Raw genomic sequence first — 108,213 nt, forward strand, 5'->3', positions numbered from 1 at the left:
TTAAGGAATGAGATAATAAGACATATATTCGTAATTATGTGAATAAATGACTAATAGTTTGATATTTATATAATGTGTAAAGGCGAATAGATCTATAGTAAGAAGATCACTAAGGAATGGACTTAGAAGGTAGCGAAGCGTCGAAAGGTGATAAAGGCCTATGTTCATAAGCCTACGAGGTAGCGTATCCTCTCTATGGTTTTTAATTCCTTTGGTTGAGATGGTGTGTGCTATAATGTGATTATATGTGAGATGTTAATTAAATAATGTGCTTAAATATGCTTATGATTTAATATGTGGATTATTATGATACTTATTCATTTAGATATGAATGATCTGCGGAAAAATGGTACAAATATGAATAAAAGACATTGGATATGATATGCAATGAAATGTAATAAATTATGAAGATCTGAATAATGTGAAATATGTCTGAATAGATTATGAAAAGATATCTGAATGTATATGAAAAAGAAGTTATCTGAAAAGTAGAGCCTAAATAAAATGAAACAAGAGAATATTATATAAAGGTTATAAAAGGATATACTAAAAGTTTAGAATGTCTGTGAATTCGATAAGAACGATTATCTGAAGTGATATTTGGAAATGGAATAAATGTGAAAAAAAGAGATTTGAAAGAAAAATATGAATTAAAACGTCCCGTTTGCTTTGTCATATGTGTTGGGTACAACTGGCATGCCATAGGATAGCAGCGCTGCATTATCTGTGATCACTCGTCTTCTGGATAACCGAAGCGAGGATCGTCTGTTATCTGATGGGCCCCTATCTGATCTGTCTGATCTGCACCCTCATGGGTGGTCTGATTATCTGTCTGCACCCTCATGGGTGGTCTGATTATCTGTCTGCACCCTCATGGGTGGTCTGAATTATCTGTCTGCACCCTCATGGGTGGTCTGATTATCTGATATGCACCCTATGGGTGGTCTGTGCGGAGTCCTCTCGAGGACAAAATCCGCGTCTGCATCTGATTCTGTTTCTGATCTGGTCCGTGTACCCTACCTGAAACCAAGCAGATATTGGGGCTATACGATAAGATAATATAAAATAATATCTGATGACTTCTAAATTATAATTTGTAATCTGTTACGTATAAAATAATATCTGATGACTGGTGAATAAAAATTCTGTCATATGTGATATATAATAAGATAAGATGAAATAATATCTGATGACTTCTGAATAAAGAATCTGTAATCTGTGATCTGTGATATATAATAAGATAAGATAAAATAATATCTGACGACTTCTGAATAAAGGATCTGTAATTTGTGATATGTGATATATAATAAGATAAGATAAAATAATATCTGACGACTTCTGAATAAAGGATTTGTAATTTGTGATCTGTGATATATAATAAGATAAGATAAAATAATATTGATGACTTTGTGAATAATAATCTGTGATGGATAAAATAATGTCAGATGACTTGGGAATAAGGATCTGTGATATGTGATATGTGATTTGTGAGATATGATATATGATATGATTGTTGATCGGACCTCACGTGGAATAAATGATATATTATGTTGATCGGTCCCCGCTCGGGGTAATTAACACGGAAAAATAGTATATGAAAATAAATGGTAAAAGGAGAAAAATGTGATACGAAATAATATATGATGATATGTGAAATATCTGAAGAGACATAAGTAAGAATATATGAAAAAGTTGTATGACGAAAATACAGATAAGTTTGATATAGCGAGATTGTAAGTAATTTTTTTGAAATTTGTGAAATTAAAATGAAAACCTGCAAAAGATTAAAAGGAAATAATGTAGTTACTATTGTCTTAGCTGAGAGGGTTGGATTCTGTAGTTTGGATATTGCTACTGGGCTTTCGAGCTCACTCCCCTTCTTTTTCCCCCTGCAGGTTAGAGTTGATATTATGTCAGTGGTGTTGAGCAGCTTTGCATCTTTGGCGAGTCACTAGTGGTCAACTTGGTTTAGTAGTCGTGACATGTTGTGTAATAGTTTAATCTTTAATCTTCCGCTGGATAAATGTTAAGTTTTTAAATGTAATAGATTTTAATTGTGCTTTTAAGCTAAAAAGAAAAAGGAAAATTTCAGCACGGGTTTTCGATACTGAAACGTGTCATCACTTATTCGGTGGGTTTACCTACCAGGTAAGGGGTGTTACAGATCTCATGCCAAAAGATGGTTTCTCCATCACTCGTTGCGGTCCCAAACGATACATTGGTTTTGTTACCGAAGTCGCGGAAGAGATCTCATGTCCAAAGACGGTTTTTCCATCACTCGTTGCGGTCCCAAACGATACAATTTTGTTTGCAGACGAAGATCCATACAAAGATAGCGACAACGAGATGGAAGTTTATTTTTCTGACTTCCACCTTGAGGGCAAGGTGGTTTTTAACGGTGAGGGAGTTGATAGAGACCTGGTATTTTATTTTATTCTGAAAGGGAGTTGATAATCTCTCCGTATATTTAGTTAGCTTATTTTATGTTTTATTATTTAGTTATTATGTTTTGATTTACTTTCCCGAGTGGTTAGGATTTTATTTGGTTTTTATTTGCTTTCTTAGTTTATAGAGATCTTTTTGTATTTCACATGTTATAAATATGTGTGGAGTCTTTTATTATTATTAAGAGAATGAATTCAATTAATATTTGTCATTCTCTCAATCACCGACTCTCCCTTCTGGAGAAAACCGATTCTCTCTCAATCTCTCTCAATTCACGCCAATTCATCTCTATTTGTGCTCTACTAAACTGACCTCGCCGGGGATAAAAGAGTCAATATAGCTGCCCTCTGTCTTCGCCATGCGAGATCGCATGTAAGGATCACAAGATAAGTAGAGATTTTTCACCAAAACGGCACCGTTGGGAATATTCCGTTCGACTGCGGAGGTTTTCAGAATCAAATCAGATTCTTTTAGAAAACCCTTCACGTAGTCTGTCAATATAATCTGCTTGTTTCCCACCATTTTCACTATGTGTTCTGTGCGTTTTTATTTCTCACTGACTTGCTTCTTTATATAGAGCAAAATACTAAGTACCTTAACTAAAAAAAGATATAATCTTCCAAATCAAAAATTGGAGGAGCAATAATTCAGCTATCATTAAATTCATTTATGTTTAGACTTTAGATATGAGGTGAGAACTATAAAATTGACCATTCTTGTGAAGATAAATATAGGATTTATTGTAGCTGACCATAATTTAAAAAAAATGACTGTTAAGGAGTAATAGAGTAAGGTACATAGTAGTTTACAGTGTACAATGTCTTCTTAACACGTGTTCATCGACAAGAATGATGTACTATTGCAACGTGAGAAGTGTGCGTCCGTCTAATTTTATTTAAAGTCGTATAAATATAATTGGTGGTTGAATTTAATCCATGAGATACTAGCTTAATTTTAATGTTCGGGCATAAATTACTGTTAACAGTTGTTTATGTTTTCGTTGTAGTTGTCGCCATAAGCTGTAAAAGTTGCAAGAGAGAAATGGATGATTAGAAAAGTAATTGGAGAGTCATCAATAGAACTAGATATACATATGATGAATGATGGGGTACGTACTAAACAAGCCCAATAGCAGTGACGGCCCATCAGCCCAAAGCCCAAGGAAGAGTATCAGTTCGGCATTACCAAAGAGTTCGGCCCCAGCCTACAGCTCGGTAAAAGCCGACCAATCAAGCTCTACTCTCAGATTGGCAAAAGCTGCTCGGCAATAGTTCAGCAGTTCGGTCTCATTATTCGACCGAACTGGGAGATAGTGGTGTCAACTCATGCAGGATCTCATGCAGGATAGCGGACCAAACAAAGAGATAGTGGACCCATGCAGGATCTCATGACCTCCACGACATCCACGACCTAATTACTGATGATGTAAGCCACGACCTAATTAGTGGTGATGTAAGCCACGACCTAGTTAGTGGTGATGTAAGCCACGACCTAGTTAGTGGTGATGTAAGCCACGACCTAGTTAGTGATGATGCAAGCCACGATCTTAGTTCAATGTATAAATAGAACTTAGATCAGATAGACTAGAGGGGAGAGCGCTCTAGACATCAAATATCATATAGCAAGTCTGTATTTGTAAGCTGAAAACCAGATCAAGCAATACAATCTTGCCCTCCTTTCTTCTCGTGGACGTAGATTTACCTCAGTAAATCGAACCACGTAATTCCCTGTGTCGTGATCTATATTTTTTACCCGCATTCACTACCATCAAAAATTCGTCCACCCATCACTGGCGCCGTCTGTGGGAAGCAGAGAACCAAATTTGTGATAAAGCGAATTTTTGACCCTTTTTCCACCCAAAAAAAAAAAAAAATGCATACCAGATCACATAACACCCATAATACCGTTCGTGATAACCCTGAGGAAGCTAGTCCAGCCCGCAGGTCTGGAAAACAGCCTCGGGAGAAATCTACTTCCAGTTCTCACGGAGAAGGAACAAGCCGCTCAAAGACTCATCGCACCGAGTCTTCCCAGCAGCCCGATTTGAACGAGGCTGTCAAGTTGTTTTTGGCCGAGAAGCAGGAAGAGTTCTTAATTTTCCTGCAAAAGGGCCAAAAGCCGGAGACGAAAACGGTGGATTCTCCCTCCTCATCCAAACATGAAAGTCACTACCGCAGTAGTGCCGTGTCTTCCAGGAAGAAGAATCCTCAACCCCGACATGTTCCTGTTCCTCCTCGGTACCGGAATCACAGGAGAACTCCATCTCCTCCATACCGAAGAGATGTCGGGTTCGCCATGTACGGAGCATTGAAGACTCCGTTCTCGGACGATATCACCCGAACTCCCTTGCCACAGAACTACCGAACTCCGTCGATGACTTATGACGGGTTAGTGAATCCTCATGACTTCCTGGGACGCTATCAGTATAACATGGCGAACCAGGGTCTCAATGAGGTCCATATGTGCAAGCTGTTTCCCGAGCTGCTTATCGGGAACGCAAGAAGGTGGTTCGATAGCCTCCCCCAAGGCAGCATTAGATCTTACCGAGATCTAATGGATGCTTTCCACAGGAGGTTCTTTCAGAAAGCGGAAGCCCGAATCACTTCGGCTCAGCTGCTTTCTATACATCAAGGTCGCGACGAAAAGATCAGCGACTTTATGACGAGATTCCACAAGGAATGCCTACAAGTAGATGATCTCAATGACCTACTTGTCATTTCGGCATTCCAAAATGGAATCCTGCCCGGAGCTCTCTACAGAAAGCTCGTGGAATGCAGTCCGCAAACAGCTCAAGAGATGTGGGACATTGCGGACCAGTTTTCTCGTGCCGATGAGGCAGACCGTCGCAAACGGTCTTTAGACAGCTCATCCCGAGGAGACGGGAGGAAGCCCGATCATAGCGATCAGGGACATCCTCGCCGAACTCCTTTTGGCGATCAGGGACATCCTCGCCGAACTCCTTTTGAAAGGATTCAAAGGACTCCGGTGCAAGACCGATTGGGGCCACGTCTCAATCCTGAGAAGCCGCCCGCTCAGCTCGGTTAGAACAAGCCAAAGGACAATGGGTAGAAAATCTCCCTCAAGTCCTATGGTCCTACCGAACTACACCCAAAACCTCCAACGGTGAAACTCCGTACAGTCTGGTGTACGGCACTGAAGCCGTGATTCCGGTTGAGATCGGCGTACCCAGTCCCCGAACTCTAAATTTCTCCTCAGAAATGAATGATGACGGACTGAGAGCCGAACTAGATCTGGCCGAAGAAAGAAGAGAATTGGCCTGCATAAAAGCAGCCAAGTACAAGGAGCAAGTAGCCCGGTATTATAACCAAAGGGTGAAAAAGCTGCAATTTCAAGTGGGAGATCTCGTCTTGAGAAACAACGAAGTAAGCCGAGCAGAAAAGCTGGGCAAACTCGAACCCACATGGGAAGGTCCATATCGGGTGTCAGAAGTCCTCGGCAAAGGGTCTTATAAATTGACTCACATGTCAGGAGAACAAGTACCCCGAACATGGTACATTTCCAACCTCAAGAAGTTCCATTTGTAAGAGACAGTCCGGTCAGTCAGTCTTGTGTCTAGTTCGGTCCTAGGGGTATGTGCTTTCTTTGTTTTTTACTTGTTTTTCATGTTTGTCTATGTGCGTTTTGTTTGTCTATGTGCGTTTTGTCTGTCTATGTGCGTGTCGTCTCTTACAAATGTTACTGAGGTATCTTGTTCTTCGAAGGCTGATCCCCTTTTTAGAACATGTATAAGCCAACGATTGTGAGTCCAAGCTTCTAAGGAGGATACAAGACCACAATTCAGCTTAAGAAATAAGCAGTTCGTCTGAAACGAACTGCAACAAAGGGAAAGTCCGATCCACGCGATAAAACTCGCCGATTTAGGACAAGGGAAAGTCCGATCCACGCGATAAAACTCGCCGAATTAGGACAAGGGAAAGTCCGATCCACGCGATAAAACTCGCCGAATTAGGACAAGGGAAAGTCCGATCCCCAAATTAGGACAAGGGAAAGTCCGATCCGAGCGATAAAACTCGCCAAATTAGGACACAAGCTTAGTCCGGTCAAAGAAGTTTACTTCATAAGACCAAAGACGAGTCCGGTCAAAGAAGTTTACTTCATAAGACCAAAGACGAGTCCGGTCAAAGAAGTTTATTTCATAAGACCGAGGACCAAGTCCGGTCAAAGAAGTTTACTTCATGAGACCAAAGACGAGTCCGGTCAAAGAAGCTTACTTTATAAGACCGAGGACGAGTCCGGTCAAAGAAGTTTACTTCATAAGACCGAGGACGAGCACGATGAAATTTTTTCGCTGAGCTGTAAATACGCAGTGATAGAAGCGAAATGAAGATTTCATTTATTAAAACTTGTTCGGCATACAACTCCGCTGCCCTACGAGAAGGCGTTACGCTATTACAAAGGACTATTCTACTGTCCACGGTTGCTAAAGTTGAGCCACCTATTCAAAAAATCCTCGTGAAGCCGAGTTTGGGTGTTCCGGGCAGCTGAAGAATAAGCAGGTCGACGAGATGCTCTGATCGACCTACCGCCTCTTCCTTGAGTCCGGGAAGTTCTGGCACCTCGGCGGCGAAGAGTCTCTTCACGAAGCATTTGTTGATCTTGCTCACTCATAATCACAGCTCCTCTACGAACTTCAGTCCGTCCTTGTCTTGACGTTTCCGGTTGCTCCTGAGTCCGTTCTCGTCTTGACGTTTCCGGTTGCTCCTGAGTCCGTTCTCGTCTTGACGTTTCCGGTTGCTCCTGAGTTCGTTGCTGATTTGGAGTAGAATTTTGAGCAAGTGGATCAGAGGTTTGAGCTGGAGTGTGAGCATCTGTTGGCGGGAAATGCCTAAGGAATCTCTCGATTGAAGGACGCCGGGAAAGAACGATGTCGTACCGAGAAGCCCAGCGCCGCAATGATTTCACAACTTGTTGGTAAGCCGAGCTCTCCAGCGCATTGTTCCTCCGGAGTACATGAAGCTCCTCCCACAGTTCATCAACTTGATTCTGAACTTCAGATATGCTCATTCCCCCGCGTCCGCAGATGAAATCCTCATACGCAGTCCTCTCAGCGACGGCAGTATTCAGCTCGGCCTCCAGATCTTTCTTTTCGGACTCTAAGTCCTTATTGTCGGCCTCCAGCTTCACTAAACAAGCCAAGAGTTCGTCATTCTTCATCTGGTCAGCTATGGCTTTTTTCTCAGCTTCGTCTAAAGCGGAAGAGTACAGCCGCTTCCAGTGAAGTACCTCCAGCTCCTTAAGAGTTAAGAATACAAAGCAGCTATGTCAGTTCGGCATTTCAGTTTACTGAGCAGGTAGTAAACCACAACAGGAGTAAAAGAGAGTACGAAAAGCTATACGAAGACACAAGTGTAGAAAGAAGGATTTTTTCATTCATAAGAAAAAAATTTTTACACAAGGAGGGCTTCAAGGCCATTTTACAACAAGGAAGAAACTAAACTAAGAGAAGGGAGACGAAATCATACTCCGCCAGCTTCGTCTCCGGCTCCTCGGTAAGGTTCAGCTTCCTTCTCCTTGTCTGCCTCAGCTTCAGCCTCGGCCTCCCTGCTCCCCCCAGCCTGCTCGGTGCCCCCATCACCGATCAGCAGCACCTCTTGCTCGGCCTGCCTGTCTCCGGTCTGCTGATCAAGCTGCTCGGTCTCACCCTCTCCGTGGAAAATTGGAGCGGGTGAAACTGGCCCTAAGGAGGCAAAGATAGCCTCCATATTCTCGTCCCGGTCAGCTCGGCAACTACGAACTCGGTCAGCAGAAAGCAGGACCGAGGACGAAGCAAGCTCCTCAAGGAGCGGCAGACTCTGGAGACGAGCTGCTATCTCTCGGCCGTACAACGGCAGGACGACTTCGGGCCCCTGCTCGGCATTATCGGTCATCAGTTTCAGCAGATCACCGACAAAGGCCGAAAATTGATTGCTCAGAAAGAGTTTCTCCGCGAAAGCACGGAGAACCTCCCCTTGGGCAACCACGGCGGCAGCATCCCTCCGTTTCGTCTGCTCTCGCTGGATGACGAGCTGGTTTTTGGCAAACTGGGCTTCATCCTGGGCCGAGATCCTAGCAGCTCTGGCCTTCTCAAAGTCTGCCTTAGCCTGTTCGGCCTGGTGACGAGCAGCCGCCAACTTCCTCTGCATCTCAGCATAGTCGCTGGACGCTTTAGAGAGTTCGACCGCGACGAGCTTGCTGAGCATGCTATTCCTCTGAAAATGGAAAAAGGAAAGAGTCAACAGAGGGGCCACCAAAAAAACATAGGAAAGAAGCAAAGCCAAAGAATCAAGAAGAGAAGTTACCTCGGCAAAGTCCGTTGGCCATGCAAAAGGCTCACAGACATGCTCCGAAGGGGGCGCCAAGACGATGTCTCTCTCCCGCGCTCTTGGGGGCTTCTGGGTCTTCCCCTTCCTCTTTGCCGAAGTGGACTCCGGCTCTTTTGGATCCGAAGAAGAGGTCTTCTGCCTCTTCGGATTCTTCTCGGCATCAGGCGCCGAGCTGGTAGCCTTCTGTTTCTCCGGCTCCTTAAGCTCGGAGGATTTGCGGCTAATCTTATTTAGCATGTTCACTGCCAAAAAGCAAGAAAGCAAGGTTAGTTTTCGCCACAAAAGCAGTAAGGCACAAAAAAGAATTCCTCACCCTCGGTCTCTTCGTCCGAAGACGAGGAGTCGAACACGAAGTCGCCCTTGACGAGCTCAGACTCCAGGTACTGCTTCCTAATCATAGGAATCTTATTGAGCTCGCCCTCGAGCTCGTCCAACGGTTCTAACCGAGGATGAGGAATCACGGACTTCGGCCCTCTCCAGGGAAAGCCCGGAGCCGCTGTCCTATTATAAAAAAAGAAGCGATGTTGCCACTTTGGCCACTTGGTTTTGCAGAAGGCCCTAAAAGGCTGTAAAGGGATCAAGTAAAACCAAGATCCTTTTCTCTTAAACTGGAAGAAATTAAGGATTGCCCTCAGAGACAGATCCTTATCTAACCTACGCAGTTCGGCAGCAAAGGCCGATAAGTGCCTCCAAGAGTTCGGAGTCACCTGACCTAAAGGGAGTTGAAAAAAATCAAGCAGCTCTACAAAGGCAGGGGGAAGAGGGAAACGAAGCCCGCATTCCAAGCCGGCTTCATAAACGGTGGCGTAACCCTCCGGCGGCGAGTCAGCCCTATGAAGGTCGTCGGGAATCGCAACCTTCCCCCCAGGAAAAAAATATTTTTCGTGTAGGGATATCACAGTATCCTTACTCAAGATGCTGTGAAAATACTCTACGGTCTTCTCCCCGGATTCTTTCCGGCTAGAAGACCCCTTATCCCCTTTCCTACCGCTACCTGACTCAGAAGAAGAAGAAGAAGACATAGTTCTTACTCTTTGAAAGTCTGAAGAAATTCTGAAGAAATTCTTGAAAGTGGAAGGAAATTTTTACGCAAAAGAGAGAGAATGCAGAAGAAGCAATAGCAAAAGTGTTCAAATGATGAAGAAAGGACGTATTTATCAGATTCGGAGAAGATTTCAAAATCATCGCACCGTTTCGAATCCCACCTTTTCAGGATTCAACGGCCGGATTTTACTGTCGCATTTAATGCAGTCACGCGCAAGGCACGTCCCCTGACGTCAGCCTTCCCCGTACCTTTATCCAGAATGCCGAAGTGACTCGCTTCGCCGAAGTGATTCACTTCGCTTTTCGGGGGGGGTAGTGATGGGGTACGTACTAAACAAGCCCAATAGCAGTGACGGCCCATCAGCCCAAAGCCCAAGGAAGAGTATCAGTTCGGCATTACCAAAGAGTTCGGCCCCAGCCTACAGCTCGGTAAAAGCCGACCAATCAAGCTCTACTCTCAGATTGGCAAAAGCTGCTCGGCAATAGTTCAGCAGTTTGGTCTCATTATTCGACCGAACTGGGAGATAGTGGTGTCAACTCATGCAGGATCTCATGCAGGATAGCGGACCAAACAAAGAGATAGTGGACCCATGCAGGATCTCATGACCTCCACGACATCCACGACCTAATTACTGATGATGTAAGCCACGACCTAATTAGTGGTGATGTAAGCCACGACCTAGTTAGTGGTGATGTAAGCCACGACCTAGTTAGTGGTGATGTAAGCCACGACCTAGTTAGTGATGATGCAAGCCACGATCTTAGTTCAATGTATAAATAGAACTTAGATCAGATAGACTAGAGGGGAGAGCGCTCTAGACATCAAATATCATATAGCAAGTCTGTATTTGTAAGCTGAAAACCAGATCAAGCAATACAATCTTGCCCTCCTTTCTTCTCGTGGACGTAGATTTACCTCAGTAAATCGAACCACGTAATTCCCTGTGTCGTGATCTATATTTTTTACCCGCATTCACTACCATCAAAAATTCGTCCACCCATCAATGAATACATTAAAAGGAGCGATATCGTTGAAAGAAAAAACAATATCGAAAACGTAGTGGTATCATTAGAATAAACAAGTACTACTATTAAAAACATTATACCTTAAACGACTAAACATACAAAGATACAAATATTACTATGATATAGTTTTATGAAGCTAAAAGTTTAGTATTTTTTTAATTCTTAGATTAAACTTAAATAACTCTAGGAAAGATTGCAAAGATCAGTCTTTATTATCTTAAATTAGTTTTCTTTACATAAATTGGAGAACAACATAAGTAAAATAAAAGTAAGTTTTTATTTAAATTTACCAAAAAGAGAGAGAATAAATACTAGGGCTGACAATTTTTGGCACGACACGAACCCACACGAAATTAATGGGTATGTGTCAAAGCTTATTGGGTTCGTGTCCTTATCGTATCGACACGATAACGACACGAAAATTTCGTGTCGCGTTCGTGTTACACGTTAAGAAATAATATTAATATATTATAATATTTATTATTATTTTATTTATTTTAAAATTTAAATTAGGTTTAGTTTAATGGAGCACTTAGTATTAGTATAGTGTCGTGTTCGTGTTATACGTTAAGAAATAATATTAATATAGTGTCGTTATTGTGTCGTGTCATATATGTGTTGTTATCGTGTCGTGTTGACCCGAAGTGGTTCGTGTCGTGTTTGTGTCTAAGGGTAGCGGGTCGTGTTAGTGTTTGTTGTTATCGTATCGACACGATAACGACACAACACGCACGATTTGCCACCCCTAATAAATACGGAGTTCTTCCCTGTTACGGAAATAACAAATTTAGTTAACAAAATTTAATTTAACATAAATTTTTGGAAACAAAAGTAAACAAATAGGGAATTTTCCACTAGAAACAAAATTAAAATTGGCATAAATTTATTGAAACATTTACCAAATCCCCCTTAAAGGTGAGGCGAACATACCAATGCGTTTCCTCTGAGATTTAACTATCTGTCTATATTCATTATAACCAATATATGATAAAAACACATGGTACTATTTAAAATTATTTTTAGTCATATAATTTCAATAAGTTATCTATCCTAGTAAATTTAGGGCTGGGAAAATATACCGAAATACTGCAATTACCGTACCGAAAAAATACCGAAAATACCGAATTTTCGGTACAGTATCATACCGTATCGACAGTTTTAGGTACGGTAAAGGTATGCATTTTGTATATACCGCGGTATACCGCGTTATACCGCATCATACCGCAATTGCGGTATATATCGTAAATTTACGGTATATACCGCAAATAACACGGTATACCGCAAATACGGTATATACCGGAAATCACGGTATACCGCGGTATACCGCATATTGCGGTATACCGAAATCACGGTACGGTATACCGACAAAAGCGGTACGGTAACGATATCTAAATTTTGGTATACCGACAAAAGCGGTACGGTAAAGGTATGGTCTTTTGTCATACCTCACGGTACGGTACGGTATGCGGTATGACCATTTCGGCGCGGTATACCGTACCGTTCCAACCCTAAGTAAATTATTCCTAACATTTAAAATTGCTACCGCTCGACCTTTTTATTCATAAGAGTTGGCTCTTATATATATTCACTCAAAGCGATAAAATATTTCCCCAAAATAAAAAATTCATGTAGACACTTGGCATGTTTTGAATTTTCATTAAATCCTATAAAATGGGGTAGTCTTAACTTATACTCTGATATATTGAGCAATTTATTTATTTTATAAATTCAAATCCAAAAACAAATGTTCAATTGAATTAACTAAATAAAATATTAATCTTATGAATTTTACTTATTCTATAAACCTATTAACTATAATTCGATTAGTACAGTCCATAACCATTTCATCCAAAATTCTAAATTACTGGAATTAGGAAAAATATTTAAATAATTTCAATATAATCATTTAATTTGGATAAACCTAGCCCAACATATTACTTTATAAATCTCCAATTTCTAGGCCCAGATATAAAATTAAGAACTTTGCTGAAACTCAATTTTCACTATTTTCAGAGTGATTTGGGAAATCATACTTTTGCTATATAAAGTGGGCTCAATTTTTCATAAAATATACATGAAAATTCAGTTGTTCGGATAAAAATAAAAACGATAGGTTGAGAAGTGGAAAAGAAAAGTTTATTTGTTTGGATGCGTATTACAATTATTTTTACTTAGTTTTGAAATTGTTTTTTGGGTTTCATGGTGTCAACGGCCGGGAAAGGGGTGAATACGGGCGATAGCCGATAGCTATGCCCAAAAATTTAGAGGCCCAAAAAGATATTTATATTTAAATAATAAATATAAACATTCTATAGATCTTTCATTAACCAAATATTCTCTATATCCACTACCAAAAAATTAGTATTGGGCGCCATATGCCCAATATCTAAAACAAATACCCCCTCCGTCCCATAATAGATGTCAGATTTTACTTTTTAATTTGTCCTATAAAAGATGTCACATTTTCTTTTTTGAAAAAAACTTCCTCTCACATTAATATAAATATATTATTTTTTCTCTTCACCTAACACACAAAACAACATCACCTAAAATCTCGTGTCAATCCTCAAGTATGTTATCTATTATGGGACGAAGGGAGTAGTACATGAAAGCATGAGATTGTAACCTCGTGGTACCCTTCTTGTACCAAGAGAAACAATAGAAAGATGCACTTAGAGGAATACCAAATTGAACCAAAAACAACTTCTTCTTTTTTGTGAATGCATGGACAATGCAAGAGTTCCTAATTGTTGGGAGAATCTTGACGAGTTCGTGCCCGAGAGGTTCTTGAATAGTAGCATTGATGCGAAAGGGAATGATTTTGAGTTTATTCCGTTTGGATCGGGGCGAAGAATGTGCCCCAAAATGGCCATGGGGCATCTTAATGAGGAGCTCGCGGTTGCAAATCTATTACTCCCTCCGTTCACCATTTAAAGAGTCATTTTGATTTGACACGGGTTTTAAGAAATTGTTTGACTTTGTAAAGAAAAGTAAAGGGAGAAAGTAAGTAGAATATGAGACCCATTTAAAGTACTCCCTCCGTCCCCCAAATATTGTCTCACTTTGACCCGACACGGGTTTTAAGAAATATAATGAAAAGTGAGTTGAAAAAGTTTGTGGAATGTGGGTCCTACTTTTATATATTATTTTATAATAAAATGTGAGTATGAATGAGTTACTGAAATATGAGGTCCACTGCAAAAAATAGTAAGAAGTTAAATGAGACAAATTTTGTGGGACAGACGGAAATAGAAAAATGAGACAAACTTTCAGGGACGGATGGAGTATTAGTTTTACATTGGATAGTGAGTGTAAAAAAGTTGGTGGGATGTGAGATTCGCATACTAAAAGAGGATTAAAGTAAATGGCTCTATAAATCGTGGATAAACTAAAATGGCAAAATGGTTCTTTAAATCGTGGACGGAGGGAGTATATAGTTTCGACTAGGAATTGCCTCGTGGGATCCGTGGAGAAGACGCTAATACAGATCCTTTGCCCGGCCTTGCGGTGCAGAAGAAAAACACGCTTCTTATCATGCCTAAAAGCTATGATGTTTAGTTCCGAGTAATGTTTACAATTGTTTGACCGCTTCTGACTTCTGTTATGCATTGTTGCGTTGTGGTGGCTCATTGACCGCTTTGACGATTGAGACTTGTTGAGTTGAAGTTCTTATGTGTTTGGTCGTATAAGTTTTGAAATACTACGCGAACAATTTTTGAAGGGCTGTGCGATTATTTTTTATTAAAAATTGCTTCATTTGTTCCCTAAAAATAGAAACAATTGAAATGATAAAAATTTTAATAGAAAATTAATAAAGTAAGAGAGATAGAAAGAAAAGTGTATTAGTGGAAAATAAGTCCCACTAGAGAGAAAGAAATTTTCTAAAATAAAATGTTTCAATTCTAAGAAGATGAAAAAAAAAAGAATTTCTATTTTAAAGAGACGAATGAATATTTTTACAAGTTTCTGATCACATAATAGTTATACTTACAATTTTTTAGGCTTATAGTATTAGTATGTTTCATTTCAAAGAACCTAAAAGTTTATATCGACTAAATTTTAATTTCATTTTATTACAAAAAGTGGCACTAACAAACAGTAATTTACAGCTGTAAGATTGAAATTTTTGTCGACGAATAAACCATGGTATGGATGATTAGATCTATTATATGCACGCATATCAAGGTAATATTAGTACAAAATCAATCAACTTATATCCTTCAATATTCTATATATTTTCTGTTACACAACCGACATATATGGTGCGGTCTCATTATTGAGTAGTATAATACTGGTACTTCCAACTACTCAAAATAAGGATTAAATGTCCATCCATCTTTAATTGAAGTTGGAGTTAAATTGGTCAATCAATTAGAGTAGGTGTTAAAAAGTGTCCCACATAAATTGTGTAGACATTTAATGTGGGCTTTATAAATTGGCTCTATGCCATCTTTAAACCACTGGTTTACTTCTTTCATTCACTTCCTTTATAATTTGTGAGTATTATTTCAACAATGTACTTCTTTTTCTCACTTACTATTTCTCAGTTACTTAAAAATAGAAATTTTTTCCTTTTTGATTTCTTCCTAAAATTAGAAACTTTTCATTTTAGAAAATGGATTCTACAATCCATTAAAACCAATTCCACTATTTTTTCTCTCTATCTCTATTACTTCACTCATTTTTCCTCTTTCTCTCTTACCATACCAATTTTGCATTAAAACCTGTGTCGTTTAAGTTTCTATTTTTAAGAAACTGATGGAGTATTATTTTCTAAACCTATTTTTCATATACAAGTATTATTTACAGGATCCACCATAGCCAACACGTTTTCACTTCCTAATATTATTTTCTACACCCATCTTTCTTCTACTAGTATTAATTTCTGGATCAACCAATACCAACACAAATCCACTCCACTCAACTACACTATTACCCTATAATCCTCAAACTAAATAAATATACCACACCCCTTCATTCTCTCTATATAACCTACACCAAGTTCCAACTATCAATCACATGCCAATACTACAACATTCATCACATTAATTCATTCACAATGATACTCCTATTACTCTCAATAACCCTCCCAATAACCCTCATCTCATACCTCCTCCACAAAACCCTAAAACCACCAAAATCCCCCCTCCCACCCGGCCCACGACCCCTCCCGTTCATCGGAAACCTCCACCACCTCGCCACCGCCACGAACCTCCACCTCTACCTCCACAAACTCTCCCAAAAATACGGCCCCATCATCCACATGAAACTCGGCCCCACGCCTCTCCTAGTAGTCTCCTCCCCAAAACTAGCCAAAGAAGTCCTAAAAAATCAAGATTCATCCTTTTGCAGCAGACCAAAATCCTTAGGACAACAAAAACTCTCCTACAACAACTCCGACATCATCTTCTCTCCATACAACGACTACTGGAAGGAGATGAGAAAGATCACATCCAGTCACCTCCTAAGCCCGAAGCGCGTCCAATCCTACCGCCCCATCCGGGAAGACGAGATCTCCAAAATGATCACGAAGATTTGGAGCTTCTCCCACGCTCGGGAGGCAGTGAACTTGAGCGAGATGACGTTGACGCTCGGCAGCAGCTTGATATGCAGAGTTGCCTTCGGGAAGGAATGTTCTAGAAGGTTCGATGAGCTTCTAGAAGAAGTGCAGGCCGTGGCGGTTGCTTTCTACGTTTCGGATTATTTTCCGGCCTTCGGGTGGGTGGATAGGGTCACCGGGATGCTAGCGAGGCTCGAGAAGACGTGCGAGAGGATGGATTTGTTTTATCAAGAGATGATCGATGAGCATCTTGGCCGGAGAAGGGAGGAGGCGGCGGAGGAAAGTGGTGACATTCTTGATTTGTTGATTGAGCTCAAATTGGAGGAAAAGATGAATTCTTTTGATTTTGGATGGGATAATATCAAAGCCATGCTACTGGTATGATCTAATTGCTCATATTTTTTTATTGAATTTTGAAACTTTAAATTAAATGCCACGATTGATCGCTAATACCAAGAACTTTGACCGAATTAATTTCGTATTTTCTCATAAATAATAAATTTTGCTATTGTTTGAGATTTCCCACGATTAACTATTGCTATGATGTCAATCTACATTGTCTAGTTAACCTCAATTTCTCGAGTGTGATTTTTTGTTTTGAACTTCCACTACTTAGTATAGTAAATTTCAGCTTAAAAATTGTGTGAGGAAAATGGGGGTCTCAACTATTGAGAGGGACGTTTCTCTTCTAACGAATAAATTATGAGTTCTAAGTTACGAATATAAAAATTTATTATTTGGATATTTCACAAATTTGGACCAACGAATCTCAGGGTTATTTAGACTATAAAATATTGGAATTCGGTGAAAGTTCTGATTTATGAGTTCTGATTTAGCATGTGCATGTGGACCCGCTTCTTATATTTTTGTACTAATATATTGGTACATGAGTTATGAATTCACAAAATATTTTGTTATTTGGAGTACTTCAATTTGGAGAAATAAATGTTCATAGCAACGTGCTATACATTAATTTTAGGGTTTAATTATGTAAACTTTGGTGTAGTTCAATTATGATTTCTTTAATGTGTAATTTTTCCATTTATTTCAGTTACATAATTTTCATGGATTTAATGAAACTTTAGTATTTTTTGTTTATTCATAGATTGATTTAATGGAAGTTATAATTGTGAATGCATTAAAAAAAGAAATTTGGAAATGAGAAACTACGTGAATAATGTAAGTGCTCAAGGGTCGTGGACAGCGATAAAAAGCATGGGAATAATGTTGTGTGGATGGTCTATTCTTTGTAAAATTAATTTAATTTGATCTCTTTGTAGGATATATTTGTAGCTGGAGCAGAAACAAGTTCATCATCAATTGTTTGGACGATGACAGCTCTCATGAAATCACCCACCACTATGAAAAAATTGCAAAATGAAATCAGAAGTTTGATAGGAAAAAAGGGCAAAGTAGATGAAGATGATTTGCCCAAACTCCCATTTCTAAAAGCAGTAGTAAATGAAAGCATGAGATTGTATCCTACTGGTCCATTGCTTGTACCAAGAGAAACTATAGAAAAATGCAATCTAGATGGATTTCAAATCCAACCAAAAACAACTGTTTTTGTGAATGCTTGGGCAATTGCAAGAGATCCTGATTCTTGGGAGAATCCTGATGAGTTTACGCCTGAGAGGTTCTTGAATAGTAGTATTGATGCTAAAGGGAAAGATTTTGAGTTTATCCCGTTCGGGTCGGGGAGAAGAATGTGCCCTGGAATGGCAATGGGGCTTCTGAATGTGGAGCTCTCGGTTGCAAATCTAGTGTATACTTTCGACTGGGAATTGCCCCCGGGGATTTGCAGAGAAGACGTGGATACGGAGCCTTTGCCCGGCCTCGCCATGCGGAAGAAAAATGCACTTCTTATTGTGCCTAAAAATTACGATGTTTAGTTTCGAGAAGTGTTATAAAGTGGCAAATTTTTTGCTTTAGCCTTCTTTTTTTATTTTTGCTTTTTTCGTTTATTTTAGTACATGTTCTCTATTTTTTCGCTTTTTTTTCTATTTCCTTTTCTTTTCTGTTGATTTTTACATTTTAAATAATTTTAGAATATATTAAAATTTGATGTATATACCATATTATTCGTGTACAAGGTATAAAATATTAATATTGTTACTATACTGAAATAGTAGTATCATATATATATATATATATATATATATATATAGGGGAGCGTTATTCTCCTTTTCACATCTTAGATCCTTTTTCCTTCTTAATATTACGCGTTAGATCTAAGGCATCAACGGATCAGATTGATTCTATAAAACTGGTTCCGTGTTGCATTATAGAAGGTGGTTGTATGCATTACAGGGTTATTATTGACATTTGACGGAAAAGTAACTGCCACATTTTGGTATCTGCGAATAATGCACCACATGGTCATCAGTAATGCATATAATTGACTATATAATGCACAATATGTGAACTGCAATGCATACGAATAAGATGTACCATGTTATGATGTTTGGACACACGTTTCTTGTTTCCCCTAAGGGTTTATTAAGCTTAGGGGCTAGGGTATAGTACGTAGACACGTATGTAATCTTCACATGGTAACGAGTAATGGATATAATTGACTATATAATGCACAATTTGTGAACTGCAATGCATACGAACAAGATGTGTTGTGTTATGATGTTTGACACACGTTTCTTGTTTCCCCTAAGGGTTTAATAAGCTTAGGGGCTAGGGTATAGTACGTACGCATTAATAACAAATTATAAAACGATACGAATAATTCTCCAAATTGTCACGAGTAATGGATGTTATTAACTATATAATGCACAATATGTGAACTGCAATGCATACGAATAAGATGTACCATGTTATGATGTTTGACACACGTTTCTTGTTTCCCCTAAGGGTTTAATAAGCTTAGGGGCTAGGGTATAGTACGTAGACATTACTAACAAATTGTTGTTATTGGAATATATATATGTGCATTATTTGGTTTAGGTAGTGCATTATGTAGCTGTTAATTGTCATTATCTCAGTATATTATGCATTATTAGAGGTATTGTGTATATGGGTTAATCAACGGATTGAAGATTACATACGTGCATTTAGTAATGTCTACGTACTATACCCTAGCCCCTAAGCTTATTAAACTCTTAGGGTAAACAAGAAACGTGTGTCAAACATCATAACATGGTACATCTTATTCGTATGCATTGCAGTTCACATATTGTGCATTATATAGTTAATAACATTCATTACTCGTGACAATTTGGTGAATTATTCGTATCGTTTTATAATTTGTTATTAATGCGTACGTACTATACCCTAGCCCCTAAGCTTATTAAACCCTTAGGGGAAACAAGAAACGTGTGTCAAACATCATAACACAGCACATCTTGTTCGTATGCATTGCAGTTCACAAATTGTGCATTATATAGTCAATTATATCCATTATTCGTTACCATGTGAAGATTACATACGTGTCTACGTACTATACCCTAGCCCCTAAGCTTATTAAACCCTTAGGGGAAACAAGAAACGTGTGTCCAAACACCATAACATGGTACATCTTATTCGTATGCATTGCAGTTCACATATTGTGCATTATATAGTCAATTATATGCATTACTCGTGATCATGTGGTGCATTATTCGTAGCGGTTTCCAGCCATTATTAGATTACTATTGTACCCTCATAATGCACAAAATAGGACAAATAATGCAACACGGGATTAATTACCCAATGTTGATCTTGACCGTCCCCTACGCTTATTAAACCCTTATGTAGCTGTCAATAACAACAATTTGTTAGTAATGTCTACGTACTATACCCTAGCCCCTACGCTTATTAAACCCTTAGGGGAAACAAGAAACGTGTGTCAAACATCATAACATGGTACATCTTATTCGTATGCATTGCAGTTCACATATTGTGCATTATATAGTTAATAACATCCATTACTCGTGACAATTTGGTGAATTATTCGTATCGTTTTATAATTTGTTATTAATGCGTACGTACTATACCCTAGCCCCTAAGCTTATTAAACCCTTAGGGGAAACAAGAAACGTGTGTCAAACATCATAACACAACACATCTTGTTCGTATGCATTGCAGTTCACAAATTGTGCATTATATAGTCAATTATATCCATTATTCGTTACCATGTGAAGATTACATACGTGTCTACGTACTATACCCTAGCCCCTAAGCTTATTAAACCCTTAGGGGAAACAAGAAACGTGTGTCCAAACATCATAACATGGTACATCTTATTCGTATGCATTGCAGTTCACATATTGTGCATTATATAGTCAATTATATGCATTACTCGTGACCATGTGATGCATTATTCGCAGATACCAAAATGTGGCAGTTACTTTTCCGTCAAATGTCAATAATAACCATGTAATGCATACAACCACCTTCTATAATGCAACACGGAACCAGTTTTATAGAATCAATCTGATCCGTTGATGCCTTAGATCTAACGCGTAATATTAAGAAGGAAAAAGGATCTAAGATGTGAAAAGGAGAATAACGCTCCCCTATATATATATATATATATATATATATAGGGTTTTGATCTATGCAAAACTAGATTTAAATATAGAAACGCAGAACAATATCATAATTAGGTCACTTTTAGGTCATAATTAGGTAATTTTTAGGTCATGCTAACAAAGCATGACCTAAAACGATCTTAGCATGACATTAAACCCAAATATTATAATATGACCTAAAATTGCTTAATTATGACATTCCGTGTTTTTGGTTAATTATTGACCATTAAATCATCTAATCCTAGGGCCAAGATTTGGTCTGCATTTCTGGATTTAAACACATACTTATTTTGATCATCTCCCATATATATATATATATATACTGATACTATTTTCATATTTTTTTCGTTCACAGATGCAACTGTGAAGTGATTGATATTTTGATGAATACTTAGCACCCCTTTGCCAACTCTTATTTTTAATGCAACTGTGAAGTGATTGATATTTTGATGAATACTTAGCACCCCTTTGCCAACTCTTATTTTTACTCTATTTTAATGGATAAATAAACAAAAGTTTAAAAGTTGATTACTATGGTGTATTTGAATACAAATACTTTCGCCTTAACTATAAAAATTACAAGGAGTATGATTTTTTATTACTCCCTATGTCCGCAAAGAATATGCTCTTTGGAATGTGCACGGATTTTAATGTAAAATTATTAAAGTAAAAGTAATTAAAATATTGTTTGTAGAAAATAGGTCTCACTTTATTAGATAGAAATGACTCTCCAAAATTAGAAAGACTAAAAAAAAAGTGCATATTCTTATGGGACGGAGGAAGTATGTCGTTGACCAACCATAGATGACACGTCAATCTATGATCGTTTTACAAAGTACAATATATTTGGACTTATTTCATCTGACCAAATGTTACATTTATTCTAATATCCATGGTATTCTTGTGGACAACTGTACTTTAAAATTTATTTCTATTAGTTGAAAAAAAAGAGGTCACATCATATGTCGGGCTCGATGATCATATAAAACAAAGTTACAGATTCTATATGACTATTAAACCTTTTAGATAGCAAACTATTCAAATTTTGGTCGATAAAATTACATATATTTGATTAGTTTTATTAATCGTATATTTAAATTGATTGAAGACAGATGACAGTAATATAGAAAAGCCAATTGGCGTGCCACCTGTTTGATGGATCGAGTGTAGCAACAAAAATTAAATGTCATATATATGGAATCTGATGTACTTTAGTCCCCATATAAATTCATGATCAGTATTTGTTACCCTTATACTATGATATGTTTAGTGTGACCAGGATTAAGGTTCTATGTTTATATAGATCCGTTTTCTCATTATGAATTGTGTGCCATTAATTATATAGTGAAATTTCTGCATTGATATCTCATTCAGACGTAGATACACATAGAATCAAACTGATTAAATAATTTTTATGTTCGCCTCTATTATATTCGTGAATAAATGTGTTTATTATTCAACATCTCAATTGTGTTATACTACAATATATGTTAAATTTACTGACCAAATACACTGCATCACCTTGAAATCCTTTGGTGTTAAAATTCACTTCCATTTCTCGTGTCGATTTCCTTTAACATGCCCACAAGTATTGATTCTCGAATCCATTTCTTTTTTATTTTGCACATGTGATATTATTTTTTTATTTATCATTGACAATCATGATCCACTTGCCTACACAACTAATCCTAATACTCCCACCAAAACTAAATAAATAGAGCACCCATCCACAATCTAATTCTCTCCATACACCTACAAGCTAATTCTTCTACATTCATCACACCACAATTCATTCACAATGATACTCCTCTTACTCTCAATAACCCTCCCAATAATCCTCATCCCTTACCTCCTCCAGAAAACCCTAAAACCACCAAAATCCCCCCTCCCACCCGGCCCGCCTCCCCTCCCGCTGATCGGAAACCTCCACCAACTCGCCACCGCCACGAACCTCCACTTCTACCTCCACAAACTCTCCCAAAAATACGGCCCCATCATCCACATGAAACTCGGCCCCACCCCTCTCCTAGTAGTCTCCTCCCCTAAACTAGCCGAACAAGTACTCAAAAATCAAGATTCATCCTTCTGCAGCAGACCAAAATCTTTAGGAACACAAAAACTCTCCTACAACAACTCCGACATTATCTTCTCTCCATACAACGACTACTGGAAAGAGATGAGAAAGATCACATCCATTCACCTCCTAAGCCCAAAGCGCGTCCAATCGTACCGCCCCATCCGGGAAGATGAGATCTCCAAAATGATCTCGAAGATCCGGAGCTTCTCCCACGCCCGGGAGGCCGTGAACTTGAGCGAGACGCTTGTGAGTTTCGGCTGCAATTTGATATGCCGAGTTGCCTTCGGGAAGGAATGTTCTGGAAGGTTCTACGAGCTTCTAGAAGATGTGCAGGCCGTGGCGGCTGCATTCTATGTGTCGGATTACTTTCCGGCCTTCGGATGGGTTGACCGGCTCACCGGGATGCTGACGAAGCTCGAGGTCACGTGCCGGGATATGGATACGTTTTATCAGGAGCTGATCGATGAGCATCTTGGCCGGAGAAGGGAGGAGACGGCGGCGGAAGGTGGTGACATTCTTGATTTGTTGATTGATCTCAAATTGGAGCAAAAGATAAATTCCGTTGATTTTGGATGGGATCACGTCAAAGCTATGTTGCTGGTATGATCTTATTGCTCAATTTTGGTTGTGTTTATCTTTTTCTTTTAAATATGTGAAATGTTTAGAATATGAACTGATAAAATGCAAACTCTAAATACTGTACAAACTTCAAACTATGATCTGGATCGTTAGAAAATATTAATTGATTACAAAATAGTAGCAATAAAAATGTCAACACAGTATCAACCTTTGAAACAGTGTCATTTTTTGTTGCTACTTTTTTATAATATGTTGATATTTTTTAACGGTCAAGATCATAGTTTGGAGTTTGTACAATATTTAGAGTTTGCATTTGATTACATCCCTATAGAATATAAGTAGTATAAACTTTTGATTATAGAAATTCTAAATATCTTATACTCCATGTCTCTTTAGTCAATTGATAGGAGTGTTACAAACTTTTGTCCAATTTTTAGATTTTTCCAACATAATTTTGGCCTTCAAAATCATAAACTAACTTTTGTCCATTTTTTTGACTTTTCTAACATAAATTCTGGTCTTAAATATCATAAACTTTGATTTTATTCAAAATCATAAACTAACTTTTGTCCATTTTTTGGACTTTTCTAACATAAATTCTGGTCTTAAAAATCATAAACTAACTTTTGTCCATTTTTTGGATTTTTCTAACATAAATTCTGGTCTTAAAAATCATAAGCTTTGATTTTATTTGATTATTCTGGCGAAATTGATTCATGCTTAGGACTATAAAATATTTGAATTTGATTATTTTGGCAAGCCCTTTGATGCAATGAATCCCTTGGACTATAAAATATTCGAATTCGGATCAAAATTCTGATTTGTTGCTCCCATTTGACCTGGACCTAGCATGTGCAAGTCGACCCTTTTCTTATATTATAACAGTAATTTAATTATACTACTGATCATGTTAGTTAGGTTTAAAAATAATATCTTGTTATATATATTTGTTTATGTGCAAGCTGGCATTAGTACAAATCTGCTAGTTAATGTTATATTCATTTTATTACATCAAGGTAATGTTATTACATCAACTTAATTTTGTTTTATTTCCTTGTAGGATATATTTGTAGCCGGAGCAGAAACAGGTTCAGCCACAATTATTTGGACGATGGCAGCTCTAGTGAAATCACCCAACATTATGAGCAAGTTACAAAATGAAATCAGAAGTTTGATAGGAAAAAAGGGCAAAGTAGATGAAGATGATTTGCCCAAACTCCCATTTCTAAAAGCAGTAGTAAATGAAAGCATGAGATTGTACTCTTCTGGTCCACTGCTTATACCAAGAGAAACAATAGAGAGATGCAATCTAGATGGCTTCCAAATTCAACCAAAAACAACTGTTTTTGTAAATGCATTTACAATTGCAAGAGATCCTAACTCTTGGGAGAATCCTGATGAGTTTGTGCCTGAGAGGTTCTTGAATAATGGTATTGATGGCAAAGGGAAAGATTTTGAGTTTATTCCATTTGGATCGGGGCGAAGAATGTGCCCTGGAATGGGCATGGGACTTCTGAATGTGGAGCTCGCAGTTGCAAATCTAATCTATAGTTTTGACTGGGAATTGCCTCCGGGGATCCGTGAGGATGATGTGGATATGGTGCCTTTGCCTGGACTCGCGGTGAAGAAGAAAAACGCGCTTTGTGTCGTGCCTAAAAGTTATGCTGTTTAGTTTTTTCGAGTAATGTTATTCCGGTTGAGAAACAGGGTTACAAGTTTACTTAAAAGAATTTGTAGTGTGATATGGTTATTAATAAAAATATAATGAAATTGTAAGATCGTTTCAGATCTGTCGAGCTGAAGAGCTTATGCGTTTTAGCGAATAAGTTGCGAAATAGTATGTACGATTTATTTTGAATGGTTGTATCTTTACTTTCGTTGAGAAAGATATATATGATCACTCTAAAGAAATGGATACTCTTTGAAAAATATTTTATGTCATGTAATTAGTGTATAATTTGAAATGATCGATTTTAAAATTGTACACATTTTTTATATACTCACTACAACAAAAAACCGTTAAAGGACGTTTTTAATGCAGTTAAGAACGCTAATTTGTGTTTCTATGTATACCATCAACGCTTCAAAAAACCGTCTTTATTATTGGTGTCCTAACTAAAACTAGACGACACAAATGGAAGCGTCTAAAAAAGCAAAAGATTAAGCTAATTTGTCTTTAAGTATAAAAATTCGTACTATTTTCTATGTAGTTTTACTTTGGTATCAATTCTAATATTACGAAATTTGGTCAAATTTCAAATTTTCGAGCAAATAAAATCATAAACTAAAGGTAGAGATTTTACACGAGTGACAATTTTGGCAACAAATTGATTTATGCATGGCCTTTCAAATAAGTAGTTATTCTAATAGGGGGCCGGAATGTCAATCATCATCAAATTAATCTTTTTATTTATTTTTTTTGTTTATTGCACATCCCCAAATTATTTTTTGTTTCGGTCTTAAATTTAAGTTTGTGGCGATGAAAGTCTTAAATTAAGAAGACTTTCTCTCTAACCAATAAGTTATGGGTTTAAGTAATGAAGATCCAAATTTATACTTTAAAATTTGGATGAAACCGTCTTGGTTAAGAAGATGATTCTCCTACCATTATTAAGTTATATGTTTAAAATACAAATTTATTCTTCAAAATTTGGATCCAACGAATCTCAATGGATTAGGGCATATTGAATTCGGATCAAAATTTTGTCTTTAGGTCCCATTGGACCCGGATCTAGCATGTGCATGTCGACCCGTTTCTTATACTAATTAACTTTATTCGATCATGTGAGTTTTGGTTTAAAATATATTATGCTATATATTTAATATATTTATTGTTAATGCGAAGCTGCAATTAGTACGAATTTGCTGGTCAATGGTGTATTTAATTTGGTGAAATAAATGTTAAAACCTGTTAATTTTGTTGGCTAATAATTAAGGCCCACGTGACATTGTTTTAATTCTTAATGATTCAAAAATTATTATTATTTATTTATATTTATTATTTTTATTTTTATTTTATAAATACACCTATTCTCCTATATAATTTATATAGTTTTCTGTTTTATGTTTTATCATATAGTTTTCCACATTTCAATTATGAAATTTTTAGTTTATTTCAATTACTTAGTTTTCGTTGTTTTAATTGAAATTTTAGTATTTTTATATAATCAATATACTATAAGCTATATATTTACAAAGAAGAAATAGGGAAATTAGATAAGAAGGTGAAATTGTAAACACATAAGTTCGTGGCGCTCAAAATCACGTGAATAGTGCCTTTTCATTGGTACCAACACTATGAACAAATTGCAAAATGAAATCAGAAGTTTGATAGGCAAACAAGGCAAAGTAGACGAAGATCATTTGCCCAAATTTTCATATCTAAAAGCAATATAATAGTAAACAATACTACCCCTACCCATAATAGATATCACATTTTCTTTTTAGTTTGTCTCATAAATCTAGTCTATAGTTTCGACTGGGAATTAACCTCTGGGGATCCGTGCGGAAGACTGTGGATACAAAGCCTTTGCTTGGCCTCCAAATAATAAATCACTAATCTAATGTTAAATGTTACTTGGTGATACTGAGACTACTATTAAATATTGTTTAAAGTATAAAAGAATATTTGATATTGCAATCTTATGGGAGTTTAAATTTGTCCAATTTTTTTTTCTATGATATAAAAGAAAAGTGATTATGTAGGGCTTGATATTATTTTATGAGAGTATTAAACTAGCTAGGTTCGGAAAATATTGAAATTCCTGTTGATAAAACTGCAAATAAAATTGGATGTATTAAGCGTGGAAATCGTGATATTTGTAGTCAATCATATACTTCATATAAATTGCTTAAGGACAAATCAAATTTATACATAAAGCCAGCTGGAAGGATATATTATATTATCTCAATTAAATTTTCAGGTAGCACATGGCTTGACATAGTAAGAGCATCTCCAATGCTGACGGACGTCAAATAGCCGTCAAATAGCCTTCACACTGCCACATCATCAGCACTACAATTCTCCTGCCACATCAGCTTGCCACATCAACTGGACATCAAATAGCCATCAAATAGCCTTCACACTACCTATCCACATCACTAATAACAATTATATAATTTAATTTACACTTGTATCAACATACGGAATTTAAATTACGAGACAAATACGGAAAATTCGAATAATAATATTAAAATTTTTTTATTACATTAATATAAAAAAAAGTACAATAATTAAAAATATTACATTTAAAAAATTACATAAATTTGCATAAAAACTACCGCCTTGCAGTCCTCAGCGCCCACAACTCTTCAACTAAATCATTTTGCAGTCGAATGAAAATGAGGTTCAACGCGCGTATATATAGTGTTTTGCGAAAAAAAAAAAAAATATATTTAAATCCGACGCCGGTTTGGCGCCGATCCGGGAGCCACAATGGCGCCCGTGAGGATCGGCGTGGGAACCGGCGTCAGCGCGGGAATCGGCATGGCGACGCCGATTTTGACGCCGATTTCGCCCACGCCGGTTCCAATGGTTCGGCGTCAAACCGGCGTGGGCGAAAAATCGGCGCTCCGGTGGTGACGCCGACCATTGGAGACGGGGATTAGTCTCGTGTTGTGGCGTGTAAGAGCACAGTACCTATCTCAGAGCCCGCCACGTGATATTATTTTAATTTTCAGTGCTCAACTTAACGTCTTAGTATGGTCTGAGTTGTGCTCAAAAGCACGTGAATAATGTATGTGTTGTGGTTTGGCGGAACACCCGAATTCAAAATTAGTCTAATATTGGTGCCCAGAAGCACGTGAATAATGTATGTGTTAGGGTTTGGCGGAGCACACAAACTCCACATTAGTCCGATATTATTCTCTTACGGTAAGATCCTCACGATTTTACTCTGAGACACTTCCCGAAAGGCATCGACAACACATATATATTGCTTGCAACACTACTCATTCTCCCATCTCCCATCTCCCATGTGGGATGTGATTTGTATATCCTAACAGTATGTGCTTAACTTTTTCATATTAAAGAGTTGTTGATAGTACTAAAAAATACATGGATAATATAAATGTTCACTATTAAAAGATGTAAATAGTACTCTGAAGTATGTGAATAACGTAACTGGCCGGTGACGTTGATGCCCCAAACTATATTGTACATTTAATATTTGAATAAATTGATTTAGACATGGTATATTGGCATTTGAAAAAAAATCATTATAAATATAGGATCAAACACCAATCTTCACAATTCAAATCACAACATCCCAATCATCCATCAAACCCTAATTCATCACAATGATACTACTATTATCCATAACCCTCCCAATACTCTTGATTTTTTACCTCCTCCACAAAACCAAACCTCGGGAAAAAACCACTCTACCACCCGGCCCTCGGCCTCTCCCGTTAATCGGAAACCTCCACCAGCTCACCACGGCCCAGGCCCCACACATCTACCTCCACCACCTCTACAAAAAACACGGCCCCATCATCCACATGAAACTTGGCTCCATTCCTAGCATAGTAGTTTCCTCAGCCGAATTAGCCAAACAAGTAATGAAAATCCAAGATTTAGCCTTTTGCAGCAGACCAAAATTATTAGGGCAGCAAAAACTCTCCTACAAAAGCTCCGACATCGTCTTCACTCCCTACAACGAAGAATGGAGGGAGATGAAGAAGATCACACATATTCATCTCCTAAGCACCAATAAGGTCCAATCGTATCGCCCCATTCGCGAAGAAGAGATTGCTCGTATGATCACGAGGATCTCGGATTCAACCTTCTCCCCTCTCAGACAAGAAATAAATCTTAGCGAGGCGACCATGGCCGCTAGCATCCGCATGGTGTGCGGGATTGTGTTTGGGAAGAGGTACGAGGAGGAAGGGGTGGAGACGAAGAGGTTCCTTCAGATAACGAGGGGATTTAGCATGCTCACGAGCTCCTTCTTTGTGTCTGATTATTTTCCAGCGTTTGGTTTGGTTGATGAGATAAGCGGAAGAGTGAAGAGAGCTGATGCGATGTGCAAGGGCATGGATGAGTTCTATCAAGAGCTCATCGATGAGCATCTTGAATCGAGGAGGAAGAAGGAGATTAAGGATGAGGAAGATATGCTTGATGTGTTGATCAAGCTTAAAGAAGATGAGTCTTCTTCTAATGGTCTCACTTGGAATAACATCAAAGGGCTTCTAATGGTAAGCTTGTTTAAGTGTAATTTACAAAGTGGTATAACAATAATAACATGAGTTTTGATGAATAATTGGTAAATAAAGAGAAAGAAGAAAAAGTAATTGAAATATATAATGGATGGTATGACCCATAAATAATAAAGTAAATGAGAAGGAGAAAATTTTTTCATAAATAGATATGAACTATTTTTATAGGACGAACTAAAAAGAAAATTCATCCATAAAACGAGGGAAGTATATAGTTGCTCATTTTAATAATTTTGTTTGTCCCACTATAAGCGCAATATTAAATTTAGGCAAGTCAATTTAAAAAAAATTGTTTTTATTTATATTTTGATAGGCTACTTCAAATATGAGAGCCTAAAAATAATCATGCACCAGTGACAATGGGACAGATGAAGTACTCCGTTTCAATTTTCGAATTATATAAGATTTAAGATGAAATTATTGAGTACATTAAAGTAGAGAGAAAAAAAATAGTGAAGTGTTAAGCAAGTAGTGATAAAACAGAAATTAAGGGCACCCGCAACGCGTGCCGCCGGCGTTCCGCGTGCCGTTCCGCCGGAACGGTTTCGCCGCGGAACGTGTTGCGGCGCACCGTTCCGCTCCCATTCCGTTCCCATTCCGTTCCGCGTGCCAACGGCACAGAACGCGGCACGGCTTGTGCCGCCACGCGCTCGGGCGACGTGGCGCTCCCCGCTTCGTGCGTGCTTCCCACTCGCCGGCCCGCGAGTGGGACACGTCAGCGATGACGCAATAATTAATTTTTTTTAAAAAAATATATTTTTATAAAAAAAATTTTTTAAACGGTCATATTACCGTTTTTTTAACTTTTTTTTAATTTTTTTTATTTTTATTTTTATTTTCTTATTCTATAAATACACCTAATTTATTACATTTCACACACAACTACACATCTACTCTTCCTAAACCAACATCAATTCCTCTCCAATTTTCTATTTCAATCTCCTTCACAAAATGTCCGGCGACGGGAATTACGGCGGTGGCGGCTCCGGTGGGTGGGATCTCAACGCGTTCGGCGATTGGGAGACCATGTACAACACACTAGGTGGTTCCGGGTCATCGACGCCGGGCACCCAGGGGTCGGCGACGCCGGGTGGGTACCAACCACCCACTTTCGATGTGGATGCCTACGCTCGACCACCCGGCTCGCGGCTTTCTCAGGGTTTGTCCCAGATTCGGGAGGATATCCCCGTAGAACCCACCCAGGGAGGAAGCCGAGGCGGTGGAAGCTCTAGGGCTGCGTCTGAGGCACCCGAGGAGGAGGAGGAGGAACTGGAGGATCTGGGCCGGCATCCGTACAACAACGAAGAAACTAAGGCGGTGTACACCGCCTGGCTCACCATCTCGTACGATCCCATCGTCGGGAACCAACAAGCCGCCAAGTGCTTCTGGGAAAAGGTCCGTGATGTCTACCACCAGACTAAGCCAAAAGGGGCCAGGAAGCGCAAATATACAATGCTCCGTGCTCACTTTGGCCGAGTCGACTCACAGGTCAAAAAATTTTGAGGCATCTACGCGGCCGAAGCGGCGAACTACCAAAGCGGAGCTTCGGGCGCCGACATTCTGAGGGCGGCTTTGCGCGTCTTCTACCAGGACACCGGCCTACAGTTCAAATATGTTGATATTTGGCAGCTCGTCAAGGACGAGGAAAGGTGGGCCGGCGGTGTCCGCTCGAGCTCGGGCTCAACCTCAAAGCGCACGAAGCACACGGCGAGCGGCCGCTACTCGTCTGGTGACACCGGTGAGGCCAGCGAGGGTACACCGCAGGTGTTTGGGGGGTACGGGGGATCCAATGCCCGACGAATACGGGGGATCCAGCCGTGGGCGCCGTCGGCCGCAAGGGACGAAGGCGGCGAAGACGGCTAGAGCGAGGAAGGGCCGAGGCGAATCAAGCCAGTCGGCCTCGGGATCGGGCTCGCGGGGAGGCTCGGACACACTTATGGTGGCGTACATGACCGCCACAATGGCGGACACTTCCCGCTTCTCGTACGCCCAATTCACGGCCTGGTGGAACGGAATTGTGTATATGGCATCACAACTTGGCCTTCCGACTCCCCCTCAACCTCGACCGCCTCCGGAGGATGATTCGCCGGCGGAGTAGTTTTTTTATTTTCCCACGTTTAATTGTGTGTTTTTTATTTTGTGTTTTTTATGTTTTTGGAATTTTAATTGTGTGCTTTTTTTTATTTTTTTTAAGTTTAAGTTGAATTTTTTTTAATGTTGTGTGTTTTTTAATAAAGTGTGTTTGTTTTTTATTAAAGTGTGTTTATTTAAATTGAATTGGGTTGGAAATAAAAAAAAATGAAATTGAATGAATAGTAATTTAAGGAACGGTTAAGGAACGAAGGGTTGCAGGTTCCGTTCCTTAGTTAAGGAATGGAGTAAAAAAGTACAGTGGGGCCCTCAAATAGTGGTTTAAGGAACGGTATAGGAACGGTATAGAAACAGCGTTGTGGATGGCCTTATCGTAAATAAGAATATAGGATATCTTAGTTAGGTAGGATGGAGACTGCATGGGTAATAGTTTATATAAACGTCGATTATTTTCACCTACTATATTAGTTAGGTAGGATGGAGTAATAGTTTATAGCATATATTAAGATAATCGTTGAGTTAATTCCACCTACTAGCTAGAGTGTAAATAATTCAGTTGATTAGAATCTACAAATTATTAGAGTACATGATTTTAAAAGATAATTATAATGAAAATGTGTTACGAACTCTGAACTTAAAATCATGTCCCATTCATCACATAGCTAGAAACAAATAGGGCCTAAGCCATAACTTCAAAACAATATGTAAGTTATTGTAAATTAGAGAATTAAATACATATTCTATTATATTTTTTGCAGAATATGATTGTAGCTGCAACAGAAACAACTCCAGCGGTAACAATATGGACAATGACAGCTCTAATGAAAGCACCCAAAGCTATAAAGAAATTGCAAAACGAAATCCGAAGTTTGGTAGGAGAAAAGGGCAAAGTAGACGAAGACGATCTTCCCAAACTACCATATCTAAAAGCCGTAGTAAATGAGAGCATGAGGTTATACCCACCGGGCCCATTGCTTGTGCCAAGAGAGACATTGGAAGCATGCCTTCTTGATGGGTACAAAATCGAGCCTAAAACGAGGGTTTTTGTCAACGTATATGCTATAGGGAGAGATCCACTGTACTGGGAAATCCAGATGAGTTTGTTCCTGAGAGATTCTTGAACAGTGGAATCGACTCGAAAGGGCAGGATTTTGGGCTCGTTCCGTTTGGGTCGGGCAGGAGAATGTGCTCGGGGGTGTCAATGGGATTTTTGGCAACTGAGCTTATGGTGGCGAATTTGGTATATAGTTTTGATTGGGAATTGCCAAGAGGAATTCATGCTCAAGATTTGGATACAAATCCAACTAGTGGACTTGCTGTGCATAAGAAAAATGCCCTAATACTTGTGCCTAAGAGATACGGGCTTTAGTGTGTGTATGTGTGCGTATTTAATACTTGTGCCCTAATTTGTATATGCATCTTCAGTTTTACTAGTTAATAAAAGGGCTTGTGTGAGCATATTAAGATGCTTAGTGTGTGATGCAATTCCACCGATCGACATCGAAAATGGATTTATCGTCAACAGTCTTGGAATGACTAGAAAGTCACATTGGGCTTGCGATATGTATAGAAGGGCGAAATCATCATTTTATTATTTTTAGATATTTTTTTTATTTTTGTATTTTCATTTTATTCTGTTCTAAGTTGCTAGGATTTCTGGATCATATCTAAATAGTTAATAAATTCCGAGCTTTAAAAATTAGGATTTAGTGATTTCTCTATCAATTCGGTTACTTTTGTAGTATGTATGTTTGCATCAGTGTATTTTGATTGTCTTATTTATATATGCATGTGTTTAATGTGTGTGTGTGGACATCTTGAAGCTAAGTTTCACATTAATTGCTAATGTTTTCTACAAAAGAAGACACTACAAAAAAACTCTCTAATCAGCAAATTTTCGTATCTAGACACGGTTATTGACAGATAAAGTACCGACAGATCCGTCACTAACAAGCTTGTCACTAAAACGTTTTAGTGATGGATTTTTCCGTCACCAAAGTTACTAACCCACTCAATGAAGGAAAAAGTAGGTGGCTGCCATGTTAAGTCATATTAGTGACGGACTTATCTATTACTAATTAGTGACTGATGAATTTCATTCATTCATCTGTCGTTATTTTTGTATTGGCTTGCATAGGCACTGGCGGATCCAATTAATAACAAGGGTATCATTGCACCCCAAAATATGGATGTAGCCTAGTGGTAAAACAATCATTTCCTCACAGCAGCAACCCGTGTTTAATCCCTATATAGCGCATTTTTGGCTATTTCTCTCAAGTGCATTTATAAATATAGTCATTTATTATTTGTTTTCTCCTATACTCGACAGTAGGCACATAATAAAGCATGTATGGTTAAATATATGTTTATGATTTCTATAGAAAATATGATGCGTTTTATTTTTAGTTTAAATATTTCAAACTTTTTATAAATTTAAATAAATTCTTTGTTATATAAATATCTAAAAATTCCCAATTTAATAGCGATTTTTTTCAATTAATAACACTAATTTTTTTTATTTAATGAAATGACTTAATAGAAAAAAAATTGAGATAGCAAAAGAAAAAAGATCGATTGGATTTTACATTTTTAAGTCAATATAATTATTTATCGTACCCCCAATATGAAATTTCTGGATCCGCTATTGTGCATAGGCAATGTTAACTTTTTGAATTAACTAAAGGTAGAGCGACGAACGAATTAAAAAGGGTTTCACAATTACTCCCTCCGTCTCGCAATAGGAGTCCTATTTAGTAATGACACAGATTTAAAGAAATATAAAGAAAAGTGGGTTGAATAAGTTAGTGGAATATGAGTGACACTTATATATATTTTTTTAATTTTATAATAAAATGTGAGTAAAATAAGTTGGTGGAATGTAGGTTGAAGGCGGCGCCCGGAGCAGTGGTCAGTGGACGCGAAGGTTGAGGCGCCACTGCTTCTTCTCTCAATTAGGGATTTAGAAATTTTGGGAAAAGAGTGAGATTTGTGAAGAGAAAGAGGGAGATGGACTGATGAAATTGGGAGTATAATGTGTGAACCAAGAAGGAGAAATTGGCAAATTAGGGATTATGAGAGAAGAGGGATGACGCCATTTTTTTTTGTCCCTAAATTTGTGATGTTGAGTAAATGATGGAGCGGTCGATGGAGGTAGGGAGTTTGTATGTAGGGCCTGTTTTTATTTGTTTTTTTGGGCCAAAGGATTTAAATTTGTAGCTGGGCCTTAAGACTAATTTAATTGGGAGATGATGGGCTAAGCGTAATGGTCATGGTAGTATGTGAAGATCTAGTACTTGGGCCAAGAGAATTAGTGGACTTCAATAATTTATGTTGAAGATGTAATGAGACATTGGATTTTGTTTTCTAGAAAATAAGAGAAAGAATAAAATGATTATGCACTTGGGTGCATTCTTTTTTTCTAGAAAATAAGAGAAAGAATAAAATGATCATGCACTTAGAGTGCAATCACGTTTAAGTTATTTGGCTTTTTAAAGTCTAATTAAAGTATTACTTCATTTCTAAAGGGGCGTCTTCGCATGTCAATTAAACTCGGATTAAGGTTTTCCGATCAAGACTTAAACTTTTGAGGTGAGCATTTTTTTCTAAAATGTGAACTTGCCTTTTTAGCATGATTATGTGAAAATTTTGTTGTATATGTTTTTGTCATGCCATATTTTGTTTTATGGAATGCCTATCTACTTGGCTATACCAATTATGTTTAATCGAATTTGGGTTCTAGTATGGCCGCAAACCCTACTCGGACTATGGTACACATATGGGGATCGTGAATTGACTTTCAATTTGACCGGTCCAGTGACCGTCGTAGAATATGGCAACATTTTCGGTTCACATACGTTTCAGATATTTGATATTACAATCTTATGGGAGTTTAAATTTGCCCATTTTTTTTGTCTATGATATAAAAAGTGATATATTAGTTAGTACTTATTTTATGAGATCAGTATTAAACTATTAGGTTAGGAAAATACTGAAATTCGTGTGGACAAAACTGCAAATAAAATTGGAAGTATTAATCGTGGAAATCGTGATATTTAATAGTCAATCATATACTCCATGATAAATAAAAATAATACACAAAGCCAGCTGGAAGGATATATTATAACATTTATCTTTATTAAATTTTCTGGTAGCACATTTCGTGCCATGTGATTTTATACTATTTGTAGGCCACAAAAATCAAAATTGAACATAGTAACAGTGCCTGACCTTAGGGACGGGAATTAGTCCTTTAGGCCATCCGCAACGCTGTCACTTATCCGTTCATTAACCGTCCCTTAAATTATTATTCACAGGCCCCACTGTACTTTTTTACTCCATCTCTTAACTAAGGGACGAAACCTGCAACCCTCAATCTTTTATCCGTCCCTTAACCGTCTCTTAAATTACTATTCATTCAATTTCATTTTTTTTATTTCCAACAAATTCAATTAATAAAAAACACACTTCATTAAATAAAATAAAAATACAACTTAAAATTCTAAAAAAATTAAACACCTCATTAATAAAATCCTAAAAAAATTAAAAATACATAATTTAAATAAAAAAACATATTTTTTATGGTGGATTAATTTGTGGGAATGATTTGATGTTTATAGAAGTGATTGGAGGCTTAAAAAAATAAAAAAAAAATTAAAAATTTGCAAAAAAAACGCCTATAAACTGCTAGTATATTTTTTGGGATTTTTTTTAAAATTTTTGAATTTTTCCTAAATTTTTAAAAAAAACAAAAAAAAACATTTTTCCGGATTAAAACGACGCCCACTCGCGGGCGTCACGGACGAACCGGAGCTCGCCACGTCGCCAACGCGCGTGGCGAGACGTCTCGTGAGCTGTCCCTCCGGGGCGGGCGTTTCTCCGTGACGGGATGGAGATGGAAGGTTGCAACGCCGTCCCTTAACCATTCCGTCACTCCGGGACGAGATAAGTGACCGCTAAGGGACGCGTTGCAGAAGGCTTTAGTTGTCTGGTAGAAAGGATATTTTGAAAAATCAAATAAAAAAAATAAACGTAATAACATTTTGTAAGATTAGGCAAATAAAGAAAAGAAGTCTAGCAAGTTTCCGCAAATACTGAATGAATGTCATTTTACTAATACTAAGTTTTACTACAATAGCAATTAGTTAAGAGCATACACAACCAACCGGAAAAAGGGTCACGTCCGGTTTACAAGATGTTCCGGCACAATGTGGATGAAGGAGCTCACACGAAAGGGAAAGACAACGAGCTGCCTCGCCATGCACCTTTTTAACATTTTCTTAAAACAAAGTGCTACCACTTTTATTTTAGCCTTTTTCGTGTCAATTCGATATATTGCATTATCAAAAGGCCTAATATTAATAGAGTTGGAGTAGCTCATATATATTACTTGTAACACTACACATTTTCGGATGTGGGATGTGATTTATATCCTAACAGTATATCCTAAAGAGTTGTTGATAATATAAATGTTCATGTTCTTACTATTAAAGAATGCATGTAAATAGTACTCCCTCCGTCCCATAAAGATTGTCTTACTTTGACCGGGCACGAGTTTTAAGAAATGTAATGAAAAGTGAGTTGAAAAAGATAGCGAAATGTGGGTCCTACTTTTATACACTAGTTTTATAATAAAATGTGAGTAGGATTGAGTTAGTGGAATATGAGGTCCACTGCCAAAAATGGTAAAAAGTGAAATTGGACAAATTTTGTGGGACGGGTGGAAATGGAAAAATGAGACAATCTTTGTGGGGCGGAGGGAGTACTACCTTCGTCCCATTCAAAATGTCAACATTTCCTTTTTAATTTGTCTCATTCGAAATGCCCACTTTTTATATTTGGAAATGAATCCCTCTGTCATCTCTCTTCATTAAAATATTCAACTATCTTTTTTCCTCTCTACTGACTCTACCTAACAACTATTAAAATCTCGTGCTACTCAAGAATGTAGGTATATTAAGTGGGACGAAGGGGTAGAACTCAAAAGTCCGTGAATAGTGTAACCGACCATCGACATGGATGCCCAACAATTATTGTACATTTAATATTTGAATAAATTGTTTTACACATGGTATATTGGCATTTGAAAAAATATCATTACAAATACAGGTTCAAACACCAATCTTCACCATTCAATCCAACACATCCAATCATCCATCACAATGATACTACTATTATCCATAACCGTCCCAATACTCTTGATTTTCTACCTCCTCCACAAAACCAAAACTCGGGCAAAAACCACTCTGCCACCCGGCCCACCGCCTCTCCCGTTAATCGGAAACCTCCACCAGCTCGCCACGGCCCCGGACCCACATATCTACCTTCACCACCTCTCCAAAAAACACGGCCCCATCATCCACATGAAACTTGGCTCCATTCCTACCATAGTAGTTTCCTCACCCGAATTAGCCAAACAAGTAATGAAAATCCAAGATTTAGCCTTTTGCAGCAGACCAAAATTATTAGGGCTGCAAAAACTCTCCTACAACAGCTCCGACATCGGCTTCACACCATACAACAAAGAATGGCGGGAGATGAAGAAGATCACACGCATTCATCTCTTAAGCAGCAAAAAAGTCCAATCGTATCGCCCCATTCGCGAACAAGAGATTGCTCGTATGATCGCCAGGATCTCGGATTCAACCTCCTCCCCTCTCAGACAAGAAATAAATCTTAGCGAGGCAACCATGGCCGCTAGCATCAGCATGGTGTGCGGGATTGTGTTTGGGAAGAGGTACGAGGAGGGAGGGGCAGAAACGAAGAGGTTCCTTCAGATAACGAGGGGATTAAGCGTGCTCACGAGCTCCTTCTTTGTGTCTGACTATTTTCCCGCGTTTGGTTTGGTGGATGAGATAAGCGGAAGAGTGAAGAGAGCGGATGCGATGTGTAAAGGAATGGATGAATTCTATCAGGAGCTTATCGATGAGCACCTCGAATCGAGGAGGGAGAAGGAGATGAAGGAGGAGGAAGATATGCTTGGTGTGTTGATCAAGCTTAAAGAAGATGATTCTTCTTCTAATGGTCTCACTTGGAATAACATCAAAGCGCTTCTAATGGTAAATTAGTTTAAATGTAATTTACAATTGGTACAACATTACTCCCCCCGTCACATAGAAATTGACTATTTAGGGATAACGCGAGTTTTGATGCATAAATGGTAAGTAAAGAGAGAATAAAAAGTAATTGAAATAATATAGTGGATGATGAGACCCATAAATAATAAAGTAAATGAAAATGAGAATTTTTTTTTCCTATTTTATAGGACAAACATAAAAAATTTTCAGCTTATTTTTATGGCATGATAGAAAGTATATAGTTGCTCATTTTAATAAGTTTGTTTGTCCCACTATAAGCAATGATATTAAATTTAGGCACGTCAATTTAAAAAAATTGTTTTATTTATATTTAATAGGCTAATTCAAACATGAGAGCCTAAAAATCATGTCCCATTTAGTCACATAGCTAGAAACAAATAGGGCCGGCGCCTACGCCATAACTTCAAAACAATATGTAAGTAATTGTAAATTAGAGAATTAAATACATATTTTATTATATTTTTTGCAGAATATGATTGTAGCTGCAACAGAAACAACTCCAGCGGTAATAATCTGGACAATGACAGCTCTAATGAAAGCACCCAAAGCTATGAAGACATTGCAAAACGAAATCCGAAGTTTGGTAGGAGAAAAGGGCAAAGTAGACGAAGACGATATTCCCAAACTTCCATATCTAAAAGCCGTAGTAAATGAGAGCATGAGGTTATATCCACCGGGCCCTTTGCTTCTGCCAAGAGAGACAATGGAAGCATGCCTTCTTGATGGCTACAAAATCGAGCCGAAAACGAGGGTTTTTGTCAACGTATATGCTATTGGGAGAGATCCACGGTACTGGGAAAATCCAGATGAGTTCGTTCCTGAGAGATTCTTGAATAGCGGAATCGACTCGAAAGGGCAGGATTTTGGGCTCGTTCCGTTTGGGTCGGGCAGGAGAATGTGCTCGGGGGTGTCAATGGGATTTTTGGCAACTGAGCTTATGGTGGCGAATTTGGTATATAGTTTTGATTGGGAATTGCCAAGAGGAATTCATGCTCAAGATTTGGATACAAATCCAACTAGTGGACTTACAGCGCTTAAGAAAAATGCTCTAATACTTGTGCCTAAGAGATATGGGGTTTAGTGTGCATATTTGCATCTTATGTTGTACTAGTGTAATAAAAGGGCATGTGTGAGAATATTATGATGCTAGTGTGAGAATATTATGATGCTTAGTGTGCGATATGTATAGAAGGGCTAAATCGTCATTTTATAATTTTATCGTAAATGCATTTATTCTAAACAGTGTTGGAATGACTTGAAAGTCACATTGGGCTTGCGATACGTATAGAAGGGTGAAATCGTCATTTTCTTATTTTTGGATTTCTTTTTAAATTTTTGTATTTTCATTTTATTCTATTCTAAGTTGCTAGGATTTCTGGATTATTTCTAAATAGTAGGTTTCACTGTTTTGAAGTTTTTAATTTTATTGATAAATCTCGAGCTTAAGAAATTCGGATTTTGTGATTTCTCTATCAATTCGGTCATTATTTTTGTAGTACGCATGTTTGCATCAGTGTATTTTGTATGTCTTTTTTTTATATATGCGTGTGTTTAGTGTGTGTGTGCACATCTAGAAGTTTCACATTAATTGCTAATGTCTTCTACAAAAGAAGAGAGGAAAATGAGTTTCACTTTACTAATGTCTTCTACAAGAAGAGAGGAATTGCAAAGTGCAATTGATGATTCATGCATTGCATGGTAAGTTTATAGCGTTGTTTTAAAAAATAGCCTGATATTTAATTCATTGGTTAACTTTTAAGTTTATAGTAATTACTTAGAGTACCATATGATAAATTACAATTCTACATTTCATCATCAAACATGTACAAAGAGTACAAAGTATCATAGCATTATTTAATCTACTTTTACTGCTACCATACGCCACTTTCCAGTTCTAAATTTAAAAAGGAAATATTGTACTTATAATTTAGTAAAATTGCAAAAATGATCTTCTAACAATTTTGCTGTTCTTACACCGAAAATGCTGAAAACCTCAACTATAATAGAATGACCTAAAATCCGTATGGTGCTTGAGAAACGAACCGAGGAATCAAAGTCATGGTTAAAGCATATTGTTGACATTGTTTAGAGGGCGAAAAAGTACTTTTATTATTTTTCTGGATGTATTTTTAGTTTTATAATTTCCGTTTTATTCACTTTTGAGTTCCAAGAATTTACTAACTGCTTATAAATTGCTAGCGAGTTTCATTGTTTTGGGATCAATTTTGGTTCCTGGTGATAAATTTCGATTTTAAAAAAACTAAGATTTCTTGTTATCCCTACGATTTGGTCATTCTTATTAAATGCTTGCATTAGAAACCTAGAAGAATCATTAAAAATGTCACATGAAACAGATGTAACAAATTACTATCCATCAAGTCTTGCACGTAATACATATATGTCAATTCACACTATAATTATATAACTTGTAGTGCAATTAATGACTAACTCATATAATACATAGTATTAGGTAAAACATAAAGCACTATATATATATATAGGACCGAAATTATAAGCCACTATTCACTACCTATTCATCAAAATGATACTTCTATTATCATTAACTCTCCCAATAATCTTGATAATTTTCTACCTCCTACACAAAACCAAACAACCTCGTGCAATAACCACTCTACCACCTGGCCCGCCACAATTGCCACTGATCGGAAACCTCCACCAGCTCGGCATGGTGGCAGACCCACACATCTACTTCCACCAACTCTCCAAGAAATATGGCCCCATCATTCACATGAAACTAGGCTCTATCCCGCTCCTAGTAGTTTCCTCAGCCAAATTAGCCAAACAAGTACTTAAAATTCAAGATTTGGCATTTTGCAGTAGACCTAATTTATTAGGGCAGCAAAAACTATCCTACAACAGCTGCGACGTCGCCTTCACGCCATACAACGAGCAATGGAGGGAGATGAAAAAGACGACGCGCATTCATCTGCTAAGCAACAAAAGGGTTCAATCTTATCGCCCCATACGCGAGCAAGAGATCGCTCACATGATCACGACCATCTCAACCTATTCCTCTCTCGGCCAAGAATTGAATTTGAGCGAGGTGGCCATGGCAGCCAGCATCCACATGGTATGTGGAATTGTGTTTGGGAAGAGGTACGAGGAGGGTTGGCCGGAGGTGAAGAGATTCCTTCAGATTCTTGAGGAATATGAAGTGCTTGCGAACTCTTTCTTTGTCTCTGATTACCTTCCCATGTTTGGTTTGGTGGATAAGATAAGCGGAAGAGTGAAGAGAGCGGATGTGATGTGTAAGGGCATGGATGAGTTCTATCAAGAGCTCATCGACGAGCACCTTGACTCGAGGAGGATGAAGAAGAAGATGGAAGAGGTGGAAGATATGCTTGATGTGTTGATCAACCTAAAAAATGATGAGTCTTCTTCAAGTGGTATCACTTGGGAAATCATCAAAGCCCTTCTAATGGTAAGCTTTTTTTTTAAAAAAAAATTTATACTACCTCTTTCCCTTTGTAAGCGACATATTCGATTCGGTCCATTCACTTTTTTTGTGTAAGACGCTTTCTATTTTCGAACAGACCACTTATAATAGGATAACTTAAAGTCAAATACATTTCACTTATAATTAATGGCATGATTCATGAATTATGAGAGTAATAGTTTGTGCCGAATTTAAAGTTTGTGATATTTTAGACCACTTTTAGAATTTGTGGAAAATACTAGAATTGTGCTAACATTCATTATCTTAAATAAACGTTGCATTATTTCCACTCAATAACCGTTGAAAGATAGAAAATTTTTCTAACTCAGTTATTGGGTTATAATAACTATAAGGTTTGTCTGATTCTATAAATTATTTCATGACTTAAAAGAAAAAGTTGACTATTTATATTTTAAAAAGGTTACTAGTTACAGGATCGGCAAAATTCTTGATTTATTTATTCCTATTAATCACATAGCTAGATACATAAAAAAAATATACTCCATAATCTCAAAACCCTATATACAAATCGTAAATTACAGAATCTTTTATCTAAATCAGACCATTTTTACCTTCATATAAATCAGTCTTCTTCTTGTTTTTTTCTAGGATATGATCCTAGCTTCAGCAGGAATAATTCCATCTGCAACTATTTGGACAATGACAGCTCTAATCAAAGCACCCAAAGTAATGGAGAAATTGCAACACGATATCCGAAGTGTAGTAGGAAAAAAGGGCAAAGTAGACGAAGATGATCTTCCCAAACTTCCATATCTGAAAGCCGTGATAAATGAGAGTTTGAGATTGTACCCACCGGGCCCCTTGCTTTTACCAAGAGAAACAATGGATGCAACCATTCTAGATGGCTATGAAATCGGGCCAAAAACAATGGTTTTTGTTAACGCATATGCAGTAGGAAGAGATCCCGAGTACTGGGAAAATCCAGATGAGTTCATTCCTGAGAGATTCTTGAATAGTAATATTAACTCGAAAGGCCAAGACTTTGGGCTCATTCCATTTGGTTCGGGCCGAAGAATATGCCCTGGCATGTCGATTGGATATTTGACAACTGAGCTTATGGTTGCAAATTTGGTGTATAGTTTTGATTGGGAATTGCCTAAAGGAATTCTTGCACAAGACTTGGATACAAATCCAATTGGTGGACTAGTTGTGCATAAGAAAAATGCCCTAATACTTGTGCCTAAATTTTATGGTGTGTAGTGTGTATGTGTGTGTGTGTGTGTGTGCATCTTTTATTTCTACTTATATTAATAAAAGGGGATGTGAAATTATTTTGATGTTTAGTGTGTTTGTGTGTCCGGCGCGGAATCAGAATTTACTTTGTAAAAATTATATATTTGAATTTCAAAAGAATAATTTTCATATATTTTTGTAATGTCAGAGCATTTTCACAACAAAACACTCTTAAATACAAAATTTTAAAATATTATACTATGAAACTGATGGAGAAATGAAATAAATCTTAGTTTCTTGCAAACTTAATGTATCTGAATATTGAACTGAATATAAATAAAAAAATCCATTATTTATAATTGGTCCAAAAACCCTAGGTACTTAAAAACAACCAAAATTGAAATATGTAAAATCAAATTAAATCTAGAAAAACGATGTCTAGTGGCCAAAATCATGACATACCAATAATCTCTTGGTAATCTCACCAAAAATCATCTATAATCATGTTTAGTAACGAATTAATTACGATGATAACATCATCGGTAATATTTAACGTAAATTTTACAGACGGTCAGCCAATGTGTTCCGAAAGCTGACAACGGCTGGGCAAGTTTACTAACTAATTATATTAGCCGGTAATTACCATTAGTATCTTCAACATTTATCACACTGTCATTCAAATACTCTAATTTTCAATAGCTCCAAGTTGATTGTCTATAACACGTGAAACCTGAAAAATACTGTAAAATATGCCACATGAAACAGATGTAGGACATTACTATCTATGAAGTCTTGCACGTTATACAACTATGTCACTTCGGACTGCAATTATATAACTTGTATTGCAATTAATGACTAACTCCTAGTATTTTTATGAACATGTATAACATGCAAATTGGAGATCTTACATCAAAATCCTACTTGGATATTTTGCATGATAATAATGATACTTTTCGTAGAACAACGCATTTGAATTTTGAGTATATTAAATTTACCTCGTTTTAAATACAATAAAACTAAGCAGTCGCATCATAGTTTGCCACACAAGTGTATTTCCTTACATATTAATAAATACATAGCAATAAATCTATAATTCTAATTCATTCAAATTGTACTAACACATGCATACGATCTCCCATCAATTCTGAATAAAAATTATGACAATTGAATTTTTTTCTCCATTATTCCCACAAAATTATTTAGAGACAAAAATTAAACAATTGTTTTATTGTTCTATTATAAGATCTAAATTTTGAAAACTGAAATCTAAAAAGTATATTGGCAAATTTGTATATGTACCATCCCTACTAATAGGTGCAAAAACATTATAAATATAGGACCAAAGCAACAAATTCCATCCCACAACTTATCCATCAAACCCTCATTCATCACATTGTTACTACTATTATCCATAACTCTCCCAATAATCTTGCTTTTCTACACCCTCCACAAAACCAAACTTCACGCAGTAACCACTCTACCACCTGGCCAGCCACCTCTGCCGCTGATCGGAAACTTCCACCAACTCGGCAGGGCGGCAGAGCCACACATTTACCTTCACCAACTCTCAAAAAAATACGGCCCCATCATCCACATGAAACTAGCCTCTAGACCACCCCTCCTAGTAATCTCCTCAGCCAAATTAGCCAAACAAGTACTTAAAATTCAAGATTTGGCATTTTGCAGTAGACCTAATTACCTAGGGCAGCAGAAACTGTCCTACAACAGCTCGGACGCCGCGTTCACGCCTTACAACGATGATTGGAAGGAGATAAGAAAGATGACACACATTCATCTCTTCAGCAACAAAAGGGTTCAATCTTATCGCCCTGTCCGCGAAGAAGAGATCTCTCGCATGATCACGGGGATCTCTTCTTCAGCCTCCGGTGAAGTGAATTTGAACGTGGTGGTCATGGCCACCGGCATCCATATTCTATGCGGGATCACTTTTGGGAAGAGGCTATACGCGGAGGAATGGTCGGATACGAAGAGGTTCCTTGAGTTTCTGAAGGGTTTCGACTCGCTAGCGACCTCCTTCTTTGTGTCTGATTACTTTCCCGCGTTTGGTTTGGTGGATTGGATAAGTGGAAAGTTGAAGAGGGCTGATTCGATATTTAAGGGTATGGATTAGTTCTATCACGAGCGCATCGACGAGCACCTCGAGTCGAGGAGGGTGAAGGAGGTCAAAGAGGTGGAAGATATGGTGGCTGTGTTGATGAAGCTTAAAAATGATGATGAGTCTTCTTCGAGTGGTATCACTTTGAAAAACATCAAAGCCCTTCTAATGGTAAGATTCAATTAAATGTTTTAAAATCACTCTCTCCTATTTTAAACAACATATATTATTGGACATGTCACAGATGACAATATGACATACATGAAGTACTATTAGTTTGTTAATTTTAGAGTGTAAATTTGATGACAAAATAAACAGAATTTCGGCGTCGTACACAATTTCCCCCCATACCTAACTGAATGTGACAATTGAGAAAAATGTTAGAATTATGATGTAATTAAAGTTGCATAATTGACCAAATTTCGTGTTTTTTCAGCAAGTTACCCTCTTTATGTATGTATAAATAAAAATAATTAATTATATTTTTTTTGGTAGAATATGATCCTAGCTTCAGCAGAAACAACTCCAGCTGCAGTTGTCTGGACAATGACAGCTCTAATCAAAGCACCCAAAGTAATGGAGAAACAGCAAAACAAAATTAGAAGTTTGGTTGGAAAAAGGGCAAAGTAGATGAAGATGATTTGCCCAAACTTCCATATCTAAAAGCTGTAATAAATGAGAGTTTGAGGTTATTCCCTCCAGTTCCACTTCTGATACCAAGAGAATCAATGGAGACAAGCATTCTAGATGGCTACGAAATCCGGCCGAAAACATTGGTTTATGTTAACGCATATGCTGTAGGGCGAGATCCCGAGTGTTGGGAAAATCCAGATGAGTTCTTTCCTAAGAGATTCTTGAATAGTGGAATAGACTATAAAGGGTAAGATTTTGGGCTCATTCCTTTTGGGTTTCGAAGAATGTGCCCAGGCATGTCGATGGGATATTTGACAACCGAGCTTATGGTTGCAAATTTGGTGTATAGTTTTGATTGGGAATTGCCTAAAGGAGTACTTGCACAAGATGTGGATACAGATGCAACGAAAGGACTTGCAGTGTTTAAGAAAAATCCCCTTCTACTTGTGGCTAAAAAATTTTAGGGTTTTGTGTGTGGGGGGGGGGGGTTGTTGTTATCAAATATATTGCGTATTCTGTTTTTAATAAAAGGGCATGTGTGAAATTGTAGTGTTGTGATGTTACAATCGATGTCGAAGTCAACGAACCAAGAGAAAATGGAAAATAAGTTCGTATTAACCCTAGTTTCCAAAGTCTCGATTTATTCTTGAAATAAAAGTTGGATCTTGAAAAAGGTTTTTTCGCGGTGTTTATAGGCTCTAAACCCTAAACCTAAGTAACTTAATACAAAAATATGAAAAATGGTAAAATATCGGATGCAGTAAATTGACGTTGTGTGAATTTGAAGGCATTCTGAGATACTGGAATTTTTCGTGGAAAAACTGCATGTACAATTAGAGAAATAACATTACCAACACTATTCAATCAATGCCTTGAACTTTGCTTTTGAGATGCAAGTTACATTTTACACTAACATTATGAGTAAATTGCAAATTCGTCAAATTACATATACCAAGAAAGTAGAAATTTTACCATAGTAATCTTATTAATTATAATAATAAATGTATATATACAACTAATTCTCACGATCCAAAAAATAGAAAAAAAAAGTAAAATAGGAATAATGTTATAATTATATTATCATTTTTTGTAAAAAAAAAAGTGTCACTCACAAAATAAATTAATATCAGAAAAAGAGGTACAGTTTCTTGTATCACTTGTACATAATTTTCTCATAAATATGGTAATTATTTTGTAAAATTGCTATGATTACAATATCGATTTAGCCAATAATTGCACTCAGTGTAATCAAATAATAACTAATTTAATATGATAACTCGTCAACTAGTATATAAAAAATATCAGTACAATGACATGAGTATGTCAACTATGTTTTTGTGTTGACATTTGTATATTTATATTTAAATGTCAACACAAAGACATAATTGACATATTCATGTCATTGTGTTGACATATTCATGTTAAATATATTCAATTGACGAATTATCACAGTTATTACATTAAGCTAGTTATTATCCTAATGCAACCATGATTGCATAGGGTCGACGAACAAAACTTCTATTAAATGACAAGTCAATCTCTTTAATACTACATTATAAGTAATATTTGTTGGTTAGCATTAATTTAAAATCAATTCTTCTGCTAAACGTCTTAACCATCCAACTTTACAAATCATATATTATGAATCCTGATTGAACAGTCCTACCAATATGCATATCAAATTTATATAGGCTCAATCAAATGAGTTATACAATCTAGGAGGATGTATTCATTTCCTTTTTGTATCTTTTGTTCTATTGTTCTTTTTAATCTCAGCACCACGATTTTGTCATCCGACGGTTAGATTGATGCCACGTGTCATTTAATAATGCAGATTTTCAGTTGAATAATGCACACCGACTAATAATGCACCATTATAGTGTAATAATGCAGATTTTCAGTTGAATAATGCACACCGACTAATAATGCAAATTTTTCGTCAAATAATGCAGATCATCACAACCATCCAATTCAAGGATCCAAGGCCTATGATTAAAAAGAACATTGGACTGAAAAACTGCGAAGGACATTAACACACCACCTGCTTTATATTATTAAATTTTTCTGCAAATTATTGATCTTATTTGTCCTTTCTTCTATTTTATTTTCTATATTTGAAAAGGACGACAAATCATGGTTGATCTATAGTTTGTCATGCAACTAAAAGAACTTAGTCGTGATGAAATTCGGATTTGTTCGTAATAATCCATGATAGTAGGGTTTGTCGATGAAATATTTTGGTAAAGTTGTATCTGATATATTACATGTACGCGACCTGACGTGACATAATTGCAAACAATTACTAGTAATTTAACTATAATTCATGGTTTTCGGACAATTGTCCTAAATTATAACATACTATATATGTCACGCCAAAGCTTTCTTCTCTACTATTTTCACTAATTTATAAATAAAAATTATAAATATAGGACCAAAACAACAAGTTCCATCCCACCACTCATCCATTAAACCCTCATTAATTCATCACAATGATACTACTACTATCCATAAATCTCCCTACAATCTTGATTTTCTACATCCTCCACAAAACCAAACCTCAGACAGTAACCACTCTACCACCCGGCCCGCCGCCTTTGCCACTGATCGGAAACATCCATCAGCTCGGCAGGGCGGCAGAGCCACACATTTACCTCCACCACCTCTCCAAGAAATACGGCCCCATCATCCACATGAAACTAGCCTCCAGACCTCTCCTAGTAATATCCTCAGCCAAATTAGCCAAACAAGTACTAAAAATCCAAGATTTGGCCTTTTGCAGTACACCTAATTTCCTAGGGCAGCAAAAACTCTCCTACAACAGCTCCGACGTTGCATTCACACCGTTCAACGAACATTGGAAGGAAATACGAAAGACGACACAGATTCATCTATTAGGCAACAAAAGGGTTCAATCTTATCGCCATGTTCGCGAAGAGGAGATCTCTCGCATGATCACGGAGATCTATTCTTCCACCTCCGAAGAAGTGGATTTGAGCGAGGTGGTCTTGTCCACCGGCATCCGTATTCTATGTAGGATCACTTTTGGGAAGAGGTACGAGGAGGGAGGGTCGGAGAGGAAGGTATTCCATCGTATTCTTCGGGGGTTTGATGCGCTCGCAACCGTTTTCTTTGTGTCTAATTACTTTCCCGCGTTTGGTTTGGTGGATAAGATAAGTGGGAGAGTGAAGAGAGCTGATGTGATGTGTAAGGCCATGGATTCGTTCTATCAGGAGCTCATCGACGAACACCTCGAATCGAAGAAGATCAAAGATGAGGAGGAAGATATGCTTGCTGTGTTGATGAAGCTTAAAAATGATGATGAGTCTTCTAGTGGTCTCACTTGGGATAAGATCAAAGCGCTTCTAATGGTAAGCTTGGTTTAAGTGTAGAGTTAGTTAAAGTCACTATTAACAGCATAAAACAGTACTATAGTTATAGCATTATGATACGGTCCTACAACGAACTGACCCTGAGACGGCAGAGGACGAACGAACTGACCCTGAGCCGGCAGAGGACGAGTCGCCGGAGTTAGATTCGGGTGGAAGAGCGCAAGAGGAGCAGCAGCCGCCTCAGTCCATCGCAGCGACGAAGCCTGCGAGGAACAGAAGGCCGCCGGAGAGACTTGGCGAATTTGTTCCCAAATAAGAGTCTTGGAGTCGTGTTTTTTCTTTTTGTTATTTTTATTCGTTATTTTTATTTCTAGAATATTGGCTTGTTATTATTTATTTTTGCAATTGAGTCGAGCGTAATTATAAGCTCCGTCGGGTTTTCTTGTTGATTCTTTCCCGATGTTAGGATTAGGTCGAACCAAACCTAGGGTCCATAGAATATAAATAGGGATATTTTGTTCATAACCAAGGAATGAATAAAAATATTATTTGCCCAACATATCGTTGACAATTGAAAACCTAGGCGACGAACTGCCCGACGGGAACGAATTCCCGCGCACAGTCGATCACCTCAAGCCGCCGACCCGATCACGGGCGCCGGATATTACCTTTCTGCCGTCAACTGCAGTTGCCGGCTGGTTGAGGGGGAAAAGCCCTTAACACATTATCTTTGAACTACTAATAACGTGAACCCCACAATCCACTACCACTATTTCCACTACTTTCCCCCTTTCTCTATCTCTCTCTTACATTATCAATTGCACATTAAAACTCGTGCCGTATACAACTTTGTCAATTTTTGAGGACGGAAGAAGTATAAAAGTAGGACTAAAACCTACAAAGTCAAACAATTTTTAAACTTGATGGACGGAGGGAGTGTGACATTTAGACACAGTATACCCTACTACCCACCGCTACTGAATATAGAAAAATCAATTAGTCCAATCAAAATATAGAAGATGAGTTTGCTCCTGAGAGATTCTTGAATAGTGGAATAGACTCGAAAGGGCAAGATTTCGGGCTCGTTCCTTTTGGGTCGGGTCGAAGAATCTGCCCTGGCTTGTCGATGGGGTATTTGACAACAGAGCTTATGGTTGCGAATTTGGTGTATAGTTTTGATTGGGAATTGCCTAAAGGAATTCTTGCACAAGATGTTGATACAGATGCAACAAAAGGACTTGCAGTGTGTAAGAAAACCCCCCTTCTACTTGTGCCTAAAATTATTAGGTTTTGTGTGTGTGTGTGTGTGTGGATTAAATTTGTTGTTATCTAATGTATTGCATATACTGTTTTTAATAAAAGGCCATGTGTGAAATCATGTTTTTCATAAAATAAAGGTTTTTCTAAGGTGTTAATATATAGGCCCTAAAATTTTTTACAGGAACTCTAAGCGACTTGAAACAAAATTATGAAAATAGTAAAATATCGGAAATAGTAAATTGACATTATGTGAATTTTAAGTCATTCCAAGATACTGAACTTTTACGTGGAAAAACTGCATTAACAATTTAGAGAAATAATATTACCAACAATATTCAGTTAATGCTTTCAACCTAGTTTTTAAGATGCAGGTTACATATTATGACACTATGATGTAAATTGACTTATTTGTCAAATTACATATACCAAGAAGGAAGAAATTTTACCCTAATAATCATAGTAATGATCATAATAAATGTGTATATACAAATAATTCTCAAATTCCAAAAAATAGATAAAAACAGGAATAATGTCATAATTATATTCTCATTTTCTTAAATTCGGCACTCACAAAATAAATATCAAAATAGTTAATAACAAAAAAAGGGGGCGGTTTCTTGTATCACTTGTTCAAAAATTTCTCATAAATATGGTTATTATCTTTAATTTAACATAGTTGTTAACAATATTGATCATTATATATTTTGAAACACTTTTCACCAACTAATAGCCAATAATTTGCATAGGGTCGATCGACAAAACTTCTTTTATACGAATGTATATATTACTTCTTAAATTACAAATCAATCACAATCTCTTTAGCATATTATACAGTAATATTTGTTGGTTTGCATTAATTTAAAATCAATTCTTCTGCTAAACGTCTTAAACATCCAGCTTTACAAATCTTATTTTATGAATCCTGATTAAGCAGTCTTACCACTGTGCATATCAAATATATCTAGGCTCAATTATTTTATACAATTTGCGTTATTTTATTAAATTGATCTGCAATTTATTGATCTTGTTTGTCCTTTCTTGTTCTACTTTATTTTCTATATTTGAAAAGGACAAGTTATGGCTGATCTGACACGCATTGATTAAATAGAGAATAAAATAAAATTATGAAATTTGAATAGATTTTAAAATTCGCAGTGATCAATGTTAAAGAAATTGTGAAATTGTAATTTGATAACCGGAGATACCATACTTGGACGTTACTGCTTATTAGTTAAACGATGCAATCAATTCATAAAGGAAATTAACAAGCCGTTTCATCAAAAACTGTAAAAAAAAAAGGTTAAATATTAGTCTTCCGTGCAACTAAAAAAACAAGTCTTAAAAACCACAAAATTTGGTTTTGTACGCAATAATCGACGATGTCCCACCTTACCGACCTACATTTTAATATAAATATTAATTTCCATATAACGTATTTCACTATTTTACTAAGATTTCACTATTTTTCGGGTACTTCTCCCTAAAATAAAACGTATTTCACTCCAAACTTCATCGCTTTCTTATCCACTATATATAACTAGAATAGAAGTCAAAGCAAAATAAGCACAAATCAGAAAAAAAAATGACATCCCTCTCACCAATTCCTACATATGAAGATCTCAAGATAAAAATCCATGAATCCTCATTAGTTTCCCCATCACAAAAAACACCAAGAAAATCGATCTACTTGTCCAACATTGACCAGATTCTGAATTACAACATCCCAACTGCCCATTTCTTCAAGAGAAATCCAGATTTCCCCTATGAAAACGTTGCTAAAAAGCTCAAAATCGCACTTCAAAAAGTGCTGGTTCCTTACGATTTTATGGCGGGAAGGCTGGAATTGAACATCCAAACAGGCCGTCTAGAGGTAGACTGCAACGTGGCCGGGGTCGGATTTGTCGTCGCTTCTTCTGAATTTTCACTAGAGGAGATGGGGGATTTTTTGGTCCATCCGAACTTGGGATATAGGCAACTTGCTGTTGAAAAGTTGGAGAATTTGGGTCATGATGTTGATCAGCCTCTGTGTGCTTTTCAGGTATGTGTGTGTTTTAATTTGTTCTATGCGTCGGTACTATTTTCATGTTACATCTCGTATTTTAATTAAGTTGTTACGGTATCGTTACATTTTCATGATACATCTCAAGAGCGCCCGTTGTATAGAATAAATGTGTGATTATCTGCTGGAAAGTTCGTTGGAGACTAGGAGGTTTTACCCACCGTCTGTCAGTATTTACCGAGGGATTAGGTATTCGTCAGTAATATAGGTTTTCTTAGTGTGAGTATGTGTATTTTATTTAGTGAAATTGAGTTATTTTATTTTTATTTGTGTTGAAATTAGCCTAAATTGAAGACCAAAGTTGAACATATGCATAGTATTATTATATATTTTAAACGTTTAAAAATATAAAGCTAGGGATCCAATCTAGAGAGACATGTTGTCATATGAATCATGTATGGAAACCAAATTACTGTATACAGAAGAATAAATAATGGATGTCATATCATTTATCACATGTAGTGTTTTTTTATTTATGTCTGACTGATCCTGTTTACATCCCATGTTCCACCTTACCGACCTACATTTTTTATATGAATATTAAGTTCCATATAACAATGTGTGCACGACAAGTATTTAATCTTTAGTGAGTGGAGTATGTTTTAATTTTTTTTAATTTTTTTTGATAAATTAGTGTGTTTTAATATCACCTAATTAATTATGTTAATTAATTATGTACTCTTTTGGTATATATAGATCACATCATTCAAGTGTGGTGGATTTGCAATAGGCATGTCTACTAATCACATCCTACTCGATGGCATGGGCGCCAAGGCATTCATGGAAAACCTAGCCTCTCAGGCTTTCGACGACGGCCCGTTGGTCGTTGTCCCTTGCAACGACCGCCACCTCCTCGCTGCCAGATTTCCACCTCAAGTGGTGTTCCCCCACCACGAATACCTAGCTCTTAATCTCCTAACCGGAGAAGGCTCTGGCCCACCTGTGTACGACTGTGAACGAGAAATATTAAATTTTCGAATTTTCAAATTGAGCCCTACTAACATATCTAACATGAAAGTCAAGGCGAAAAACACAACTAATGAAAAAGCAAAAATTAGCACATTTAAGGTTGCGGCGGCGCTTATGTGGCAGTGCCACGCCTTTTCGGGCGACATAGGGCATGGAAAGGAAGAAAAGTCAACTATTTTGACTTCTATCAACTTAAGGTCAAGGGTAATCCCAAATCTGGCACCTTCATATAGTGGCAATGGAGTGTTGCCAATAGGGATTTCAACCACATTCGAGGATCTTGAAAAAGGGTCTTTTTCGAGATTAGTAGAGCTCATCTCAAATAGGCTAGATGATATGACAGAAGAATATGCCAAATCGGCTTTTGATTGGCTCGAGGTGCACCGTGGGCTTCCCCATGGGGATTATCTTATAGCGTCATGGATAGGGTTAGGGTTTGATGAAGTCGAGTACCCGTGGGGGAATCCAATTTATTGCTGCCCCGTTGTGAACCATAGGAAGGATATATGTTGGGTTTTCCGTGACGCGACTGACGACGGGGTTGCCGTGATGGTGGCGTTGCCGGCGGAGGAGATGGTGCGATTTGAGGCACTCTTTTATGAATTCTTTCGATGATTGGAAAGGTAAATTGATGCGATGTCGGTTTGTTACTTTATGTCCTTGTGATATTTGTTGTTGTTGTTTTGTAACATTGAAAATGGTACATTTTTTAAGGAATTATTATTGTGCATGCTTTATATATAGAAAAAATTATTTTAAACTTACTTTGGATTATATTGATTCTTATAAAATTTTTACTTAGTTCTCTTAATTAGAGGTAGAGAAAAATAAAATTAATTAATCTGAATTAGTGATTATTCTTGTAAAAGCTTCACATATTGATATTAGTGAATATTATTTTCTTCATATTAAGATTTCTCAACGAAATTGTGGAAACTTGGTACTGTGTATTAAGGACCTTAATTAAGGCAAGGTTGTTGGGTATTAATTACTTTCTTACATTTATATAAGTGGCATACTGCAATATTTTCACGTGCAAGTATTAGAGTAATAGAGCGTGTAGATTATAATATAGACTTAAGTATATAGGTTTGTCTATGTTTTTCAGACATCCAGCTGGTTTTCATAAATGATAATACGACTTCATAAATGATAGTATGACAATGAAACGTAGTTTAGTTGGTAGTTTAGTAGTTGGTAACATGTTTTAGTTGGTAGTTTAGTAGTAGTTGGTAAAATGTTTTTAACATGTTTTTAGTCGTCACGGTATAAATGATGAATAATTATTGATTTCTATTTTAATTTAATACTTTTTTAATAAAAAGTCATTTATTATTATATGGAGTATATACTTTCTCCTATTTACTTATAGTATTAACTCCTTTTATTATCAAAATAAATATGAATATTACTTATTAAATCATTGAATTTAATGATCTAACAAATATAAATAACACATGTGATCGCTAATATTCAATTATTAAATTAAAAGCTTGAGAATATGTATAATGTTCCATATTTTTTTATAGTATGATATATGCAAGCTATAATTAAGCTAGATTTATATGGTTTCGATATCTAATGTGATTCTTTTTTTATCTTATTTTCTTACTGCAATTCATACGAATTGTTCGTAATCAACTTATATTTCTTAGTTTGTGTTTTTATTTTTTCCATAAAAAAGTTAAGAATTGTATCATCAATATTTATTTTGTATTCGTTGATTTTTGCATCATAATTTTGTTAATTTGTCATCATATTGTTACACATTAATCTTCATTATATACATAATAGTACTACTAAATATAAATATATGCTTGCATTAATTGGCGATATTATTGCATATATTAATTTTATTTTTATTTATTAGCCTTTGTCGACTTCGAATTCGACAAATGAATATACTAGCACAAAATCCAATATAACAGGAGGGCAAAAATTGTCTTCGACCGCTGGCAACCAGGCACCATTTTATCTTGGTTTCTTGGAAACGTCAAAATACTTTATATATTTCATGTATTTAATTTTCACATTAAATAACAATGCCAAAGTGTGAAAATAAGGAAATAATTAAACTCGAGATGTCGTTGTCTATGATTAGGTAGATGATTGTGTGTGTGTGTGTGTGTGTTTTGTTTCAAAATAGGCAGGATGATTTCTATAGAAAGTATCCACAATAACACAATAGATATATAGTGATTTCGTGGCATGCTTCACAATATTTTACACTTACTATTTAGTCGACGAATATTATGATAAGTTTTAATTAAGCTAATTAGTTGACCGCAGATACAAAAATGTTATTGTTGAAAATATGGCTAAGCAAAGTCAATGCGTGTGGATGGGATGCATGGAGCTTAATGTAGACTACACAACATCAAGGAGAGTTCAAAAAGTGGTTGAACTACTAGCCGTTAGTTAGTTAGTAGTAACCGATTCTTGAAGTGAAGTCTTCTTCACTTGTTTTCTTTCTTGATTGTGTATAAATAGAAGAGTTAGTTAGTTGATGAAGTGAGAGCTTCATTTTGATAGAGTGAAAACACTTCTTGATTCATTGAATAAGATTTGGTCTTCTCTCTCACATTCATACTACTTTTTCTTCTCGGTTCTTGCTTCATTGATCATTCATAGCTGTGAAAAATGGAGAAGAAGATGATGGATAAATCTCCATTGAAGAAGAATGAAGGAAAAATGCAAATGAAAAGCTTGAAGAAGAGAGAGAACGAAAGGAGAGAGTTTTTCATTATTGACTACATTTTTAACAAAGTGGTTACAAAAATACAATAAAAGCCATTTATATAGGCTGATAAAAGTAAGAAAATACCTATCTAATTTTTCAATTTTAACAATAGCTATTGCTTTTACAACAATTGGCGTCGTCTGTGGGAATCGATCAAGAAGCAGTTAAAGATGGCCGCGCGCATGGAGGCTGAGAAATTTACTGGCAAAAACGACTACAGCTTATGGAAAATGAAGATGAGAGCAATGCTGATCCAACAAGGGCTTGCGGCTGTGATTGCTCTGGCAAACCCTGCGAATAAAGGGAAGGAGCATGCCCTTGATGAGAAGGCTCAGGCAAAGCTTGATGAGATGCAATTGAAGGCTCACAACGTTGTCATTCTATGCCTTGCTGATAAGGTTTTGAGGGAAGTTCAAAGTGAGACTACAACGGCTGGAATCTTGGCTAAACTGGACAAGGTTTATATGGACAAGTCTCTTGCTAATCGCCTCTACATGAAGAGGAGGCTTTATTCATGAAGCTTCTCTGAAGATAGGTCCATAATGGAGTTGTTAGAAGATTTTTCCAAGGCAGTTGATGATCTTGAGGCCATTGATGTCAAGATCAGTGATGAGGACAAGGCCATCCTTGTTCTTAATGCTCTGCCTAATTCCTATGGTCAGATGCGTGATGCAATCTTGTATGGGAGAGATAAGGTGATCTCCTTGGCTAAGGTGCATGCTGCACTTATGGCAAAGGAGTTACAGAAGAGTGCACCTCGAAAACAAGATTCTCAACCAGAATCTCTAAATATCAAGAGATTCAGCAAGAAGAAGTTTAAGAAGAAAGGTGAGGAACCAAGGGCTGAGAATATTGGGATCAAGGAGACTCGGAGCTGCCATTGGTGTAAGAAGCCTGGGCATTTAAAACGTAATTGTTATGCATATAAGAAGAAGCAGGCAACAGAGGTTGTGTCTCACTCCAATGTGGTCAGTGCTGATGCTGATGGGACACATGAGGTGATGAATGTGATGGAGAAGGATGAGAAGGGCTCATGGATCATGGATTCGGGCTGTTCATTTCACATGTGTCCTACAAAGATTGGTTTCATGACTTAAGTGAGACCTCTGATTCTGTGATGCTAGGCAACAATCAAACCTGCTCTATTAAGGGAGTTGGAAGCATTTTCTTGAGAGTTCATGATGGATCTATAAAGAAGTTATCTGATGTGAGATTTATTCCACAAGTAAAGAGGAATTTAATATCTCTTGGAACTTTTGAGAAGAAGGGTTTCTCATTTTCTTCAAAGAATGGTGAGATGAGGATTTGCAAGAACTCAAGAACAATGATGATTGCTCAACGAATGGGGAGTATGTACTATTTGCAAGATATTGTGGTGAATGGTGAAGCTAACTCCATTATCAGAACTGATTTGAGGAGCTGACACCTCAGGCTTGGCCATCCAGTAGAGGGAAGCCTCAAGGCACTGATTCAGAAAGGCTTGATAGATGGTGATGGATCAGAGAAGCTTGGTGTGTGTGAGAATTGTCTGCTAGGAAAGGCTAAAAAGCTCTCATTCCCTACAGGTAAATACACCTCAGTCTCACCCTTTGATTACATTCAAGAAGAAATTTGAATCAGCTGGCTCAGATAAAGTCAGGTTTAAAGCTAGGCTTGTGGCTAAAGGGTACAATCAAGAAGAGGGGATTGACTTCAATGAGGTTTTCTCTCCAGTAGTTAAGCACAATTCAATAAGAGTGCTGTTGTCAGTAGCTGCTAGAATGGATTGGGAGCTTGAGCAGTTGGATGTAAAGACTGCATTCTTGTATGGGGATCTGGAAGAAACAATATACATGTCACAACCTCAAGGCTTCAAGGTTCCAGTCTCAAAATGGAAAGTTTGCTTGCTGAAAAAGAGCCTATATGGGCTAAAGCAGAGCATCAGGCAGTGGTATTTGAAGTTTGGAGAAAGCCTAACAAATCTGGGATTCACAAGATCACTATATGATAGCTGTGTATTCATGAAGAGACAACAAGGAAAGGATCTTGTGTATCTCCTACTCTATGTAGATGATATGTTGATTTCTGGAGCAAACATCAGTGAGATCAATAAGGTGAAGGCTCAGCTCAAAAAATGACTTTGAAATGAAGGCTCAGCTCAAAAAGGACCAATTTGTAATGAAATTATCAAATGATTTTTCATTTCTTTCTAAAAAGACGTAGTTGAAAGTTGAAACAGGCCGCCAATGCAGGACTATGGGCTTGGAAGATGGGCTATTTTAATAGTTTCATTCAAAATGCCTACAACTCAATTTCTCATTCCAAACAAAATTAATTATTACTATTAAAAATATTTCACCATGTACACAAAAGACTTCACTAGCATGCTAGTTTAAATCAACTCGTCTTTCAAGGCGTCTAAGGTTTGAATCCCAACTTTTTTTTCTTCACTGTTGTATGGTATATTCACATATATTTTTTTGTTCTTTTCTTTATGGTATAATGAGTGGGAATTTTCTTTATTTACATTATGTTAGAACTCTGGATTATTGTAAGTGTTAAGTGGTAGTTTGAAAATTTTAAAATTTAAACCCAAACTTCAAATTCATTCAATCCATAGTATATTAATCTTTATCAATATGCTATAAGGTTCCCAATTTTTTCCTAATATACATAAACATATTAATAAATTAATCTGCAAGCAGGCATACACCAAAGACGGCCAAATTTATTAGATGAAATTAAATAGAAATTCTTAACCAAGAGATGCTAAAATTAGACAAAAACAAACCATCACATGGTGGGTCTAATTTTTCTTAGTAAAATAGAAACTAAAAATTTAGCTTAGGGTTAGACATAATTTGGCATTTCAATATGACAATATTGATTGTTTTAGTATGGGGCCCCGACTGGAGCCTCGACTGGAGCTCCATATGGCGCCACGTCTAGTAGGTCTTCATCGTGGAACAAGTTTTGTTTGTCAACATCTTCGTTCCCATTGTCACTTGCTACTCTGGAGGGTGGGTCATCGCGACATCTTTCTTCCACCTCACAACCCCTCCTATAGGGGTTTCCGGGTGTTTTGGGGGGCGATCCCGGAATTCCGCCTTTACCAAGAGCAGGGTTGCCAATATCTTCGGCTAGCAATGGGAGAAAAGTGCTCACTACAAGCAATGTTGTTAACATCATAGCTAGTGTTTTCGTCATGTCTACAAAAGATATGTCCTATTAAAGGATGTGTGTGATAATAGCACTTTGATAGAACAACTTATATTTATATAGTATAGTATGTATATATGCGTTAATTGAGAATTTATACTTTATTTATTGGAGGCTATTAAGAAACTAAACGTTATGGCTTATTAGAGTGTTAATTCAGGCGCTATAAAGTTATTTATGAAGGTATTAAGGCACTAAATGTTCTAGTGTGTTTTTTTTTCATAGTCATAACATAATTACATCACTTTGCATGTGGTCGTGGATTAATGTAAAAATCATATTTTATGTGAGAATCGAGAATAATATTTTGAACGTTTGAACTTAAATAATTCACAGTAAAATTAACCGTATGAAAATAATATATTTATTCGTGACTAGTGGGATTTTAATCCATATCTTTCATTTAATATATAAAAACGGGACGGCACACTATAAACAAAGTTCAAGAAACAAAAGAAGAAAAAAAATAAGTAGGGTTGAATTTAATATAAATCACATTTATTAAAAAATAAGCAATGCCGAATAGTGCACATCTAACATCTCGTTAAATAAACTATAGTAAATATATAAATTTTAGTGTGTTAACAAAGTGTTACTTAAAAAATACCTCAAAATCTAAGTCATATTAAGAATCCAACATTAAGAAACAAGAAAGATTCTAAAATTATGTTGGAATCAATTAATATGTAAAAAAAACTAACAATATTATCATTCGACTTAAAAGTTAAAAAAGATTATAATCTATCTTCTGACTTTTATGACTTTTTATGACTTGATCAGTTAAATTAAATTAAAAGACATTTTATAACGGAAGTTTCATAATTTACTTAGCTAGGGAAATGAGATAATTGAAAGGAAGAAATGTCGTGCCCCTATACAATATGAAGAGACTAATACTCCCTCCGTCCCGCATTAACTGTCACACTTGCATTTCTGCACTCCTTATTCTCTCTCTTATTTTAATATTTCTTGACTTTAACTATTTATTATTATTTTTACAAAACGAGTATAAAAATGCGAAGTGTGCTAATTAATGCGGGAGGAAGGGAGTAATAAATAGAGTTTGCAGTGAAGATAGATTAATGGGCTATGCCTAAAACTTTTGTTTTGTATTTATGCTCATTGAGCCCAACTACTCCATTCCATATATGCAAAGCTCCGAAGCTTGATTCTTCTGGCGGTATTTGTGGACCGGTGGTGGGGTCGGTCGGACCCTGTCGCCATAGATCTTGTTATAGACAATATGTCTTGGTCCATATTACAATAATCTTGCTAAAATTAACGGTTAATTAATCTTATTTTAACTTAATTAATGAGTTAAATAGAAATTAACTTGATTAACAAATTAAATACTATATGAATTAAGAATATTGTATAGAACTAGAAGCTAACACACTTGATTGGTTATTAATGTATAGGAAAAGTATGTTTTTGTTTTAAGTATGACATTATTAATGTATAGGAAAAGTATGTTTTTGTTTTATGTATGAGATTAATTTTAAATTTTAAAATACGATTAACTCTACCTAAGGACCAAAATATTTTTAAAAATAAATATACGAGAAAATTTTTAAACTTTAGTCAAAATATATAATAAGTCAAATATTGTTCCATGTTTTGGCCTTTTCGAAAAAATGAATGTTCCGAGATTAATTTGGATATTAATCTATTCTCTTTATTAAATCAATAATAATCAATCTACATTTTTTCAAATAAAATTCCCGTAACTATAAAATTTCCCATCCATGACCTAAGAGCATCAGCAGTGGCGGACGTCACCGCGGAATTCCCATCGGCGTGCGGGAATTCCGTGGCGGACGTCCGCCATTGTACATGGCATGCACGGATACGGAATTACGTCGAGGAATTCGCAGTTCCGCGGAATTCTCGTTTATTGCATTATTGTGGGAAGTCCGTCAGGAATTCCGCGGGGAATTCCGCCACTGTGCAGTGGGAAGTTCGTATCACGTGGCAATACAACGGGAAGTCCGTATCACGTGGCAGAAGGTGTTTTTGGGAATTCTGCAGGGAATTCTGCCGGGAGCTCCGCGCCACTGCTGATGCTTAAACAAAACATTCAGGAAGAAAAACTCACACACTGAAGCAGAAATAATTGGAAATGGGTGAGGAAATTAGCAACAAGCAAGTGATACTCAGCAACTATGTCGAAACATCTGTGAAAGAATCTGATATGTCGCTTAGAACTTCCAAAATTCAGCTCAAAATTCCCAGCGGTTGCGACGGCGCCGTTTTGGTGAAGAATCTCTACTTATCCATCGATCCTTACATTCTTGGCTGCATTGATGAATAGTGGGAAGAAATAAAAATTGAACCTTTCCATTGTTAAAATGTTGGTTATGTCTTTTTGGTGTCTCAGCAGAGGTTCTTTTTTGATGAATAGTTTGAAATGCTTCCTAGTGCTATTTGTCTGAGGTAGAACTAGTTGTTTATGATTCTGCAAAAGTTATGTCTGCGGTTAAACTTTTAACGAAAACGAGCTGTTGATGAAATATATATGCTTGAATTATGAGTGGAATAGATTGGGAAATGTTGGATTTGTGGCATGTATCTTGATAATTTCTCAAAATCAACGATGGGAGATGTACGAACGTGAGACTAAAAATCAATGTTTTCGTGTTATCATTTTAGGCATGCCTGGCATGACAACTTATGTTGGTTTTTTCGAGTTTTGCTCTCCCAAAGAGGGGAAACTGTGTATGTCTCTGCTGCATCCGGAGCTGTTGGTCAGCTCGTTGGTCAGTTTTCATAGACAACAGGGTGTTACGTTGTTGGGAGTGCAGGGAGCAAAGAAAAGGTGAGAATCTAATGGCTTATCCAAAACTTATTAGATTGTTGGCTAGATTGGTTGTCGATTTATGTGCTATTTTTCTTTTGTGGCAAGTTTATGTTTCACATTTGATGAACAAGCTGGTTCGTTAGCTCTTAATGTTGGTTGTTGCATTGATGAAGGTCAATCTCTTGAAGAACAAATTCGGGTTTGACGAAGCATTCAACTACAAAGAAGAGCAAGACTATAATGCAGCTTTGAAGAAGTTCTGTCATTGCTATAAAAATGTGTATACTTGTTTAACTTGGAAGGATACTTAGTAATTTAACACACAATACACATATTTATGTTCTTATATAAGAAAAGAATCTTTTGTGTCCAACAAAAATTTTCATAAAAACTGCCAAAAGTTTGGTAAATCAGCTGAAAAAACAAGGGCAAACTGCCTTAAAAGTCTCAAACTTTTTCCATTTTCCGGTTTTTCCCACGAACTAAAAAATTAGCGTATAATGTCATGAACTTTACCGGGTTGTTGGAATTTCCCATTTGACCCGACCCTAGAGTTTTCCGGTCGAAATCTTGCGCACGTGGCAAGCCTGAAATCTGATGTGGAAAACGCCGAAATTCATTAGCCCTAAAAGTCACAACCTTTTCCTATTTTCCGATTTTTCCCACGAACTTTTCTCATCCTCCCGTCGTGATTTCTTCTCACAGGAATTCTGTCGTAATCCAATTTCAATTTTTTCCATTTAAAACAATCGATTTTTGGTCAATTTTGATTGAATGTGCTATTTTTTTATTTGTTCGAAATTAGTCAATTTTCTGGTTTGAATGTATGGTTTCAATCTCAATTTTTTTTTTTAGAATAATCACTCTAGCTCCCAAATCTCGACCAATTCAACGTATCTTTCAACAAATTAAACGACTCAATTCCAAATGGCCTTGTAGAAAAATCAAAGGAATAACTTCTCGACACTTATCTTTGTGGGAAGCCTCTTGACACCGTGTGCCCCAAAACTCTGGCTAATGCCACGAGTGGCCGCGGCGAAGGGAAGAAGAAGCTCTCTAGCGGCGCCATTGCGGGAAATGCAATTGGATCTGTTTTAGGGCGGTTTCTCTTGTTGTTACTACTTCCTCCATCCCAAGATAAGCGACTCGTATTCCTTTTTGGAATGTCTCACTATAAGTGAGTCATTTCTCTTTTTAGCAAAAAATTATCTCTCTTACTTTATTATCCACCTACTTTTCTCTCTCTTCACTCCTCTACTTTTCTCTCTCTTCACTCCTCTACTTTTCTCTCTCATGCTTTACTCTCTCCACTTTAACTATTTAAATATGAATTCCTTAAATCTCGTGCCAAAAAGAAGTGCTTCAGTTATCTTGGGACGGAGGGAGTATTATTTATCATGTGTAGAAAGCAGAGCAGGAAGAAGTCGCGGTCAGTCGACGTGGCGGCTTTAAAAAAGGAAAGTGACTCCTCCACCGGCGCGCAGAAGCCCCTCGCCGCCATCGTGCTCATTGGTGTCGGCACCGATTTGAAAGTGAAGTGAAAGGAATTTGGGGATGAATTTAGGGTAAAAAAATGAAGGTGAATTAGGCTAAATTTGGGGATTTTGTGGGCTAAAATACGAGTAAGCTTAATTTTAACACGTCAGTACACACTCAACCACGTTAGCTTAAAAGGACACGTCAGCAGGACAATTTTTTAGTTCGTGGGAAAAACCGGAAAATGGGAATAGTTTGTAACTTTTTGGACAGTTTGACACGTCAGCAGCCACGTCAACTTATACACTCAACAGCCACGTCAGCTTAAAAATACACGTCAGCTTGATTTATGGCCAGAAAACCAGTCATGGGAAAACGGCAACCGAATGTAAAGTGACATTATACGCCAATTTTTTAGTTCGTGGGGAAAACCGGAAAATGGAAAAAGTTTGTGATTTTTAAGGCAGTTTGCCCAAAAAACAACGAAGTATGGATCCGTTCGTAATTATCCCACGGTCTTTGGGATAACAAATCCAAACTTATGATTTTTTTGGTTAATTTTTTAAAAATTGGTGGACGTATCAGAATTTGACCAAATTTTATAGTTTTTCCGGCAATTTATCGTTATATAGATAATAGGAGTAACAAATTTGTGTTGTTCATTAGGTACTTCCCCGATGGCATAGACATCTACTTTGAGAACGTGGGAGGGAAGATGCTCGAAGCGGTGCTTAGCAACATGAGAATCCACGGTCGTGTTGCTGCTTTGTGGGATGATCTCCCAATACAGCCTTGAGCAGCCAGAAGGCATCCACAACTTGTTTAACCTAATAACAAAACGGATCCGTATGGAAGGATTTATCTTTACCAACCACTACCATCTCTACCCGAAGTTCTAGGAGATGGTTGTGCTTCTAATCAAGGAAGAGAAGATCACATACGTCGAAGACATAGCCCAAGGCATTGAAAGCGCGCCTGGGGCTCTCGTTGGCCTATTCTCCGGTCGCAACGTCGGGAAGCAGGTGGTGGTTGTTGCTCGTGAGTAAGTCTGTTTTTCTTAGAGTGAATCATCGGAAATAAGATTAACTACGTCTCTTTTCATTGGGAGAGAATTATAAATTTATAATCTTGAATTTGATGTATTGTTATTAATTGATACATGAAGGACTTAAATAAGGTTAATCATCACAAATAACACAATCTATATTGCAATTTTATTGACTTCCAAACTATTGCACACATTAAGAGATAATACCTACAATCCTCCATCTCTTATTTATCTATTCGCTTCACTAATATTCATGGTTCCCATTATTTTATTTTCTATTTAATTTATTTATTATAAAATTTAATTAAAATACGAGGATTCTAATATAATGCTTTTTCCATTCATAGAATTGTTGAAGATTTCCAAATTTTACCTATACACGTCTCATGTAACTGAGGCAGATGACCACCAATGAATAATACTCCATCAATTTCATAGCTTTTATTTTCTATTCATCTTTCTATCTTTTTTATTTCCTTTTTTATTATTCCTTTACTTAATTCAGTTCAGTTTTAAAATGGTGTACCGAAAAGAAACACCGCCATTAACGCGCACGGAACGAGTAAAAATATATGATTATCATTATACTAACTTACTGAGAATGAATTATCTGGCATTGATTTATCTGATTAAAAAGCAAAAACAGTTATTAAAAAGTGATGGGACCTGGTGAATTGAAATTGATCATGGAAAAATAAAAGTAGCATAACAGTATTATCACTACAATTTGTCACTATCCTAACTTGCTTTCCTAATTTATTTCCATAATCAATGATTTTTCTTTTTCGCTTTTCAAGATATCATTTCCATTTTTAAATAAAATAATTACTAGTATATAAAATTTCATACTTTCAAGAAGAAACACACACACACTGAAGCAGAGCAAAATGGGTGAGGAAATTAACAACAAGCAAGTGATACTCAACAACTATGTCAAAACATCTGTGAAAGAATCCGATATGTCGCTAAGAACTTCCAAAATTCAGCTCAAAATTCCCAGCGGCTGCGACGGCGCCGTTTTAGTGAAGAATCTCTACTTATCCTGTGATCCCTACATGCTTAGCCGCATGAAGAAGCTCGAGGGCCACTACACTGCTTCTTTCACACCAGATTCTGTAAGTTTAGTTTTCTTCTTCGAAATTTTTATGGGTGTTTAGCTTCTTGTTGAAATTAATTGTGTTTCTGATTGCTTGATTAGAAATTGTTTTGTTTTTTAGGGCACTCATTTTGTTGGTTTATTGGGGGATTTTGTGTGAAGGGTGAATAGAATTTGGTATATACTTAAGTATTGATTTGAATTAGAGCCCTTAATTTAATTATTTTATTAAAAAAGATTGAGTTTTGATAAAATATTGTGTAAATGATCTCACTGGAATATAATATCTCATCTGCAGAGGTTCTTGTTTGATGAATAGTCTGAGATTTTGGGGAAAGAAATAAAAACTGTATCTTTCCATTGATTAAATGTTGATCACATCTTTTTGGTGTTTCTGAGATTAGTTGAAGTTTGCCCCATTTTCTGGTGACAGCCTATTTCTGGATATGGAGTGTCAAAAATACTGGATTCGTCTCATCCGAATTTCAAGACGGGCGAGCTAGTTTGGGGGTCCACTGGCTGGGAGGAGTATAGCCTTATTAAAGATCCAAGCCTATTGTTTAAGGTTCATGATAAAGATTTACCCCTCTCTTACTATACAGGGATTCTTGGTGAGTTTCTCGAGCCCATTGTGATGATCTGCTTATTTAGCTTGTAGCCTTTAAATTTGATGCTTGATTCCTGCTTCCTAGTTCTATTTGTCTGAGGTTGAACTAGCTGTTTATGATTCTGCAGAAGTTTTTATCTGTGTATGCGGTTAAACTGTTAACGAAAATGAGCTGTTGATGAACTTCATAATGCTTGAATAAGGAGGGGAATAGATTGGGAAATGTTGGATTTGTGTTAGCCATGAATAATGGTGTCTATCTTGGTTATTTCTGAAATTCAACGTTAGGAGATGTATGGACGTGAGGCTAAGAATGTGAAATATGATAATCACTATCTTTGATTTTGGTTATACACACGCTGAATCAATGTGATTCATGTTTTCACTTTAGGTATGACTGGCATGACAGCTTATGTTGGCCTTTTCGAGTTGTGCTCTCCCAAAAAGGGGGAAACTGTTTATGTCTCTGCTGCATCCGGAGCTGTTGGTCAGATCGTTGGTCAGTTTGCAAAGACTGCAGGGTGTTACGTTGTTGGGAGTGCAGGGAGCAAAGAAAAGGTCGGGATTACATGGCCCATCGTATTAGATTGTCAACTTGATTGGCTGTCTATTTTATGTGCTAATTTTCTTCCGTGGCAAGTTTGTGTTTGGGATTTTGATGAACAATCTGGTTCATTAGTGCTTAATGTCGGCTGTTGCTTTGATGAAGGTCGATCTCTTGAAGAAGAAATTCGGGTTTGATGAAGCATTTAACTACAAAGAAGAGCAAGATTATAATGCAGCTTTGAAGAGGTGAATTTTCCTCTCTATATTCTATCATTATTATAAAAATGTGTACTTTGAAGGATAGTTAGTAATTTAACACACACACATGTTTAGGTTCTTATATAAGAAAACGAATCCTTTTGTATCCCACAAAAATTATCATAAAAATCGTTTATATGTGAAGTATGTGTGTATATCCAGCAATCATAAAGTTTGATAAAATTCTCATTCGTCTCACAACTTTAAAAATCAGCCAAAAAACCATGAAGTACGGGTATGTTCGCAATTATCCATCTTGTCATCTACATGTGATATATTGTTATCTACGTGTAATATATTGTTGATATTTTTCAATTAAATGACACTTTGTTTGACAGGAAACACTATATTTTCTTTATAAATGGATGACATTAGTTAACTCATTGGCGGTGATGTCTACATACAATTTTCCGACTGCCATATCAAATGCAATTTCACCAAATAAAATTGTGGATAATTCGAACAAATCCAAACTTATATAAAATCACAAGTTCATAAAAAATCATTCTAACAAATTTGTGTTGTTCTCATTAGGTACTTCCCCGATGGCATCGACATCTACTTTGAGAACGTGGGAGGGAAGATGCTCGAAGCGGTGCTAAACAACATGAGACTCCACGGTCGCATTGCTGTTTGTGGGATGATCTCCCAATACAGCCTTGAGCAGCCCGAATGCGTCCACAACTTGTCTAACCTAATAACAAAACGGATCCGTATGGAAGGATTTATCATTGGCGACCACTACCATCTCTACCCGAAGTTCCTGGAAATGGTTGTGCCTCTAATCAAGGAAGGGAAGATCACATGCGTTGAAGACATAGCCGAAGGCATTGAAAGTGCGCCCGGGGCTCTCGTTGGCCTATTCTCTGGTCGCAACGTCGGGAAGCAGGTGGTGGTTGTTGCTCGTGAGTAAGTCTATGCTTGTCTGCGTTATTTCTCAGAGTGAATCATCGAAAATGATATTAACTACGTTTCATTTCATTGTGAGAGAATTGTAATAATGAATTTGATGTATTGTCTCTTTTCATTGTGAGAGAATTATGATTATGAATTTGAGGTATTGTCTCTTTTCATTGTGAGAGAATTATAATTATGAATTTGATGTATTGTTGTGAATTGATACAGGAATGACTTAAAATAAGGGTAATCATCATGTATATTTCAATTTTAATGACTTTCAAATTATTGCACACATTTTTATGGCATTATCACAACCCTAATTTTTCAACGTCAAATAGGGAAGTATTAAAATTAAAAGATCCAAGCCCCTTGGCCTAGCGATAAAGGGTGCTGGATACCGTGTCCATCCTGGAGGTCTCGAGTTCGAACCCTGGGTGGCGTAATTTGTCTTTCCTCCTTGTTATGGGAGTTGATTTGTAATTTCCTCATTCATATATATGATATAAATATATGAAGCTAATTTTTTTTTTTTAAAGTATTAAAATTAAAAGGGTAAAAAATTAAATTCTGAACTTTTAATTTTTTTATTTCCTTGAAATTTAAATAATTATTAAACAGTAACAAATTAAAATATTGGATAGATTCCATATGAAAGAATTAATTTCAAATAAAATAGTTGATGTATTGTTATTAAAGAAATTACATCCATTCAATTTAGTGTTAGAAATGATTAAAATATAATGTAATATTGATAATAAAATATTATGATTGAATAAACTGAAGAGTAATATATGTGAAAGAAGAGTAAATAAAAATATTTAGAGCATCTCCAGTGGTTCTGGACATGCAATAGCCCTCCCATAGCCTTGCATATGCCACATCATCAGCACTAAAATCCTCCTGCCACATCATCTGGACATGCAACTGGACAAGCAACTGGACATGCAATAGCTCAGCTACATCACTCAATTATGAAAAACAAACAATTAACAATCACACAAAATACGAAATTAAATATACGACACATATACGTGAAAATATACTATTTTCATTTAAATTAAAAAGTACATTTAAAAAAATTACATAATTTTAAATAAAAACTAACGCCTTGCAATCCTCCACGCCCACAACTCTTCAATTAAATCCTTTTGGAGTCGAATATGAGCATCCGTTTGACGCATGTCGGCATCTTGGAGGAGGGCTTCTTCATCGTGAGGTACCCCACCTCGTACGTTGGCGGAGGCGACGCCGTGGCTTGGACCTGCTTCATTATCGTCGTTGGCCCAATTAGTCAGTTGTACACCTTCATCTTCGACAATCATGTTGTGCATGATAATACAGGCGTACATTATATCAGCAATGCAGTCGACATTCCACAAACGCGTTGGTCCCTTAACTGCAGCCCATCGAGCCTGAAGCACACCAAATGCGTGCTCCACGTCCTTTCGCGCCGACTCATGCCGCGTCGCAAAGTAGGCCTTCTTCGCATCTGATGCGCACCGGATCGTCTTCACAAAGACGGGCCACCTAGGGTATATCCCATCCGCCAAGTAGTAGCCCATATCATGCTGGTTGCCGTTGGCGACAAAACTGATCGCCGGACCGACGCACTGGCACTGCTCGTTGAAAAGGGGTGACAAGTTGAGGACGTTTAGGTCGTTGTTCGAACCGGCTATCCCAAAATACGCATGCCAAATCCACAGCCGGTAATCAGCTACGGCCTCGAGGATCATCGTGGGATTCTTTCCCTTATAGCCGGTCGTGTAGAACCCCTTCCAGGCAGCGGGACAGTTCTTCCACTCCCAATGCATACAATCTATGCTGCCTAACATTCCCGGGAACCCATGCTGATCCCCGTGCATCCGCAGCAGATCCCGATAATCTTCGGGGGTAGGCTTTCAGAGATACTGATCACCGAATACTTCAATCACGCCCTGACAGAAATACTCCATACATTCAATGGCAGTCGTCTTACCGATGTGGAGGTATTCGTCCCACATGTCTGCCGAAGTCCCGTAGGCCAACTGTCTGATTGCCGCAGTGCACTTTTGAATAGGGGTGTGGCCGGGTCTGCCAGCCGCATCGTGCCTGAAGCGGAAATACAGATATCGATGCTCCAAAGCGTTAACAATACGCATAAACAAGTCCCGCCTCATCCTAAAACGACGCCTGAAATGGTTGGCGTTAAAACGCGGCTTCTCTGCGAAGTAATCTGTGAACAGGCGCTGATGTGCAACTACATGATCACGATCAACCACTTCTCGACGGTGGACAACTGGTCGTGGGCGAGGTACCGCCGGCTGCATATAACTCTGCTGCCATCGATCAACCTCACGGCTCGTATAGGTATCTAGCTCTTCGTTCATCATACGCTCGTACTCATCAGCATCCCCACCACGGCCACCACCACTACCACCGGCATTACTCATTTCTCGTTGTTGATCTTGTACAGAAATTAAGATAGAGAGAGTACTCGTTAAAACAAGTGGTGCGAATGAAAATAACGTACAAAGCGTGTATGTATAGTGTTTCGAAAAATTAAAATAAAAAAATTAAAAATTTGACCCCGGTGTGACGCCGATCCGGGGCCTACAATGGCGCCGTGCGGATCGGCGTGAGAATCGGCGTCAGCCCAAGAATCGGCGTGGGCACGCCGATTTTGACGCCGATTTCGCCGACGCCGGCTGCAATGGTTCGGCGTCAGCACCGGCGTCCGCAAAAAATCGGCGTGCCGGTGCCGATGCCGCCATTGGAGATGCTCTTATTGTAACATACTCCCTCCGTCTCACTTTGATATACTTCTTTTTTTGCAAATATATAGTTAAAATGAAAAAAAGGTAAAATAATAAAAAAAAATGTAGAGCGAACCTTTACTCCATTAGAATTTTATAAATCAAAAGAAAATAATTTTACGAACGTATTAAAATGTCAAAAATTGACTATTTTTAAGATAGGTAGTAATAATTAATGTCGGCAAGTTGGTAGTTGTAAAACACAATTAAATTTCTTTGATGTCAAAAATTGACTATTTTTAAGATGGTAGTAATAATTAATGTCGGCAAGTTGGTAGTTGTAGAAACATAATTAAATTTCTTTCATAACTAACATAAGTCTATTAGTTTAATGTCGGCAAGTTGGTAGTTGTAGAAACATAATTAAATTTCTTTCATTACTAACATAAGTCTATTAGTATCAAACCCTATGCGGCGGCCAGCCATAAATTAATTAAATAACAAAAAAAATTGATTTTTTTTCAAATTTTTGGTTTAATACTGCTTGATTTTACTTTTATATCATCTTCATTATATGTTGCTCAACATGTTAGTGTTGCTCTTTCATAGTTTTTGCTCAACTTATTACTACTGTCATTTCTTGATTGTTGCTCAACGTATACGGTAATTCGTGATATTAATGTGTTTTACGTAATGGAATTCAAAGATAAGTATCAACTCACAAGTTCATTCACACACATATAAGTTTATATCGGTAATTCTAATTTTTTTATACATGTAAATGGACTAAATTAACTCTTTATGGACGGCCATATTATGGCCATTTAGCATCACTCTTTTCTTTAATAGGTTTGAGAGAAACATGCGCTTTTAATTCAGTAATTAAATTATGGTATGCTTTGATGTGAATGAAAACATGGTCAATAAAACGTGCATATTTTTCTATAAAAATTTAAAACAAGAAAATAACAAAATAAATTTAGGACGCACACAATACACGCATATTTCACAAAACACACACCACTCATTCATCACCACAACTAACAAAAGCACAAACATGTCCACACACAACACACACTGAGATAATTCAAGAAAGAAAGAAGAGGAGACAAAACACACACAACACAGAGTGCAGAAATGGGAGAGGAAATGAGGAATAAGCAGATTGTACTGAGCAACTACGTGAAGGGATCTCTGAGAGAATCCAACATGTCTTTGAAGGAATCCACCATCTCCTCGGAAATCCCAAACGGCGCCGTTTTGGTCAAGAATCTCTACTTGTCGTGTGACCCTTACTTGATTGGTCGCATGAAAAATATTGAAGGCTATTTCGCTGGTCCTTTCAAACTTGGCTATGTGAGTGGATCGACTTCCTTCTTATTTTTGAGATTATTGTTAAGAGTCATATGTTATATAGTACTTAATTACTATGGGTTGTAATCAATTGCTAACTCATCAACGCAGTGTATTAAAAATGTCAACATGAAGACATTTTAATGTCACCGTGTTGACATTTTAAATACACTGCATTAATGAGTTAGTAGAGTTAGCAACTTAATTAGTTATCTCTCTTGATAGACTAATCTTTGTGGGGTGAGCTTTTATGTAAAATTGGTCTTGTTTAGTTTATAACACGTTTGCGAGCCTAGTGGCCTTGGAATTTAGTCGGTCGTGATAAACGAGGTTGTTGGCCCATGAGGAGACTAGTCTTTTGGATCCTGTTTTTTAACATTGTACCACTAAATTTTGATTATCTTTTCAATCTTGATTGTTACTAACATCATACCATTAGTTCTCCACGGCGCGAATATGAAATTTTGTAGACCAAATTAGCCCTATCATCTTAAAAGACTAGTCTTTTAAATCATGTTTCATATGCAACTACTTTTGATTATCGTTTTAATTTAATGTTGATTACAGCCTATTTCTGGATATGGAGTTTCAAAAGTGTTGAATTCTTCACACACCGATTACAAGAAGGGTGACCTAATTTGGGGGATCACCGGTTGGGAGGAGTACACTCTCATTAAGGATCTCACCGGTGTCTTCAAAATTAATGACACCGATGTGCCTCTCTCCTACTATACAGGACTTCTCGGTATGTCTCTTTAGCTCTCTCAAATGACTTAGTTGGTGGAAACGAGAACCTAGTAACTAAGAGGCGAATAGTCAAATTATAATTATGACCGAAACGAATCAAATCGAAATATTAAATTCGTTTTAGAATTAATTTAAAAATATTCGAGTCAAATCAGATTTCTTTTCCTTCAAAATTTTGATTTTTGGTTTGACATAGATTTTTTTAAAAAATCAAAATTCTGAAAATCCTATCATATTTATTTTTGAATATTTCTAATTTTTCGGTTCACTTCCGATTTAAAAATTGGAACTTTCAAATTGCTTTCCATAAGGCAAAAATTTAATTCGAAAATTGAATGCTCACCCCTATTCAAAACCGACCATTCTGCACCGACTTAATGTGGTACAGGTATGGCGGGCATGACAGCGTATGTTGGATTTTTCGAGCTTTGCTCTCCCAAAAAAGGGGAGACTGTTTTCATCTCGGCTGCCTCTGGGGCAGTCGGGCAGCTTGTCGGTCAGTTCGCCAAGCTGACCGGATGTTATGTTGTTGGAAGTGCAGGGAGCAAAGAAAAGGTTACATTGTTGATGATTATATTAGTGTTATTAATTACTACTGTAACATTTTTAACAAAATAACTACTAGTAGTATAAAATTAGTGTCTTAATTTGTTTTGCAATATTGATGAAGGTTGATCTATTGAAGAACAAATTTGGGTTTGATGAGGCATTTAATTACAAAGAAGAGCAAGACTATAATGCAGCTTTGAAGAGGTAGGTTTTTACTTAAGTTGAGTTTAATTTTTGGAGATTATTAATTTTTCATTAATTGAGTTCAATCTTTCTTTTGATTTCAAAATGAACATTGTTGAGGAAGTCATAAAATATCTTCTTACGTTTCCTATCGTGAAATATCTGAATCCTCAACTGTTCATAGATATGGATTTTCGTTCAAATCTTGACCAGTCTCTTGCACAAAAATTCATTTTGATTGTGTAACCCTCAAAATACTTCCTAGATCAATCTTGTTTTCTTGTTTCAAATTAGATATTTTCCCGATGGCATCGATATCTACTTTGAGAACGTGGGAGGGAAGCTTCTAGAAGCAGTCTTGGACAACATGAGACTCCATGGGCGCATAGCAGTGTGTGGGATGATCTCTCAGTATGAGCTCGAGCAGCCAGAAGGCGTGCACAACTTGTTTAACCTAATATCGAAACGGATTCGTATGGAAGGATTTATTGTTTTCGACTACTACCATTTGTACCCCAAGTTTCTTGAGATGGTTCTACCTCTTATCAAGGAAGACAAAATCACTTATGTTGAAGACGTGGCCGAGGGCCTCGAGAGCGCACCCAGCGCTCTAGTAGGCCTTTTCTCCGGCCGCAACGTCGGGAAGCAGGTCGTTGTAGTTGCTCGCGAGTAGGTGCTTGTAGTGAGTGTTGCTGTGTGTTTTGCTATGTTTTCAATTATGTTGAATCCTCAAAGCAACAAGTTTATTTAATATATTTTGGTTTGTGTCAAAGAAAGGCAATATGAATCCTCAAAGCAACAAGTTTATTAATGATAATTGACTTTTTTCCGAAAACGGAAAATGTGACATCTTTTCTGGAACGGGGAGAGTATTTTTCTCCAATTGGTTCAGTTGAAAAAACAGAGGAAGCACATCACTACAAATCCACAAAACATTGTAGAAAACAGGCCGCATATTGAGAAGACTCGCACTCTTAAATCTTTCTCTTCTTGGTGCGGGCAGTTTTGTATCCAGACTTGGTAGGCTTCCCCCACGGCGTCCGCGAGACTTGACCGTGTTTCCCGCTACTCTTGCTCTTTCCTTCACCACCACCGTGGGGATGGTCGACTGGGTTCATCGCCACACCTCTCACTGTGGGCCTGATCCCCAACCACCGGGACTGCCCTGCCTTTCTCAGCTTCTTTGTCCCGTGCTCAGGGTTCGACACTACCCCTATCGTTGCCCGGCATCTCTTGTCTATCAGTCTCTTCTCTCCAGACGGAAGTCTTATTTCACAGTACCTGTAAAAAATATCGAAACAGCTGACTGAATATAAGTAAACTAATGAAAATATAAGGCGTCGTCAGAAATAACCGAGAAGCAGTGACCACCGAAGCAGAGTAAGCAAAACATTGGCCATAAGAGCTATACCTCTCTTAGAAAGCTTCAGCATAAAACAGTCACGATAAATGCTACCAATAGAAATGCAAGAAGTCGTGCCATGTTTTTTTAGAGAATCCAACAGGGAGACGAGAAATAGTCCTCTATATCAAGCCTAGGCTTCCAGAATCAAGCTGAACTAGGAATCTGGGATAACTCATTTGATCACTGTAGGTCAAGCACTCAAGCTTGAGAATGATTGCTCATAACAAACGCAGCCATCGAATTTCGGAGCTCCAAAATTAAAATTCACAAAAGACACGCCTGTTACAAACATTTCTAAATTCTGGAGATGCGTAGTTCAAAACCAAAACCAATGTTATGGATGGCGTATGGCGGCTTACGGCGGTGAGCCCAAAAACCGCCACAGGGATATGGCGTATCAGTATGGCGGGATATGGCGGTCGATAAATAAATTAATAAAATATTAGTAATATATGTATATATAAATTCAAAAAATTAGAAAATAATAAAAAATTGTAATATATCAAGTTATCAACTATTAAAACAATAAATAAAGCATAAAGTCATAAGCAATTATATAATATGCCTACCATAATAAGTCTTAGTTCAACAATCAAAATATAAAGTCATCATCACAAATTCATAATACATATCAAATCTAAATTAAAACCATCCTCAATCATCACCATCCCCAACATAGTCATCCTCCACAAGATAGTTATCCTCATCCTCATCGATATCATCGTCCTCCAACGAAGTAGATCCTTCTTCTTCATCCCCAACTTCTTCATCTTCCAATTCTTCATCAACAAGCTCTCTTCCTTCAACCACTGTCGCCAATCTGCCTTTCCCTAATTGGCCTTTCTATTTTCTAGATGTGGTTGTGGTTCTTGAGGCTTTCCTAGAACTTGATGATGTAGAAGCTTCTTTTCTTTTCTTAGACCTAGTATATGTGATAGGCTCTCCAATCCCCGACGACTCGTAGACAGTATCCCAATCAAGTGAATCTCCATCAAAAACTCTATCACTGATACAATTTCGGTTACCTTCAAAATCTGGGCAGTGGGCTGCTCTAGACGGACCGGCGGCGGCGGTCGGCGGCGACGTGACTAGGGCCGTGGGACTGGGGGCGCAGCAGGTTGGGTTTGTTTGTGAGGGAAAGAGATACTATGAAAAAAACCCAAGATTTTGACTTAATTGGCATTTTATTTCATTATTTGGGCCGGGTTAAGGGTTAAAAATCATTTGGGCTGTGTTATTTGGTAATTGGGCTGAGGTTTGGGGCAGCCCAACCAAAAGTGACGCCATAACTGCCATGGCACCGCCATGGCGCCTCACTCATGGCGGCAAATGGCGGTCGCCATAAAAAAGTTTTGTGGCAGCTCGTGGCGATGGCGTTTTTTCCAAAACCCGCCACGCAATGGCGCCACGGCGGCGCCATGGCCGCTTTTTAATAACATTGACCAAAACTTTATTTTGATATAACATAGAAAGGATTTCCAACAAGATATGTTCATAATATATAGAAAGCCATTCGCAAGAGCCATTCAGAAATCACACACCACGTGAAACCCATCCAGCAGTTACTTTTAGGTTTCTCCACACTTTCCCTTCTAAACAGTGTAGAGATATAAGAAAATATGCAATAAATTTCTGTTCTAATGCGGATTATATAATAACCCTATGTAAATGAGATAATTAATGTTCAAGGGAAAGTAGAATGTAGGAGGATGCTGGCAAGAGAAGGCGAGAGTTAGCATAGTAAGGTTTTTAGTATAATAATCGGACATTCCATGGCCTACCTATAAGGTTAAAACAAAGAACATAGAGATTTTAAAGCTTAGGGAACACAATCGACATACACTACGGTGTTACTCAAGGTCAGAGACTAAATCTAGGGGTACTCAATGCTACTGCTTACCACAATTTACTAAATGATGGAGTATCTTGATACAGGACAACATCATACACACTTTACGATTTCTAGACAAGAAACCTTGCATACAAAGTCGAAATACTGAACCACAATACTGAAAACCAAAAATCTATATCAATTGAACCATACTTTATCTCTACTTCTCAACTCATCAGTTTCCATGAAAGACATACCGAATTCTCTCCATCATACAAATGATACAATTTCGCAGCATTATACATAAGAGATCAACTCCATACCTGGCTGATCTATTCGGTTCAGTGAGTATCTTCGCAGATGTGCCTGCAGCGCGCACGAGTTTTCCACCTTGCCCCGGGCGAAGCTCAATGTTGTGAATGTTCATCCCGATTCGCATATTTGACAGAGGCATACAGCTCCCATATTGAGAGCTGATGTCGAGAGTCAACATTTGGTTCATCATTGACTTCAACGTCGGCACTTCCTTGGATTCCACCATCTCGCCAGCACCTTTATGTCAATAATTCACATTAACACTTTAAGTTTCAAAATCTAACCACCAACAATCGCTTTTTTTCGGTTGAATTGAAAGAGAAGATCCAACAATCGCCTTTTCAAACTACTTAACTACCTCAAAATTGAAAATTTTCTCATTTATTAGTCAAGTAGAAATCTCCTTATGAAATTCGTTGGGAAATACTAACAATTACTACCCGTAGCTCAAAGATTCAACATTTCTCTTCTATTTTCCATCCACCAATCCTAATGACGATCAGTAATTTAATTTATCCAGAATGTTTCTATCTTTCGATTAAAATTTTAAAGCGACGAACTTGGCACAAACAAGAAATCAAATACCAGATTAAAGCAAATAAAAATGCGGTGTAGACAACGAATGAATATGGTTGAAAGAAAATGTACAAATGTACACATATATATAAGGATTACCAGTAGATAGAGAACGACAAGGAGCGCGTAGACATGAGCGAAGGAGAGAGGAGGACACAGCGCGAGCTCGAAACAGCGCCATTTTTCTGCTCTCTTCAGTCCAAGACGAAAAGAGGGGCTTAATCAATTTGAAGGGTTTCTTAATCCCATGAAAACGATGTCGTTTTTAATCTCCATTCCTGTTTTCATGATAGCATCAGCACTGGCGGGAATTCCCAAAAACACCCCTGCCACGTCATACGGACTGTCCACTGCACTGCCACGTCATAAGGACTTCCCACGGACTTCCCACTGCACAGTGGCGGACAGCCCCAAGGACTTCCCACAATTAAAAAAACTACAAATTTACAAATTAAACAATTTCCGAAATTAAACAATTTACGGAATTAAAATGTCGACACAAATAGGGAAAAAAATTCATTAAATAAAAAAAAGAAAAGTACATTTCACCAAATTAAAAAAATATTTCAATGATTAAAAACTACATTTCACCAAATTAAAAAAAATTAATGCAATAAAAGGGAGTCAACGCAATGGCGGACGTCCGCACGCCCGTCGCGACGGAATTCCGCGTAACGTCGCGGAACTGCGATGTCCTCGGCGGAATTCCGTATCCATGCATACGTGCCGGAATTCCGCCAGGACGGATGCCATTGCTGATGCTCTTATATTAGTGTTATTAATACTTAATACAAGTCGATTGGAAATATTGTGCTACACTCCCTGCAAAATGGTGTCATATTTTGTCATTTCAAAATGCCTAAAATTTAAGTGTCATTATATTTTTCTAAATAAGTGAACCCGAGCCTACCTCAATATGCACATATTTCATTATAAATTGATTGTATCTAAACATAAGATCCAAATTCTGTGAAGTCTTTTTTTCCCAATATTTTCCTTTATATTTATTAAAATTTGTACAAAGCCATTGAGACTCTAAATTGTGAACATAAGGAGTGTTTTTATTATTTTTTCATATTAATATTATTTGTTTTTTTTAATATTTGTTTGATTCTAGTCTTTTAAAAATTATTTTTAATATTATAAGTTACGCAAAAAGGAGAAATTGAAGAAATCAAACATTAAATGGAAATAGAAGAAATAATACTAACATGGATTAAATGGAAACAGCATATTCTACTTAGAAATTGACAACACAAGTTTTCCACTTTTCCTCCAACATGAAACAATACCAAAATTTGATAGTGAATGAAATCAAATGAAAGCACCAAAATGTTACGAATTAATCCATAACGGTAGCAAGGGTGTGAGATTCGTCGGATAAAGGTCCGTTCGCAGAGATCGATCTCCGTCGAGCAACCGAAATTCCCACGCCAACAAGGTTTTGGCCGTGGAGAACAAAACTTGACAGAGAAGTAATTGCGAGAAGATTAGGAAATTTCTGATATATTGATTCATTCTCTCAATACACCGAATCCCTATTTATATATCTAAGGACCCTAGGTTTGGTTTGACTCGATTAGACCGGGAAAGAACCAACAAGAAAACCCGGCTTGCAGCTTATAATTACGCTCGACTCATTATATAAAATAAATAAGTCCAAAATATAAATATTCCTCAAAATAATAATAATAACTAAAATACTAAACTAGCGAGAAACAAAATCTCCAAACTTCACTGGCTGCTTGGATTGCCTCTTCGGTCTTTCATCTCTTCTCGACTCCACTTCTATCTGGCCTCTTCGACCCTTCTTTCCCTCTGCTCCCTTTCTTGCCACGCTGCTCACATTGGTAGCTTGAATCGCCGGAGGGGCGATTGGCGTTGATGGAACGGCACTCGTATCAGGGCAGACACCTCAACTCTGTGTAGAGCTGAGAGGTTTCCAAACACTTCATTTCATTGGTATCACCGACGTGTCTTGATTTTGTTGATTTTTTTGTGGAGACGGTGATAGTCGAGTTCATCCAAGACATTATCAGCCTTGAACGCTACATCCTCAAGATCCTTCAACCAGACCATGACAGCATCTTGGGTGATGGATTTCTTCTCAGCATCACTCAAGTAGGCTTGAATCATCCTCTGCAGCTGTTGGGCTTCTCCATCGAGACCTCGAAGTAGAGAGTACTCTTCATTCAGAACTTTGGTCAGCTTTTGGACAAGGAATTCGATGCCTGCTGTAGCAACTGTTTCCATGGTTTCGCAGGTTGAGATCTAGAGAGAGAAGATGCTTGAGAGATTATGTTTGAAGATGAAGAATTATTGTAGTCAAAAGTTTTGGATAATATGACTTGTGAAATGATATGCATTCCCAAACCAAACTAATTCAATATGACTCTCACCTAAACTTAACACCTAAACCCTAAACCCTAAACTCTCACCTAATGCTACGTACTCTCATTATGAGTTTCTCATATCTCATGAATGTGAAGTAAAGTGATTGCTCCAAAAAGTATCACCTCCAAAATTCAGGCCCTAAGCCCTCTTCACATCATTATTCCCCTAATTTTTTGCACCAGGCCACAACTCCTCCAACTCTGCCCCGTGCGAGAAGAAGCACCCAACCGCCTTGTTGGACAGCACCTCCAGGTCGCGAGGGAAATTTCAATGGCCTACCTTAAACAAAGAACACAGAAATTTCAAAGCTTAGGAGGGCATGGCATACATTATGGTGTTACATAATGTTTTTCACAAGTCAAAATTTTGGGGGACTCAAGATAAGTAACGCCACCGGAAAAAAGCTAAATCTAGGAGTACTCAAAGCTAAGACCTACCCATCTTCTTCTCCACTCTCCCCAGTCAACTGAAAGGTTACCCATCTTTTCCCCTCTCAAAGGCAATCTGATTCAGACAACCATATAATCATCAATTTTCATAAAGACCAAACACACAAGTTTACAAGCATATCAGAAAAGCACACTAGTATAGTCATAGCAGCACTTGACAAATTTGATTGGCGGCCGATGCTTGGTGAAAGCTATACTCCAATATTAATGATCAGCAACTCAAAATGTTTTTGCACCATGAGATGTACGCACATGCGCGCTGATTTTGATGAAGTCTTCAACCTGGTTGTCCAGTTTGCACAAAAGTTAGAGACGATATATAATTAACGGGAGAAAGAAGAACAATGCAATGAATCTATAGCAAAATTAAACACCTTAAATAATCCATAACGAAAGCAATCTGAATCGAACACCAAATACAGAATAAGACAAATTGAACCAGCAAACTAAAACTACACTCATTTCACTTAGTTTCATTTGATCCAAATACTTGACTGTTTTGATCTACGATGAAAAATTGTTAAGCAAATCATTCATTCATCCAAAATACTCGACTCTTATGATCTACCTCTGTTTACACACCTTTTGCAGTAGTCAACCAACAAGGCCTGCATTTGTCTTGGCTGCACAAGAAAGTGTTGTAAGATGAGGGGAGTTGCAACTTTGCAAATACAATGCCATCTTTTCATCAGAAAAATATGAAATATCATACTTACTTGCTATGAGATTCAAATTCAAATGCGGTCACCATCAACCATGATCTGGAGATCGGGATGGTTGTGCCACTCCGAATCAATACTTAGTTTTGGACAGTTTTTAATTTCTAACAATTTTAATTTAGTGAGAGGCTTCAATGCATCCACTGAGGGCAGGCACCTCAACTTTGTGCAGCCATATAGATGTAACTGTGTTAGAGCTGAGAGGTTTCCAAACCATTGCGGCAATTCTTCTATCCCTATATTTTCTAACTGTAAGAAAGGAAGAGAAGTAAGAAGTTGAATTGATTGAGGCAGCCACTCCCAATATTCCACTCCTCTTAATTTTAATGTATGAAGTGAGTTGCAACAGCCTTCCAATATGCCATTCACAGTCTCATTAATGGCCACACTATTCTCTTTTGACCACTCCTCACTCACATATATTTCTAATTTCCACAAGCTACCTAAATTCCAACTCTCAACATTTCCAGCAGACATCATAGGAACGCCTCTGATTGTTAATTCTCTAAGACAAGGAGATGACTTACTGAGGCAGTCAATTAGCATTGGTAGATTCGTTAGGCTCCTTAAGCCATCCAATTTGAGAAACTCAATTGTAGGGCCCCATGAATCTACCATTTGATATGGCAATTCCATCAGTTTTCCGCAGTCTACAATGCTCAGCCGATTCAGGATTCCTTGATTTTCTCCTTCTCCACAACTTGGTTTCCCAATCGACTTCAGATTTTCACACCTTTCTATTACCAAGGTATGCAGAGAATTCAGGGTGTCCAGTCCATCTGGTAATGCTGTCAACATATCACATTCTGCAATGTGCAAGTACGAGAGATTGCGATTGTTATAGAAAAACATTTTTGACAAACATTCCAAACTCTTTAATTCTGTTATATAGAGCAACCTTAAATTTGGTAAGTGGTCCAATATAATTTCCTCACATTGTAAGCAATGGTTGAGATTTAGCTCAATCAAGTTATGAAGTGGTAAGCAAGAGCCTTGAGGCTCATTTCGAAACCATGATGGAAATCTTTTGCCTTTGTATCCTTCAATCGTCAACTTCTTTAAATTTGCATGAGGTTTGAGACCTTCCAACACACCCTCATCATTATTTTCACCCGGACGATTACAGTTCCATTCAAACCGCAATCCAGATAACTTTTCCTTCTGCATTATTTTGGCTTTCAGAGCCTCTTCTTCGTCACGAACCCTCTCAAGATTTGTAATAGCCAATTCTCCTTTGAGATTTTTCAAATTTCCGAGTTCTTCAATATGATAGCCCTTCTCTTCGCCCACCGTGAAGTAAGGTAGTGTTTGGAGACTAGTTAATCTCCCAATCTCCGCAGGCAACTCTACATCATCTTTTATATACAGATGCCTTAAGTTAACCAAATGCTTCAAAGTGTTTGGCAGTTTCTGATCCATGGCATGTGATACTCTTAACGATTGCAAGTGACAGAGTTCACCAATCCACTCCGGCAAGTTTTTAGTAGATGTATTTGAAATATCAAGATTTCTCAAATGTATCAATTTCCTAATTGAATCGGGCAACTGCAACTCTGTATAACTTTGACCAAGAGTTAGATTATGCAGACATTTGAAGTCTGAAAACTTGATACCAGAAGATCCAACTTTCAAGAATAATGTACGCAAATGCTTGGCCACTTCTTTAGAAATATGACTTGATTCTTCTTCAAGAAACATGTATCGAACCGGGGTGCTGCCGTCCACATTACTAGATAAAACAGAAGATGCAAGATCATGCACAAGATCATGCATCACATAAATTTCCTCATTTCTACAACCATCTAGCTTTGCAACTTGCATCAAAGAGTTGTGCATAAGAATATTGAAAAACTTATTTCCCACATCTTCCATCTCATTTCTTTCATCTGGTTGAAGAAAACCTTCTGCCATCCACTGCTCAATTACTCGCTGCTTCTGAATCCAGTGACCTTTAGGGAAAATTGAACAGTATGCAAAACACTTTTTGAGAGATGGAGAAGGCAAATAATCAAAGCTCAATTTCAGTATTTTTTTAATTCTTTCAGCACCTTCAGCATCTGAAAGACAATTTACACTGATAAAGCGCCACTCATCTTCGGTCTTGCACCGTCGAAGCATACCGCCAACTACATTGGCAGCCAAAGGCAAACCTCCACATGCTTCTGCAATCTTTTTTCCAATAATCTGAAATTGTGGTGGAACTTCTTCATTTTCATCAAAAGCTTTTGCTTTGATTATGAACCAGCAATCATCAACTGATAAGCCACTCAAAGTGTATTCAAGTGGTCTCACAATTGAAGCAACATTTTGACTTCTGGTAGTGATGATAATTCCATTTCCCATGGTGGAAGTAACTCCTGACATGGAATTCATAAATCCTTCCCATTCCTGTACATCTTCATTCCATACATCATCAAGAACAAGAAGATATGTTTTACCCTCGAGAGCTTCTTGAAGCTTTCTCAGGATATCTTCCCTAGTCTGACCTTCATGTGAAGTAAATGTTGAAAGAATATTTTTAAAAAGAAGGATGGGATCAAAGTTTGAGAAACATGAACCCAAATAATTGATCTGAAGCGTTCCTTCAGCCTTTCATGATTAAAGACTTTTCTAGCCAATGTAGTTTTCCCCATACCCCCCATTCCCACAAGAGCAACGATGGAGAACATCCGTTTCTCTTCCTCTGGGTGGGTCTGGGTGAGCATGTCAACTAGCATAGTCACATCATCATCTCTTCCAATAAAGACTGGATCAACACTCAACGAATCAGTCTCGTCGGAAGTATCAACAGCAGCAGCAGGAAGTGCATTCGCAATAATGTTTTGAAGGCCAAGTTGTGCTGCCTTGTTGTTCACAGATTCAAAATTCGCATTGATTTGTTTGATGGAATGAGCAATTTTAAAGCGACGAAAAAAGGGACTACGACTGCAGGATGGCAAGCATGATAGTACCTTATTCTTCGGCTTGGGATTGGGACTTGGTGCGTCCATTTTCTTCACTTTTTCACGGAGAAGATGATAGTTGAGTTCATCCAAGACATTATCAGCATCGAAAGCGACATCCTCAAGATCATTCAACCAGATCTTGACAGCCTGTTGGGTAATGGACTTACTATCAGCGTCACTCAAATAGGCTTCAATCATCGCCAAAGTCTTTTGCAGTTTTTGGATATCTTCATTCAGACCTTTAAACAGAGAATACTCTTCCTTCAAAAAGTCGATCAGCTCATCGACAAGAATTTTGATGCCTAATGTAATCACTGCTGCAGTCAGTGCTGCTTCCATAGTTTCAAGGAGATAGATCTAAAGAGAAAGATAATTTATTATTGAAGATGAAGAATGCTTGTAAAACTTGTGGATGCTATGAAAAACACTACCAATTGTCCTTCACAATTATATTTGTTCTTAACAATTTAATCTTCACATAATTCTTCAAACATATGAAAGAAACACCAGATGTAAGTGAAAACCAAATCTGAAAATCTTCTGCAATCAAGTCTTTAAATTTCATTTTTCTCAAAATATTCTGTTAATTGGTAAGCATAATCTATGAATTCTCTTAGTTAATTTGTGAGCTTGGCCAGTTTTTGATTAGCAAATAATCGAAGAGATGTTATTATTAGTTTAAATCAGAGAATTAGAAGTTACTTATATTACATAAATCAGTGAAAAACTACTTCTCTACTTCTGTTCAATATGAAATTTACATACTCAACACATGAAGAGAAAATGTAAAACGTTGCACTTACTTGCTGCAAGATTCAATCGCGTAGATGGTTCAATATGAAATTGCTCTCTCAATCTCAAGGGTCAATTTCAGAAATTAGGAGTTTGAAGCTATGATAAACAAAAGATTGTCTCAGCAGAGCTTCAAATTTCAATTATTGAATAATTTAAAATTGTTGATTGACCTTGATTTAGTCATTATTTACAGTATATATAAGTTTAATGGGAGACAGCCTACAAAGATATTATTGTGTCCATGTCTCAGATTGTTTATTCACTAGACTACTTCAAAAGATGCCTTAAAGTCTTTGGATTGAAGTTCAAGCAACCTTCAAAACAAGCTAAAAAATTAATAATCCATCAAATTGAATGAATGGTTGATGCATAACTCTATTCAATGATCTCCTATACTTAAAACCTTTGACTTTAAAGGATATAATAATAGAGAATTTGTATGTGCACTCTATTTACCAAACACTAACCAAAAACATACCTCACAAATGCCATCTTTGAAAGGCAACCATCTTCTTCTCCAAATCACCACTCAGTTCAAAGTTTACTCATCTTTTCCCTTTTCAATGCAATCTGATTCAGACAACCATATATCATCAACTTTCATATAGAGTGAAATGGCAAAACAAGAACAAGATCATTTTTCTGTGTGTTTTGACCTTTCCGGACCTAGCTAGAATTTAGGGTTGGCAAATCGTGCGGATTGGGTCGTTGTCGGGTCAACCTGATAATGACCCAACCCAATAAGGCCTAACCTGAACCCGACATGTTATGGAAACTGTAAATCCGAACATGAACCCGACCTGCTACCTTCAAATTCGAACACGACCCGCACCCGACACGAACCCGTTATCGACACGATATAATATGGGTTGACACGACACGATAACAACCCGAACCTGATATTACACGATTAAAACCTAATATTACACGATTAAACCTTAATTTTTAACCTAATTTACACAATTAAAATTCGTTTTATACTATTTAAACCTAATTTATAAGAAATTAAAAAATTAAAGTAATATGTATTTTTTTAAATAATAATAAAAATAATAATATTATTTCTTAATGGGTTATCCGTATCCGACCCGCATCCGACCCGAACCCAACCCGAAATTATCAGGTTCTTAATGGGTCAACACGATAAGGACACGGATCCAATAAGACTTGACCCAACCCAATAATTTCATGCGGATTCGTGTCAGATTATCGTGTCGTGTCGAAAATTGCCAGCGCTAATGTAGATTGAAAGTTGTGTAAAGCAAGACATGCTCCACCTGTCCCAGTTAACGAATTTGGTTTGCGGCCGATACTTCGTGGAAGCACTACTCCATTCCATTAGACTATGTTTATCAGCAACCCTCCAACCCAACCCAACCATCCACTTTTTCAATATTTAATTCATTTCTATCTCCTCCACATCATCTTCCACATCATTAATATTCATCCAACCCAACCACACACATTTTCATGGTTTATCAATGACAACCCAACCACACTATTATATATTTATTTTTATATTATTTTTTAATACTATTATTATTACATGAAATACTTATTATCGGAAATTTGGAGAATCGGAGAATATATTATTCTCATCATCCTCCATAGCTACCAACAAGAGAAACTAAAAAATATGAAATTCTATTAAACAATAAGGATTATAGGAGGAGAAAAGATGATATTTTTTTGTGTAAAACTATAGCAAATGTGGTCTCTATTTATAGAGGAAGAAAAATTATGAATTTTGGTATAATTTTTATAATTTTTTAATATAATATATTAAAGATATATAAATTATTAAAAGTAATAATATCAGCCAATGAAATTGTGCCATTTGGCACAATCTCATTGGCCAAGTGGTGAAAGGGGTGGAGAGACCGTTCGGTCTGTCTGAGGAGTGAAGGCCACCTAAGTCAAGGAGAGAGAGAGACCCATGCATTCATTTTTATTTTTTTTTAAATTAGTGTAATGATGTGGCGGTCGACCGACTCGACCGATAAACATGGTCTTATGATAGCTTCCTTCATCAAGTACCAAATACGGAATCACAAAAATTGAACCATAAAAAGAAACTACCCAAAATACAAAACATCTGTTTCACTTAACAATTGAGAGAATAGTTTTAGTATCATTCTTATGCAAAGTCTAAATTGTTTAAAATGTTTATTGTTAACTATTTTATTTATTATGACTACTTTCAAATTGGAATAATTATAGCCGAACTTATTGTAATAAATTATTTAAGTTTCTAATAAAATTTAAAAAAAAAAAGTTATTTTACTACTCCAACTGATTCCATTTCATCAGATCCAATCTAGCCGAACAACAGTTCCCTTTTTCTTCACATTCAATCTCTCACCGCCGATCAAGGAAGATGAGCAGAAGAGGATTTCTCAATCTATGCTCGCATAAATCGGGTATTCTCTCTCCTCTCTTCTCTCTTTTCTCTTCCAAAGCTTTTCAACCTAAGGCGAGCAGAATAAATTCAGTTCCTGTTAATGATTTAGACGATGCTATTAAATTGTTTGTAACAATGAAGAATATGCAGCCGAAGCCTTCTATTCGAATGTACAACAAACTTATGAGTGTTTGTGTGAAGATTAGGCAGTATTCTTTTGCCCTTAATGTGTTCGATGAAATTCTTAAGATGGGTTCCCCTGCTAATATTTACACTATGAATATTGCGGTTAACTGTTGTTGTCACTTGAAAGAAATATATTCTGGTTTTGCCATAATGGGCTTCTTTTCTAAAAGTGGTTACGAACCAGATGCTGCGACAATCAGCCCTCTCATTAAAGGGTTGTTTTTAGAGGGTAAGGAGGCAGAAGCTGTGATATTATTCAAGAAGGTTGCAGATTTAAAACTTTGCGAGCCTAATGAGGTTATTGTTCTGCACTTGATTGATGGGCTATGCAAAACTGGACAGGTCATTGCGGCGTATGATTGGATTCATAGATTAGAAAGTTGTGGGTGGAGACCCAACATTAAGGCTTATAGCACATTAATTGATGGGTACTGCAAGGGTGGACATATAGATGAAGCTTTGGAACTTCTATCCGAGATGATCAGTAAAGGTATTTTACCTAATGTTGTCACATATAATACCATGATTAAGGGACTGTGTGACAATGGTAGGCATACTGATGTTGGAGACTTATTGAATGAAATGGCCAATTCCAAGATATCTTTGAATGTACGTACTTTCAGTATATTGATCGATGCATATTGTAAGGAAGGAAAGATAGAAAAGGCTGAGAATGTGTTGGAAACTATGACGAAGCAAAATATATGTCCCAATGTGGTCACATATAGTTCACTTATTGATGGATTTTGTATGAAAGGTGAAACTGATATAGCAAAACAGTTACTTGATTCCATGGTAGGGATGGGCCTAAAGCCTAATATTGTGAGCTATAACACCTTATTAAATGGATACTGCAAGAATAGAAACATGGATGAGGCTTGGCTTCTTTTTCTTGAAATTCCCAATAAAGGCTTGATGCTTGATAACCATACTTATAGTACCATGATCCATGGATTATTTAGTTCAAATAAATTTACCGAGGGGCGGAAACTTTTTGAGAGTATGGAAGCTCAGCAAGTGCAGCCTAACTTGCGTACTTATACCATATTGTTGGATGGGCTGTGTAGGAATGGGGAGATTGATGAGGCTCTTTCGTTGTTGAGCATGATCAAGGATAAGGGATTGACTCCTAACACAATCACGTTTGGTGTTGTCATAAATGCATTATGCAAAAATGGAAAACATGGTATGGCAAGAGATCTTTTCAATCAACTTCCGTTAAATGGTGTACAACCTGATGTGCCCATGTATAATATGATCATTGGTTCATTCTGTCAAGAAGGGTCTTGGGAGGAGGTAAAACGTTTGCTGGTAGAGATGGAGAATCGTGGCTGTGGACCTAATCATGTAACATACAGTATCATCATCGGGAGTCTGCTAAAGCAAAATGAGGTTGACAAGGCAAGATCATTCATGGAAGAAATGCGTGAAAAGGGATTCTCAGCTGATTCTGCAACTTCTTCAATGCCAAGTGGAGATGATTACTTCCTCAAATTGATTGAGGACCTTGAGCCCAAGGAAATTGTATCCTAGTCCATATCAATTGGAGTTCATCATGGCTCGTTCGTTGATCTTGCCGACGTCCTTGCAGACTCGGTCGAGAGGAAGTCACAACTAAAAGGGGTGAGCTTCCTTCTTACCCGTGTCACCGTGGAAAAATCAGTTAAACCCTTTAGCATCGAGAGGGCTATGCACGTTTCCTAGTCTTGAGCACGGCCTTCAAGCAGTTTCACGAACATTTTGCTGCACTTGAGGTCTTGAAATTCTAAATTTCAAAATAGGTCAACTCCGATTGTTCTTAAAAACTTTTTAGTTATACAAGTACGTTATCTTTTGATATCAAACAATATATTACTACGTAGTGTTATATTGTTAACTCAATACAATTAAATAATAGCCTTTGAATATTTAACTCAATGGCCTAGATCATTAGCCTCGAAATGTCAATACGATCAACAAAAATGTCAATAAATGTATTAAGGTCAATTTACAATAAATTAGTTGTAATTAACTTTTGAAAAATATCACATAACGTTAAAACGCATATAACTTTCTCGATTTAAATTATTTTTTCGCACCCCATATATCAAATTAAAGATAATTTCATAAGGATTCTAACGAGATTTCACATGCATATGTTCCGATGTCAAAATTTGAAAAAAAAAAAATAAAAAAATTTCAATTTTTTCGTACAGTAACAAATGTCAACATAATATATAAATATGTCAATATAATACATGTAGAATGTCATTCTTAAAGCAATGTAGAATGTCATTCTTAAAGCAATGTGTTTACATAAGCAAAACATTGTGTTCATATTTTCAAAACACTATATTGACATTTTCATCCAAAACCCTAATTTTGTAGTTTTTTTTATCTTTTTTGATTTAATTAATAAAAACGAAAATTACAAGTGGCAAATTTTAGACCACTAGATTTCTAAAATCTTATGGTCTTAAATTAGTTGTAGTTAGTAACTAGAGAGTGAGTTAGCAATTGATCGCTACTCATATATTACTATGATCTAAAATTAAGAATCTCGTTAAAATTCAACGGTCAAGGTAAAGTGTGTGTTGACCAAATTAGTAACTAATTATGTTCGTTCCAGCGTTACATTATTCACCTTTTGTATGTTGCCTTTGTTTTTGTTTTTTTTTTCTCTTTACTTCATGCTGTTATTCGAACACTTTAATGTAACAATTGGATGCCTTTAAATTATTTTTATGCCTTTAAATTATTTTTATGCCTTTAAATTATTTTTATGCCTTTATTCAATCACTTTAAACAATTGGAGTAGATTTATTTTCTTTTCTTTGATTTCATTTACTGAGTTTGGGTTCGAGATTCTCATGATTTTTTATTGCTTTTTCAGATTTTATTAAATTGATTAAGAAAATAGTAATACTTTATTTTGTTATATAATTAAGAAAATAATTAATAGTACTATTACTTTGAACAAAATTTCAATTATTCAATATATTTACATTCAAACTATTTTATCTATAAAATATAATCGAGAGTTTGTGCATACTTAACGTGTTCGATGAAATGCTTCAGATGGGCTTCCCTGTTAATATGTACACTATGAATATTGCGGTTAACTGTTGTTGTCACTTGAAAGATATATACTCTGGTTTTGCTATAATGGCCTTTTTTAAGAGTGTTTACCAACCAGATGCTGTGACAATCTGCCCTCTCATTAAAGGATTATTTTTAGAGGGTAAGGAGGCGGAAGCTGTGAAATTATTCCAAAAGGTTGTGGATTTAAAAGTTTGCGAGCCTAATGGTGTTATGATTCTCCACTTGATATATGGGTTATGCAAAACTGGACAGGTCATTGCAGCTCATGATTGGGTTTGTAGATTAGAAAGTTGCGGGTTGAGACCAATTGATTACTAGTATAATAAAGTCACTTAGCATATGTTACAATATTACATATAAACCAATTGACAAATTCCCCTACAACATTTCTCCATCACGCAAAGAGGAGAAACACTTGATTTCTGCATCACACAATTCTATTCAAAAAAACTTAATTCGAAGCTGCATCCAACAAAATACACGGAGGAATTGCCGAAGACGTTGTCGTTTCACCCGCGGTAGGCCTGGGCGCTACTCCGACGAAAAATCCTCACCGTCGGAGGAGCTACTCTGTGGTCTCTCGTAGAATGTGGGGAAGACTTGAGGGAGGCTGGGAGCCGCGGGCATCGGGATCGGCCGGCCCGAATTCATCATGGCGCGCTCGTTGATCTTGCCAACGTCCTTGCAGACTCGGTCGAGAGTTGAGAGGAAGTCGCGGACGACTATGAACAACCGCAACAGGTGGGCTTCCTCCTTAGCCGAGTCGCCGTGGAAATACTCGGTCAAACCCTTCACCATCGAGAGCGCTATGCCCTCTTGAGCTTGGACGTTCACTATCTCCGTCTCCATGTTCTTCGAGAACTCGCTCATGCAGTCAGAGAATCTCCGGCTGCTCTCCTTCGACGGGAGCTCCTCATTCAGCTTGAGCACCTCGGTGATCTTCGAAACCCCAGCGGCTAGTCTTGCAACGTCGTTGCTGAGCACATCAGCGTCCATGGCAGCGGCTTTCTTCACGTTCGTGAGCTCTCCGCCCAATCCCGAGACGACTTGAAGACCTAGCTTCCGGTACTCCACTTCGTCTTGGAGAGTGGGCATCGGGGCGGTCGGATTCTGGTCGACACCAGATAGGCGTGCACCTTCCGCCCTGATGATCTCTTGGACGACAAAGTGAAGAAGTGTAGTCTTGCCATCCGCACCCTTCACATCTACGAGCTTAAGAAGCGTGTCAAGCTTGAAGGCATGGGCGTCACCCCTGTTGGTCCCGACGTTCATTCGGTTCCCGGTCTTGAGCACGGCCTCTAGCAGTTTTCGGAACATTCTGCTGCTCTTGAGTTCTTTACAAGCCAACTGAATACAAGAAACGAAAACGCGTCGAGATCAACACACTTTAGCAGATATAACAAGCATAACCGAACCAAAACCGGAAAACCACACCAAAATGTCGTTCGCATATAAGTTCAGATTTTTATCCGAATGACACTCGCCTTTGACCTAACCAACCCTACATCTAAACAGCGAGTTGAGTAGATATACCTCTAGCGTGTCAAACGACCTCTTGAGGTGTTCGACTTCCGACTCGAAGTTGGCAGTGTAGAGCATCGCATCAACCCTCTTGAACGCAAAAGGTATATCGAGTACTGCTTTTAGAAACGCCTCAGCGGTACCAAGTTTGAATGGTGATTCGTCCCTGAATTCCTTTAACTTACGCTCTTCCTCTTTCGTAGGCGCCATCCTCAACAAACTCTCAAGAAGCTCGCTCCCCAGTGCATCCGCGTTTCCTGTTTCATCGAGGCAAACGAGCAACAAGGGACCAGAACTTTAGAAACACAGAACAATGATCGGCTAAACCCTCTCATTATTCACATTTATACAAACATGATTTTCTTATCGTTACATATTTCCATCAAAATAATCAAGAGAGTATAGCACAAGAAGCAGCAGCAAACAGAGACGAACCAGCAAAGAAACAATCGAAACACAAGAAACAAAAGCAAACGAGGCAGCTAAATAGACCGCTTGGCTGTAGTCACTGCATGACAACGAGCAAGAAGCAACACCAACCAACACGAGAGCACAAGAATCCAATGCTTCGAAACAATGATCAAAAACATCTCGAGATACACAAAACCATGCTCCAAACATGAATCTCAATACTTTCGACAAAGCAAATGTATGAGATACAAAGCATTCACAACAACAAACACGAGAGCACTAGAATCCAATGCTTCAAAACCACGATCAAAAAACATCTCGACACACACAAATCCATGCTCCAAACAAGAATCGGATCCCATTCCTTCCAACAAAGCAAACACAGGAGATATAAAAACACACTCCTCACCTTCAACGAGTGCTTCGCAAACTTCATCAACGGTCACATTCAGAGCTCTCAGCAATATAGCGATGTTCTGAGACTTCTTCGGGTCAAGCACGAGGTTTTCCTGGCTGGCTTCCCCGACCAACTGGCGCCTAACCCCGTCTTTCCCGTTACCATTCGAATTAGCCATGAACAGCGTCTCGATCATCTCCTCGTTCAACCTATCATATATATCCAAATAAATGTACATTAATTTCCTAATACTAACATTTAGCTACATATATACTTATTCAATGAAAACATGTGATTTCTATAATAAAGATAGTAAAATTTGCTTACTGAAATGAACTAGATTTGAGCTGATCCCAAACCATAGCTCTATCTGAACTAGCTCTCACTTTATCCCAATGCAGAGGCTTCAACTTCGGCTTCAAAACCTCCTCCGAATTCCTCAAACTGCCCTTGTCCGCTCCCACCACTTTCCTGGTGGGGGCCACGAGCTCCGGGGGCCCGGCCGCGGCGTCCCACGGCCGGGCCGGGGGAGGGGGGGCGGGAGGGGCTCCCGAGAAGCTCGAGGTGCGCGGGGAGCAGTCTCGGGTGGTGGTCCCGCCCTCCTCCGTGGAGGAGGGCGAGAACGGGGAGAACGCCGGGGCAGGCGGCGGAGGGATAAATCGCCGGAGCGGGCCTGGGAAGCTGGCGAGGCTGTCCGGGGATTTTGATTGTGGGCTGGCGGCGTTGGCGGCGACGGAGGGGCTGCGCTCCGGCGAGATGGAGTAGGCCGGCGAGTTGAAGGGGAGGGAGTTGAGGCTTCTGCTTTTGTTGAATTCGGTGGCTTTGTTGCCTCTTGGGGAGAAAAATTCATCTTCTTCTTCTTCTTGTCCTTCATCGTTTTCTTGATTTTCCGGGGGGATTTGGCGGGAGAGCTGGCGGGGGAGTGGGGGGAGGGGGTGGAGTTCCGGGGAGCCGAGGCGGTGGTAGGTGAGGTTGGGGTTGTTGGGTTGGTTGGGGGGGGTGGAGAGGGTGCCGAGGTAGAGGAATTCGGAGGAGGAGGAGGTGGGGGTGTGGAGGGGGTAGGAGGGGGGAGGGGGTTTGGAGTCGGAGGGGGGGGTGTCGGGGGGGAAGAGGCGGAGGCTGTCGGATTTGGGGGGAGGGGAGGGGGAGAGGCGGAGGCGGAGAAGGAGAAGGAGGAGGGAGGCGAGGGAGAGGAGGGAGAGGGAGAGGATGAGGGAGATGAGGAGCTTGAGGGGCTTGTGGGAAGGGTGGTGGGAGGAGGGGAGGACGAGGGAGGAGATATTGGCGGGGAATGTGGCGAAAGCGGAGGAAGTGGGAGAAGAGGAGGAAGAAGGGGGAGGTGGGGGGAGGGAGTCGGAGGGGAAGAAGGGGTTGGGGGGGGAGGTGAGGGGGTCGGGTGGGGGGAGGGAGGAGGAGAAGGGGTATTTGGGAAGTTGGGGTTCGGGGGAGGGGGCGGGGAAGGGGGGGTTGGAGATGGGGGAGGGCTGGTCCAGGGGGAAGAGGGGCTGGTGGAGGAGGCGGCGGTGGGGGAGTGATGTGGCGGCGGAGGAGGAAAGGAGGAGGAGGAAGGTGAGGGTGGCGGCCGGTGGGAGATGGGAATGGTGCATTTTTTTTGTTGTGGAGAGTAATGTGGGTTGAATTGGTTAGTTCATTCACGGCGGCGGCGGGAGAGGTGGAGGTGGAGGTGGAGGTGGTGGGAGAGTTGGGGTTGGAGTGAGTTATGCCGCCAGTGACAGAGTTTCAGAGAGTAAAAGGAGTATTAATTGGCTTTTCATTACAGGGGTCAAAGAAAGGTGGAGAATTTGAAAAGATGGCACATAAAAATAAGCTTTTTCAATACATCCTTTTGTTTTTTATATTTATTTTTTTCTAAATACTCCTACTAGAGTACAGTACTACTATCTCCGTCTCATCACAAGAGTCATATTTGGTGTTGTATTGATTTTAAGAAACGTAAATAATAGTGAAGTTAAGAAGTTAGTATAATATGAGTTCTAATTTTTTATATTGATTTTATATTAGAATTGAGTGAAGTAAGTTAGTGGAATATGGAACCTATTTATTATTTATGGTAAAAGTGCAATATGACTCTTAGTATGAGACGGACTAAAATAACAAAATGTGACTCTTATTATGGGACGAAGACAATAGTATTCAATATTTCATATTGAAATGATAAAATAAGAAAAGAAAAGTTTAAATTTGTGTTAATAGATAATCAATGAAGACAACGTAGAAGTGAAATGATTAATAGGAGTATAACAAAAAAAAAAGTTGAAATCGGTGTTAGTAGTAGCGGTGAAAAAGGTTTTATGGATTACATGAAAGTAAATTAATTTTGGTGAATAAAACTATTTTTCATAAATGGAGAGTGATTTTTGAAAAATTAAGCTGGGAAAGTTTGGATTTAATAGTATCTTCCTAAAGTGTAAAAGGTGAGCTAGAAGACATTTTTTAAAGGAATTTAATTGCATGGCTCCAAAGTAAGTACGTTAATTAAATTGAAAGACCAGGTGTGAAAAAGATAGGTACAAGTCAAACTACGAGGTGAATATACACACATGAAATTTGGATTCCATCTCTATTCACTTAAATACTATACTGTGTATAAGGGCATCAATAATCCCCTTCCCCATTTCCAGCCTCAAGTCCCCTCTACGTCATCATTCCTCTACAGTTGGGGCATGTCAGTCTCCATTTCCGGTCTCAAGTCCCCTCCACGTCATCATTCCTCTACAGTAGCGGCCCAAGCCCCAACTGCTGTAACCCTGCAGGCCGCAATTCGGGCCGCAACTAATAAATGACACTATTCACAACTCCAACCTATTTTGAACGTAAAATAAAAAACGCCGGAAATTTATAATACGGAAAATTTAATTTCACCGAATACTGCAAAATTACAACATATAAATTTTAAAACTGAAAATAAAATACATAAAAACATAACGTCAATGATGGAAAACGTTGGTGCGAGTCCAAATTTCTTCGATTAGATCGGCTTGGAGGCGAGTGTGTTGTTCCTCTTGGCGCATCGCAGCTGAACGGGTCATGACATTGCGGATGTCGGGAGGAAGGCCCTGCACGGGCGGATCGGTGACAACGTAGTTACTCCCGGTGCTGGCGAGCGGATCGTCGCTCCACAAAGTGGCGTTATCTTGCTCGTCCTCAACGATCATGTTATGCATTATGATACATGCATATATTGTGTCGTCAATGTTTGACCGCTGCCAACCACGGGCCGCTCCCTTCACGACAGCTCACCGCGCTTGGAGGACTCCGGATGCACGCTCGACATCTTTCCGAGCCGCCTCTTGCCTTTGGGCAAACATTGCCCTCCGATCGGTTGTCGGAGCTGTGATAGTCTTCACGAACACGGGCCATCGAGGGTAGATCCCGTCTGCCAGATAGTACCCCATACTATACCGACGGTGGTTGGCCGTGAACTCTACGTTCGGTGCTCGCCCAGCACACAAGTCGTTGAACAATGGAGACTCGTTCAACACATTGAGGTCGTTGTTGGACCCCGCGACACCAAAGTAGGCATGCCAGATCCACAATCTGCAATCGGCAACGGCCTCCAACACAATCGTGGGATGTGTGCCCTTGTGCCCGCTAGTGTATTGTCCTCTCCAAGCCGTTGGACAATTCTTCCACTGCCAGTGCATACAGTAAATGCTTCCAAGCATCCCCGGGAAGCCGTGGGCCCGCTCGTGCATGTCGATCAACTTCCTAACGTCGTCGGTTGTTGGCTTTCTCAAGTACGTATCCTTGAATGCTTCGACGACTGCCCGACAGAATCTAGCGAGGGACTCCCGTCCAATAAGCTCGCTTACATGGAGATACTCATCGAACATATCTGATGTAGTTCCGTAAGTGAGTTGACGAATGGCAGGCGTGCATTTCTGCAACGTCGATATACTTTCCCGGCCCACAGCATCGGTAGTTTGGCAGAAATATGGGTCACGAGCTACAACTGCGTTGACAATGCGTAGGAACAAAGGCCTCCGCATCCGGAACCGGCGATGGAACATCTGATCACTCCATCGCGGATCTCTAGAGAAATAATCTGTGAAAAGCCGCAAGGCAGCTTGTTCACGGTCTCGGTGAATATACATCCGGGTACGTGGTACCCGGGTTTGTTGTTCGTTCCAAGCTTGAATAGCAGCTTGGTAGCGTTCAACTTCGTTGTTGATTTCTTCTTGGATTGCCGGTACCGCCTCTGCTAACAACCGGGACATTTGATCTTCGAATATTCTTTGACGAGGAGGCATTTTTTCGAATTCTAGGAAGGGATTTAAAGTTGAATGTGAAGTTGAATGTGTATGAAAATGGAGAAGTATTTATAGAAAAAATTTTCGAATTAAAAAAAAATCGGTTGCGGCCCAACCCGAGGAGCGTGTAACGGCCGGGACTCGCCAGTTGCAGCCCGTCACTGTACAACGCCGTCCCAGGCCGAGACGCGGGACACTCGCTAGGCCGGGAACGCGGCCCCGGGACCGGCCTGGGCCGTGACTCTCCTCCGTGTAACGCATGGGACGGGCCGGGACTCGCGACTTGCGGCCCGGCCCGCCACGTTACAGATGCTCTAAGCATCCTCTTCTCAACTTAAATGTTATCTAGTCATGCTTCATTAAAAAGTAAAAGTCATATTCAACTAATTTTACAATTTATGTACTTATTCAATTTATAGTATAATACTTAGAGTTCGTGTCGTTTCAAAATGATACTCCTAAATTTGAACTGCTAAATTATAAAAATCGTACATATAGAATCTCATTGATAGTAAAATTTAATACTCTTTTTGGTAATTATATCTAGTAAAGTACTCCCTTCGTCCGCGAATAGGAATCCCATTTTTTCATTTTAGTTCGTCCGCGAATAGGAGTCCCATTTTTCCATTTTAGTTCGCCCGCGAATAAGAGTCCTTGTTCACTTTTACCATAAATGGTAATAGGGCCTCACATTCCATTAATTCAATTCACTCACATTTAATTTAAAATAAATATATATAAGTGAGACTCATAGTCTACTAACTCTTTCCACCCACTTTTTTTCATATTTCTTAAAACACGTGCCACCAAGGAATGAGACTCCTAATGACTGACGGAGGGAGTACTATATATTGGTATTCTTTATGACAATTACCTTATGTTTCCAAATAAATTTTTATTTATATGATGAAAATTAATTTATCCATGCATAAAATAAATAATTCAATAAAAATAATATTTCGAATGGTATCCAATATATATTCTACTCCATCTGCCCAACTTAAAATGAAACATTTGGGAATCGGCACATGATTTTATGTGGTGTTGTTTTGTGAGTTAGGGCATCCGCAATGGGGCGGACGATAAGCCGCTCGATGACTCGGGCGCGCCATCGTCCGCCACTGTGGGTGTGCGGACGATGCCCGATGCATCGTCCGCACCCTATAGATCGTCCGCGGACGATACGCGGACGATAGGCCATCGTCCGCCCACTGTGGCGACGCGGAAGATGCAACGCGTTTTCATTTTTTTTCGAATTTATGTCTATTTAAACCTCGTTTCTCATTCTATTTTTTATACGAACATTTCTCTCATCTCTCACTTTCCATACGAATATTTCGATCATCTCTCACAAACAAAAATGAACCACGACGACGACTGGAGTACCTCGGAGGGCGTTAGTCGGACCTTGACTCGAGCCTTATTCGATGCCGTTAATGACGCAATGGCGGATTGCTTAGCCGAAATGCAGCGCGAGGAGGAGGCGGCGGCGGAGCAGATCCCCAGGCCTATTCGACGTCGGACATTTGTCCGCCGCGACCACGCCGTAGCTCACGAACGTCTATTTGCAGACTATTTTGCCGAGCAACCACGGTGAGGCCCGACTGTTTTTCACCGCCGGTTTAGAATGCATCATTATATTTTTCTCAGCATTGTCCAGACGTTGGAGTCACGTGATGAATACTTCCAGTATCGGGAAGATGGCATCGGTAGACCCGGACTTACGCCGTTGCAGAAGTGCACGGTTGCACTCCGGCAGTTGGCCTACTGCACCACGACGGACATGTTCGATGAGTACCTTCACGTCGGGGAGACAACTCGCCGCGAGTGCCTGAAGAGATTTTGTAGGGGAGTTGTGGAGGCTTACAGCGACACACATTTGCGAAAGCCGACTGTTGTGGATTGTCAGGGCCTGATAAAGATACACGAGACGGCGCACAACTTTCCTGGGATGCTAGTGAGCATCAACTGTATGCACTGGGAGTGGAAGAATTGTCCGACAGCGTGGAGAGACCAATTTACTAGTGGATACAAAGGCAGCCACCCGACGATGATCCTCAAAGCCGTCGCTGACCATCGACTCTGGATCTGGCTTGCTTACTTCGGTGTAGCGGGGTCGAACAACGACATCAACGTCCTCAACTCATCCATCCTATTCACCGAGTAATGCAATGGCAACGGCCGGCCATCGAGTTCACTACCAACAGGTGCCAATATCACATGGGGTACTACTTGGCCGATGGCATACCCAAGGTGGCCTGTTTTTCTGAAGACGATCAGCTGCCCAATGGGTGAGAAGAGAGTTTTATTTGCGCAAAAGCAGGAGGCGGCGCGGAATGATATGGAGTGGGCATTTGGTGTGCTCCAATCACGGTGGGCAATAGTGAAAGGGCTGGCGCGTCTCTGGTTCAAGGAAGTCATCGCCAAAGTCATGTATGCGTGCATAATCTTGCACAACATGATAGTCGAACACGAAGGTGGAAGCGTCACCGGTTGGGCCGATGATGAAGGTGGATCTAGCTCCGTCACGGCGACCGCGCCCCACGCTCGAGGATTACCGACGGGCTTCAATTAAGTTCTATCTAGACAGGCTTCAATGCGCAGCCAACAAAACCATGCTCACCTCATGAACGACATAATTGAAGAAGTTTGGGACCGTAACCGCCGTCGTTGAGAATGCGTATTTTTTTTAATTCGTATTGTAATGTATTAATTTTAAATGAAATGAAGGTTTTTTTTCCAATTTTTGTAGTTATTTAAATATTCAAATAAAGAAAATACTTATGGCGGCTTATAGGGCGCCCCACTGCAGGTGGAAGGGTAGGAGGATAAAATGATGATGTGGCGGTGCATAGGGCGCCCTATAGGTCGTCCTATAGGGCGTCCCATTACTAATGCTCTTAATGAGGTGAGAGTAAACTAAGAGAGATGAAAAAGTAGAGATAGTGTTATTTTCATTTTAAAAATATTTCATTTTAATGGGACAACTAAAAAAAGGAAAATATTTCATTTTTAATTGGACCGAGGGAGGAGTATATCATGAAATAACTGATTTAACAGACTTTGCATATCCACAAAGGGTAAAATACTCCCACACTTAAAAACATGAAGAAAAAAAAGGGATATGTAAGACTATGATTCAATTAATAACATAATAGAATATTAGAAAGAAAAGTATAGAAAAAGGAGTCTTCATGGTGGAGTAATAGTAAATGAATTATGATGATTAGATTTTACCACAGGTCTAAAATATTATCTGACCATTCACAAAATGTTGTCTTGGGATTTGCAGCCTTTTACTGCCAAAATTTAACTCATCTATCTATATACTCATATAGAAGTGTACCCTCCTACACCCCAACCAACCCCACTCCCTACCTCCTTTAATTCTTATGCTATATAAGGCCACATATATTATTACTCCTTGGTCCCATAAAAAATACTCCCTCCGTCCCCTAATAGGAGTCGCTCTTTGACCGGGCACGAGTTTTAAGAAATGTAGAGAAAAGTTGGTTAAAAAGTTAGTGGAATGTGGGACCTACATTTTTATATTGGTTTTATAATAAAATATGAGTGAAGTGAGTTAGTGGAATGTGAGGTCTACTACCATTTATGGTAAAAATGAAAAGTAACTCTTAATGGGGGACGACCAAAAATAGAAATTAGCGACTCTTATTCGGGGACGGAGGGAGTAGTAGTTTATATTTAAAATTACACAAAAATTAATCTAAAATTAATAAAATAAAAAATTAAGTAGAAAGATAAATAAAATAGGGTTAATAATACTACTCCCTCCGTCCCCAAAGTGTATGAATTTTGGGCTTGGTACGAGTTTCAATACATTATTGGTAAAGTAAGAGAGATAGACTGAGAAAATGTTTTAAGTATTGTTACTGGAGAATGAGTCTCACCTCAATAGAGAGAAGAGAATTTCCAAAAAGGAATGTTCATACTCTTTGGGGACGGACAAAAAAGGAAATAGTGCATAGGTGGAATGCAATCCAATTATAATTATTTCCATAGTACATAATTAAAAATTATATAAAATATTAGGTCACAAATTCATTGGTCAGAATTATGATGAAATCTATTTTAGTATAAATATCATAATATTAATATTATTTATTATTTTAATTATTTATATTAAATTTAAATTTAAAAAAAAAGATTCTTTATTCATTTAATTTTATGTTCACGAAATCTGAAAATTTAATTTAAATTTATTTTAATATATATAAAATTAATATAATTTATTTGAAAATCTAGAACGTAGTAGTACCATTCAGTATGGTTTTAGGATAAAACTTGCGCATATCCAAATCGGAAAAAAATTGCCGTTTATTTATATACTCGTAAAGCTAACTGTTGGGGATCGGTGATGCACACCTGAACTCTATATTAGTATGATATTGTTCGCTCTGGGCAAAGTCCTCACGGTTTTGCTCGTGGAGTACTCCCCAATAGGTCTCTTACTAATGAAGTTGGGGTAGCTGGTATGTTTCATTCTCCAATTTGGCATATTGTTTGTCCCACACTAACCAATTTATATATTCTAAAGATTTTTCAAAATTTTAAATTTTTGTAACTCTTGATTTAATATTTTTTTTATTAAGTACTCCGTATAATACCGAGTGAAATTGTATCGAATTTAATATAAAATATATTTATAATTGTGGGACTCCCTGTGAATTATACTTCATTTTATTTTTTAATACAATTAATAAATAACTCAGTCGTGCCATCAAATTAAAATACATGGGCATCAAATTTACAACATAGTAGTAGTATAATAGATATGAAATCAGAATTTTTAGTCATGAGAATATCTATAGTAATCTTAAGTGCAAGTTTGATGAAAAGTGATTAATACCCTTTTTGGAGGGAAAATGGAAAGATGAGGTATCTTCTATTCAAAAATAATTTTTTAAGGTAAAAACAATAGGACAAATAATAGCCCAATAAAATGCTAACTTCTTGAAGAAGTTTTAAAACACATTTAAATAGTGCACTACCATTAAATTTTTTTATAATTAAGTTATTAAATTTATATATTAATTAGACTTATATTTGAGTTAAATTGGAATTGTGCTAGAGAGTTTAGTTTGCCTTCCATTTATTTAGGTTAAAATTGAGATTTAATCATTTATTGCAATACTTTTTCTCCAAATTAATTCACAAGCTAAACGACAACACATATATGCAATGCTTACAGTTTTCATCCTATATTTACTCAATTAAAGTTTTTAGTTCTTATATTTTAATTCGCTCTAATTAAACAATACTACTAAGTTTATAGATTAAACTAAGGAATAAGATGACGTTATATATATATTTAAAATTAAATCTAACTTATAAAGTTTGTATAACTTCTTAATATAAAGAGTAGTGTAAATTCTCACATTATTCAACACAAACAAGATGAATAAAATATTATCGTTATTTTAAGTGATAGTAGTAATTTACTTTTTATACGTATATGTGGAGGGAAGTAAGAAATTTATTCTTTCCAATATAAAAAAATCGTTTAGTCTTTGACAATGTATATCAAGTTATGCTATGGTCTGAAATTAAAAGAAAGAAATAAACAGTCAACTAAAATGTGATTATTGGATAATACAAATTTTCTAACTTGACTTCTCAAAGAAGTTTTAAATTTATATGATTTAAATTATTCATATATTTAATGTGGATATGTTTAATATTCCATATATTGCTTTCAATTTAATTTTTTATAAATTAAGCTATTAAATTTATATATTAATTTGCCTTTTATTTGGATTAATGACTTGCATAGCACTTTCAATAAACATCTTTACTCACACATATTTTATTTATTTGTATATCTTATTCTAATTAATTCATACTCTTAGATCATTAGTCACATATCTTATTTTTGTCATTAATTTTATTATTTTTACTTCACTTATATTATAAATTAAAATTGTATAAATGTTTCATTCACTAGGGAGTAGTAAATGTTTTATAAATTAAAATTGCATAAATGTTTCATTCACTAGGGAGTAGTAAATGTTTTATAAATTAAAATTGCATAAATGTTTCATTCACTGGGGAGTAGTAAATTCTTCAATTTGAGTGAGTCAAGATAAGTACATTTCTGTTTTTTTAAATCTCCATATTGCTTTCAATTCTTATTTTCTATATATTTATTATATTTTATATTCATTATTTGAAACTCTTATGTCTCATGCATAGCTCGGGTGTTAATACTAGTTTAGAATAAAGTTATAGTTCGACATTTTTAAGATTTATTTTTAAAACTGCGGCGACTAAGCATTTGACAAAAATTTATACTCCTTCCGTCCCATCTCATGTGATGGATTTCTTTTCGTCACGGAAATTAAGAAAATGATATGTATTGAGTTAAAGTGGAGATAGTAAAGTATGAGAGAGGAAAAAGTAGAAGAGAGGAAAAAGTAAGAGAGATAAATAGAGAATAAAATAAGAAAGAGAGAATAAAGTAAGAGATGATTAAAGTTTTGTTTTTAGCTAAAAAAAATAAATCAATCACTTGAGATGTGACAACCTAAAATGGAAAATTGATCACTTGAGGTGGAACGGGGGACGGGGGAGTAGTTTTTCCAACCATTTGGCCAATATATTAGAGCATTAGCAATGTCGCCCGTCTCGGCGGAATTCCGACCAGCGTGCCGGAATTCCGCGGAGGACGTCCGCCATTGTGCATGGTAGGCACGGATACGTAATTTCGCCGAGGACACCGCAGTTCCTCGGCGTTTACTCGGAATTCCGTCGCGACGCCGCGCGGACGTCCGCCATTGCGTTGACTCCCACGGACGTGATTTGGGGTTCGGAGACATGTCGGACGGGGACGGCGGGGGGATGGTGGCGGCGGGGGGATGGTGGCGGCGGGGGACGGCGACCGGGAATCCGAGGAGTGAGAAGCCGGTTTTTATTTTAATAATGTAATTTTTTTTTAGTAATTATGTATTTTTTTAATAATGAAGTATGTTTTTTTCAAATAAAGTGGTTGCATTTTCTCCGTATTCGTATCGACTATTTAATTCCGTAAATTTCTTACTTCCGGAATTTGTTTAATTTGTTAATTTGTGAATTTTTTAATTGTGGGAAGTCCTTCGGGATGTCCTTGGGGATGTCCGCCAATGTGTAGTGGGAATTCCTTATGACGTGACAGTACAGTGGGAAGTCCGTATAACATGACAGAAGGTGTTTTTAGGAAGGTGTTTTTAGGAATTTCACGGGTAATTCTGCCGAGAATTCTGCGCTCTGCTGATGCTTTTAGAAGCAACTTTATACTATATGTCAAATCAAAATGTATTTGTGGGAATGAATAAAAAATGAAAAGAATTAGTATATCTGCACGAATATAGATAGAAACAGTGAAAAAAGAAGTGATGGCCAGCTATACAAAGCTGTGAACTGTGAAATGTGAATCTGCCAATTTGTGGGGTATCAAAGCATGAAAATGGCTCTTCAATTTCACACACAACACACACCAAAACCTTGTTATGTGTGAGCTCAAAAAACACACCTTTTCTGGTTTGGGTTTTTGTCTTCGCCAACAACAAGACATACAAAAACATTGTGTTCGGGTATTTTCTTGAAATTGTTTACTATGCTACATGCTTCTCACATAGTGTAGCGGTATCTCTACTCGGTTCTATCACATTAAAATAAGTTATAGTAGTACTATAGTATTTCAGTTTATTTGATTATCATAGCAACTTATTTAATTGAGTTATTTCCTCTGTTTCTGTTATTTTAAGATGTCCGTAATTTAAAGTCTCATTTACTTTTTCATATTTTAAGTTGGTGGACTCACTGTTCAACTAACTCATTACACTCCATTATATTATAAAATAATAATACTATTATATAAAAATGAGCTTCTTATTCTACTAACTCAATTTCCCATTTTTCTTTACAAAGAAAAATAACTCAAACACCGTTGTATCATTAATTAAAGACTATGTCAACTCAAATGCAAGTCAATTTTTGAGACAATAAATGCGTAAAGATTCACTTACTTGTATAGTTGTCGACTAAAATTCATGATTTTTTCTAGCTAAATACAAAGTTTCTAAGATGAGTCGGAATTTAATCAAACTTAATGAGCGTACATGTAATTATTCGATCTTTAGCTAAATTTACTTATATATGTTTGAACTCTAGGTTGTGAGGCTCGAGTTTGAAGCATTTTCATTTATCGAATAAGGATTCGAATAAATCTTCTACATCAGCATATATATTGTTAGTTACGGCGCCAACAACATTTATTGCACCATTTAGGTAGCAAATAAATCGAACTCAAGATTTATATATCTATGCCGTTACCTTTTATAATTTCGCGTAATTCACGGGTTTACTATGTGACCTCACTCTACTTTGTCGCAGAGCCATTATCTTTGTCTAATGAATTATTATTTCCTCTTTTTTTTTTCTGATTTCTTTTAATTTCATGTTTTTCTTCTATCATACTAGCTATATTGGTTTTAATTATATAAGATTGAACTTCATAAATAATCCATGAACAATTGCGTTGCATGCACGCGATCTCTGAAAAAAAATATATCCCGATTAATATGTGAACTTACAACAATACTCTTTTATCTAATTAATATGTGAACTTACGTACACAATTTTCTATATTCACTCCTCTCGACACTAAAAAAAGATCTCATATGAGATTATATTTTAAGCTTATGGATAACTTTTTAATTTATTTTTCTAGGGCCATGTGCAATAATTAGGGATTATTTAAGAAGTGCACCTTTTTATCTAAACATGTTAATGGAGTTAAGAGAAAATAAAAAATAATGAGCACTGATGAAGTAACTATCAAAAATAAAATAACAATCATTCATAGGCAATGTTTTAAGGTATAGAGGTAGTATACTAATATTTTCAGTTGCATTTTATTCACTTTAACAATCGGTAAATACTTATTAGCTCCGTTCGGTATCATGAAATTAAGCTCGTGGAATTAGAACTCGAGCCTTCAATTTTAAATTCAGTATTCATTACCACCAATCATTTGAATTTGGAATTGAGTTGCAGTTCCAATTCTTCCTATTCCACAAATTGGATTCTATAGTTAATAATTGGAATTCCAAATAGTGAAATAGTTATAAAATTAAGCAACTTCACACATTACCTAATAATTACAAAATATCATAGCTCAGCCTTTCTCGTCTATTGAAAAATATAATACTAATTGATAGAAAAAAGATTAAAAAATTTTAGTGAGAATGATGGGGCTATATTTAGAAAGAACTAGTCATATAAGTTTATTTTTACAAATGTATAAATTAATAATTTTTACTAATATGAAATATTATTTAATTGATTTATTTTAGCAATTTGAAAATTTTAATTTACAAAATTAAAATCTACAAAATACGTATAATCTGCTGTGAGCAGTCATAGGGGGATTGTTTATCTCTACTCATTTAATATACAATAACTTTTTCCTAAATGAGCCATCTTGCTAATTGTGCATGGATCACTTTTTTGGAGCACTCATGTTAATTATGGTACGTTCTTTTTGAAAGACATAAATCTTTAATTTGAAAAGCTATTAAGATACCATTACATATTCAACTTTATAGTATTTTGCCATCATTACATTTGAATTCTAACACTTTTTGTTCTCTTTTGCAATAATCAAGGATTACAATAGTCTGACAAAATTTGAACTTTTTAAGTCAAATTTTAGCCATAGTAATTTTGTATCTCGAATGTAAATGTGGCCTTTAAGGTTATTAGCTTTTCTTTTAACATTATGCAACTACTATAATCAAGGATTACAATTATTTGACAACATTTGTATACTTAAATCAAACTTCAGCCTTTAGCAATTTTTGTAAAAAAAAGCCACTAAAGTTATTTATTGTTTTCAATAGTATTTCAAAGTTTGATGGAATCTATTTGTAACTTTTCACATATTATATAATAATAATTTAATTCAGCTCAAGTCATCTTAGGATATACTATAATGTTAAATAGTCGAATTATAAATGCCCACCCGGTTTTTTAGAATTTTATTTTCGATATCAATTTTATAAAATAAAATGTTAACTTTTAAAATATTTGATAAATTATTAAAACATAACAATTAAATAGTATTATAACATTAATAATAATTATTTATTTATGTATATTTACTTAGATAAGCTTGTGTGACTAGCCTTAATAATTTTATAAGCTATATTACATATTTTCGGCCCAAAACGCTTTCCTATCAATTATTGTAAGCCCAATATTATATTCCAATGTACCCAAATATTGTGGAAGCCCA

The 108,213-nt window shown here is 37.4% G+C and overlaps 12 protein-coding genes, 1 long non-coding RNA gene and 3 pseudogenes across 22 annotated transcripts in view; 13 read left to right on the forward strand and 3 right to left on the reverse strand.

Moving 5' to 3' along the window:
• LOC121773551 overlaps positions 1-2,091 on the forward strand; it is a 3,034-nt gene extending 943 nt beyond the window's left edge. Inside the window, exons 2-3 of the long non-coding RNA XR_006044767.1 lie at positions 83-179; positions 1,896-2,091. This is a non-coding gene — a long non-coding RNA (uncharacterized LOC121773551). The remainder of the gene's footprint in view (positions 1-82; positions 180-1,895) is intronic.
• A 13,691-nt stretch (positions 2,092-15,782) lies between these two features.
• Positions 15,783-18,347, forward strand: LOC121773741 (cytochrome P450 71A1-like). Its single transcript, XM_042170655.1, has 2 exons — positions 15,783-16,776; positions 17,679-18,347. Exons 1-2 carry the CDS (start codon positions 15,898-15,900, stop codon positions 18,288-18,290), a joined length of 1,491 nt encoding a protein of 496 aa, XP_042026589.1. The 5' UTR covers positions 15,783-15,897; the 3' UTR covers positions 18,291-18,347.
• Positions 18,348-22,716: 4,369 nt separating this feature from the next.
• On the forward strand, positions 22,717-25,246 carry LOC121774624 (cytochrome P450 71A1-like). The gene is made up of 2 exons (XM_042171487.1): positions 22,717-23,595; positions 24,635-25,246. Exons 1-2 carry the CDS (start codon positions 22,717-22,719, stop codon positions 25,244-25,246), a joined length of 1,491 nt encoding a protein of 496 aa, XP_042027421.1.
• Positions 25,247-28,872: 3,626 nt separating this feature from the next.
• Positions 28,873-33,250, forward strand: LOC121774608 (annotated as a pseudogene).
• A 4,753-nt stretch (positions 33,251-38,003) lies between these two features.
• Positions 38,004-40,295, forward strand: LOC121773474 (cytochrome P450 71A1-like). The gene is made up of 2 exons (XM_042170339.1): positions 38,004-38,936; positions 39,445-40,295. The coding sequence occupies exons 1-2, from the start codon at positions 38,040-38,042 to the stop codon at positions 40,054-40,056; spliced, it is 1,509 nt and encodes a 502-aa protein (XP_042026273.1). The 5' UTR covers positions 38,004-38,039; the 3' UTR covers positions 40,057-40,295.
• A 1,196-nt stretch (positions 40,296-41,491) lies between these two features.
• On the forward strand, positions 41,492-43,730 carry LOC121773940 (cytochrome P450 71A1-like). The gene is made up of 2 exons (XM_042170853.1): positions 41,492-42,417; positions 43,042-43,730. The coding sequence occupies exons 1-2, from the start codon at positions 41,518-41,520 to the stop codon at positions 43,651-43,653; spliced, it is 1,512 nt and encodes a 503-aa protein (XP_042026787.1). The 5' UTR covers positions 41,492-41,517; the 3' UTR covers positions 43,654-43,730.
• A 330-nt stretch (positions 43,731-44,060) lies between these two features.
• On the forward strand, positions 44,061-46,892 carry LOC121774575 (annotated as a pseudogene).
• Positions 46,893-48,864: 1,972 nt separating this feature from the next.
• Positions 48,865-50,252, forward strand: LOC121774576 (cytochrome P450 83B1-like). The gene has a single exon (XM_042171423.1). It carries the CDS (start codon positions 48,865-48,867, stop codon positions 49,756-49,758), a length of 894 nt encoding a protein of 297 aa, XP_042027357.1. The 3' UTR covers positions 49,759-50,252.
• Positions 50,253-52,470: 2,218 nt separating this feature from the next.
• LOC121773884 (shikimate O-hydroxycinnamoyltransferase-like) lies at positions 52,471-54,747 on the forward strand. Its single transcript, XM_042170808.1, has 2 exons — positions 52,471-53,002; positions 53,720-54,747. The coding sequence occupies exons 1-2, from the start codon at positions 52,547-52,549 to the stop codon at positions 54,605-54,607; spliced, it is 1,344 nt and encodes a 447-aa protein (XP_042026742.1). The 5' UTR covers positions 52,471-52,546; the 3' UTR covers positions 54,608-54,747.
• A 7,831-nt stretch (positions 54,748-62,578) lies between these two features.
• LOC121774710 lies at positions 62,579-65,249 on the forward strand (annotated as a pseudogene).
• An 846-nt stretch (positions 65,250-66,095) lies between these two features.
• LOC121775500 (2-alkenal reductase (NADP(+)-dependent)-like) lies at positions 66,096-68,831 on the forward strand. Its single transcript, XM_042172577.1, has 5 exons — positions 66,096-66,366; positions 66,781-66,958; positions 67,346-67,512; positions 67,664-67,746; positions 68,293-68,831. Exons 1-5 carry the CDS (start codon positions 66,139-66,141, stop codon positions 68,669-68,671), a joined length of 1,035 nt encoding a protein of 344 aa, XP_042028511.1. The 5' UTR covers positions 66,096-66,138; the 3' UTR covers positions 68,672-68,831.
• A 3,568-nt stretch (positions 68,832-72,399) lies between these two features.
• On the forward strand, positions 72,400-74,994 carry LOC121774684 (2-alkenal reductase (NADP(+)-dependent)-like). The gene is made up of 5 exons (XM_042171542.1): positions 72,400-72,746; positions 73,311-73,488; positions 73,879-74,045; positions 74,161-74,243; positions 74,517-74,994. The coding sequence occupies exons 1-5, from the start codon at positions 72,528-72,530 to the stop codon at positions 74,893-74,895; spliced, it is 1,026 nt and encodes a 341-aa protein (XP_042027476.1). The 5' UTR covers positions 72,400-72,527; the 3' UTR covers positions 74,896-74,994.
• Positions 74,995-75,005: 11 nt separating this feature from the next.
• On the reverse strand, positions 75,006-78,582 carry LOC121774685 (60S ribosomal protein L2, mitochondrial). Its single transcript, XM_042171543.1, has 3 exons — positions 78,449-78,582; positions 77,782-78,010; positions 75,006-75,503 (listed from the first exon to the last, which is right to left on the reverse strand). The coding sequence occupies exons 1-3, from the start codon at positions 78,528-78,530 to the stop codon at positions 75,197-75,199; spliced, it is 618 nt and encodes a 205-aa protein (XP_042027477.1). The 5' UTR covers positions 78,531-78,582; the 3' UTR covers positions 75,006-75,196.
• Positions 78,583-79,839: 1,257 nt separating this feature from the next.
• On the reverse strand, positions 79,840-85,797 carry LOC121775147 (putative disease resistance protein RGA3). Of its 8 annotated transcripts, none has more exons than XM_042172144.1 (7): positions 85,660-85,797; positions 81,909-85,213; positions 81,775-81,815; positions 81,347-81,474; positions 81,181-81,247; positions 80,866-81,018; positions 79,840-80,620 (listed from the first exon to the last, which is right to left on the reverse strand). In XM_042172144.1, the coding sequence occupies exon 2, from the start codon at positions 84,282-84,284 to the stop codon at positions 81,927-81,929; it is 2,358 nt and encodes a 785-aa protein (XP_042028078.1). In that variant the 5' UTR covers positions 84,285-85,213; positions 85,660-85,797; the 3' UTR covers positions 79,840-80,620; positions 80,866-81,018; positions 81,181-81,247; positions 81,347-81,474; positions 81,775-81,815; positions 81,909-81,926. The 8 variants fall into 8 exon arrangements, with proteins under 8 accessions (XP_042028078.1, XP_042028080.1, XP_042028079.1 ...); XM_042172146.1 differs by having other exon boundaries at positions 80,866-81,022; XM_042172145.1 differs by having other exon boundaries at positions 81,327-81,474.
• A 2-nt stretch (positions 85,798-85,799) lies between these two features.
• LOC121775148 (pentatricopeptide repeat-containing protein At1g62670, mitochondrial-like) lies at positions 85,800-90,150 on the forward strand. 3 transcript variants are annotated; one of them, XM_042172150.1, is made up of 3 exons: positions 85,800-85,918; positions 87,928-89,424; positions 89,518-90,150. In XM_042172150.1, exons 2-3 carry the CDS (start codon positions 88,029-88,031, stop codon positions 89,769-89,771), a joined length of 1,650 nt encoding a protein of 549 aa, XP_042028084.1. In that variant the 5' UTR covers positions 85,800-85,918; positions 87,928-88,028; the 3' UTR covers positions 89,772-90,150. The 3 variants fall into 3 exon arrangements, with proteins under 3 accessions (XP_042028084.1, XP_042028085.1, XP_042028083.1); XM_042172151.1 differs by having other exon boundaries at positions 89,521-90,150; XM_042172149.1 differs by having other exon boundaries at positions 87,928-90,150.
• Positions 90,151-91,616: 1,466 nt separating this feature from the next.
• Positions 91,617-96,284, reverse strand: LOC121774578 (formin-like protein 1). The gene is made up of 5 exons (XM_042171424.1): positions 96,246-96,284; positions 93,976-95,132; positions 93,661-93,857; positions 92,853-93,097; positions 91,617-92,666 (listed from the first exon to the last, which is right to left on the reverse strand). The coding sequence occupies exons 1-5, from the start codon at positions 96,282-96,284 to the stop codon at positions 91,851-91,853; spliced, it is 2,454 nt and encodes an 817-aa protein (XP_042027358.1). The 3' UTR covers positions 91,617-91,850.
• Positions 96,285-108,213: the final 11,929 nt, after the last annotated feature.

This window comes from Salvia splendens, chromosome 17 (genome assembly GCF_004379255.2).
Source record: "Salvia splendens isolate huo1 chromosome 17, SspV2, whole genome shotgun sequence".
Lineage (NCBI taxonomy): Eukaryota > Viridiplantae > Streptophyta > Magnoliopsida > Lamiales > Lamiaceae > Salvia > Salvia splendens.

What these genes read in the sequence shown, in the direction of transcription:
- LOC121775147 (XM_042172144.1), bottom strand. Translation starts at nt 84,284, where the DNA reads ATGAATTCCATGTCAGGAGTTACTTCCACCATGGGAAATGGAATTATC.
- LOC121774624 (XM_042171487.1), top strand. Translation starts at nt 22,717, where the DNA reads ATGATACTCCTCTTACTCTCAATAACCCTCCCAATAATCCTCATCCCT. An exon ending in ACGTCAAAGCTATGTTGCTG is followed by an intron (nt 23,596 to 24,634) that starts GTATGATCTTAT and finishes ATTTCCTTGTAG; the next exon opens with GATATATTTGTAGCCGGAGC.
- LOC121773940 (XM_042170853.1), top strand. Translation starts at nt 41,518, where the DNA reads ATGATACTTCTATTATCATTAACTCTCCCAATAATCTTGATAATTTTC. An exon ending in TCATCAAAGCCCTTCTAATG is followed by an intron (nt 42,418 to 43,041) that starts GTAAGCTTTTTT and finishes GTTTTTTTCTAG; the next exon opens with GATATGATCCTAGCTTCAGC.
- LOC121773741 (XM_042170655.1), top strand. Translation starts at nt 15,898, where the DNA reads ATGATACTCCTATTACTCTCAATAACCCTCCCAATAACCCTCATCTCA. An exon ending in ATATCAAAGCCATGCTACTG is followed by an intron (nt 16,777 to 17,678) that starts GTATGATCTAAT and finishes ATCTCTTTGTAG; the next exon opens with GATATATTTGTAGCTGGAGC.
- LOC121774685 (XM_042171543.1), bottom strand. Translation starts at nt 78,530, where the DNA reads ATGGCGCTGTTTCGAGCTCGCGCTGTGTCCTCCTCTCTCCTTCGCTCA. An exon ending in TTGTCGTTCTCTATCTACTG is followed by an intron (nt 78,011 to 78,448) that starts GTAATCCTTATA and finishes ATTGACATAAAG; the next exon opens with GTGCTGGCGAGATGGTGGAA. An exon ending in GAACCGAATAGATCAGCCAG is followed by an intron (nt 75,504 to 77,781) that starts GTATGGAGTTGA and finishes TATTTTTTACAG; the next exon opens with GTACTGTGAAATAAGACTTC.
- LOC121773474 (XM_042170339.1), top strand. Translation starts at nt 38,040, where the DNA reads ATGATACTACTATTATCCATAACCGTCCCAATACTCTTGATTTTCTAC. An exon ending in ACATCAAAGCGCTTCTAATG is followed by an intron (nt 38,937 to 39,444) that starts GTAAATTAGTTT and finishes TATTTTTTGCAG; the next exon opens with AATATGATTGTAGCTGCAAC.
- LOC121775148 (XM_042172149.1), top strand. Translation starts at nt 88,029, where the DNA reads ATGAGCAGAAGAGGATTTCTCAATCTATGCTCGCATAAATCGGGTATT.
- LOC121774578 (XM_042171424.1), bottom strand. Translation starts at nt 96,284, where the DNA reads ATGGGGAAGGGGATTATTGATGCCCTTATACACAGTATA. An exon ending in CTCAAATCTAGTTCATTTCA is followed by an intron (nt 93,858 to 93,975) that starts GTAAGCAAATTT and finishes TATATATGATAG; the next exon opens with GTTGAACGAGGAGATGATCG. An exon ending in TTGCGAAGCACTCGTTGAAG is followed by an intron (nt 93,098 to 93,660) that starts GTGAGGAGTGTG and finishes TCGATGAAACAG; the next exon opens with GAAACGCGGATGCACTGGGG.
- LOC121773884 (XM_042170808.1), top strand. Translation starts at nt 52,547, where the DNA reads ATGACATCCCTCTCACCAATTCCTACATATGAAGATCTCAAGATAAAA. An exon ending in AGCCTCTGTGTGCTTTTCAG is followed by an intron (nt 53,003 to 53,719) that starts GTATGTGTGTGT and finishes TGGTATATATAG; the next exon opens with ATCACATCATTCAAGTGTGG.
- LOC121774684 (XM_042171542.1), top strand. Translation starts at nt 72,528, where the DNA reads ATGGGAGAGGAAATGAGGAATAAGCAGATTGTACTGAGCAACTACGTG. An exon ending in GTCCTTTCAAACTTGGCTAT is followed by an intron (nt 72,747 to 73,310) that starts GTGAGTGGATCG and finishes TGTTGATTACAG; the next exon opens with CCTATTTCTGGATATGGAGT. An exon ending in TATAATGCAGCTTTGAAGAG is followed by an intron (nt 74,244 to 74,516) that starts GTAGGTTTTTAC and finishes GTTTCAAATTAG; the next exon opens with ATATTTTCCCGATGGCATCG.
- LOC121775500 (XM_042172577.1), top strand. Translation starts at nt 66,139, where the DNA reads ATGGGTGAGGAAATTAACAACAAGCAAGTGATACTCAACAACTATGTC. An exon ending in CTTCTTTCACACCAGATTCT is followed by an intron (nt 66,367 to 66,780) that starts GTAAGTTTAGTT and finishes TTCTGGTGACAG; the next exon opens with CCTATTTCTGGATATGGAGT. An exon ending in TTACTATACAGGGATTCTTG is followed by an intron (nt 66,959 to 67,345) that starts GTGAGTTTCTCG and finishes TTTTCACTTTAG; the next exon opens with GTATGACTGGCATGACAGCT.
- LOC121774576 (XM_042171423.1), top strand. Translation starts at nt 48,865, where the DNA reads ATGATACTACTACTATCCATAAATCTCCCTACAATCTTGATTTTCTAC.